The following is a 144,179-nucleotide window of genomic DNA, read 5'->3' as shown; positions in this document are numbered from 1 at the left end:
CATTGGCAGTAGAGCAGCCCATATCCATCACATATGAATCTTGCGTCACTGCAGCACAGCAAATAGGCAAGCATGCACAAGAATCCACATAACTTGCTAAAGCATGCCACTTGACCTGTTAGCTTTCTCTTGAGTAAGTGTATAGTATAATTTATAAATTCTGTCCTCTTGGATACATACTAGTTTTCATAGATAGTTTCTGAGTACAATCTTCAGAAGTTTCAATTTGTATGCATTCTTTCCAGGATTTTTTTTATTGAATTGTGTTTAGAATAAGTAATGTGTTATTTGTAAGTGCATGTCCCCATTAGGAAGGAATAATTGTTTAAGTGAACCTTTGTGTGATGATGATAACTCGAACCCAGTATGAAATGGAACACAAACAGGAAACTAATGTTCACCCACTCCAAGAATTAGTGGAAGTTGAGGAAATAGAGACAGTGACTCGAGCAGTAATTAATCTTTTAGCTGAGATTCTATAAGACCTGAGACTGCTACATACCAAAGAGGATTTTGCCCAGGTCACAACATGACGCATGTTACCGAGACAGTTCGAAAGCAGAAAGACATTGCAAATGAGACCCCTGACTCGTGGACGGCTCAAGAGCAATTCCTACATAAGTTGTAAATGCCACCCACAAAGTGCAGGGACTGTGAACAAGACGAGATACACTTGAGACAACTGCAGAGCAATTAGCCAAAACTGTAACCAGTTTGTCCACAGTAGTGAACAGCTAGCCAGACAGAAGTTAAAGGAGCATAAAACACCGTTTTCAACCAAATTAGATGAATGGGCTAAGGCTAAGGAACAACAAGTTGTCCAGTGTGTTTCAGGATTCAGTGGCAAATCTGTCTTGTGATAATTTAACAGCAGAAACTCAACTTAAATGAGATCTGCAACAAATAACAAACAAACTGAGATCAGACTTCTTACAGTGGTGAACAAAAATTGTCAAACCAATTGAAACTGTCACACAAGGAATAGAGCAGGTCCAGGGGGCAATATAAGAGTGTCAGACTGACTTGCACAGACCAGAACGACGACATACCTCAAACCCTAGATCTGAATATGGTAATATGTGTGTATTGTCTGCAACTCGTGGTCTAGTGGCTAGCGTTGCTGCCTCTAGATCATGGGGTCCCGAGTTCGATTCCCAACCAGGTTGGGGATTTTCTCTACCACTGGGTGTATGTGTTGTCCTCATCATTTCACAGTCATCATCATTTCTGACAGTGGATAGACTGGACTTCATAAAAAACTGGACTGTGTAAAAATTGGACTTTGTACAGGTGCTGATGACCATGCAGTTGAGCACCCCACAAACTGATCATCATCATCATCATCATCATCATCATCATCATCTTCAATCATCAAATGTGTGTATCAGCTGTCTGACAACAACTCAAATTCCACAAGTGGCATGCTTCTATCAGCAAATGTTTGCACTATGACGTTGATGGAAAAAGAATTTCAAGAACTCTATCAACTCAAGACATTTTTGCCAGATAAGAAAATGGTAAATGAGGAGGAGTTTTTGAAAAGTCAAAAAAGCAAAAAAATAAATTTTCAAGAAAACACATTTCTGAAATATCATACCAAAATAATATTTATATAAATTTAACATTTACACAGTTTTTTAAGGCAAAATTCTGACTGTGTGTTTGGCTTTTCTTAAATTTTATTTTTTGTTTCAGAGTGGGGGGCAAAGTGTCAGAGTTTTTTCAAAAATCAATAAATGCAAAGCTGAATGTTAAAAGTTTTGTTCATATACATATTCAAAGCGATTTTTCTCTGTTTCTTTTTCTTAATTTGACATTAATTAAGAAGAAAGTCACTTTATTGTTCATTCTGCATAGAAGTACAATAATGTTCTACAGTATAATTCATTAGTATCACACTTTTCCATAGATTTTTGATAAGCATAAGTTAAAATAACAACAAATGTTATTAAAAAAAACACAAAATACTAGTTACAACAATACCAAACTGGAACGTACTGATCACTTTCAATAATGTCCTTATAAAAGTCTTCTGCTTCTTTTGCTACATTAAAATGCCTCATAAATTTCAAGATAACCTTTTTCTTTGCGTTGCTGAACCTCTACAGGACATCCATTATGAGTGTCGGATCCTGACAATGATACCTTCTTCATAGACTTTTCATAAACACTCACTTGCTGAGCAGTTAATTTGGAAGGCATCTTAGATTGTAGAGCTCTTAGTGCACTGGACTTCAGATCCTGTGCTTCCCAGTCTGTATTTAGAATCTTGATGATGACATGTTGTTCCAGCACTTTATAGTAGACAGTCGCTTGACATTTTTACAAAGTTTCTGAAGCTATATCCAACCAAGACAGCCACTAGTCCACCAGTTCTCAACTACTTGCTGAACGACTGCATTCCATGTATTGACTAACCATGTGTTCATCTGACAGACAATGACTCCAAATTTACCTGTTACCATTGTAGAAGTAAATTGGTACAAAACCAAATCACACACGTATTGACATCCCATTATTACCCAGAAGCTAACTCAGTTAAAAGTGTTTCCGAGAAGTAAACAGATTTATGCAAGCTTACTTTCATAATAAGCAAAAACATTATGGAATGACTATATTCATGAATTTGAAGAGAGAAAGCATTATCTACCACACACATCAACCCAGTTTACACCAGTGAACCTGATGTTTCAATGGGAGGAGAGAAACAAGTGGGTAGATCGAATTCCAAAAGTACCTAATGAACATTTTCAGTGGGAATACACAATTAGAACGGCTTTAGCTAATCTCACAGATGAAGCCAGGAACAGGAAAATTGACTATAACAAAAGATGTCTGCATATCCAAGGTTTCCAAGTTTGAGAGACAGTTTTGATTACAGATTCATCCACCCTCATCACAACTCGAAAGAAAGAATAAGAAGTGGCAACTATTATATGATGGACGTTTTGAGACTTTATGGATATCCTGTCCTGGATCAGTATCTACTTGGGTATCCAGGCATAAACTGGATTGAGGGACTATACCACCATCACAACATTAAGAAATATTATGACTGAAGAAGGGAATATGATTGTCCAGCGCTAGGGCTCTAGTTATAGTTTCAATTTCAGTTACACATTGTGTCAGTTGTAGTATAACAATTTCTTAAGATTATGGTTTTTATATACCTATATGTAAAAATAAGGGATTTGCTGTAAAACATGAAATGTTATTCATATTCATATCTTGTTCTATACTAATTGTAGTGACTGTGTAGATTCCACACCCATGAGTGCTGTTGTATAGTGCACAACAAAAACTGGAAGACTCTAGCAGCAGCAGCAGCAGCAGCAGCAGCAGAGGCCTCCAGTTTGTATTCGTGTGCAGCCTCTCCACAGTGCACTCTACTGGCCAGCTGATGGCTAATAGAGTTGGGCCCAGCCAGCCTCGCCATGTCATATGTTGAAATTCGGCCTATGTGTGTCACACTAGTAGAGCAGCCACTCTGCGTCAAGCATTTCTTGAACAAGTATTCTGGAAGTAATAAAGTGCTCTCTGTTGTTATCTGTGTGTTCTTGTAGTCAGAACACATTGCCTATGAGCAGGGTTATTTTTCATGTGTTTTGTTGTGCGTTCACTTTTCACATCTTGTTGTGATATGGAGTCTCTGCTTCAAACTTTGGTGCAACTCCTTCCGGTCACGTGAGAAACTGTGCCAACATTGCTCTCTTCCCCTTTATCTCCGGATATGTTTCTTCCTCTGTTGCCACTGTTTGACGAAGCGGCAGAAGACTGGGAAGCGTATGAACACAACCTATGGCAACATTTCCATGTTACGGATGTTGAGATATGTCATCTACTGTTTTTGTCCTAGATTTCTCCCACCCTGTATCAGGTGTTGTGGCAGTTGGTCCCATTGCAGGAACCTTCCTCATCATTTGACAATTTATGCTTGTTGTCGTCTTCCCATTATTTCTGCTGAACGTGTGTCATAGTCACCATGCAAGAAGCAGTTCCATCAGTCTTATCGTGCTTGGGCTGTGACTCTCCATGGCCTTAGTGCCATTTTGAAGTCAAAAGAGTCATATGCAGATGTCATTATTTGCATTGATCCTCCACTCAACCCTGGAAAAGGAGGTCCGAGTAGACCCTCCAACTAGAAAGCCCCTCTATTGATGAAGTTTTGTCGATTGCCCATTGTATGAGGTCTCACACACCACTGATCGATGGCTGGAAGCATAATGAAACATCAAGGCGGTTCAGGGTGACCCAGATGCATCCACCGTGTCCAGGGAGGACGACGTGCAGTGCAAGCTGGCCAATCTGGCAGCTTCCACGCAGCACATAAATACACAGTGTTCCGACAGCTGCTCCTGTCTTGTTACCTCCAACATGATAGATCAGAGTTTCCCCAGCAGTGGACCACCTGTCATGTCAGAAAAAATGCCACACTGCGGTAGTCTGCCACTCAGCTGCACAAAACACAGCATCAGAGAGCATGGATATGGATATACAGGAAGTGTCATCACCACAGCCAGTTCCTGAACATTATTCCAACCTTTACATTGAGGTTTTGGCACTCTCACAATATCTGCTCCTGCTGGTAGACACTGGTGTTGCAATTTCCCTGCTTAACACTCATGCCGGTAAACAGGCACCTACGAGGATATGGTGAACAGCAAATCTCCTTGCTTGGTCAGTTCTGACAAATGTTACCCATAGATCAGTGACTGGGCCTATTACCTTTATTGTCATCCATGATGCTCGTTTAACAAAACTTCTTGAATTCGATGCCTTTCAGGATTTTGGCTTCTCAGTGACAGACTCAATACAGCTGGTATCTGCCCAAGTCTTCTATCAGTTATTGGAATCTCTGTGCTGTGATTTTCAGGACATATTTGCAGAGATCTAGGGTGCACCACAGACCTTCAAGCTCACATAACCTTGAAGCTGTCGACTCATCCTAGATTTTTTCATGCTCGGTTATTCCGATAGCCCTATGCTCCCAAGTCAAGACAGAGCTGGACTGATTCCCATCTCACAAGGTTTTGGTCCCCATTTCCTCTAGTAAATGGACCACATACCTTGTCATCATGATGAAACGCTCTGGTAAATTGCAACTGTGTGACGATTTTAAGGTCATTGTCAATTCAGTCTGTGTTCAACATATACCCATTGCCATGTCAAGATGAGCTGTTCACATGCTTAGCAGTTGGTCACTTCTTCTCCAAAGTCGATCTTTCTGAAGCATATTGCCGGTTCCCTGCGGATGAGAAGTCCAAGCGTATTCTGGTTCTTAATACGCCTTTCAGCCTGTACCAACAGTTTATGTATCAAGTGTCACCACAATTTTTCAGTGCTATTTGGAACAGGTCACATTCAGTATTCTGCTCTGTTTCAACTACCTGGATGACATTCCCATTGCTGGAATACTAAAGTGACTACTTGCAGAATCTTCAGGGTCATTTTTTAAAAACTGCAGGCTGTGGATCTGCATTGCAATCCACAAAAGCCTAAACTTTTCCATCCCTCTCTTGAGCATCTGGGAATCACCTTATTATGGCAGTGTCCAACCCCTGACAAGTCTGGTCAAGACCATTACGGACCTGCCGCATCCCTCTTCATTGCAAGAACTACAGGCTTTCGTGGGTAAAATTGCTGTTTCTGCCAGTTACTTCTTGGGACATCACGGCACACCTGCTCTACCTTCTTCTCTGTGAGAGTATTTCCTTTGTCTGGTCTCCAGTGTGCGACCAGTCCTTCACCACTCTGAAGGATCACCTCAGGTTGGCACCGTGACGCTACTTTTGAGCCCAACATACCACTGGTTTTGGCTACAAATGCCTCTCAGTACAGCATGCAGTCCAGTGCAGGTCCACTACTCTCAGGATGAGGTGGTGATTCTGGTCATTGTGTATGCAGTAACCAAATTTCACACTTTCTTGTATGGCACTGAATTCCAACTCATCACAGACCACAAACCATTAGTTTCATTATTCAGTCTGTCCATCTGGAACTCCAATAAGGTGGCCCAGAAGTTGCAGCAGTGGGCCTTGTTCCTCTCCAAATACCAATATGACATCAATTTTCACCCCAATGGGTGCCATGACAATGTGGATGCTTTATCCTGGCTGGCTGTTGGCCTGTAACCTGAGGTTCAGTGAGACAACCTTGTGTGTTTTCATTTGGATATCACCTCCCACCAAGCGGTATGTGGGTTTCCGATCACTAGTACCCGAGTTTACAAGACCACAGCGCCTGCTGCTGACCTCAAGCAGATCATCCGCCTTGTTCAGCATGGTTGGTCTTCTTGTCCTCCAGGCTGTACTTCCAATCAATTTCATAACTACTTTGTCTTAATGATGATGCAGCTCCCAGATTGTTTTTTTCCCAGGAGTTTGCGGCAGGAGGTCTTACACTTGTTGCATGAGGGTCACTAGGGTATTTCCTGTACCAAGGCCTTGGCTCCTCGATGTGTGTACTGGATCGGTATTGACTGGGAGCTGGAGCATTTAGTTGCTGCATGTCCACAGTGTGCTAGTCAACAGATAACTCCCAAGGCTTCATTCTCCCCATGACCTCCAGCAACCCAATACTGGGAACGCATCCATGTAGATTTTGCAGGTTCATTTCTGAATGTGTTTTAGCTGATTGTCAGTGATGCACTTTTCCATACATGGTCCAGTGCTCCTCAGCCACTACCAAAGTCACTAATCAGGCTCTTTCAGTTTTCCTTTTCTGTGGAATGTCTCCCAGTAACTCTCGTCTCACAATAGACCTTAGTTCCTGTCCCAGGCATTTCATGATTTCAGTATGCAGTCAGCATGTTTGCTCCCCTTCCTTTCATCCTCCCCCCCCCCCCCCCCAATCTAACAGGGAGTACGAGTGCATAGTTCACACCTTTAAGACACAAATGAAAAAAATATCAGCAGGAGTTTCCCACAGAGAAGGTTTTACTGTTTTTTTTTTTTTCTGATGGCCTACCAGACAACTCCTATTGGTTCCCACAGCCCTGTCGAGCTTCTCCATGAGCGCCAGCCATGGACCTGTTTCACCTCCTCCACCTGAATTCTCATCCACTATTGTGTTCCACTTTACCACATTGCACACCAGGAACAGCAGTCTGGTTGCATGGTTTTGGTCAGTGCCTCCATTGGTTACTGAAAATCATCATGTGACAATAGCTGCATCTTCATCCTCTGCATGGGAATCTGGAAGTTCCAGCACCATCAAAATCTGTGCCCTGGTCATTGGGTGCCACCTGTCTGCCAGTGTTCCAGGCGCATTTTCCAGCTGCCCCAGCATTGCCTGATGAGCTACAACATCAGCAACACTCTGCCCCCCAAGGGGAGAGGGGTGTAGTGATGGTGTTGATTCCACATCTGCTCAGGGTGCATAGTTGTAGAGCATACCACAGATATTGGAAGAAATTAACTAGAACAGAGGGAGGCCTCCAATCAGCGATATGCACAGCCTCTCTGTAGTGCAGTCTACTGGTTGGCCAACAACTCATAGTCAGACCCAGCCAGCCTTGCTCTCATCATGTGTTGTCATTCAGCGTATGTCAATCCGATTAGTATTGCACCCACTCTGTGGAAAGTGTTGGTTGTACAAGTATTCTGGAAGTCGTAAAGTGTTGTCTGTTATTTTCTGTGTGTTCTTGTAGTTAGAACACTAATGACATTTGTTTCAGAGACTTCGAGATTAGTTGATCAATCTTTGCATCACTATGTGACATGAATAATGTTTGACTTTTAATTTTCTTCCTGAAGATTACTAATGATTATTTTGTACAATTAAGATGGTGCACATTAAGGGATTCATGATGCTTACATAGCACTAAAGTTATGCAGATTAATAAAAGGTTTACGACTCCAGTTAATAAGACAATTCTCAATTGAAAGAGCATATAACACTTTTCCCTACCATGCTTAAGCTTTCATGTATGACATTACTGTGTATGACATTACCAAGGCAAATGAAGTCACTTGCATTTAGAGTATTGTTATGAGAGGTTTTCCAATTGGATTACTTACATTCTGAGACAGATCAAGCTGATACAGGTGAGGTGAGTTTTGGGATTGTTGTTATATGCTTTGCACTTGGTAATTCCAATCCTTCATCAGAGTCATTTAATAGGCTTCCAATTATGTGATGTCACTCGTACATGTCATTACCAAGTTGAATTCAACAAGATTCAGATGCAATAACTTTTCATAGGGTTTTGGAAACTATGTCTTGTGTAACTTTATATTTGTGAAGTCCATAAAAGATAATGAGTAATGGCTAACAATCGACAATGACGTAAGTTGTGTTACAAGGAAGTTTAACAAATTCAGGTACAGGTTCATCAGCAGTATCTTGTGAAATTTCATGTTGTTAAGTTTTCATGTGTTTATGATTTTTCACACTTGCAGCCACCAAAACTATTTCAAACCAATTCATTATTTGAACTGACTTTTACACACATCATTAACAGTGTGTACAGACCAACATATTTGACAGTATCTAACAACATACCAATTACCAAACAAGTACAAAATGATATAGCTATTATTACTGATATAACTGGACTTTTGTTGACCGTAAGAAATTATTCAGATAGTGAAGGGAGACGAAAATTTAATAGTCATGGGTGACTGGAATTCGAGTGTAGGAAAAGGGAGAGAAGGAAACATAGTAGGTGAATATGGATTGGGGCTAAGAAATGAAAGAGGAAGCCACCTAGTAGAATTTTGCACAGAGCACAACTTAATCATAGCTAACACTTGGTTTAAGAATCATGAAAGTAGGTTGTATACATGGAAGAACCCTAGAGATACTAAAAGGTATCAGATAGGTTATATAATGGTAAGACAGAGATTTAGGAACCAGGTTTTAAGTTGTAAGATATTTCCAGGGGCAGATGTGGACTCTGACCACAATCTATTGGTTATGACCTGTAGATTAAAACTGAAGAAACTGCAAAAAGGTGGGAATTTAAGGAGATGGGACCTGGATAAACTGAAAGAACCAGAGGTTGTACAGAGTTTCAGGGAGAGCATAAGGGAACAATTGACAGGAATAGGGGAAAGAAATACAGTAGAAGAAGAATGGGTAGCTTTGAGGGATGAAGTAGTGAAGGCAGCAGAGGATAAAGTAGGTAAAAAGACGAGGGCTTGTAGAAATCCTTGGGTAACAGAAGAAATATTGAATTTAATTGATGAAAGGAGAAAATATAAAAATGCAGTAAATGAAGCAGGTAAAAAGGAATACAAACGTCTCAAAAATGAGATCGACAGGAAGTGCAAAATGGCTAAGCAGGGATGGCTAGAGGACAAATGTAAGGATGTAGAAGCTTATCTCACTAGGGGTAAGATAGATAATGCCTACAGGAAAATAAGAGAGACCTTTGGAGAGAAGAGAACCACGTGTATGAATATCAAGAGCTCAGATGGCAACCCAGTTCTAAGCAAAGAAGGGAAGGCAGAAAGGTGGAAGGAGTATATAGAAGGTTTATACAAGGGCGATGTACTTGACGACAATATTATGGAAATGGAAGAGGATGTAGATGAAGACGAAATGGGAGATGTGATACTGCGTGAAGAGTTTGACAGAGCACTGAAAGACCTGAGTCGAAACAAGGCCCCCGGAGTAGACAACATTCCATTAGAACTACTGACGGCCTTGGGAGAGCCAGTCATGACAAAACTCTACCAGCTGGTGAGCAAGATGTATGAGACAGGCGAAATACCCTCAGACTTCAAGAAGAATATAATAATTCCAATCCCAAAGAAAGCAGGTGCTGACAGATGTGAAAATTACCGAACTATCAGTTTAATAAGTCACAGCTGCAAAATACTAACGCAAATTCTTTACAGACGAATGGAAAAAGTGGTAGATGCGGACCTCGGGGAGGATCAGTTTGGATTCCGTAGAAATGTTGGAACACATGAGGCAATACTGACCTTACGACTTATCTTAGAAGAAGATTAAGAAAAGGCAAACCTACGTTTCTAGCATTTGTAGACTTAGAGAAAGCTTTTGACAATGTTGACTGGAATACTCTCTTTCAAATTCTGAAGGTGGTAGGGGTTAAATACAGGGAGCGAAAGGCTATTTACAATTTGTACAGAAACCAGATGGCAGTCATAAGAGTCGAGGGGCATGAAACAGAAGCAGTGGTTGGGAAAGGAGCGAGACAGGGTTGTAGCCTCTCCCCGATGTTATTCAATCTGTATGTTGAGCAAGCAGTAAAGGAAACAAAAGAAAAATTCAGAGTAGGTATTAAAATTCATGGAGAAGAAGTAAAAACTTTGAGGTTCGCCGATGACATTGTAATTCTGTCAGAGACAGCAAAGGACCTGGAAGAGCAGTTGAACGGAATGGACAGCGTCTTGAAAGGAGGATATAAGATGAACATCAACAAAAGCGAAACGAGGATAATGGAATGTAGTCAAATTAAATCGGGTGATGCTGAGGGAATTAGATTAGGAAATGAGACACTTAAAGTAGTAAAGGAGTTTTGCTATTTAGGAAGTAAAATAACAGATGATGGTCGAAGTAGAGAGAATATAAAATGTAGACTGGCAATGGCAAGGAAAGCGTTTCTGAAGAAGAGAAATTTGTTAACATCGAATATAGATTTATGTATCAGGAAGTCGTTTCTGAAAGTATTTGTATGGAGTGTAGCCATGTATGGAAGTGAAACATGGACAATAACTAGTTTGGACAAGAAGAGAATAGAAGCTTTCGAAATGTGGTGCTACAGAAGAATACTGAAGATAAGGTGGATAGATCACGTAACTAATGAGTAGGTATTGAATAGGATTGGGGAGAAGAGAAGTTTGTGGCACAACTTGACTAGAAGAAGAGATTGGTTGGTAGGACATGTTTTGAGGCATGAAGGGATCACAAATTTAGCATTGGAGGGCAGCGTGGAAGGTAAAAATCGTAGAGGGAGACCAAGAGATGAATACACTAAGCAGATTCAGAAGGATGTAGGTTGCAGTAGGTACTGGGAGATGAAGAAGCTTGCACAGGATAGAGTAGCATGGAGAGCTGCATCAAACCAGTCTCAGGACTGAAGACAACAACAACAACAACAACAACAACTTAATAAGTAAGTGAACCTTTTCAAATGTTTCTTATCAATTTCAATGATTCTCAACTAATGAACAAATATATTTCTGCAAATTACTGAATGTGAACTGAGGTTGAATGGGATTTGTTCCAGGTTTTCCATGGTTCCCTTGATGCTATTCCTTACTACCCAGTGTTAGAAAAACTGAGTAAACCAGCTGTAGTTGTTTTTCTGTGCAGACAAGTTAATAGCATTCTGTAACAACTAGTAACACATATTCAAACTTAAAGATGACCTGATAATTAGTGGTAGCAACAATGTTGATTAATTAAAATTTCGAGTCTTGGCCTGTTGCACAGTTTTAATCTGCCAGGAAGTTTCATGACAGCACATGCCCCATGTAGAGTGAAAATTTCATTTTGGAATTTAAAAAAAAGCTAGCTTGAGTTGTAATATATCATGTACTCTGTCCTAATCGATAAACATTATTTTGTACCCTGTGGGGAATTTAAATGATATTCTTATGATATCACACAAGTTTTGCACTAAAGTTACAAGATGAATACAGTTGAATTGAATTGAATTGAATTTTATTTGATTCTGTAAGATTACATTGTGTACAGTAAATATACGTGTAATATAGGACATGTGAAAGTGTTAACATTCCTTATCACTTATTTTTCTACACAGTCTGTTCACCTGTGAGAGAGCTCAGTGCTCTTTACATTGTGGCATTTACTCTGTGAAATAACAATTGACCAAAAGGAAATGGGATAGACTTGTTCATGTTTGAGAGCCTGGACTGGTTTGTCAGTGCTATTCTGAAAAGTATGTTGCAGTTCTAATTTTGTGGATTCAAATTATATGTATCTCAGGTACTTTGACGATCAGGGATAAATGGATGGATGGTTATAACCTGCTCACAAGGTCATATTAAATTTTGGAAAATTTTTCATTCTACAAATTTCTTTCTTATGGCAATACAACTACTATCCACTTTTTGTCAGCAGTGCTGTATTAGCATACAAATGGACTCCAAACAGTCTACGAAGGTGAAAGTAATGGTTTTATGAATCTTCTAGAACCATCTTACTTACAGTGTGTGAACGAGGTTGCAGAAAAGTCGTGGGTAAGCTACGAGACTTAATGAGAAAATCCAGTGACAATCAACTACTATTATTCCTGAATTTTCAAGGAAGAACATTAAACTGTAGAAAGGTATTTTCTGAATCACAGTAGCCTCAAAAGTGTGTTGTCATTAAAGAAAATATCTTCTCCCTTAGTTGTTACAATTTTAAATTCAAGGAAATTAATTATACAGACTGTTCACAATATTTCACTTTAGATTAGAGATATTATTGTAGTTAGCTGGTCTAAAGACAATAGTGAGATGTTTAAACATTATTTACATGTAATGTCAGTTTTCACTAATTTGCTATCATCTTGGATGATGATAGCCGTTTACTATCTGACCATAGCACAGTAAGCTGAAACCTCATTCACAAGATAAATAAATATTGTTGAACATCCAGTTTGTAGATTAATTGATAAATATGAGAATACTGTGATAGAATAATACACATGAAATGAAAGACAAGCAAAACTTCGGGCATAGGTTGAGCCTGAAGGTACAGTGGAAACCGCAGACCCCCTAGTAAAATTCAGTGAAACTCAGGCTGCACAAGGTGAGGGCAAAATTATGGAAGCTGTACCAGATATTAATCAAATGTCAGGACAAAGGTGTACTTTTTCTACATGACTACATAATTGTAACTGTAAAATTACAAGGAGACAGACTCGCTGTCCACCACTTCAACTGCTAAAATTGCGAGAGTTCTTCATATTTGCCTTGTGAGGCAATTACCCTGCTCCCCCCTCCTGTCAAACAATTCTGTCTTCTCGCAACTGGGAATTTCATAATCTGATGTCAGTGTTGAAACAACAGTAGGCAGTACAGGTGAATGAGCAATGTAAATTTTGCCAGAAGAAGAAAAATGTATGTTGAAGAAATCAAAACTTAATAACAGAGAATCTGTGTGTACATGACAGTCTGACAATAATACAGGGCTACTACAAATGTTTCATTAATTTTTAAAGTTCTGTGCTGTAGTTCATCAATTGCATTGGCTATCATGTAGTTGCACGCCAGTCTCTTGGAAACCCATGGCCAGATGTTTTCAGTGGGTGAGAGATCTTGAGAATGTGTTGGCCATGGCAAGAGTTGAAAACCTTCTGTATCAAGTTAGCTCAAGACAGCACAGGCCAAATGCAGTCTTGCATTATCTTGCTGAAAGATAATGCCATGGAGATGTTGAAGGGAGGCTACAACCACCAGCCTTAACATGTAAAAAATGTAATGGCTGCTGTCAACACTACTACGTGTGCATATCACAGACGATTGTATACCGTGTGCACAATTGTATACCGTGTGCACAATTGTATACCTTACCTTCATGATGACTGCTATCTTCCAGTGCTCATTGTCTGCTGAGCCTCTACATGTGAATATGTCCATTGCGATGCTGCATATATAAAGGGGGAATTCCTTGAAATTACGTAGTGGTGCTGTCACTCCTGTATACAGTTTTGTCATTGGACAACTAATCGGCATGCTTCTCTCTGCTGCTGTGTCAAGTGAAGTTGCTACAACATTTGCCTTAATGACAGTCCATGGTGCCCCCCATGTCATTACACTGTCCTTGCTGATACTTGTCTTGTTGCAAAGAAGACCATTTCCTGATTTGAAGTATATTATCTGAATGTACAATCCTGAACTGCAGAGTAAACAGTATATTGTTCCCTTGTCCATTAGTTGTATGGAGCCTTTGAGATCACGCTTGCCATTGAGTATAGCCCCTACTCGACCTCTCAATTCCGTATTCACTTGACAGTTGTGGGATCCTGACCAACGTGAGCACCAATATCGCGGAATAATAAACTGCAATCTCAAAAGGCTCTGGTACTGTTGCTATTGAATTTCACATACAAGGGTGGTTTGAAAAGTTCTCGGAATCACCACAAGAGGTCAGCACTAGTGCAATGAGTTGTTCATGTGATATTCATTGGACTGTTGCCTGTAAACATGTGCCACATCAGTGCTCTTGTAGGAGAGCCGTGGCGTTGACATGGCTCTGTTGTTGTTCCCGTATAGTGATTTGCGAAGATGGAAAAAATTTAGATTCGAGCAGTGATTAAGTACTTTGTAAAGAAAAGTATGAAAGCAAAGGACATTCATGCCAATTTTCAGAATACACTGGGGGACTCTGCTCCTTCATTTTCAACTGTTTCCAAGTGGACAAATGAATTTAAATTTTATTGGGAGAGCTTAGATGATGATCGTCACAGTGGTCAGCAAAGATGTGTCACTACTCCAGAAATCATAGCAAAAGTGCACAAAATGGACATGGAGGATCGCTGATTGAAAGTGCGTGAAATTGCTCTCACATGCCGGATGTCATCTGAAAGGGTATATCACATTTTAACTGAAGAATTAGAAATGAAAAAATTACCTATAAGATGGGTGCCGCAACTCTTGATGCTGGATCAAAACCACATCAGAACGGATATACTGGAACAATGTTTGGCCCATTTTAGGAGAAACGAACAAGATTTTTTGCACCAGTTTGTGATCACAGATGAAACTTGGGTGCACTACTATACCCCGGAGACAAAACAAGTCAGAGCAGTGGAAACATGCTGGTTCTCTGCTACCAAAGAAAGCGAAGACAATTCCTTCAGGGGGAAAGGTCATAACATCAGTGTTCTGGGATGTGAAGGGGATTTTGCTTGCAGATTACCTCCACATTGGTCAAACAATTACTGGAGAACACTATGCTAACTTCCTGGACAAATTGCAACAAACTGTACATGGAAAAAAGCCCAGGTTTAGCAAGGAAGGAAGTCATCTTCCATCACGACAATGCACATGTGCTGTCGCCATGCAAAATTACATGAACTATGGTATGAATTGTTGCCACACCCACCTTATTCACCTGATATGGTTCAGTCAGACTTCCATCTCTTCCCAGAACTGAAAATTTTTGTTGGTGGATGAAGAGTCACTTCAAACAAAGAATTGATAGCCAGAGTTGACAACTATTTTGCAAGCTTAGAGGACACTCATTTTTCAGATCAAGGCACAGGAACATCATTGGACAAAGTGCATTAATCTACAAGGAGACTACATTGAAAACTAAAAAAAAAGTTTCAGTGATGTAAGTACTTTTTTTCTATTCCGTTCCAAGAACATTTCAAACCACCCTCATTTGTAGATAGATGATGTTCTTTTTATACAAAGCAAAACACAGTCTTCTCATACATGAACAACATTCAAATGTGATTTCTGAGTAAGACACCCACAGTGTAATCTTATCTTATATACAGACTGTAGTTGGTGTTACTCTTACCTGCTTTGTGCGGTTGTATGAAATGCTAATTATTTGTATTGTAATGACTAACTGTGATACAAACACTACAGAGCGGGAAGGAGTGCTAGTTCTTATCTGTCAGGCTATCATCTGCTCTCCCATGTAGATATTAGGGGTTCAATAAACTGGCAGGGCTACAGGGATCTTTTGGGGGTGGCAACAGTAAGATAGATGCATTCTGGAAAATTTATTATTCATTAAGATAAGAGTAGATACATGTGTGCACCTCTGTCCAGTTAGGAAATTGTAAATAATGTCTTTCAGAAAATTATGAAGTGGTTCTCTGCAAATAGACTCTCACTACATTTTGAGAAAACACAGTATCTACAGTTCTGGTACAGTAAATGGGGTAGCACCACTGATAAATACAACAGAAGTCTGTTGCTAAGGCAGAGTGGTCAAAATTTTGGGGCGTGTGCATTGATGAGGAATCGAATTTGAAGAAACACAATGATGATCTGCTGAAACGTTTGAGTTCAGCTACTTATGATATTAGGGTTATTGCACATTTTGGTTATAAACATATCAGTAAATTAGCCTACTATGCTTGTTTTCATTCATTGCTTTCATGTGGCATCATATTTTGCAGTAAATCATCATTCTGGAGCCCGTCCAGGTCACCTCGCAGACATTTATAAGAGGATGAAATGGCAGAAGGACATCCGATTCAAAACAATGAACTAGGGATATTCACAGTACCTTCACAATACATATACTTGCTTATGATATTTTTTGAATTGCGTGGATAACTCCAACGATAGAAGAATCTTACTTTGGCACAGAAAGGGATGAATTATGCTGGCACAAAAGTCTTTGGTCATTTACCAAACAGTATTAAAAGTCTGACAGAAACCCAAACAGCATTTAAAAACAAATTAAAATAATTTCTGAATGACAACCCCTACTAAATTTTTAGATATGAAGAAGTGTGTATACAGGGTGTTTCCTAAGAGTGTGCAGAAATTGAACAAGACATAGAGGATTCTCCACAGCACAATTTGAGGTACGGGAACTGGGGTTGAAGAAGCCAGCTTAAGGAGATATTCAGAATAAAATGACATTATTGCATACTTTTTATTTACATTAGTTACAGTTAGCTGCAAATACATCATTGACACAAAGAACATACCATTTGTACTGTATCTTACAAAATATCCTGACACTGACGGCCATTAACTCAATGCAAACACGACATTGGCGAATAAGTTTCTGACTCACCCTGACAAATATCCCTGGTTTGTTTCAAATCATATCACAGGCAGCTACAGTTCTGCAAACCAATTCCATCTCTGTATCATAAACAAGTGACTTTCAATATCTCCATAGGAAATAATCAAGGGAATTCAGGTCAAATGAACACTCAGGACATGGAATAGGACCTCCCCTTCCAATCCAGTGACCAGGAAATACAGCACTGAGAGGTTGCAGACATCCTCATTGAACTGAGGCGGTGCACTGTCATGTTGTACATCCTCTGATGAACAGCCAAGGGTACATTCTCCAACAACTCAGGCAGAACACTTTGCACAAGCCTCAAGTACAGGTGACCATTCAAACAGCCAGGTAGATGATATGGCCCAATGAGATTGTTGCCTACAATGCCAGCCCAGATATTCACAGTAAAACATACTTGATGGTGTGACTCTATTACAGTGTGAGGGATTTCCTTGTCCCATAATTGGCTATTCCTGCTGTTTGAAATACCATCATGATCTAGTGAGGCCCAGCCAGTAAGCAGCACAATTTGTAGGAAATCTGGTTGATCAATCCATTGTTGGAGCAACCACTGACACATGTTGGCCCTTTGTGCAAACTTAAGTCACAAGCATTGCATGGACTTGTGGGTAATATGGGTATGTTCATGAAGTACTTGCCACACACTATTACGTGCAGTGCCTATTTCACATACAATACGATGAGTCCTTTTAGTGGGGTCTGCTGCAACACGTTACACCACCTCCTCTTTAAAGTCGTGTGAGCAAGTGATCCTCATATTGCCAGGTCCCTCATTTCTTCTTTCCAATGAACAAGCCTCCCACATTCATCGAGCAAGAGAAATGATGGATGATGTCTGTTAGGAAATCATACCCTGTACAGCCTTTCAGCAGCAAGAGCATTGCAATGTACTACACAAGGTGTATGTCAGTGGGTTCTGCGAAACTGTACCAGTACTGCTCCATCATATTGTACTGTACGTCTCTGAACAGCACTGAGTAATGATGGGTCTGTTATTGATTCATAGCATGTTCTGTCATGGGACTATGTAAATACGATACATCAGTCACCTTATGGACAAGTAAAGTAAACAAGACCTGCATCATGACTTCCTAGTAATCAGGCTCTTCCTCCTTGTTTCCTTGAGGGAAATAAAGAAAGCACTTGTAAATCAATGGCACAGTACATGTAAACTTGTACACATGTTAGTTGTAAGCAAGCTGGAAAACAGTAATGCTAGACAAAGTGGTCAACAAGCTGGCTTCTCTGACCCCAGGTTCCCTACCTCAAATTGTTCAGTGAAGCATTCTTTATGTCTTGTTACATTTTTGTACGCTCTTACGGAAACACCCTCTATATATTACCATGTAAAGAAACATTATGTTAAACTGGCATGTTCACATCATTAGAAAATATTGTATTCATAATCTATGGAGCAAGTATTAACTTAATGTAGTGTCACAGCCTGGCATCGATCCACGGTGTCTTCGTATCAGTGTAGCAGCATTCCTAAATTTTATGGACACTGCTACAAGGCACCATACTTACACAGCAGCAGTCGAACCTAGCACAGCATTCTTGCAGGCTAGAACGACAGCACTTAACACAGCCAGTGGAGGGTATGTGAAAGCTTCTTTGGATTCCGTAGGCAGCCCGACAGCAATGCACCTCAGACTCCAAGGAGCACGGCCGGCGTCTTACTGGAGGAGACCGTCTGACCCTATACACAGCTCCACTGCACCTTTGTTACTGAATCCCTCTTCACTGCTGGTAGTCTATGAAACTTGCCTATCTGAGTGTTTTTGCACTGAGTTGTTTTGCTGTCTGACGACAAAGGTGTGCACCATTTATTGACCCAGTGCTATGTTGAGAAGCCATTACCACAGTCTAGTGATCTGTATCATATTATTAGTGCAGAAGTTGTTGCTATGGTTACTTCTGCTAACCTAAGAGTTTTTTCCTTGTAGGAAATTCTGGAATTGAGTTCACTCACCAGTATTCGTTCGCTGACTCATGTTCTGTAAATTCTCTCATGAATTTATGAATTTCAGCCTTCAGGGATGTGGAATAAGTCAGGTTATACATTAATGGACAGGAGCAGCCACTGCAGGTTACTTCTGTACAGTACAGCTTTTCTCAACCACCGTGTTGTGACACTTTGGTGTGTATGAATATACCAGGAAAAAATCACAAGTATGGGTTCTGCACAATTTGAAATGTACTTTGGTGTGCCACAACGGAAAAAAAAGGCTGAGAAATGTAGCAGTAATACACTAGTAACAAATTATGACTGGTAGTAATCATACAGATAATTGTGGAAGATCCTTCATGCATGTTTACACATATTGTGAGAAAAACAGCAACTTTGGAAGAAACCTCTTAATATTTTTCATTTGCGTATTTATCTATTTATTTATTAAAAACAAAGATTCCAAGACTTACCAAGCGGGAAAGCGCCGGTAGATAGGCACAATGAATAAAACACACAAACACACACACAGAATTTCGAGCTTTCGCAACCGGTGGCTGCTTCGTCAGGAAAGAGGGAAGGAAAAGGAAAGATGAAAGGATGTGGGTTTTAAGGGAGAAGGTAAGGAGTCATTCCAATCCCGGGAGCGGAAAGACTTACCTTAGGGGGAAAAAAGGATAGGTATATACTCGCGCGCGCACGCACACACACACACACACACACACACACACACACACACACACACACACACACACACACGCGCACACGCGTGCACACACACACACACACACACACACACACACACACACAGAGAGAGAGACACAAGCAGACATATTTAAAGGCACCTATCCTATTTTCCCCCTAAGGTAAGTCTTTCCGCTCCCGGGATTGGAATGACTCCTTACCCTCTCCCTTAAAACCCACATCCTTTCATCTTTCCTTTTCCTTCCCTCTTTCCTGACAAAGCAGCCGCCGGTTGCGAAAGCTCGAAATTCTGTGTGTGTGTTTGTGCGTTTTATTCATTGTGCCTATCTACCGGCACTTTCCCGCTTGGTAAGTCTTGTAATCTTTGTTTTTAATATATTTTTCCCATGTGGAAGTTTCTTTCTATTTTATTTACATTATCTATTTATTTAACCTGATATGATTAGAACCATCAGGCCCTTCCCTGTATCAGACCAGAGTTTCACACATACAGTTCCTTTTGTTACACCACAGTACTACTCAGCAGTTATTTTTACCTAATATTGCAAACAAAGAATTTATGTAATATACACAGCTGTGTTTATATTGGCATAGTCAGAATATGTTTAATGTAAACACTACAATTATAAGGTTGTTTCATCCCTATGTCGAAATATTCTGATAATTATCGGACCACATTACACACTTCCAATCATCTGCTATCCAGTTTGTGCGTGGTTTTTTCTGCTGAATGTGTGCAACTTTGCGAGTCGCTGTGAGCAATGGCTTTTGCTAGGTACCCAACTCCAAAAGTTATCTCATCTGACACTTGTTGAGATGCACCTACATTCTCTGACAGTAACAATTTCCTGCTGTGTTAGAAACAGATTATCACTGACAAGAAACAACACTCATTCCTTTCAGTTAGGATCATTTTAAGTTCACTGCTGTTGTGTCGTATTAGACAGATTCGAGTGGTACACCACTCCTTAAAGGTAGCTTGGACAGTTTGTATTGATAAACCAACAAAACAGGCTTCATTCACAGTGTGGCCATGATGATTGCTTCTTTACTGCCATTCTGTCATGTCTTCATACTGGCCCATCATACTGCCACAATTCCAGAAGGTGAATGGCACATATATATCACTTTACTGCCACGACTTACCTTAGTGATAGACTGTCACATGACTGACTGCCGCCAATTCTCACCATCTGCAGATCTACAAAATGATTAGTAGCTCTCTTAAGAGGTGTTAATAATATTTTGTCCTGTGAGTTTACCATCACAGCAAGAAGAGTTACCAAATTATTTTTGTGATCTTCCTAGCAGATGATATTGCAGGAATGATAGGAATGATGTCTGATTATTGAGTATGCAATGTCTGTCTAATTATGTCTAAAGGACCATTCTCTTTTGTCTGTGTTTTCAGCTGCTGCTATTGAATTTAGTAGCCAATGATTTGAATTTAATATTAATCTGTGTCTGATAGTCATCAAGGAGTTGAATATCATATGCCATACAAAGATGAAGACCTAATGAGAAGCTGCTTGGAAAAATGAGAGGAATTAACACAAAAGTTACCAAAATGACAACATTTTGAAAGACTTGAATACATGTGTGAAAAAGACATTTATTTAGCTTTAATAAATACCATACTTTTAGTGCATACTGAAGGCTTGCAATATTTCATGGGTGTCCCAGAAAATAAACTGCTACTGCTCAATAGTCACTATTCATGTTATAGGAAAAGTACTAGTACCTATGTAGGCCCTTCTCATAGACACCACCACTAGCCAGCTGCAAAGGGCTACCATCCCACCACCACCACAATTTTTTTCATCAATACTCAATAACAAAGTAGACTCAAACATTTTAAGCTCATCCTCTGCCATGACATCAACTATCATTTTTGACATGAAAAGATCAACATCCTTCCCACTTCTCCAAAAATTGTACTCTGCCGCCCACCAAATCTACGTAATATCCTGTATATTCATATGCTACACTACCCCATTTACCCTTACCACATAGGTCATATCCCCGTGAATGTCTCGTGTGCCAGGCTTGTTCCACCACCAATCCAGCATATGATATTCCCGTGTCACCCACACATCCTACCACATCATAATAAGAGCCATCTGTGATAGCAGTCATATATCAACTCCAATGCAATTTCTAAGCAACCTCTTGTGGGGGATGTGCTCACGCCTCTCAGGACATCGCACTTAACTTACAAACCCTCCTCCACTCCTTCCTACCTCCTCCTTTCTTCCACCCTCTCAACCCAAAACCTCAGTCATGGCAAAGTGCCAGGACAACGTAGTTTTTGTGTGACACTTGCAAGTTATATTAATAATCAAACCGAGAAACTAAAAGTCCTGTAAATGTATGTCCAGAAACAAATACTTATTGAGATAAAGATCATTTCGTATGTGTTGACAATGCTCAGTACTCATTGGTTTAGGATGAAATGGAGTCCTATTATTTTGCAATTTTTTTAACAATGTTAATCAGCAAGAAAGTGTCATGTAAACTAAATGACAAGCGGAAAAAATTTTCACAAGACACACAGGATCATTCACAGAAACGACAAATTATAATGGAAGACATTGCACAGTTGACATGCTAGATATGGAAGAGTGAATATCCTGAAACAAGTATGCAAAGAAATGGAGCTGCTGAAGGCATAAACCACATTCTTGTATGGTCAATTTTGGAGCAGCAGTTCCAGATCTGACAGGCACTACATCTTGTAACTCAATTTCACAAATTACAACTTCTCAGGTGCAACTCCTTTTACCATTAATATTGGACTAAACACAGATCAAGTTAAACATTACATAGCCACCCACAGGCTGAAACTGTACTGACAAGCAATAAAACTCTGGGATACCTGGATCAATTTCAACCATTTTAAGGCTAAGACACCACTAAGTTCTCTAAAGGTGAGGAGAAGATGATATGATCAAAAACTACCAATATTAGCTTTGAATTCACTGTTTTCCCATGTGCCTCCCTAATTAAAAAAAAAAAAAAAAAAAAAAAAAAAAAAAAAAAAAAAAAAAAAAAAACACCAACACACACACACACACACACACACACACACACACACACACACAGAGAGAGAGAGAGAGAGAGAGAGAGAGAGAGAGAGAGAGAGAGAGAGAGAGACACTCCATTTGTCCACTCAAGAATTTAATGGGAATTAATGGGGAAACTAAAATGCTGTTTGTGTTAAAATTATTAGTAGTGGATTTATCCTAAACTTTACTTTATAATTTGCAAATTGTATTTATACTTTTAACATTCAAATAAAATAATTTTCATTTTGTACTACTGCATAAAAATACAATATTTACTGAAGCAGACAAAAATATCTCAAAAGTAAATATTATTATAATGCAGAATATCTGTTGTATGATGACAGTGTATGTGTTAACTACCTATATTCTTAACTGCAGCCAATAATTTGATTAACAACATATGCTAAATCTTAATGCCTGCTACCTGCACCTGGAACACTATGTGTACCATAACCTAAAATTTTATAAGTCTATAATTTTGTTACGAATGTCACTTTGTGATTGTGTGAGTCACATAATATGACACATGCATGAGCAAATGACCAATACTTTGCATATTATTTTGGTTCCATCTTCAGAATGAGCAACAAAAAATATTTTAGGTTTTTATCTTACATGAGGTAATGGTGTACATGAGGCAGCACATGCTACCTATTATGTTCCAAAATGCTGTGCGTAAGAACAGCTTTCCTCTGGGGCTCAGACTTTGGGTTATATCGGAGACAGAAAGTTAGGGGTTAAATGTTTTGGATTGTCCTTCAGCTAGGGACCCTTTTTATACCCAACAGAAGGGTCATCTTAGAGTCACTATCCTACAGATCAGGATCCAAATCTGAACATCACACACTTTTTCCTGCTTAAACAAGTGGAACAAACTGGGTAGTTTTTTTTACATTTGATTTGGTCTACAGCGGGTCTTAAGGGACTTATGGAAGCACCTTCCATCATGGTTGGTTCCTTAGAATATCTCAAAAAGAGTTTTCTTTTACCATTTTTTTGAATTAAGACCAAGCTGTGGTTTCTAAGACAGCTATGCACAGCAAATGGCTGAAGTTTTTGCAATACCCTATATTCCAAAGATGTCATCTCAAACAACCTTGAAAATTCTCTTGATATCTTTACCCACTTCTGAGATATAGAGGAAAGTTACTCTACTGTACATGTAAAATCTTGTGTGAGGTGAAAATGTAGTTTATAAAGTGACACAGCACTGATAAATATGCTGTAACATGTCTCCTTTGTCATCAGAAGGGTTCTGGGAAAGTACTGAAGCATGCAAAAAATGTCTGTGCATGTAAAATCCTGCATGAAGTGTTAAATTAATCAATTTTGTGTTATTTCAATTTCATTTAAGTACAGTATCAAAATTTTACTGACTCACAAACTTCTTTCCTATTAGTGAACCAGTGGAAAAATGCTCCTATCAGAACACAAAAAAGGCAAATATGCTCCTGTTTAAAAAATCTTACTGAAAATTGGGATTCCCGCTGCCTCATTTTTCCCAGAAATTTTGGTATGCAAAAAAGTTTGTGCTTCTTTTATGGTGAGAGAGGAGGAGATGGAGGCAGTGGGACAGAGATGGAAAAGTAATAAATACTGGAAGAGAGTAGATAGTGGTTGTGACACAGAAAGTGTTAATGGGACAGTGGCAGTGTGTGAGAAATAGAGACACGATGGCCATGGAACATAGCCAAAAGTGACAAACAGTGCTAGGAAAAAGTGAAGGAGACACTGTGAGAGGAATTGGGAGGGAGGGAGCGAGTCACAATTAGGGAAGCTTGGGGGAGTGAGAGGTGACTTGCATGTTAAAAAGAGCACAAAGATGTAGGCATGCATAAATTTTTGGGAAAATTTTTAAAGACGCTGAAGAACGTAGAATGGTACCCCACTTTCCAGTGTCTTTTAAACAAGAGTATATTCACCTTTTTTGTGCTTTGACTGGAGCATTCTTTCTGGTTAAGTTAATATTGCAATGTGAATGCATATTTGTATTTGCTTGAGCACTTCAGTTCTTCCAGGCCTGCTGATCAGCGCACATTGATTGCATGTTATTAGAATAAAGATGACTGGAAGACAGTTTTCTAATATGTTTTTTCAAAGTGGCTGACATAGGACGAGTGCTTCAATGAAATTTCCCAGTGCTTGAAGAAAACTGTCCAGTTCAACTTCCACATTAAAATATACTAAAATTTTTCTCAAAGTTTGACTGTCACAATGTACAGCAAAAGTTTACTTTTCAGTTACAGTTGCTGGTGGCCTTTACAAGAGTAAACTTTGGCATTTTAATTGTTATATGCTACTTCATCACAGTCTTTCTAATGTTTACATGGCACAATTCTTGGTAGTTCTTTTCTGTCTGGCCGCTGAAATATACAAATATCAGAAAACAGACTACATAGAAACGTTGAAATGGCTATGAACTAAACAAGATGAGATCTCTTTATAGCCCCCACCCCCCCTTCTCTCTCTCTCTCTCTCTCTCTCTCTCTCTCTCTCTCTCTCTCTCTCTCTCTCTCCCCCCCCTCCCTCCCCCCCCCCTCTGTGTGTGTGTGTGTGTGTGTGTGTGTGTGTGTGTGTGTGCGTGTGCGTGTGCGTGTGCGTGTGCGCGTGCGCGTGCGCGCGCAGTGAACAAAATGCTTACCACATCCTCAGTTTTTATCGTGCATCTTTAGTTTGAGAAAACGTTGCTGACAGATTATGCCAGATGGACATTACTTAACAGTCCACAATAAAACCAATTTTTGTTTGTGTTTCATTCAACGTATTTTATTATTATTGATGATATATTATATTGATTAATTCTATTCTATGAGCCCATTCACATAAAAAATACATCAACTAATGCAAAATATTCATGGTCTATATGTCATTAAAAAAAAGCCAGTCATCTATTTTTGGTATTTCTGTCGTTTATCTCACACAACAACATTCCCCTTCTGTAATCCTGTACAGCAGTTCTACTACAACCACAGAAATGGTTTATCACAATTTACCAAAAAGTTGAGCAAATATATATTTTTTTAAGATCATAGTGCTTGATCAGACATGTTCCTATTGGAGAGGTGCGTTTGTGCCTTCCTATTACCTTTGCCTGAGCTGCCCAGTCACTTATACAGAGATCTAGAGCTTAATACTGACTTCACATCATGATACAACTAGGCACTTTTCACATTACATCATTGAGGAAATTTAAGAAGCAATAACTGACAGAACCTCTCATTAACCAAGGACCTTGCCAAGGTGGATACAGATAGCCGTATCATAGATGCATCCACAAGGAAGGGATATCTGTGAAGATGCCAGACAAACCTGTGATTATTGAAGGGTGGCACAGCTTTTACAGTTGTTGTGGGACCAACAGTCTGGAAGGTTGACTGATCTGACCTTGTAACATTAGCCAACAAACAGGCCTTGCTGTGAATGCTGTAAGAAAGTGCAAACTACATCAATTATTTTTCCCAAGGGTGAGCAATTCTACTGTATGGCTCAAAGATGGTGGCATCCTTCTGGTCAAGATATTACATAGGTAAAAATAGTCCCTCATTCAGATCTCCAGACAGGGACTACTCTGAACAGGACTTTCGGTCATACGAGTACAGGTCATAAATACAAAATTATATAGGAGTAATGCAGAAGTAGGTGCAATAATGAATAAGGAAAGTATACAACTAAGAACAACATAGTGAAAGCATTATCATAACCATGACAGACATGATGCCAACACTGCAACAATAGTACAAGATTATATGCCTACTAGATATGCAGATTAAGAGCTTGAAACAATGTTTGAGGAGATAAAAGGAATTACTGTAATATTTAAGGGAGACAAAATTTTTAACTGTAATAGGGGACTGGAATTCAATAATGGGAAAGGAAGAATAGGAAGAGAACATGGAATGGGAGAAAGGAATGCAAGACAAACTCGCTAAGTAGAATTTTGCACAGAGCATAATTTAATCATATATAACAAGTGGTTTAAGAATCATAGGGACGTTGTATCCAGGGAGGAGACTTGGAGCCACTGGAAGGTTTCAGATTGATTATATAATCATAAGACAGAGATTTCACACTGCAAAGCATTTCCAGGGGCAGATGTGGATTCTGACCATAGTTCACTGATCATGAGCTCCACATTAAAACTGGAGAAGTTTCAGGAAGGTGGGTAATTAATGATGTAGGAACTAGATAAATCAAAAGAACCAGAGGCTTTTGAGAGTTTCAAAGGCACCATTAGGCAACAATTGACAAAAACAAGGAAAAGCAATACAATAGAAGATGAATGTGTCGCTTTGAGATATGAAATAATGAAGTCATCAGTAGAAATCTTTTCAGAAGACAACATATTGAATTTAATTAATCAAAAGAGGCAATACAATGATGCAGCAAATTAAATAACCAATAGAGAATACAGACATTTAAAAAATGACACTCATAAAAAGTACAAAATGACTAAGCGCATATTACTGGAAAACAAATAAAAAGGCTGCAGAACCACATATGACTATGGGAAAGTAGAGGCTGCCAATAAGAAAATTAGAGAGACCTTTGGAGAAAAGATAAGTGGCTGTATGAACATCAGGAGCTGAAATAAAAAGCCAGTGCTACTGAAATAAGGTAATGGTGTAAGGAATATATAGAGGGGCTATACAAGGGGAAGGCAATATTACAGAAGGAAGTACATGCAATGAGATTAGAGATATGATATTGTTAGAAGATTTTGAAGTATTGGGAGTGGGGCAACAATAGAGTACATAACATCCCCTTGCAATTACTGAGATCCTTGGGAGAGCCAAACAAAGCTATTACATCTGGATATGAGACAGACAAAATACCTTCAAACTCCAAGAAGACTGTAATAATTCCTTTTCCAAACGGATCAAGTTTTCAAATGTGTAATATTACTGATCATTAGTTTAATAAGTTACAGCTACAAAATACTGACACAAATTATTTGCACAAGAATGGAAAAAAAAATGCTCAAGCCCAACCTCTGGAAAGATCGGTTTGGCTTCCTGAGAAATATAATCCTATTTTATAACATCTGTAGATTTTGAAAAGGTCTTTGACAATGTTGACTGGAATACCTCTTTCTAAATGTGAAGGCAACAGAGATAAAAATACAGTGAGTGAAATGTTCAGCTTGCACAAAAATCAATCAGACTGCAGTTACAAGAGCTGAAGGACATGAAAGGGAAACAGCTGTTGAGAAGACAGTGAGGCAAGGTTGTAGCCTACGCCTGATGTTATTCAGTCTGTACTTTGTACAAGGTGTGAAGGAAACCAAAGAGATATTTGCAAAGAGAAGAAATAAAAACTCTGGGGTTTGCTTATGACACTGTAATCCCATCAAGACAGCAAAAGACTTGGAAGAGCATTTGAATATTGTCAATAACATCTTGAAAGGATGTTACACGCTGAAAATCAACAAATGTTTAACAAGGGTAATGGAATGTAGACCGAGGTGATTAAATTAGGTAATGAGACACTAAATGTTGTAGATGAGTTTTGCAATTTGGGTAACAAAATAACTGATGATGGCTGAAGTAGACATTATATAAAATGCAGATGCAATAGCAATAATAGTATTTCTGGAAAAGAGAAATCGGTTAACACTGAATACAAATTTAACTGTTAGGAAGGTTTTTCTGAAGTCATTTGTCTGGAGTGAAACGTGAACAATAAAAAGTTCAGATAAAAACACACACTTTTGAAATATAGTGCTGTAGAAGAATGCTGATGATTAGATAGGTAGATTGAATGACTAATGAGGAGGTACTGTACAGAATTGAGGAATAAAGAAATTTATGGCACAGACTGACAAGGGAACCTCCCCATCGCCCCCACCCCCCCCACCCCCCTCAGATTTAGTTATAAGTTGGCACAGTGGATAGGCCTTGAAAAACTGAATCCAGATCAATCGAGAAAACAGGAAGAAGTTGTGTGGAACTATGAAAAAATAAACAAAATATACAAATTGAGTAGTCAATACGCAATATAGGCAGCATCAAGGACAATCTGAGCTCTAGAGCGCCATGGTCCCGTGGTTAGCGTGAGCGGCTGCGGTACTAAAGGTCCTTGGTTCAAGTCGTCCATCGACTGAAATGTTTAATTTTTTACTTTCAAGACAATTATTATCTGTCCGTCAGTCCATCCGTCCATCCGATGCGAGGTAACTGCGCCGTAGTATGGGGACGCCACACCTAAACAAACATCGAAACACACGACGTCAGTCGACTACAGCGCACTGAAAAGAGAGTTTTCCTGCTAACGAGGCTCCCTGGCTGGCAGTTGACTGTTCACTACTTTGGGTGAGAGTGCATTAAATACGTGAGATGTATTCCGTGGGCAATATGAATCCAGCAAATATAGCTCACGACTTCAATAACAATTGCACGGTTTTGCGGTGCGGTTGCAAAGCACAGGCGCTAAACTTATTACAGTGAACAGAGACGTCAGTGAACGAAAGGACAGATCATAACTTTGTGAAAATAAAGAAAGTAAAATTTGCACTCGAGGGAAGACTTGAACCAATGATCTCTACTTCCACAGCAGCTCACGCTAACCACGGGACCACGGCGCTCCTAAGCTCAACTGTCCTTTCTGTTGCCTATCTTCCACATGGACTACTCAGTTTGTATATTTTGCTTACTTTTTCATAGTTCTACACAACTTCTTCTTGTTTTCTTGATTGATCTGAATTCAATTTTTCAAGGCCTATCCACTGTGCCAACTTATAACTAAATCTGGGGGGGGGGGGGGGGGGGGGGGGTGTGATGGGGAGGTTCCCTTGTGAGTAAAAGAGGTGGTCAGTTGACATAATGGTACATTACAAAATCGTCAATTTTGTAAATGGGGGGGGGGGAGGGGGGAAGTGTGTAAAAAACTGCAGACGGAGACCAAGGGATGTATTTTTATAAGAAGGTTCTAATGGATGTGAATAGCAGTGACTATGCAGGGATGAAGGGACTTACACAAGATAAAACTACAGTGGAGAGGTGTATCAAACCAGTCTATGGACTGAAAACAACAATGGCAGGCAGACAGCAAACATATTTTGGTTCAACTGGAGATCAAACCTCAACCCTTTGAATTTGTAGTGTGGCACTCATCCAATGAACTGCCTTATGTATCTGATATGAATAGCATTATGACATGAATAGAACAATGAAGAATACGAATGAAAGTAAAATTGTTTATGCAGTGAAATCACCTCCTATTTTGTACTCCTCCCACAACTGAAGAGTTCAGGAAGAATTTAATAATTCAAATTCAAAAGAAATCAGGGTAGACAGGAGTGAATATTACTGAACTATCAGTTTAATATGCCATGTTTGCAAAATACTGACATGAATTATTTTCAGAAGAATGCTTTGGGGGAAGCTTCCAGAGAAATGGAGGAATGCGCAAGGTAATACTGACTCTATGAATTCTCTTCCAAGATAGGTTAAGGAAAGGCAACACTATGTTTATATGATTTGTGGACTTGGGGAAGGCTTTTGACAATGCTAACTGGGGTAAGCTCTTTGAAATTCTGAAGACAGCAGGGATAAAATACATGGTGTGAGATGCTACTTACAACTGTTACAGAAACCAGACAGCATTTATAAGAGTCAAGAGGCTTGAAACGGAAGCAGTGGTTGAGAAAGAAGTGATGTTATTCAATCTGTACACTGACCAAGAAATAAAGGAAAGAAAATAAAAATTTTAAGAAAGAATTAAAGTTCAGGGAAAAAAATCTGAGGTAATTCTGTCAGAGACAGCAAATGACTAGGAAGAGCAGCTGAACAGAATGGACAGTGTCTTGAAATGAGGATATCTACATCTACATCCATACTCCGCAAGCCACCTGACGGTGTGTGGCGGAGGGTACCTTGAGTACCTCTATCGGTTCTCCCTTCTATTCCAGTCTCATATTGTTCGTTGCAAGAAAGATTGTCAGTATGCCTCCGTGTGATTTTATCCTCATGGTCTCTTCACAAGATATACGTAGGAGGGAGCAATTTACTGCTTGACTCCTCGGTGAAGGTATGTTCTCGAAACTTTACCAAAAGCCCATACCGAGCTACTGAGTGTCTCTCCAGCAGACTCTTCCACTGGAGTTTATATATCATCTCCGTAATGCTTTCGCGATTACTAAATGATCCTGTAACGATGCACGGTGCTCTCCATTGGATCTTCTCTATCTCTTCTACCCAAGCCTGTCTGGTACGGATCCAACACTGCTGAGCAGCATTCAGGCAGTGGGTGAACAAGTGTTCTGTAACCTACTTCCTTTGTTTTCGGATTGCATTTCCTTAGGATTCTTCCAATGAATCTCAGTCTGGCATCTGCTTTACCGACGATCAACTTTATATGATCATTCCATTTTAAATCACTCCTAATGTGTACTCACAGATAAATTATGGAATTAACTGCTTCCAGTTGCTGACCTGCTATATTGTAGCTAAATGATAAGGCATCCCAATTGCCATTCCCTGCATCATGCGTCAATTCGTTGCAGATCCTCCTGCGTTTCAGTACAATTTTCCATTGTTACAACCTCTCGATATACCACAGCATCATCTGCAAAAAGCCTCAGTGAACTTCCAATGTCATCCACAAGGTCATTTATGTATACTGTGAATCGCAATGGTCCTACGACACTCCCCTGCAGCACACCTGAAATCACTCTTACTTCGGAAGACTTCACTCCATTGAGAATGACATGCTGCATTTTGTTATCTAGGAACTCTTCAATCCAATCACACAATTGGTCTGATAGTCCATATGCTCTTACTTTCTTCATTAAATGACTGTGGGGAACTGTATTGAACGCCTTGTGGAAGTCAAGAAACACAGCATCTATCTGCAAACATGTGTCTATGGCTCTCTGAGTCTCATGGACGAATAGCGCGAGCTGGGTTTCAAACAATCGTCTTTTTTTGAAACCCATGCTGATTCCTACAGAGTAGATTTCTAGTCTCCAGAAAAGTCATTATACTCAAAATATACGTGTTCCAAAATTCTACAACTGATCGGCGTTAGAGATATAGGCCTATAGTTCTGCACATCTCTTCGATGTCCCTTCTTGAAAACGGGGATGACCTGTGCCCTTTTCCAATCCTTTGGAACGCTACACTTTTCTAGAGACCTACGGAACACCGCTGAAAGAAGGGGGCAAGTTCCTTTGCATACTCTGTGTAAAATCGAACTGGTATCCCATCAGGTCCAGAGGCCTTTCCTCTTTTGATCGATTTTAATTGTTTCTCCATCCCTCTGTTGTCTATTTCGATATCTACCATTTTGTTATCTGTGTGACAATCTAGAGAAGAAACTACCGTGCAGTCTTCCTCTGTCAACATAAACAAAAGGAAAACAAGGATTAGATTAGTGAAGTAATAGATGAGTTTTGATAGGTGGGCAGCAAAATAACTGACAATGGCTGAAGTACAGAGGATATAAAATGTAGACAGGCAATGGCAAGAAAAGCTTTTCTGAAGAAGAGAAATTTCTAAACGCCAGATATATAACTGTTAGGAAGTCTTTTCTGTAGGTATTTGTCTGAAGTGTAGTCTTGTATGGAAGTAATACATGGATGATAAACAGTTTGGACAAGAAAAGAATATAAGCTTTTGAAATGTGGTGCTACAGAAGAATGTTGAAGATTAGATGGGTAGATCATGTGACTAGAGGAGAGGTTTTGAACAGAATTGAGGACAAAAAAAAAAAAATTGTTGTACAATTTGAGTAAAGTAAGGGTTCGGTTCATAGCACACTTTCTGAGATATCAAGGGATCACCAACTTAGTGGTGAAGGTAAGTGTGGAGGGGATAAAATTGTACAGGGAGACTAAGATATGAATACAGTAAGCAGATTCAGGAGGATGTAAGCAGTAGCTATTCGGAAATGAGGCTTACACAGGATGGACTACCATGGACATATCAAATCAGTAACTACGAACATAATGGAACACAATTAATTGATTACAGTCTTATTTATGTGGCTGTCAGCTGCTCATCACCCCAGCTACACAGTGAGTGGTCACCTTTACTTCTGACATTATTTCAATTTCCATATTGAGTATTTATGTAACATCAGCGAACAATACTAGCATGAATTCTTTGCAGAAGAATGGAAAAACTGGAGGACCTCAGGGTAGATCATATTGAGTATTAACATCTGCAAACAATACTGGCATGAATTCTTTGCAGAAGAATGGAAAACTGGTGGACCTCAGGGTAGATCAGACAAGTTTAACACAGACAGTAACAAAACACCAAACATGTTGGGGGTAGGTCATGGACTTTTTTCTTACTCTCACTGTTTACAACAAAGTAGATACCTTACAGAATGCTGTACCCTTCCTTTCACTCTAAAACAGTAATTAGAGACTTTATTGTAATTCCCCCCCCCCCCCCCCCCCCAAGCACACAAACAAACAAATTATACGAATAAAATTTAATTTTTTTGCAGTCTACTTACAATTTGTGATCCTTGAGTTTCTAGCAGAGTATTTGCCATAAAATTCTAAACATTGTATACAGGTTTCTTACACTGCAAATCAGTTACATTATATGTAAATGTGAAACCAAAAATTTTATTCAAATAGTACATTAATAAAGGTATATTCACAAATCTGTGGGTCTTTATGGTAGGTAAAACAACACTGTAATTTAAAAGGTTAAGTTTCTGGGAAAAACAACAAAACTGATAAACAGATGTGATATGACATTTTCTTTGTCTTTCAGACAGCAAAATGAGTCACATTTGTTTCTTTTTTAAGTCTGCATGGCTTTAGAAGTAATTTTCAGACTGATACAATATCACTAGCCTTCAGTCATAACTTTGTGGACATTTTGCCCAATATAACTTTTTTTCATATTTTTTTCCCTGGGTCCCCCTCCCCTCATTCACTGTCTATATTTTTGTCTTTTAAATTAAAAAGATTTCAATCTATGTTCTTATGGCTCATTTTCCAATTTCTTCTCTTTTATTTACATTACATTTATTTTTGAAAGTGCTCTTATTAGAGAGTCAAAATTAAGCATGTCATGTAATTTAGGTCTGTCTGTTATACAAACAACTGAAGAGTGGAAATGGAAAACATTCAAGTACCAGATCTGACATTTACATCCAAAAAAATCTAGATGGTATTTGATACCACAGGGTTCAGCTGCTCACTGCATCATCACACACACACAAAAAAGAAACAAGATAAACCAGAAGATAAATACTTTACTAGGAATGTTCTAAGTGCCATACCATGCAACTGGCTGATTTTTTTTTCTTCCACCTTCCAAAGTTAATGTTAAGAACAGAAAATGTAATATAAATAATATAAATGTGAACAGCCATCTGAAGATGAACCTGTCAGTTTGAAACTGGTATTTGCACTATTTGGGTAAATAAATGTCATTATTAACAGTGGCTGGTTGTTTTCTTCCTTGCAAGAATCAACTTGTATTTTGTACACAGCCTTGGTCTAAGTCATTGACAAAACAGCAGGAGTGCATTCATACTGAGGCATTATATTGTATTTGTAATAATACAAGTACAGAAGTATAGCATCCGGTTTCTAATTAGTAGAACAGTAGTCAACAAAAACTATTTCTTACATTATTTAAATTTTGGAACTCCAGACAGAAGCACAGCTTCACGTAAAGACCATATACCAACTACTAAGCATGGTTGAAAGACTTTCTCCATGGTTTGGCACCTGGATCAAGTGTAAGAACATTCAATAGAGTACCGAGAACACAACTACACTGAAAACACATTTTTCTGAAGAAAGAAAGAGGGGGGGGGGGGGGGGGGGGAGAAGAAGAAGAAGAAGAAGAAGAAGAAGAAGAAGAAGAAGAAAGCATTTCCACTTTTCAATTAACAATTTTACTGCCCAAACCTATTTTGGAACATTTGTGCTATCGTCAATCGTTACTTTTATTCAAGCACATATGTGCTAAAACATTTTTAGCAATAAAATATCTCAGTCATCTGGATCAAAATTCCCATAATTTACAAATATTGCCACTGTTAAAGAGTTTTAGAACCATAATTATGATTACTAAGGATTTCATTTTACTTATCTCTCCACAATAACCATTTTAAAATATTTTCTTAAAAAACACACAGATGAAAAACAAATGTGAATTTGACTTACACAAACAATATGAGAGAGCTGCAAATCAGTGATACAGCACAGTATAAAAATGGAAGTATAAAAACAATATCAAACAATGTTTCATCATAACAATAAAAAACAATATAGTCCGCATCTGACTTCTCAGGTTTTCTCGGTGTGACTGATTAACAGTGTGCTTCCAAGAGTTCAGCTGAGTTGCTTACACTTGATGCCCAATATTTTGATGACAGGGTTGGCCACTGAAATATTGTGCATAAAATGTAAACAACTCAGCACAACACTACAAATCACATAATTACTGTGTAAGTCATTCATCCTAATTTTAATTCAGATAGTATTTTTTTCCTTATTCCAACAGTAGTCATGGCTATTATGAAATTTCATCAAAATAGAATGCAATGATTATCAACATAACATGAAAAAAACAAAAAACAAAAAAACTCCCTTTTATGAATATATCTGTCTACTCAAACTACTGTTTTAGGTAACTGTACTGCATTGTCTGCTTAGTCCATATTTTCTAGGAAAGACAGTCTGTGAAGAAACATATCTCTGAAAATTAAGAGCAAAAGTATAAATATTTTTACAGCACACTTTTCTCTTTACATGAAACATACAATTTTCAGTCTCACAGTAATATTTTCATTTAACATGAATTGAAATTGTTAAACTAATAAATACTACAGTAAATGTCAGCAAACTAATGTAAATATACTTGACAAATTAAAACCGTTAATTTCAACAACTGCATATATCTTGACTGATGTGCCAGCTTAATTGAAGTTAACTGCTTTATATTTCTCTGGTTAACAACAATTAATATACACTTGTTAAATGAATCTGGAACAATTCCAAATACAACCTTTTCATGAAAATAAAAAATGATTTTCTAGCATAACAGAAATTAAAAGGAAAATTACAGAATAAGGCACTTTTCATCTCATTCCATTTAACCACTCTGTAGGATGACAGAATTTAAATTTTACTGAACTGTGTGTTATATGTAGGTAAAGTAAATTGCTCCATAGATCTGGTATTGTTAATTTTATTTGACATTAGCTGTGCAATTCAAGTATTGTTAACCTGATGCTTAAAGTTTACTAATGCTTAATTATCCTATTCCTCTTTTCTCAAGTCAACTAACAATGACCAAATAAATAGCACTGTCCAAACAGGAATGTTAAATGACAAGAAAGATACTACTAATGATTAGCATTTTACTTTTTACTACTTGACAAATCAAGTAGAACAGTGCAAAGATGTTTAAGCACCCAACTACTATATAAGCAACAAATACAATAATTATAAATTTTCATTTAACATTGTTCTGAATGAGATTCAGATTTTTCTGAAAACAATTATAAAATATATTCATTTAACAAAGCTGCTTCAAATCCATAGTGCAATGAACATCTGTTTACTTTCATTTGAGACACTTACATTCTGATTCTATACTTTATACATGGTTTTATTTACAATATTATTAAAGCCATCTCTAATACTGCAAAAAAAGCCTTATTATGAATGTGCCTACTAACAGGATGTTCCTGTTTAGCTGCCCACAGTCACAGGTAGATTAATTTTCACAAGCAATGGGCATTTAGTTTGCCATAATATTGGTATGCTTACAGAATGAATTTTGTAATATAATTAATATGGTCTCTGTAGAAATGAATGTTCTGTATCTATTAATGAAAACTAAATAAGTACCAATAATGTTTTAATGTGTGTGTTTTAAAAATAGTGTGAAAGCTTTTTCCATCTCAAAAGTTTAAAAAATAATTTTTTGTTTGTTTTGTTTTGATTTGCTGCCTCTGTATATAATGAACTTTGCAGAATACACTACTGTCACTGTACTCTAAAGCTGACAGAGAAAAACAACAGAAAGGAATTAATGTGCTGTTTGGTGCAGTAAATATATGGTGTAGTCTACCACAGCTGCGAATGATGTTGCTCATTGTGTGGTGGAGCCATCTGGAGATCAGGTGCAGATCCTGAGAGACAAGCCATCTCACCACAATGAAGATTAGCTGGATCAATTCCATCACTTGCCACTCTGCAATGAAATATGTTCACATGCAAGCAATGAATATCATACAGTGGCTCACCTTTGAGGCAATCAAAACATTATGTCTCCCTATAATTGTGATAAGTGATTTATAAACTACTTTTTAACAGGAATTACTTCTGACAGTTATCCCACAAAGGTCAAAATCTTAGATGAAATATGAAAGTTATTAGAAGAAAATTCTTTGAGAAGAGAAAGATATTGCATTTGGAAGTACTTAAGATTTCTGTGTTTTAAATCTACACAATGATGTTTACAGAAGTGTCTACAAGTAAGAGTGTTTCAATGGAAAAACAGTACATGTGGACGAACTGATAAGTTTTGTAAAACAGGGGTAGGTCCCATTTCTTCCACCAAAAACACACAAATTCTTTTCAGTTCTCTAGCTCAAATGTTTCAGCACATTTGTACCTCAATAATGGGGTCTTATTTTTTACACTATATGTCTGGAACTATAAGTGTTTCAACCATAACAGTGAAGACTAAAATTTTGGCCTTATAATGTTTTGTAGCTTTCGTAATTATTGCTTTTTTCAGTTATTAATTTGTTTGGTTTTTTCAACAACTGTTCATTCCGTTTACAACCTATTTTTGCACAAATAGCACAAAATTTATGAAAATCACTTCATTATTTCCTGTTGCTCTGTAGAACATAACTTTTTTTTAGGTTTAGGTCCCTTTTCCACAGCCACAGTTATAAAAGTAATATAGATTGTGCACAATCTTTGGTGACCGTAATAAATAATAACCACAGATGTTTGGTTTTACTTCAAAGCACCTTCAGTGATCATTTGTTGCCCCCTCCCCAATATTCTTCTACACATAGGTATTTGGTTTTTAGTGCACTGCAGTTCACTGACATGGAATACATTTTTGTTTTCATGCTGTGTAGGTTGACTTATACTTTTGTGTACTTTGTTTTGATATTACGGAGTGTGATGATATCAGGTTGACAGTATAGGACTACTGTTCCTCTAGTGTAGGAGTGCTAGTGAATCACCCTGAGGTGGTAAAATAGGGAGATGCACACAGTGGAGCCCACTTTGAAGCAGAGCTTCTGGTCACCATTGGTAAGCTACTGTTTACACAAAGGTTGGCATGAAAGTCAGCAGCCATCTTAGTAGCAAGAGGTTCTGGATATCATTACTTTGTACGTAGATGTGTTCAGTAAAGATGTGAACAGAACCCGATGCATTTCTCGATAATGCACAATAGGATAGCAATTGCAGTTTCAGTGTGCTATTTTCCAACAATGTTGCAACTGAAACATGCTTTAGTTTGCAGGGTCATGGTGACAGGCAGTTTCACAGGTAAGGCCTGATTTATCTGTGAAGTTACTGGAAGAAGTAGCCAAACACTCTGTCTTCTCTCTTCATTTCATTATGCACTGTAACAGTCTCCTTCAAGGCTCCACAAGACTGTACCTCCTCAAGCATTTATTATATCGCAGGTGTTACAAAGCAAAATGTGTGGGGTCCAAGTTAGACTTTTGTTAAAATCATTAAATATTGTCTATTACCTGCCTTATTTTTGTAGAACTTTTCTGATACTACTTTAGAATGGAAGCATTCAATTTTGTCTATTTTGAGAGTTACCACTCATTCCAATGTTTAATCCTCATCTACCTAAAAACGTAAGTAATGTCCCAGTTGTCCTGGAGTAATTTCACATTAACAGTATTTTAGCATTTGATGTTCTTCGAGGTTTAAGAATGTGTCTGCACATGTTCTTTCATGTATGAAACAATGTGTGAAGGACACGTGAAAAATATTACAAATTGTAATATTTGTTGCTAATGTGAGCATCCTACTTATAGTCCTTTTAATCTAAAAGCTTATGCAATTCTAAATGAGTAAGTAACCAAATGGTCTCAGCAAATGCTATTAGTAAGTCACTAGCTGAAACTCCATGTGTAAAGTTTCTTACTGATGAAGTAGGTCACACATAAGCTATGAAGCCTCACCCATAGCTTTATCGCTCTGTTTTGTGTTGTATAGGAGAAGTCCTCATCTGACACTTTTTACAGAATGTTTACCACAGTCTCTACGATTTTACTTTTTGGAAGTAGGTTTTTTCATCCTCAATGAGACCACTCAGTCGAACCTCTTCTCTGTTTTTCCCTTCAAACATCACCTTGCCAGATGCTGGGCACAATACCACAAGAAGCTATTCACTTGTAGAGAACTGCCATCCTTTCCAACAGGTCGTACAGAAACAAGACAAATTCACATTACGCAAGATGATAACTGTAGGAAGGGTTCTCAAAAACTTTGAAGCCTGCCGAAGTTGTTTAGTACAAATTATTTGGCAATGCATTAGATTTTATTAATCACTAAAGAACAAAGTGACATGTCTCAATCTTGAATAGACAATTGTAAGGGTGTCTGCAACTTGAACTACACATTTTTCCACATACCAGTTTAAGGTGAGTGCTTTTGAAGAACTGAGAACCAGATGTTTTGATATTTCTTTTATGTTTTGTTGTGATTTTCATCCCATGATAGGCACACAATAAGCTTCAGCCATACTGTTCTTGTTTAACAATTGGGGTGATACGAACGTCACAGTGAAAATTGTAATCTGTTACAAACTATCCATTTAGTGGATTGATCTTTTTTTTTTTTTTTTAAAAAAAAAGTCATCTTTGGCATTATGTAACATGGTGCATTATCTGCATATCATTAAGTGTAGAGTAGACAGACAAATGATTCTCCTGTCTCATGGTATAATACTCATACTATTCTTTCTGTATTAGCTTCTATATTACAGCAACACTTCTTCATGGAATGATCAACTTACCTCCCATGAAATTCTTTGCTGTATCTGAATACGGTAAACTGCAGTGAACAGCGTTTGAGACACTTCCTTAAATCAATAATCTACTGTGAGACTTCAAGAAAAACCAAATATCAGATGGCACAACAGCCAACTTTACATTTACATCTACATGAATACTCTGCAAGCCATCTGACAATGTGGTGGAAAGTTTTTTTAGGTACCACTAACTGATTCCCCCTTGCCTGTTCCATTTGCAAATGACGCTTAGGAAGAACGAATGTCAGTAAGCCTCTCTATTAGCTCTAATTTCTTGAATTTTCTCATTGTGGCCATTTCACAAGACATATATGGGAGGCAGCAGATTGTTGTCAGACTTTTCCCAGAAAGTACTCTCTCAAGATTTCAACAGTAAACCATCCTAGCAAAAACTCAAAATGATTTAGAAAAAAAAAGCACGAAGAAAAAAAGCATGGCCACAACAAGTTTTAAACACTGTTTTTCCCAAATAGAAGTCTACTTCCTCATCCAGTACTCACAAGTTGTCCCGAGTCTGATGGCGACCATGAAAAAGTTGGGGTAGTGCTGACAGATGGTGTGGCTTAGTATTTTTCATTATGAATTATTACTGAATGTGAAGTGCACTTACTTTTATTTCTGGTTAGTAAATACTTTAGGGAAATCAAAAGCATAGGATATAACACATGAGAACTGTCTGCAGAGCAAACAGATAGGGCTGTGTTTACCTGAGAGCCTTGGAAGAGAGATGGATATTGCTACAAGGATTGCACATCAACATAAATCAAACATTTAAGAGTACAAAAGCTGTATGAAGCAACTTTAGAAATTATGTTACTGTTGGCTGATGGGTATAATATGGACGGTGATATTTACAGAACCACAAGGTAATTGGAAATTTATATCCAACATTGTGACTTGCTCAGCACGTGTATTGGCCACAAGATCACAACATAAAGCTGTCAGCAACATATCCCTAACCAAATGTAGAGTTCAAAATTTATTGTAGAAAGGGATGATTTTTTTGCACAGCACCAGATCATCAGAAGAGTGTACGAAGAATGTGCGCATCAATATGATCATCAAAGGAAAAGTTATGTCTAAGGAAGGAGGTTGGTTGGTTGCTTGGTTGGTTGCTTGGTTTAGAGGCAGGAGAAGGGACCAAACTACGAGGTCTCGGTCCCTTGTTCCTAATAAAACAATGCCACAAGTGTGAGAATAAAATGGACGAAACATATAACACAAAACAGAAAGAAAGGAAAAGCCACAAGAACAAAGGGAAGGCAACTAACACTAAAAAGAACAAAAGAGGACAAGAAAACAACAGAGAGATGCTAGAAACAGAAGAGAGTACAACATGGAAGCAGATTACAGAGGCTGGCCAACCAATACAATAAAAAGGGAAAGCTAGCCACTCTGCAATACATTAAAACTTACACCCTAAAAGCACTAGGGTTTAACGTCCCGTCAACAACAAGGTCATTAGAGATGGAGCACAATCTCAGATTAGGAAAGGATGGGGAAGGAAATCTGCCGTGCCCTTTCGAAGGAACCATCCCAGCATCGGCCTGATACGATTTAAGGAAATCACGGAAAACCTAAATCAGGATGGCTGGAGATGGGTTTGAACCGTCAGCCTCCCGAATGCGAGTCCAGTGTGCTAACCACTGCGCCACCCCCGCTCGGTGGACACAGAGGGGCAAAGGATATGCGCTAAAACCTACATAGAAGTATAAAATCCATTCTCACAGATAAAACATAAAACTAAATCTGCTGTGGAAGCATTCCTGCCCAACACCAAAGGCAGGGTGCTGGGTAAGTTAAAAGTCTGCCGCAGAGTGGCTAAAAGTTGGCAGTCTAGCAACTGTCACTTGGGAGCCACAGCGACACTGAGGTCTATCCTAGCGACGGAGTAGGTAACCATGCGTTAGCCATGTAGGGCCAATGCGGAGCCGGCAGAGGACAACTGATTCCCAGCGTGAGGCCTGCATGGAAAACTTCCACCACACATTTATCATCTCCTTAATGACACAGAGTTTGTTGTACGTGCTGTTATGCCATTCCATCTCCAAAGCCGGAAAACCCTGTGGTGTAAGACAGAACACAAGTCAACGTCGGAGATGCCTATCTCCAGAAGCGATTTCCGCATCGCCTGTTTGGCCAGCCTATCGGCAAGTTTGTTGCCGGGGATTCCGACGTGTCCTGGTGTCCACACAAACACCATGGAACAGCGGGACTGTTCCAGGGCATAGATGGACTCCTGAATGGACACTAACAGAGGGTGCCGAGGGTAGCAGTGGTCGATAGCTTGTAGGCTACTCAATAAGTCAGTACACAGGAGAATGACTCACCAGGCATGAGCGGATGTACTCAAGCACACAAGATATGGCCGCCAGCTCTGCAGTGGAAACACTGCAGCCAACTGGCAAGGAATGCTGCTCAATACGTCCTCCATGAACATATGCAAAGTCTATGTGACCATCAGCCATTGAGCCGTTTGGGTTAAACCACTTCAGAGCCCCAGAACACGTCAAGAATCGAGAAGAAGTGACAGTGGAGAGCGGCGAGGTTAACGGAGTCCTTAGGGCCATGCAAAAGGTCCAGACAAAGCTGTGGCCGAGGCATACACCATGGAGGCATATGTGAACGGACCGCAAGTAGAGCTCCTGTTGCTAATTGAACCTCACAAATGCTGAAGGCGCTGCCAAACCATAAACCACACTCCCATAGTCAATTCGGGATTGGACAAGGGCTCTGTAGAGCTGCAGCAGCGTAGAGCGATCTGCTCCCCAATTGGTGTTGCTCAGGCAATGGAGGGCATTGAGGTGCTGCCAGCACTTCTGCTTAAGCTGATGAAAATGAGGGAGCCAAGTCAATCGAGCATCGAAAACCAGTCCTAGGAATTAATATGTCTCCACTACAATGAGTGGATCATCATTAAGGTAAAGTGCGGGTTCAGGATGAACGGTATGACGCCAACAGAAGTGCATGGCACACTACTTTGCAGCTGAAAACTGGAAGCTGTGGGCTATAGCCCATGACTGTGAGTTGTGGATGGCTCCCTGGAGGCGCCACTCAGCAACAAGTCCTGGAGCAGCAGTATGAAATGCAGAAGTCGTCTCCATACAGAGAAGGTGAGACGGAGGGCCCAACAGCTGCTGCTAAACCGTTAATGGCCACTAAAAATAGAGACACACTCGATACAGAGCCCTGCGGGACTCCATTCTCCTGGATTTGGATGGAACTATGGGAGTCACCAACTTGGACATGGAAAGTACGGAGTGACAGGAAGTTTTGGATAAAACTCGGGAGTGGTCCCCGGAGACACCACTCATACAATGTGGCAAGGATATGATGTCGCCAAGTTGTGCATTATGCTTTATGTAAGTAAAAAAAATACGGCAATCAGGTGTTGCCGGCCGGAAAAGGCTGTTCTGATGGCAGACTCGAGGGACACAAGATCATTAGTGGTAGAGCGACCCTGGCAGAAGCCGCCCTGACATGGAGCCAGCAAGTTATGTGACTCCAGGACGCAACCCAACTGCCGAGATACCATACATTCCAGCAGCTTACAAAGGACACTGGTGAGGCTTATGGACCGATAGCTATCCACATTAAACAGGTTTTAACCGCGTTTGGGCACTGGAATGATGGTGCTCTCCCGCCACTGTGAAGGAAAGACGCCATCGCAACAGATCCGGTTGAAGATGACAAGAAGATGTAGTCAGATGAGATATGTTTAAATCATCTGACTGTGGATGCGATCAGGCCCAGGAGCTGTGTCAGGGTAAAGTGCAAGGGCACTGAGGAGCTCCCATTCTGTAAATGGGGCGTTATAGGATTCACTGCAGTGTGTAGTGAATGAGAGGACATTCCCTTCCAGTCGCCGTTTGAGTGTGCGAAACGCTGGCGGTAATTCCCTGAAGCAGAGGCTCGAGCAAAGTGCTTGGCAATCGCATTTGTGTCGGTACGTAACTTGCCGTTTGTGGTAACACCGGGTACAGCTGTTGGGGCCTGGTACCCGAAGAGACATTTGATCTTTGCCCAGATGTGGGGCACCCAATGGTGGAGACGTATCTCTCCCAACACTCCTCCTTCCATTGTTTGATAAGGTAGCGAACAAGGGCACGGAGCTGTTTCAAGGCTATGAGGTGCTCCAGGGAGCCACTGTAGAGCTCGCCGAAGCTCCTTAATTGCTTCAGGAACTTCTGGTGACCACCAAGGGACTGCCTTATGGCTCGGGCACCCTAAAGAGTGAGGGATCTCGTTTTCTGCCGCAGAAACAACTGTACTAGTTACCTGCTCAACCATCAAATCGACATTACCATGTTGGGGAGATTCAGCGGTGACAGCAGAGGTGAAAGTTCCCCAGTCCACCCTGTTTAAAGCCCATATGGACAGGTGTCCATGTGCCTAACGCTGGGCCAGTGACAGGAAGATGGGTAAGTGGTCACTACCACACAGGTCGTCATGTGCTCTCCAGTGGATAGATGGGAGAAGTCCTGGACTGCAAATTGAGAAATCAATGGCCGAGTAACTACCATTAGCCATACTGAAATGTGTGGCAGCCCCAGTATTTAAGAGACAGAGGTCGAATTGCGACAGTAAAGTTTCGACATGCCTGCCTCGGCCAGTAAGCATGGTACCACCCCATAAGGCGTTATGGGCATTAAAATCTCACAGAAGTAGGAAAGGTTTAGGGATTGATCAATCAGTGCAGCTAATACATTCAGTCATCGTACCATCTGGAGGAAGGTACACATTGCAGACAGTTATTTCCTGCATCGTCCTTATTCTGACAGCCACAGCTTCAAGAGGGGTTTGAAGGGGCACATGTTCACTACAGACTGAGTTTAGGACATAAACACAAACTCCACCTGACACTCGATTATAATTGGTAAGGTTCCTGTAACATCCCTTATAGCTGCGGAAGGCAGGGGTCCACATTGCTGGGAACCAGGTTTCCTGGAGGGCAATGCAGATAGCAGGTGTAAAAAACCACCACAATTCCACTGGGGGATCATATTGTGAGACTGGAAAGGAATCGAACATTCAATGAGACAGTTTACACCTCAGAGTCACCTGCTGCCACCGCCTGAGCAGTCTATATCCATTGTGTCTGAGGGTCTGGCGAGATCTAGGTCCTCAGCAGACACCAAAATCTCCAACCCATCCTTGGCCACAGAGCTTGTAGGTAGCGGTGGTGTGGGTGCCACCACAATTTCCTTGGTCTTAGGGGTTTTCTTTTTGGATTTCTCTTGCTGCTCCTTGGGTTTCTCTGGCTGGGAGGACTTCACTGCTTCAGTCTCCGGGACTGAGGATGAGCGTGATGCCCTACAACCACCTACTGGTGGGTGCCACCTTTCCCACTAGAAGAAACCTGGGAAGGGAGTGACCCAAGGGTCCCCTTCCTAGTGAGAGAAGGCGAAGAAGACTTACACTTCTCCAGCTTAAAAGTGGGGATGGACATCCCCGATGGTTGGGGGGGTTGTTGCTCCCAAAGTAGGTGGTGCAGGAGCAACAGGGAGGGAAATGACCCCCACCATTAAGGGGGTAGGTGTAGTCTTCCGGCTCTGAGAGGTGACCTGGTTTGGCGGAGCTGATGGTGCCAGACCTGTTGTAGCGGCAGCATAAGACAAGGTCATATGCACAGGATGCAAGCATTCAAATTTTCTCTTAGCGTCAGTGTAGGTCAGTCTGTCCAGGGTCTTGTACTCCATGAGTTTCCTTTCTTTCTGGAGAATCCTGCAGTCAGGCGAGCAAGGCGAATGGTGCTCTCCGCAGTTGACACAGATGGGAGGTGCGGCACAAGGAGTATTGGGATGTGATGGGCGTCTGCAATCACAGTACGTGACACTGGAAGTCCAGCGGGAAGACATATGGCCAAACTTCCAGCACTTAAAGCACTGCATCGGGGGAGGGATATATGGATTTACATCACACTGGTAGACCGTCATCTTGACCTTCTTGGGCGATGTATCACCCTTGAAGATGAAGGCAATGGTAGCAATCCGATTATCCTTCGGACCCCGGTGGACACGCCTGATGAAAACCTCGCCGCTGTAAATTGGCGTGCAGCTCATTGACGGACTGCAAAAGAAGGTCTCTGCGAAATATGATTCCCTGGACCATATTTAAGCTCTTATGGGGCGTGATGGTTACAGAAACAGCCCCCAGCTTTTCGCAAGCGAGTAACTCCCGTGACTGGGCAGAGGATGCTGTTTTGATCAAGACTGACCCAGATCTCATTTTGGGCAAGGCCTCCACCTCCCCAAACTTGTCCTATAAGTGCTAAACTAAAAACTGAGGCTTCATTGCCATGAAAGATTCCCCATCAGCTCTCAAACATACAAGGTACTGGGCAAATAAGATCCGCTGCCATCCTTAGCCTGATGTTCCTCCCATGGTATGGCCAGGGAGGGGAGCGATTTGGCGTCGTACATCTGTGCATTGAATTGAGCTCTTGACTGCTCAGAGACTGCTGGAGTTTCAGCACCAGCAAGAGATGATGGACTATGCTTCATCGCGTGTCATCCGCCCTGATGCCACCCTCTCCTACCAGGGGCCCTCCCCACGGGCACCACCCAGCCGCAGCAAAGGCTACCTGGCGGGATGGCCATTGCCGGGAGTCCCAATGTCCCAGGGGGATGGGCATCTACTCCTTGGCATATGTGGGGAGTTAACGACACAGGCATCAGCAGAGCGATCCCTGTGTGGTCAGGGGGCTAAGACCAACAGGGTACATTGCAGCTACATCACAACGGACTGGCTACCGTGCTGGATATCAGGTGCAAAGAAGTCCATGGTCATCATCGACACAGAAATCGACACTGCATAGTGCATGGTGGAAAACACATCCACGAATGTGTCCTCACCCAAGAGATGGAGAATGGGCAGGACTGCAATGCGGCGACAAGAATGTGGGCTAAAGATCTCAATGCACGATGGACACAATGCAGGTGCCCTTCCCCAATTGGCTCGCTCTTCAGGAAAATTTTGAAAAATGGAGGTCAAACCTTACAGGGGACCATCACATAAAGGCCGAAACGTGAGACTTCTTTTAGTCGTCTTGTACTACAGGCAGGAATACCTTGGGTGTATTCTAGCCCCCAGACCCACAGGGGGGAAGGAAGGTGGTACTATCTGGCAAGGCATCTAAACAATGGGAACAGTAGTAAGCAAAGTCATCAGCAAGATCATCAGCGTGGGGGTTGTATGCGCATAAACAGATATCATCCATAAAGACAACAAACCTTGTGGCAATATGATAAAGCTTGGGGGAGGCAATAAAATACTATTTGGAGTTTTTAATATAGAGTGACTAGATGTGGCCAATTAACGAAAGATGAAATAGGAATTAATAAGAATGAAGGTGTCAGATGAAGGATTTGTCATGAGCCGCAGGATTTAACTAGGCATTTGAGACTATGCTGGAGCTCTAGGATGGAACCACTGTTATGAGGTGGCTGATGCAAGTGACTCACAGTCAGCAGACACCTTCTGGGAGGTAGTCACTGTGGCCCTTCAGCATATTGAATGACCCTTTACCTACAGAAAAGATGAGGTAGATGGCAGTAATGGGATCTGTCTTTACTATATATTATGTTAGTATCATCAAGACATGAGGGGAAGAACAACAAAGTAATAGTTGAGGTAGAATATTCTTTGATGGTTACTGGAATTTTAAATGAGAGTAGGGAACAATCACAATTTTACATTCACACAGGCATTGGTTGAAGGGAAGTGGTCTTTAATTATGGTAAGGTGCTTTCATAAAGCTTTATCAATTTTTAATTTGTCATAATATTGCCTTCAGAAACGAAATCTTCATGAACTGCTTTAGTATTTGAAGAGAAACCAACTGGCATGGTATTTTTACTCAGATGATGAATGCTGATGTCAATCTGCCCAGATAACAACTCTCAAGCTCGCAAGTAATCCTTTGCAATACACCACAATTTTTACAAACTGAATCCTGTAATATTAACTTGTTCCTCTTCCTTGTTTTCAATGAATAGTTTGCAGTCAGGGAACAAGTTGTCCTCTGTTGAAAGCCTTTCCTATTAGAGTGACTCAGTTATTGCTTTACCAATAAATTTAGTAGATATTCATCTGTCATAGGAAACAGTCTCAATACCTTACACAATACTATAACATGTCTGAGTGAACAGAGCCCTAGAACACAGCTGAAATTTATGGAGATTGAATAATCTTCAATTATCAGAGTATCAGGAAGTCTAGTTTTGACAAACACAATCACTACTGTAAGCCCCCATATATGATAGTACATCTCCACTGCAATTTCACCTGCTGCATATTAACTATTTATCACTGCTTCTTTCTTCCGGAATTTAAGATCTGCCATGCTACCAATGCACTCTTTACAATATGGATATAATTCAAAACACAAAACTCAATAATGACATAAGTATTTAAGCATAGTCAAGAGGTTAAAACTAAAATCACATTTGGTGCATTCATTCAAATAGGTGACCTGTGATCCATGAGCTTCAGTACTTAAAAATCACACCATATATGTCAAAACAAACTATGCCGTGCTCACTAATAATGTAAGGCATGGCAGATATATCTAGTTCTTATTGATAGTAAGAATTATATCCAAAAACAATTATTTGTTGAGACATGGGTCATTATGTAGTGATCTATCTGTTGACACAACAGGAGGTGTACATTCACAGAAATTTCTTCCTCAAATTAAGGCATATGTTTGCTACTAGTGCACTTCTTTCAGCCAAGGATGCCCTCTTTGCCTGTGCTAGTCTGCTTTTTATGCCCTCTTCCTTTGCCCGCCATGTGTTACTTTGCTGGCAAAATTTCTTCACTTCATCTATTTTGTGGTCACTAGTTCTGGTGTGAAGTTTATTGCTGATCTCATTTTTGCTAAACCTCATTACTTTTGTCTTTCTTTGGTTTAGTCTCAATCCGTGTCACTGACTGTCCTGTTCTACTTCACTTTCACTTATGATACCAATGTCATCAGCAAATATCACTGATATCGTTTCAGCTTTAATTTTAACTCCGTTCTCTGAACCTTTCCTTTGTGTCTATCATTGCTTCTCTGATGTACAGATTGAACAGTGAATGTGAAAGATTGCATCACTACCCTACACCCATGTAATCCAAGAACTTCATTCTTCATCTTCCATTCTTACTGCTGACACTTACTTCCTGTACGTATAGTAAATTATCCACCTTTCCCTACAGCCTACTCCTTTTTTTGTTTAGAATTTTTAACATCTTGCACCATTTTACATGGTTGAATGCTTTTTCTATGTCAACAGCTCCAATGAACATGTCTTGATTTTTATTTAGTTCTCTGACACTGTGTAATGACCATAGAGAATGCCAGACCATAACTCTACTTTCTCCTCTTAAGCCTTACATTTTATCAGTAACATTCACCATGCACATTCTATGACAGAATACATCAATGCCTATCTACCCATTCTATCGCCTGCGCATTGTCCCATGGCTATGCAGGATCAGCCATGGTTAATCGGATTTGGCATGTTAACGGTAAGGGGTGGCCGAATGTCCTTCCTGCAGCCACCCTGTAACCCCCCCCCCCAAATTAGTGTACCCCAACTCGACTGTCTGTGTCTAGTGGAATCCATAAAATAGTGTGAACGTGTTCAGATGTCTGCGAGCTGTGGATCTGAGGTGGAACATGTGGACTAGTGCAGTATTCACCTAGCGGGATGTGGAAAACCGCCTAAAAATCACATCCAGGCTGGCAGGCCAGCGCACGACATCAATCCGCCGGGTGGATTCGATCCAGGGCCGGTGCCCCTACCTGAGACCAGGAAGCAGCGCGTTAGTGCTCTCGGCTACCCTGGTGAGTCAGAATACATCAATGCCTGACCATCCTTTAAAGCACAAAAAGTGGCTCATCTGAAAAGGTTACTCACCAGCACCAGCAGTTCAGTCTTGGCACTGACATGTAACGCAATGACAGGCTGTTCAACTTTAGCACGTTGCTTAGACATCATCCTCAATTGCATGTAACATCTCTCTCCAAATCACAAACTTTATTATTTTAGAAACATTGTATCTCTTGAATGTAAACTCATTGTCATTCATTAAGGCAGCTATTATAAATCACTTATTTTACACTTTATAGCATCGCTTTACATGAATAAGGACAACTATCGTTTTCCTTATCTACATATTCTTCTTCTATACATAGTTCAACAGTTCTCATGGCATGTACTGTAGTCTTCCATCTACGACATATTCATAGTAATGTGCCTCAGTGTAATTATCCAATGTGTACCCTCATATATCCAGCTTATAGAACACTAGCACATGTTCTACACTTGTTGGCCACAGCCTCCAACTTCAGGTGTACAATAATTTATAGACAAGCATTTTGTGGCTAGACTGAGGCATACACACAGAGACAACCTAATTTTTTTTATCAAACTGATTAAGAAATAGACAGATTGCAAGATCACCCAGTAATGGGTGGAATGACACATATGTGACATGAGGCAGTCTTGAATCCCTTCACCCTCACACAAAATACTGGAAGAGCTAAATATGACAGTGGAGTCTAGTAGTCTCTTGACAGAACAAAAAATAGCTGTGGTTGAAATGTGAATTATGCGCCATGTTATGGTTATGATACTAGACTGTTGCATGGGGGGTCGTGAGTTCAAAACCCACCTTAAATGTAAAATTTACCTGACACGTTCTACATCTTACGAAGTGTCGTATTCATGATCTATGGAACAAATACTAATCTAATCTAATCTGCAGGAGCCACTCACATTACAGGGTGTACAGATATGCTCATAAAAGTACAGAACACTTGTAATTGTGACTGTAGTAGAACGACTAACACCTCTCTGACACTTAGCATAAGGGCATAACCTCTAAAAACAAACAAGAAAATTGTGCTGCATCATTCATAGAATTGCCGACCTAGTAAAGGCACTTTATTTTGTAATGTCGACTCAAGGGCAGTAAGAAGTCAGTAGCTGAGGCATAACGCATTCATAGCTCAGTTGTACAGCCAGCGGTCAAGCAGAAAACTGCCAGGCAACAAGGTTTGTCCATATCTGGCTTAGTGTGATAAGTAACAAACCACTTTGGGAAGCACATTACACTGCTCAATGCCATGACTATAATTTCATTTAGGGCAAGTAATCATCCAGATTTCAATTAACAGACTAATTATAATATCATAACAATGTCTGAACCAGTAATCTCCGACTTGTGCATGGTATAAAATGTAAATAACTATGAAACATCGATACAATTTGAAGAATTTGATTCATTGGTAGGAATGTCGGAAACTATCATATTCTGTTATATAAAAAAACTTGCAATGAAATAATGTAATACACTGTTCTTTTCATCTTTTATTCAAAAACATCTGAAACAGAGTCTGGAACAAATCAAATCGTAAACTGTTGTTATCCATCTGTATAAAAAGTGTATGCAACTGAAATCACTAATTTTCAAAGTAATTGAGCCAATTTGAGGTATTATGCCAACCAAAACATGTCAACAAATCATCAAAAGATACTTTGTGTAAAAGAGAGTGTTGCTGTTAATACTATTAGAAATCTCTATTCAAACATATATAGAAACAAGGCAGGAGAGTCATGCTTAATTTCACCTAATGGAATTGCAGAAAACAATAAGTTTATTATTCAATTTACATAACTGATATAAATTCCTTTAGTAATATTGTAATTTGGTTAAATCTGATATCTAAAACTGATTAGAGGATTTGGAACTATAATGTATGCAAGTCAGTACAACTGGATGTCATTATTTTTAACTGTAATATTGAAAATCTGTAATAGCAATAACGAAAAAATTGTTAAAGCCATCTAACTGGTGTTCTTTGTTGATCAGTGTTTCTGTGACAAATCACGTCACTCTGTGCTGTAAATACGTAACAAAAAAGTGAAAAGGCGTACCCTTTTTGTAATTCACACAGCACACTGAATGGAACTAAAATGAGAATCCAGTTCTCAGTAAGAATGCCAGAATAACAAGCAGATCTCAAGATATGTATTCCGAGTTATACGCTACACCACTCATACAGACTGCTCATATTTTGAATTTTAAATGTCTTCAGTTTATGTAAACTTATTTTTATTTCAAGATGATGATGTTATGTTGCAGAAGTGATTTGGAATATTTAAGTGTTACCCTAAATGAAAAAGAGATATCAAAAGTAAATTTTTTTTGTACTACTACATTAATTTTTTAATCTGTTCAAATTACAAAATTGACAGACTGAACCATTCACAGTTCTTTGTAAGATATTTATGGATCTTAAAAGAGCACAGCAAGCTGTTTACCACTTAATATCAAGTCCAAAGGCCTTCCTTCAACTTCACTCACTGACTGTAATATGCGAAAAGGGAGTCTATCAGGTGTGTATAATATATGTCTCATTTTCTGCCACCACCTGCCAGGCAGCTAGAGTGACATTCCAAAGGTCATCTTAGTTTATCGGTGTAGAGTGAGACCAGTTTTCTTACATGGTTCCTTTTGTCTCTGCAAAACTATTTTCAATAAGGTTCAGGCCAATCGAGTAGAGAAATTTCATTCCGTTCTGCAAACCAGTCCTGCACCATCACTGACATGTGTATAGGAGACTGGTTCAACTGGAAACAGATTATTCTCTCATAACATAATTGTTGTACTGCAGGGAGCATAATATTATTCACAACATTGGTACACTGAGCAGCATCAAGTCGATCACCTACCCTATGAGTCATTCGAGGTCCACAGGACAACACCCACCCCCAACTGCCACAGATATATGCCCACTGTGAGATGACTTATGGATGCATTTGGAAACAAAGCATATAGTAATCTGTAGTTGTTGATCACCATAGATCCACTTCTTGATGGTCACTTTTGTGTAGTCCAGCCTCTCAAAGCCAGCACCAAGCCATATCAACCGATCCGGGAAATGCAGTGGTACATATTTAAAAAAAGGATTTTGCTGTGACGTGTTGACAAGATTATCATCCTGAACAGGTGCTGTAAAAAGCAAAGTTCAGTTCCCACATGCCTACTTGATTCTTCTGTACTTCAATAACATTTTATCTATCACTGTGCAGTGCTCTCAGGAACTGTGTAATACTAATGAAACTGTGTGAATAATTCTAATCCATTATGTCAAATAGAGATAGTAAATTTTCAGTTTTTGACTCTAGGGAGGTCATTCTCCACCAGAAGTGACTCCCATTGTTTTATACCCAAAATTCCAGTGCATTTCCTGTGGGAAGTTAGCTGTGCATCATTGAAATGTGTTTCAAATAATACAATTGAGGATTTCACAGACAACACACAGAAGAATCTCTCTCTTATGGTGGATGTGATGATTCGTACACAAGACACTTTACATATAAAGCTTGCAAATTGTTTTATTCAGCTACAGTAACCACTAAAGAACTTATTTCATCATGATCATTTCCTAGGGCCTTTGTCCCACTTCAATGCGGAGTCGGCCTTGTTACTAAGGATTTGACCAGATGCCCTTCCTGTCGCCATCCCGTACCATCTGGAATGGAATTAGTGCACCCCAACTGTCTGCGTCTAGTGTAAGCCATGAAACAGTGTGAACGTTTTCAAATGTCTGCGAGTTGTGTAACTGAGGCAGGATATGAGGACCAGCCCAGTATTCACCTAGTGGGATGTGAAAAACTGCCTAAAAACCACATCCAGGCTCGCCAGTACAACGAGCCCCGTCGTTAATCCACCGGGCAGATTCGATTTGAGGCTGGTGCACCTACAGAGTCTACATGGCAGCGAATTAGCACCCTCGGCTAACCTGGCGGGTCTACTAAAGAACTTATATCTATTCAGTTATCTATTATCTATTGATAATACCAGCATATTCTATTTGCAGAAAGATGTTGTGCCCTTTGTAACAGATCTTGAAAACTGACAAGATCAATTTCCTGTCATCTTTGAAGTAATATTTCCTCATCTGTATATTCTCAACATAAATGAAAAGATATGTTCTGTTGCACTTCATTCGTGTCAGTACTGTACCAAACTTTAACCTTGGCTCAGATTTTCGCCAATCAATTTTTGTGCTTTCAATTGTACACTGCACGCAACTTCATGTGTGCTCTTAACTCAGCTAATGCAGAGGTGACTGCAAAGTTGATGCCGGAGCAGTTTACTTTACACATGAAGCACTCCTTGGCTATGTGCCTTCAGTTAACATATTGTTTTTTATAGTTTTTTTTTTACTTTTTTTCTCCCGACACTGCAAAATATTTCAGTCGTGATACATGACACCAGTAAATTAGCAGCTACTGCGTTGACCCATTGTAGCTTTCGTAGTAGAATAATCTTATGGGTATAGAATCAAATATGGTTTCTGATCTATCCGAGCCCATCATATTACAGTGCAACTAACTGTACAGTCCACTACCTTGTTTTTACTATTAAATTAATCACCTTTCATTCTAATCACTGCTCTTTTATAAAGAATTCTGCAGTGCAACATATTTCATGCATTCATCTGCCAATAATACCACAACTGCTACCATTACCCAAACATCACCACCAATCACGCCCTCTCCCCTCCTCACCCTTCCTCCCTTACCCATTTCCTCTCCTTTCCATTTCCACTAAAGGAAGAGTATGGATCAAGATTTTTTGATAACCGAGTTATTAGCAACAGAGCACGAGTTGAGACAGGTCAAGGATGGGATCAGAAAATCAGCTACAACTAGTGCAAAAGAACCATGATATCAGTCGCCTTATATGATTAAAAGTGAACTTTTTTTATATTTTGAGCTTTTCCTGATTACAGAGGCTTATTTCCAACGTAATAATTTACTCAGAAATTACAATACAATGAATAAATATTCTTAAGCTATATTTTCAAAATATTATTTCAGGTGTTTCGATCTTGTGTGTCCTCTTCCTCAGCGCCAACTCTCCTAATTGTGTGCTGTACATTTTGAAGCCAGATGGCCATAGGTCATCGTTTTCTTCTTCTCCCCTCTGGTTCCTACTCCAGTATCAATTTTGGTATTCTGGCTTTCTCCATTTGTCGTACATGCCCGTACCATTCTAATTTCTTCCTATCCATTAAGTCATATATTCTTTCTTTTATTTCCATTCTCCTTATTATTTCGGTCTGCCTTATCTTTTCTTTCCTGGAGATTCTTGCCGATCTTCTCCAGAAGTCCATCTCTAGAGCTTGTAATTTTTTAATGTGCTTCAGGTAAATTGTCCAGGTCTCCGTTCCATACAGAACCAAACTCTCTAATATGAATTTGTATATTCATTTTTTAGTTCTGCTGATTACATTCTTGCTCCATAAGACTGAGTTAAGCATTCAAATGACCTTCCGTCCACTACTAATTCTTTTATTTATTTCTGACTCTGATTTTCCCTCGATTTCTAAAATGGATCCCAAATAACAGAAAGTGTTTATCTTTTTGATTTTCTTTCCTTCGAAGTATAGCTCATCTGAATCATTAATAAAGTATTCTGTTTTTTGGTAATTAATCTTCAAACCACAAGTTTTGTATGCTGCTGCTAGCTGACTGCACATATAGTTAGCATCCTTCCCATCTTGAGCTACGACAACTCGATCATCAGCAAAAACAATAAATGATGTAGGTAAACTCTATCTCTTTTTCTAATCCCATACTATTACATTTACGAGACCATCTTCTAAGTGAACCATGTTCTAAGTGAACTTGAATGACAATTTGTGGGGCCAGATGGGGATTTGATGTCTACTTTTCCTGAATAATAGTCCAGAGCTTATACTATTCTGGTAAGTGTCTTTATAAAATGAGTCCCCACAAATAAACTCAGTAATATTTCTCAACTTAGTGTAACATCAACTTTCGGTTCTTCTTGTGGCTCCTGGGCATATTTTCTTTCCATGTTACAGTGGCGGATCATTAACATCTGTCAGATGGTTTCCATTCATTTTAATTCTTCCCCCTTCCTCTTATATCCTTTGGCTTATTTATTTTCAGCTCACACTCACTTGCTTCCTCATTGCCTCCTACTTCAATATTTGTTGCAGACCCAATGTCCTCCATCGTTTGGTCTATTATTATTAGGATAGATTGCTACCCACCATATAGAGGAGATGTCGAGTCAGAGAGGCACAATGAAAAGACTGCTATACATTTCTTCTTTCAGCCACAAGACATCCTTCCACAGTAGAAAACGTATGCATATTCACACAAGCACAAAGCGAGAGCCCTCTCCCCTCACCCACCCTACCATCCCCTCCTATCACTGGCCACTTGTGAGAGTTGTGCTTGTGTAAATGTGTGTCCGACTTCTACTCTGGAAGAAGACCTTTTGGCTGAAAGCTTAAAAGTATAGCAGTCTTTTTGTGAATCTTGAAGTTTTCCCAGTATACTGAATATTCTATGAGGTTTTGGGATTGCAGCCGGATCATGTTGACTTCTTGCCACAATATGTTGGTACCACCATTTTCAGGTGTTCACCATTGGAAATCTCTAGTTCACGATGTCCCTCTATAGCAAAAATTGGCAAGGAGATGCATGCGCATTGGTGGCCATCAGTGGAGCATTCTCTATCAAAGTCCACGCCCTCTGCAAATACTGTTCCTTCTGTGGCATGCAAGCACATGCGTAAAGGTGAAACTACATGCCCACCCTGCTGTCAGGTTGCATGCACCTGGCACTAAAAGCAAATGTCAGATGTGTCATTATGAGTGAAATGTTTTCTCTCAGAAGAAATTACAGAGATCAACAGGTCCCAAGCCTTGTCCAGCTGGAAGTCACCCTTACACTTTATTAAGATCTTGTGCTACAATATTTCCACAGATTCTTTAATTACTGAATCCCTAAAGGATCTTGTTGGGGCCAAGATTTCTGTGGCATAATAATCAATAGAGTGTCCTGTGGAAATACAATACTCAGCTACAGCCAACTTACTGGGCTGCAAAAGGTGAGTGTGGTGCTCTTGTTCAATACACCTTGCATGTACTGTCTGACCAATGTATGCCACACTGGCAAGGAATTTTGTTAATTCCAGCTTTCCACAGTCCCAGATCATCCTTTACTGAACCGCGAAGAGCACTGATCTTCACTCGTGGCCAGAAGATTACTTTAACTTTATGTTTCCTTGGAATCCTGTGTACTTTTAGATGAAAAGTTGACAAAATGTGGAAGGAATGTTTTGGGCTTGAATAGCTCCTTATCTTCTTGACATTGTGGGTGGTCACGTTTCTTCCTCTTTAGTGCTGTATTAATCTGATATGGAGAGTAGCAATTGTAGTCTTCCAAAGGCTCAAAAAAGGAGATTCCATTACAGCCAATCCTCAGTAACATCAATGCCCCCCACATATGATTTGGCTGTACATCTTGCCTCTCTAATGAGACATTTTGTGGAGAAGTGTGCGCACTATGTTTGCAACTCTGCTGACTTTATCAAAACTGAAGTCACTTCAACTCAATTAAATTGACTTATTAACGAGCTTTGATGTCATCTCACTTTTCACTAAGGTTCCTCTTAATCCCTTTGTCACTCATCAGAGTGACAGAGTTCATGGCCAATATAACAGCACTTTTTCATAATGTCCATTCCTCAATCTATTTTTTATTTAAAAATGAAAATTTGTACAAAGAAACAGTGTTGCCATAGGTAGTCCTCTCTCCCCTCTGGCAGCAAATGTTTTTATGGAAGATTTCAAGGAAAGGGCACCTGATTTGGCAAAACATAAACCGAGAGTCTTCTGGTGATATGTAAGTGGCACATTTGTAGTGTGGCCTCACTGTGAAGAATAACTGCCATGTTTCTTGCAACATCTGTATTCAATCCAAAAGGACATCCAATTTACGATGGAAATACAGAAGGATGGATGGTTGCTTACCTCTTTTGGATGTCTCTGTTGGTAGGAACCGGATGGGTTGTTAGGGCATTCTGCCTACCATATTCCCACAATACGGTGCTCTATCTGCAAGTGTCAAGTTGTTATCACCTTTCACAAACTACCGGCATCCTTAGTACATTGGTGTACCGGTCACATGTTGTTTCTGATGAAGACAGCCTTACAAAGAGCTAGAACATCTACTGGCAGTGTTCAAAGATAATGGTTACTCTCAACATCAGATTAATACAGTGCTAAGGAGGAAGAAACATGACCACCCACAACATCAAGAAGATAAGGAGCTGGCAGGATATTAAGGAAACACCAAGATAGAGTAATCTTCCAGCCACTGGTGAAGATTAGTGCTCTTCACAGTTCGGTAAAGGATTATCTGGGACTGCAGAAGGCCGGAATTAACGAAATTTCTTGCCAATGTGGCAAAGCTTACAGAGATCAGATGATACACATGGTGCATGAAAGCTGCATTGAACATGAGCACCACATCCGCCTTTCACACCCAGTAAGTCAGCCATAGCTGATAATTGAATTACCACAGGACACTCTTTGGATTATTCCGTCACAAAAATCTTGGCCCCCAACAAGATCCTTTTGGGGTCCAATAATTAGACAATCTGTGGAAATACGTGTAGTATGAGATACTAGTAATCATGATGGCTTTCAACTGGACAAGGGCTGGGACACAATTATCTCTGCAATTTCTTCTGAGAGACACCTCCCATTTGCTTTTAGCACCGTGTGTGCACATTCCTACAGAGGGCAGACATGTAATTTCACCTTTACACACGCATCTATGTGCCACAGGTGAAACAGTATTTGCAAAGTGTGTGGACTTTGATAGATGACGCTTCTGTGATCCAGCCAATGCTCATTAGTCTCCGTCGCAATTTTTGCTACAAAGCCAACACTGTGAACTAACAGTCTCCAGTGGCAGACACCTGAAGGTGGCTGAATGGTTGTCAGCAAAAATATTGTGGTAAAAAATCAACATGATCCGGTTGAAATTCCAAAACCTTATTGTAGTCTGTTTGTTGTGCCTCTGTATGACTCAACATCTCCTCTACATGGTGGGTAGCAATATGTCCTTTTCACATTATTATTATTATTATTATTATTATTATTATTGTAGTTTACTATCATCAACATAAATGTTAAATGTGGTTGGAGACAAAGTGTAGTGGAGGGTATTGGTCAAAGTTTTCTGGAGGAAGAAGACTGGCATTTTTCTTAAGCAATCTCTGCAAACTGCAGAAAATCTAAATCAAGATGAATGCAACAGTACTTTAACCAGATATTTCCTGAATATGACTTCTTGTTTATGACTGCACCATCTCGGTCGATACACACACTAAAACTTACACTTGTCCCATCAACATTTGCTTTATTTGCATCACATCTCATCCTAAATGCCTACTTCAATTATCAAACCAAATTGTGTGAGCCCTACTCTCCTTTAAAATTTAGGCATATATTTGTTTCTTTCCGTTTCTCTCTCAGCCTGGAGTACACGATCTGTGATCTGGCTAATGTTACCACTGTTTCCAGCAAATATTAATCACTTACATAGCTTTTTTCATTATTATTATCATCATCATCATCTTTCCTTTCTCAGACCTTAGGTCTGGTTAAAAATGGAAAGTGACGCGGACCTTTATCAAGCGTGACCTCCTTACATTGCATTTAGGAACTTTCAGGTAATTGAACATGTATCAATAATTACAGGTTTCTGTAGTTGTATATATAAGTTTGGATGTAGCTGTATTGCGTTGATGTACTGGTGGATATTACGTAGTATGACTCCTGTAGTTTAAAGCATAATTGGTATAATGTCAACTTTTTCCTGATGCCACATGTCCTTGACTTCCTCAGCCAGTTGGATGTATTTTTCAATTTTTTCTCCTGTTATCTTCTGTATATTTGTTGTATTGGGCATGGATATTTCAATTAGTTGTGTTAATTTCTTCTTTTTATTGGTGAGTATGATGTCAGGTTTGTTATGTGGTGGTGTTTTATCTGTTATAATGGTTCTGTTCCAGTACAATTTGTATTCATCATTCTCTAGTACATTTTGTGGTGCATACTTGTATGTGGGAACGTGTTGTTTTATTAGTTTATGTTGTAAGGCAAGCTGTTGATGGATTATTTTTGCTACATTGTCATGTCTTCTGGGGTATTCTGTATTTGCTAGTATTGTACATCCGCTTGTGATGTGATCTACTGTTTCTATGTGTTGTTTGCAAAGTCCGCATTTATCTGTTGTGGTATTGGGATCTTTAATAATATGCTTGCTGTAATATCTGGTGTTTATTGTTTGATCCTGTATTGCAATCATGAATCCTTCCGTCTCACTGTATATATTGCCTTTTCTTAGCCATGTGTTGGGTGCGTCTTGATCGATGTGTGGCTGTGTTAGATGATACGGGTGCTTGCCATGTAGTGTTTTCTTTTTCCAATTTACTTTCTTCGTATCTGTTCATGATATGTGACCTAAAGGGTTGTAGAAGCGGTTATGAAACAGCAGTGGTGTAGCCGATGTATTTATATGAGTGATTGCTTTGTGTATTTTGCTAGTTTCTGCTCATTCTATAAAGAATTTTCTTAAATTGTCTACCTGTCCATAATGTAGATAAAACAGAAAGAAACTTCCACATGGGAAAAATATATTAAAAATAAAGATTCCAAGACTTACCAAGCGGGAAAGCGCCGGCAGACAGGCACATGAACAAAACACACAAACACACACACAAAATTACGAGCTTTCGCAACTGGCAGTTGCTTCGTCAGGAAGGAAGGAAGGAGAGGGAAAAATGAAAGGGTGTGGGTTTTAAGGGAGAGGGTAAGGAGTCATTCCAATCCCGGGAGCGGAAAGACTTCCCTTAGGGGAAAAAAAAGGACAGGTGTACACTCGCACACACACACACACATATCCATCCGCACATACACCAAGTGTGCGGATGTGCGGATGGATATGTGTGTGTGTGTGTGCGAGTGTACACCTGTCCTTTTTTTTCCCCTAAGGGAAGTCTTTCCGCTCCCGGGATTGGAATGACTCCTTACCCTCTCCCTTAAAACCCACACCCTTTCATTTTTCCCTCTCCTTCCTTCCTTCCTGACGAAGCAACTGCCAGTTGCGAAAGCTCGTAATTTTGTGTGTGTGTTTGTGTGTTTTGTTCATGTGCCTGTCTGCCGGCGCTTTCCCGCTTGGTAAGTCTTGGAATCTTTATTTTTAATATATTTGTCCATAATGTAGGTTTTTTATGTCGATAAATCCCCTTCCTCCTTCCTTTCTGCTTAATGTGAATCTTTCTGTTGCTGAATGTATGTGATGTATTCTATATTTGTTGCATTGTGATCGTGTGAGTGTATTGAGTGCTTCTAGGTCTGTGTTACTCCATTTCAATACGCCAAATGAGTAGGTCAATATTGGTATAGCATAAGTATTTATAGCTTTTGTCTTAATTTCTTGCTGTCAATTCTGTTTTCAGTATTTTTGTTAGTCTTTGTCTATATTTTTCTTTTAGTTCTTCTTTAATATTTGTATTATCTATTCCTATTTTTTGTCTGTATCCTAGATATTTATAGGCATCTGTTTAGTGTGTTTCCCTTGACTATGCTATTTTTCTTACATTTGTCTGTTCCAAAAGCTATTTTTATATCATTGCTGAATACTTCTGTTATCTTTAGTAATTGGTTGAGTTGTTGATTTGATGCTGCCAGTAGTTTTAGATCATCCATGTATAGCAAATGTGTGATTTTGTGTGGTTATGTTAAAGTAATATTATATCCATAATTTGTATTATTTAGCATGTTGGATAGTGGGTTCAGAGCAAGGCAGAACAAGATAGGACTTAATGAGTCTCCTTGGTGTAGTCCACGCTGAATCTGTATGGGCTGTGATGTGATTTTATTTGAATTTGTTTGGATATTAAGTGTGGTTTTCCAATTTTTCATTACTATGTTTAGGAACTGTATAAATTTAGGATCTACTTTGTATATTTCCAATATCTGTAGTAACCATGAGTGGGGTACATTATCAAAAGCTTTTTGGAAATCAATGTACGCATAGTGCAGCGACCTTTGTTTAGTTTTAGCTTGATATGTCACCTCTGTATCTATTATCAGTTGCTCTTTACATCCTCGTGCTCCTTTGCAGCAGCCTTTCTGTTCTTCATTTATAATTTTGTTCCATGTTGTATGTGTCATTAATTTCTGTGTAATGACTGAAGTTAATATTTTGTATATTGTTGGTAGGCACGTTATGGGGCGATATTTTGCTGGGTTTGCTGTGTCTGCTTGATCTTTAGGTTTCAGATAAGTTATTCCTTGTGTAAGTGTATCAGGGAATGTGTATGGGTCTGCAATGCAACTGTAAAATAATTTATATTAAAAACAAAGATTCCAAGACTTACCAAGCGGGAAAGCGCTGGTAGACAGGCACAATAAATAAAACACAAACAATCACACAAAATTTCTGTTTTACAAATGTCTGCTTGTGTCTGTGTGTGTGTGTGTGTGTGTGTGTGTGTGTGTGTGTGTGTGTGTGTGTGTGTGGGCGCGCGCGCGTACACCTGTCCTTTTTTCCCCCCTTAGGTAAGTCTTTCCGCTCCCGGGATTGGAATGACTCCTTACCCTCTCCCTTAAAACCCACATCCTTTCGTCTTTCCCTCTCCTTCCCTCTTTCCTGAAGAAGCAACCGTCGGTTGCGAAAGCAGAAATTTTGTGTGATTGTTTGTGTGTTTTATTTATTGTGCCTGTCTACCGGCACTTTCCCGCTTGGTAAGTCTTGTAATCTTTATTTTTAATAAATTTTTCCCATGTGGAAGTTTCTTTCTATTTTATTTACATCATTAATTTAAAATAATTTAGTTAGATGCGAATGTGTTGAGGTGAACTACTTTAGCCAGAAATTTGATATTTTATCTTTTCAAGGGGCTTTCCAATTGTGAGTAGAATTAATTGCTTGAGTGACTTCATGTTGCAAAATTATCACTTCAGGCATTTATGGTATAGTCTTGTACGTGTCTTTCTGCTTGTATCCACCGTGCATGCCTGTTATGTTGTACTGGGTTTGACCATATGCTGCTCCAGAAGTGTTCCATGTCTGTTAGGTTTGATGGGTTGTCTATTTTAATGTGTGTGTTATCTATTGCCTGGTAAAATTTCTTTTGGTTTGTGTTGAATGTTTGGTTTTGTTACCTTCTATTTTCACTTTTTTTTTGTATCTTCTAAGTCGTTTGGCCAATGCTTGTAATTTCTGCTTCTTTTCATCTAATTGCTCTATCGCTTCTTGTTGTGAGATGTTACCTAACTTTTTTCATTTTTTGTCTGATATTTCATTTCTTATAAATTGTGTTAGCTGTCCAATGTCTTTTCTCTGTTTTTCTATTCTGATCTGTAGCCTGTGTTGCCATGCTTGTTTTGTGGGTTTCTTCTGTGTGTTGGTTGGTTCTGATCTCTGCCTGGTGTGTGTATTTAGTGTTGTGAGTGCTCCTATATAAACCAGTAGTTTTAACTCTTCCATAGTTGTGTTTTCATTTATTTTGTTGTGTATGACTGTGTTGATAGTTTTTATTGTTGTTTCGACTTGTGGGTTATTTGGCGGTCTATGCAAGAATGGTCTAATGCCTGTATTTGTGTCTTTGTATTCTATATAAGTCAGCTGAAATTTTTCTTCTATATCTAACATGTGTGTCACTTCGTGTTCTATTTGTGCTTGTTCTGGTGGCTGTCTTAAGATTTCGTTTTCCTCTGATTGTTTAATTGATGCGTTTGTTCTTTCTTTGTTTGCTCTGGGATGTTTGAGTCCATTACTGTATTTTCTTCTTCTTCCGATTGCACATTATTTTGGTCCAGGATTTGCTGTACTTATTGTTTGATGTTTTCTAATTCTGACTGGGGTATCCTGTTATTTTTTATTATTACACGGATCTGATCAGCTACCCATTGTTCTGTTAGAAATTTTAGTTCTGGGTATCTGGTAATAAATGTTGTGTATACTTGTGATCTGTATCCAGTTGTGTTGGTTCCTAGGTTTGTTGCTTGGTAATAACAGAACATGAGGTATCGGTTAACTTCATCTGACCATCTCATCCTCTGTCTGTTGTTTTTGTTGTTATTATTATTTCTTTGTTATCTCAGACGTTATGTCTGGTCAAAAGTAGAAAGTGACGTGGACCTTGATCAAGCGTGACTTCCTTTTAACTGTACGGTATATGTTACATTGCATTTAGGAACTTTCGGGTAATTGAACATGTATCAATAATTACGGATTTCTGTAGTTGTATATATAAGTTTGGATGTAGCTGTATTGCATTGATGTACTGGTGGATATTGTGTGGTATGACTCCTGTAGTTGATAGTGTAATTGGCATAATGTCACCTTTATCCTGATGCCACATATCCTTGACTTCCTCAGCCAGTTGGATGTATTTTTCAATTTTTTCTCCTGTTTTCTTTTGTATATTTGTTGTATTGGGTATGGATATTTCGATAAGTTGTGTTAATTTCTTCTTTTTATTGGTGAGTATAATGTCAGGTTTGTTATGTGGTGGTGTTTTATCTGTTATAATGGTTCTGTTCCAGTACAATTTGTATTCATCATTCTCTAGTACATTTTGTGGTGCATACTTGTATGTGGGAACGTGTTGTTTTATTAGTTTATGTTGTAAGGCAAGCTGTTGATGGATTATTTTTGCTACATTGTCATGTCTTCTGGGGTATTCTGTATTTGCTAGTATTGTACATCCGCTTGTGATGTGATCTACTGTTTCTATGTGTTGTTTGCAAAGTCCGCATTTATCTGTTGTGGTATTGGGATCTTTAATAATATGCTTGCTGTAATATCTGGTGTTTATTGTTTGATCCTGTATTGCAATCATGAATCCTTCCGTCTCACTGTATATATTGCCTTTTCTTAGCCATGTGTTGGGTGCGTCTTGATCGATGTGTGGCTGTGTTAGATGATACGGGTGCTTGCCATGTAGTGTTTTCTTTTTCCAATTTACTTTCTTCGTATCTGTTCATGTTATGTGATCTAAAGGGTTGTAGAAGCGGTTATGAAACAGCGGTGGTGTAGCCGATGTATTTATATGAGTGATTGCTTTGTGTATTTTGCTAGTTTCTGCTCATTCTATAAAGAATTTTCTTAAATTGTCTACCTGTCCATAATGTAGGTTTTTTATGTCGATAACTCCCCTTCCTCCTTCCTTTCTGCTTAATGTGAATCTTTCTGTTGCTGAATGTATGTGATGTATTCTATATTTGTGGCATTGTGATCGTGCAAGTGTATTGAGTGCTTCTAGGTCTGTGTTACTCCATTTCACTACTCCAAATGAGTAGGTCAATATTGGTATAGCATAAGTATTTATAGCTTTTGTCTTGTTTCTTGCTGTCAATTCGGTTTTCAGTATTTTTGTTAGTCTTTGTCTATATTTTTCTTTTAGTTCTTCTTTATTATTATTATTATTATTAAAAATATATTTTTTGAACCCAACTGATCACAACTGCTAAAGGAACCTCTTTGCAAGTTGATGACACCAGCAATGAACATTGTGTTTGTTTTACTGTTATGGTCTATTTATTTTTACAAAAATGCACAACAGTACACTAAAAATGATACAATAAGCAAGCTAACATGCATCAATTCATTCTTCGCACCATGCATTTAGAATGCATTAATAAAATCAAAACCTACTATACTGTCCTTTTCTGATTGTCATGCATTTTCGTCCAGTTTTTATATAAACAAAAAACGCTGATCGAGAAGTAATATTGATTTATTTTCATTGATATTTACTACTGTGCCTCAATATTTACATCATCACTTTTAAAGTAGTCTCACTTCACCTCAATGCACTTTTTTTGGCATTTCTGCTAGTTCTTGAGTATATGATTGAAGCCAGTCTTGGTAGAATCTCTGAGAAATGTCAAATCTTTAGCATTGTTCCCTACTTCTTAAATCAAATTCCCAAGAGGCGTATCATTGGTGATGAGAATAGAAAAGAAGGAGCTGGGAGCAGAGTGGCACTGTATGGTAGATGATAGATGAATGTGGCCAAACATCCAAACATAACACCCCCCCCCCCCTCTCGCCGAACTGATTTGTGAAGAAATACCATGCACTATGATAGCTAAATAACACGGAGAGGAAACAGCATGTTGGTAAATCATTCCCTTATTCTTTCAAGATATCAATATGCAGCCATCAATCATTATCATTCAGCATTGGGAAATTTTGTGCTCAATGAGAAACTGATGAAGATGAGCATGCATAACTAGGAAGACAAGGTGTTTCTCTAATATGTAAGTGAATGAGTATAAAGCTAACCATTTATCATCATTGAAAAACATAGCTTTTGTACTGATGTTGATTTTTGTGACAGAGCAGATAAAAATACTGATGATTTGTGCTTTATAGAAAACAATTTTACTACCCAATAATGCTCTTATCACAGTAACTGAATTTTCCGTAATCAAAATGGAAGCAGCGTATATAATAAACAGCATGTTAACCAAAATGTATGACAAGTGGGCACCAGCTAATACAAAACCCAGTTCTTCATAGATAAGGAATGTAACTATCAAGGAAGTTCAGGAGACGTGTCAACCTCAGTCTTGATCAACCTTCATAAACTCAATAACTCCTACACCACGCTGAATATGAATTCCTCTAATGTTTAGAAACTGTTCCATGTCCCAGTTATTAAAGCAGTCTATCAGTTCTATCTTTTCATGCCATTTAATTTTTTTTTATTTGAGAAGATAATTTAATTTTACATGATACCTACAACAAAAACTGTCTTTCTAATGAAGTATAACTAGTTTTGAGGACGAAAATTTATAGTGAAGTCAGAAACAATACTTAAGTCTAGATTTTACCTCAGAATGGCAATAAACATGCTTTAAATTGTCTTTTGTTTTTTCTTCAACATTGAAAAAAGAATTGTTATTGCCAGCCACAACATTTTATAATTTAAGTATATCTTATACAATGCATTCTGAGCAATAACTCTTACTGACAAGTGTGTTTTTGTGAAAGCAGCTGCAATGCTTTGGTGACTTTAAATTTTTTAGTGTCCTATTTCTCCACAAAATAGTTGAGGCATTTGTAGCCATTTGAGATATAGCATGTTGGCTTTTGTCTTGGGTGTTTGTCAACATTTGCTTAATAATTTTTCTGATGTTTTGCCAGTATAAGTGGCTGGCAATGTCATAGGTTCACTCGCACTGATGATGGCAGACAGAGTCCATCATGGAGGATGAACCTTTCGCAACTCCAGTCCCACACGCTGGCGAAATGACAGGAAAATAATTAGACAAATGTTGGCAAAGTATTCTTGGGGAGGGGGGCGAGTGATTGGACTAACTGATGGTAATAGGTGAGAACATTTAAAACATTTAAAGTTATCAAAATAATGAAGCACCACAAATATAGGGAGCATCGTGTTTAAAGGTTGTAAGTATACGATCTCGGGAGGGATGGTGGTGAAGAGGACGACACATTTGGTAAAGTTTTTTTTTGTTTTTTATTTTTTAATGTAAGGGAGATAGCTTCACTAAAAAAAACATGATCTGTAAAAACAGTTTTTTGATTTTTTAGAAACCATTGTTTTACAACTTTAAGCTTTCAACAGCTATTTCACAGTAGATAAAATAATAAATAAAAAGTTTTACACACAAAGAAATGAAAGACTGTTCTACTATATCAAGTTACTATAATTCCAACAACACATTAACAAAATGCGAGGACTGTGACAGTGTGCATATCAAATCTTAAGCTTTTGAAATAGACTGAACCTTAATTTTGAGGATAATGAGAAAAAATAAATAAAAATAAATATAAAAGAAGTGGCAAATGGGCACATATGTCAACTATATCTCCAGTTCAAGCGAGATTCAGAACATATAATATTATGCATGTCTCAGATCTTCCCTGTTCACCCTCACTGTGGAAAATTTGGAGTGCCTAAAAAGCATTCTTCTGTTTGTACATGGGAAAATCTTACCTAAAAAGAGAAAACAGGAAAAAAATTATTTCAGTGATCTAAAACTGGAAAGTGTTTACTAGTAAGCTGAAACTGGAAGACTTCTTCATTATGCACATTACCAAATCACATCCTACTCAAGCATTCTTTCTGTACTTCTCTTTACCTCAGCACTTGAGTCTCAGTTACTCAGATGTTCTTTAATCGATTCTGCTTATCACTGCAAATGTCTACCTGCTCCTTTTCTTCCTTATACTCCCTCACCCCCATTTTTCCCAGAAAAAGTGTCTAATATCAAAAGCTTCAGGTTTAATATTCTTGTTTTCATATTGTTGCTTCCCTATCACAGTCCATGTATCAGCTTAGTGTTGGCCTCTTCACTATCTCAGTTTAATTTTCAGACACCGATCTTTATAGTTACTAACAAAAATTTATTGCAGAAAATGGATAGAAGGTACCTACAACTTGCTGAAATTGCTAATAAATTTATTTACTAACTATGTATCTTCCAACTGAATAAATATGAAAGAACTTAAAAAATTCATATAGGGTAGAATAATGTATACTGAAGTACTTACCTTTTAAGTTCACCGCATGGAAAAACATTTTGGATGATCTGTCAAAAGCAACAAAACAAAACAATCAATAGGGTAATAATATGAGCAGACACATTCTAGTGTACTACAGTGAAATAAAAACCACACTTTTTACAACATTAGTTTTATTATTATTCACATGTCTTGCTTATTGCTCAACTATTTTAATATACTAATGTTAGATTATTCCTCACAGGCCCTTTTCTTTATATCATACAGGCTTTTAATATGTCATACTTTGGAGTTGCAGGGCAGACTTATTCACTGGAATTTGGAGTGGCACCATTCCGATTCTTCTGACATAACAAGTGGACCTTACAGACTAGCCCACTTTGATTTTCTTCACACTCAAGATTTGAAGGTCAGTGCTTGGACATAAATTTTGAATAGCAGTATGATGCACTAGCCAAAGAACACGCTGATGAGGAAGGGGAAGGGATTTGAAGACTTACAAGCATTGTTAAAGTCCAAAAAACATTCTGCTATCGACATGAACATCTGTGGTTCCAGGTGTAGCACCCTTGTAATCTTCAAACCACTGGGTCAATTTTTGCTATTTCCAACTTTTTCTTTCTTTTTCTTCACTTTTACTAAAATTCTACATTTTTTTTATTACAATGAAACGTTAATTAACAAATAATGAATCACAATTTGCTAATTTGTTTACAATTGTAAATTTTAATTACTGATCACTTGAAAATGTGAGTATTCATGAATTAAAATTGGCAAAAAATGTGAACAGTCTTATTGTTAAATTAAATATTATATACTATGACTGCTATTATGTTTACATTTATCCATAATCACTGGAATTAAAAGTATTTTAATTTCTATTTTATGTTTTGCATTATTGAATGAAATTTTAATTTAATATAGACACTTGTTTCATGTGATTTCTGATTTTTTTTTACTTCCCTTTACTTTACTTTAAATTAATGAATTTGTGATTTGTATTAGAAAAGTAGGAGTCAACAACTATTAATTTTCATTTCAATTCAACAGTAAATAACAAATTCAAACAAAAGTACAAAAATGCAACCAACAAGAAACGAATCAGCAACTTTGTGATTATAAAACTAAAATACTATGCACACAACTAGAGTCAGCTCTGATAAAAAATTCAAATTTCTTTATATTTGGTGATACCTGGATCCTCAAATCTTCGAAGTCAATTTTTTCTGGTGTTTTGAAAAGTGCCTCACACTGTTTTAGAAAAATGATGTCTTGTCACTGATCTTCAAATCCTACAGATATGAAAAATATCAAAGGGGTCCAACCAATAAGGTTGCCCTTTAGGACAAGGTGTCAGGTCACAAATGCCCACTGCTGTCTGTGTAACTGTTTGAAGTGATTGTTCCGAGGACACAATGTTTACCAAGTAGTGGTAAATATATAATAGACACACCTGTTTTAAAAACCAGCCCAAAAAGGATGAAAATGTTTAACATGGAGCATGCAGATATAGAATCTCCAAAAGAAAACAAACAAAGATAGAAGGTGGGAGCCAACTAATAAACATGAACATGTAGTTGTACCTTCCATTCCTATGCCAAAAGATACACACACAGCATTTTCTTTCAGTCTCCTCCTTTTTACATTACAGTGAGAGCATAAAATTCACTAGATGTTCTGTCTGTGTGAGGTTCATGAATTTTGTTGACAAAAGTAATTAGTATAATACTTCAACATGTATAGTGAATATCAACATTTTAAATAATTTTGGACCACTGCAAATGCAGTCTTTTTCCAGAGACAGGGAGCAAAAGCAACAAATACATCACAAAGACGACAACATTAGACACAAACTGAAGAGCCCCACCCCCTCCCCCACACCCTCTTGCGCACAGAGGTAGGTAAGGGTAAATCACTGCTGTATTCATTTCACATTTCAAGATTTTTTGCTATTCTTCTTTACCTCTATAAGAATTAATACTGATACTGAAATCTCTCTGAATTAAGTGTTGTATGCTATGAGTCTATTCTCAATTTGTAAATTTTATAACCTCATAATCTTCACATGCAGTCGGGTTTCATACTGATTATAATAGGGGGGAGAAGAAAGGCAACTCTGGGTGGTGTGGGGAGAATATTGTCAAGGGATGATCTCATTTCTGGGCTTAACTTGAGAAAGTCATATCCCTGGCGGAGTAATTTGTTGATGTATTCGAGGCCAGGATAATACTGGGTGACAAGGGGGATTCTTCTGAGAGGTCTGGGGGTAGGAACATTGTTGTTGGACGGGGAGGAATGTATTGCTCGGGAGATCTGTTTGTGGACAAGGTCTGCAGGATAGTTGCGGGAGAGGAAAGCACTGGTCAGGTTATTGGTGTAATTGTTGAGGGATTCATCACTGAAGCAGATTCGTTTGCCACGAATGCCTAGGCTGCAGGGAAGGAAGCATCTGATGTGGAATGGATGGCAGCTATCCAAGTGAAGGTACTGTTGTTTGTTTGTGGGTTTGATGTGGACAGAGGTGTGGATGTGAGCTTCAATAAGATGAAGGTCAACATCCAGGAAGGTGGCTTGGGTTTTGGAGAAGGACCAGGTGAAATTCAGATTCAAAAAGGAGTTGAGGTTATGGAGGAAATTAAGGCGTGTTTCTTCACCACGAGTCCAGACCACAAAGATGTCATCTAAAAAACCTATACCAGGCCAGGGGAAGCAGCTGTTGGGTCTTCAGGAAAGCCTCCTCCATGAGGCCCATGAAGAGGTTGGCATAGGACAGAGCCATCCTGGTTCCCATGGCTGTTCCCCTGATTTGTTTGTAGGTCTGGCCTTCAAAAGTGAAGTAATTATGGGTGAGGATGAAGTTGGTAAGTGTGATAAGGAATGAGGTTTTTGGAAGATCTTTGGGTGGGCATTGGGAGAGGTAGTGCTCAAGGGCAGAGAGACCGTGGGTATGTGGGATGGTTGTGTAAAGGGATGTAGCATCTATGGTGACAAGAAAGGTTTCAAGTGGGAGGGGAGTGGGAATGGATTTGAGGCGTTCTAGGAAGTGGTTTGTGTCTTTGATGTAGGATGAGAGTCTGCAGGTGATGGGTTGGAGGTGTTGGTCTACCAGAGCCGAGATACTTTCTGTTGGGGCCTTGAAGCCTGCCACAATTGGATGGCCAGGATGGTTTTATTTGTGGATTTTGGGTAATTGGTAGAAGGTAGGGGTACGGGGCTCGGGTGGAGTGAGTAGGTCTATGGAAGCGGTTGTGAGGTCTTGTGAGGGACCTTGAATTTTTAGGATTTTCTGCAGCTCAGTCTGGATGGAGGGAATGGGATCCTGGGTAACAGCTTTGTAGGTTGAGGTGTCTGAGAGTTGACGCAGTCCTTCTGCCACATACTCCACAGAGTCAAGTACCACAGTTGTGGAGCCTTTATCCGCCGGGAGGATGACAATAGGGCGGTCTGTTTTCAGCTCCTTAATGGCATGGGATTCAGCTGGGGTGATGTTGAGGGTTGTCAGGATGTTCTTCAAGAAGGACTGGGAGGCAACACTGGATATGAGGAATTCCTGAAATGTCTGCAAGGGATGGTTTTGGGGGAGGGGAGAAAGATCCCTTTGGGAAGGTGGTCAGAACTGTTCTAGACAGGGTTCAACACTGGGTTTAGTATTTGGGGCTATGTTTGGGTGGTGAAGTGATATTTCCAGTTGAGGTTCCGAGTGAATGAGATGAGACCTTTAACCAGAGCAGTGTGGTTGAATTTAGGCGTGGGGCTAAAGGTTAAGCCTTTTGATAGAACAGATGTCTCTGGAGGAGAGAGGGATCTGGATGAGAGGTTTAGAACTGAATTGAGACTGGTGATATGTGGCATTTGACTGTGGTTATAGTTGAGATTATCATCATGTTTCACTTTGTAAGAGGAGTTATACAGCTCCAGGTATTGCCCTATCTTCAGTCAACTCTTTTCTATTCCATGCAGCAATGGTAGAAACTGTGTGTCGTCACTTGTTCCAGTGGCTACTCCAAACTACAAGGAATGACCACACATTCCTACAAGTTCATAATAGAAGGGAATGAAGCTCTAACAAGTCCAGAACGTAGTGAAGACAGCAAAACAATAAAACTGTTCCAAATCAGTAACCACTCAAGACCGGAAAAAAACTAAGTCAAATTGGTTGTGCAGTGGCGTGATACGAACTGCTACAAAGAATGCCATGAGCCCAGACCACAGGCTCAGCAGCAAATAGTCACCACTGGGTGGTGCCCCATGACGTGCATATCTCAGTGGTGGCTCTGCTCACAATGGCGGCCCGCAGCTGCCACTCACAGGCTTAGTACCTCTGACATGTCCACATCTGTACTAGGAAAGGAATCTGCATCACTGTCTGATACAGAGCTTCTCCTCCCTTAATCAGCTTGTAGGGCTGGAAATGGCTCGACCTATGCCAATTGCAACAAGGACGGGGAGAGGACAAAACCAGAACCTCCAGCAATGGCTCAAGTGAAACTTTCTCTATGGCCAGACAATAAGAGGGTGCAATCTGCATGGATTACAGCCCAATCAATGACCTCTGGGGTGCAACTTGGGTCAGCTCATTGCGAAGTGGCCACTGCGTACAACGAGGGTGGTGCCAAAGGGTTGTCCTCCATTGGCATCTCATTCTGAGACACGCACAGTCTACAATCTTTCAGAGTGGTCAGCGCTAGAGGCATAGTCAGGAGCCATGCTTAGCACGGTGTGAGCAAGGGGAGCCACCTCAACTTGCTCCCATAGATTGTCAGTATCTACTTCCCAATGTCTTGCACTAGGGCAGAGGGTGGAAGGGGGAGGAGTAGGCTCAGAGGGTCAAGTCCAGAGGTGTTGCCTCATCGGTGCCTGGGGAGGCTTTGAGGACAGCATGTCATGCTGTGGGCGTAGTTGATTGCCGTCACAGACCAGCTGCTCCTGGTCAACCACCACCTCGAACATCACCCCATGTTGCCATCCATGATGCACTGGGTCCACTTGGGATTTTGGCCAAAAGTGTGGGCCCACACCTGAGAGCCAGTACAATGACACAGTTGAAGGCAGAGGTGCGTTGCCTGTGCTGCTGGATGCAGTAGGTCGAATAGGATATGTGGTCGCTAGCCATGCAAAATCTCAGGTGGGCTTTGTCCACTGGCAGGATGTAGACAAGTACGAGGGCTATGACGAAAGTTTTTAGCAGAATGTGTGAAAAAAAAATTTGCAAAAAAACGTTTACAACTTTTCAAAATACTCTCCATTAGCATGTATACATTTTTCCATTCTCTGAAACCACTTAGAAAATGTGCCAGTCCAAGCTTCTTTTGGGATATCACTTAGTGTACTCTAATACACTGCAATGGCCCCTCGAATTTTTTTCCTTAGTCTTAGGGAACAGAAAGGAGTCACAGGGGGCCAGGTCAGGTGAATAGGGGGGATGGGGTAACACTCACACGTTTTCCTTCTCCAGAAAGTCTATCGTTCTGGCAGCCCTGTGCACAGATGCATTGTCGTGATGCAGCAGAAGGTGCCCACTCTTGGACTTTGGATGCCGTGACTTCCGTGTGGCGATGACTTTTGGAATACAATCGTTCACGTACCATTCAGCATTGACTGTACAACGTGTGTCCAAGGTCACAGAGATGAGATGCCCAATCTTTGTGAAAAAAGTTGCCACCATCTTTTTTCCAGAGCTCCGACTTTGTCACTTTTCTGGGTGGTCCCTCCCCTGGAAAGCACCACACAGAAGACTGTCTCTTCGTTTCAGGATCATAATGGTAGACCCACATTTCATCACCTGTGACGATATTGTAGGTGTCTTGGGACTTCCCACCATTGAATTTTTCAAGCATGAAATGACACCAGTCCACTCTCACCTCCTTTTGGCTTTCTGTCGGGGAATGTGGCACCCAACGGGCACATCGCTTAGTAAGACCTAAGTGACTATGAACGATGGTCTGTGCTGCTGTTGATCCAATATTTAGGGTCCCTTCAATGTCGCAAAATGTAAGATGTGGATCTTCTTTGATCATTTTCCTCACAGCATCAATGCTTTCAGGAGTCACAACTGTTGCTGGCCAACCGGGACAAGGTTCATCTTCAATTGACTGCCAACTCCTCGAAAACTCCCGCAACCAAATTCCAACTGTGGCCCTAGAAGGGAAAGCTTCACCAAAAACACGCAGCACAGGAGAATGGCATTCTTCGGCACTTAAACCCTTTTTATGATCATAAAAAATCATGGTGCGAAAGTCGCGGCGCAACAGCTCCATCCTGCACCGTCTCTGACTCAGCACTGCCTGTGCATTCTTACCGTGCTGTGGGGGGGGATCACAGCTAGCCAGGGGCTGTGCGCGCACGTCCCAAGGTCGAAAAACATCGCTCTTTTGAATGAAAACCAACCCCATTGTCCTCCACCTTACGGTTTACGGGCTGCTAAAAACTTTTGGCATAGCCCTCGTATGTGGCCCTCGAGTTTGCCAACATAAAGATTTTTTCATCTGTGACTTAACATTCTGATCAATTGCGAGGCTTTGGAATTGGGTGCCAGACAGGTGAAATGGTGTGGTGATCAGGTGCTTGATACCATAACTTCTACAGAAATCTCTAAATGCTGAAGCCATAAATTGTGGGCCGCTGCTGGGAACCACTGCAGCTGCAGCCTCTTCTATAGTAAAGAAAGGAGATAAAGCCCAGAGTGTATACGAAGACAAGGAAAAAATTCCAAGATTTCCGGGTTAAAAGTACATTTTTTCTTGGGTGAAAATACACTTTTTCTGTGTAAAGTGATAATATACTTTCCCTCAGAACCGTAAAACTTATAAATTCCTTGAGTAGTTAAGATTTTCTACACGGGCGTATAACTTCCCAGCACTTTAGAAAATAAACCCAGGAAGAGAAAGAAAAGGTGTTTTGAAAAAATCTTTGATGTGTAGCAACATGTACACTGCATATTTTCATATTACGAAAGTATATATTCAAATTCAACCAAACACAGAACATTAGTTCCCAAAGCATTGAAATCAAGATTGCGATACAGTTTTGTAAGCCAATCATAGCTCCTGACAGTGAACTTGCTAGCAGATGACAGGAGATATTCAGAGTTTAAGACATCTGATGTAGCCTGCCAATAAGAACATCACTCTTAGGTAGCGCGAATACATAAATACGAAAAGTTAAAGATTTAAATTAATATACTAGTGTAGCTACAAGCTACAAGCTTTCACATATAATATTGGTCTTTTCTTGTGTGTGTTATATTTTAAGACACACCACACAAATGTGTCAGTAAAATTTTAAGTAATGACCTAAGCATCTGCACTTCTGGGTTCAAAATTCTTGCCTCAAAGTGTTAAGCTTTAAAAGAGAATCAAAGGCTCTGTGTTTTAAGAAATCACATCCATACAAATAACATAATTCATTGTGAGTAAAATGAAATTTACTTTGAAAGTAATGCTTTTGAAAGCACCATTCACAATATTTACCTGTGACCTGCTATAATTCGTTTCAGCAGTTAAGAGAGCACCAGAAAACGGCCTTACTGTGCATGAGCAGCTATGACGATGTAGGAAGCCCATATGTATATAGCACAAAGAGATCTTACATTCCGTCATAAATGAAACTGGACATCAGAGGATACTCCGAGAGCATCAGAATTTTGTTAACCATACTAAAACACATCATTCAGCTTAAAGCGCACATTCCTAGTCCAGATTCACAAAGCAGTAGGCCACAACCTGATATAAAGCTTTTCAGTGTGGTTTTCGGGACACAAATTTTCTTGGATTGCCAGTATTGTATTGCCTTATGTTTAGTTCTTTACTATAGCATAATGCCAAACACGCCAGAAGGTAAAAATGTACACCTGAAATTCAGCAAACTATCAATAGTGTTTCAAATAAATTGACTGTCTTTGCGAAAATATTAAAAAAGCCAAATTTCTTTAGCAAACTGACAAAAATAACTTAATTGTTCTGCAAGGCAATTAATGCCCGACTGCCAAAAATGTGGAAATAAAATGATATCAGAAAACTGAAACTAATAACATATTTTACCCTTACATAATTATGTGAATGTATTTTAATTCCCTTGATAGCTACCAGCCACAGAAATTCATTTTGTTTTCATTTGACTTAAGAGATGTAAATGAAGAGGAAACAGCCAAATCACTAACTGCAAACATGGGCCAAGTGGAGACTACCCCTCTCCTCACTACAACTAAGACTGCTCTGCACATGATCGAGTCTGGCACCTTCAGCGCGTTAGTCAAATTTTTCCAGGTTGGATTTAGCTGCTTGTTGCTACTCCTGATACAGGTAACAGCTGCACTTGAATTACCCAGAAGCAGGAGAAAAAGTACTATTCACCCATGGCTCAACTGCGCATGAGTCCACTGGCAACTGCTCAAACAAACTTTATGTAAACCATTGGGACATCACACTCATTAAAAGCAGTTTGTTGTTATGAACTATTGGATAGTCTTTGTCCTTTAAAACATTATGCTATTGGCAGACACTTGTGTGTGCGTGTTTTGTTGTTGTAAATGGCGAGTGGCATGGTTTTTTGGCCTTGTTTATGTTTTATTGTTGCAGTAGTTTTCTGCAGTATCAGGCTAAAGTGAAATTCTCTGTTAGAATATCAGTTCGTATCAGTCAAAACTACAATAATTTAACTGAAAACTAAAACAATGAAAAATTCCCAGAATTCTAATAATTTCCAGGTTTCCGCTGGATGAAAAAAACTCCCGAGTTTCTCCTGGATTTCCCGGCTGTCCTGGGGCATGTACACCCTGATGATGTTGACATCCACACTTTATGTGGCAAATCTGAAAGAACATTAATGAACGACAACCACATTGCTCCCTGGAAAGGGCGGGCAAAATCTACGTGTATTCTTTACCATGGATAGTCAGGCTGGGGCCATGAGCTGAAACACCGTGCTGGGGCTGACTGGTTACAGGCACAGCTGTAGCGATCTCCCGGTTAAAAAGGCACTCCCCCCCCCCCCCCTCCCCCCACATGAAAATACGCTTCTTCCAAGGTGAAAATACTCTTTTCCTGTGATAAGCAACAGTGTATTTTCCTGCGTAGCTGTAAAAATATCAGTCCTTTGAATAAAGGTAAAGGTTTTATACACCAGCACAGAACTTCGACACTTTAGAAAACGAAACTTGACAAGAGAAAAAAAAACGCACTTTGGAAAGATTTTTGATGTGCAGTAACATGTACACTGCATATTTTCGTATTACGAAAGAATACATTCGAATTCCATCAAACACGACACATTAGTTTCTGAAGCATTGAATTAGAGATTACAGTGTGCTTCTTTTGTCAGCCAACCATAGCACATGTCACATACTGTCGGTGGCCACTGACAGCAGATATTCAGAGCATAAGACACATGATGTAGTCAGCCAATAAGTAGCATGAATACACAAATAGGAAAAGTTAATGGTTTAAATTAACATAAGTAGTGTAGCTACACGAAAAGCTGAGATTTCATATATAATGCTGGCCTTTTTTGCATGTGTTCCACTTTAAGATAAATTACACATTATGTGCCAGTACAATTTTAAACAATAGCATTAATGTCTGGTCTTCTTGGCTCAAAATTATTTTAAGTGACTAGTCCTCAAAGAGTTAAGTTTAAAATGAGAGTCAAGCACCCTGCAATTTAAGAAATTCATTACACCTACTATCACTAACATAATTCATTTTGCGTAAAAGGAAATTTCCTTTGAAAGTAATACTTTTCAAAGAACCATCCACAATATTTTCCTGCAACCTCTTAGACATGGGTTTCATTTCAGCAGTTGCCAGAGAGCGCCAGAAAACAAGCATGACTGTGCATCGGAAGCTACAATGACGTAGGAAGCCCCTATTTCATACACATATAGCATTAAGAGATGTTACATGATGTCATAAAAGAAATATGACATCAGAGGATCCTCCAAGAACATAGGAATTTTGTAAACCATACTTAAACGCATAATTCGACTTAAAGATTGCAGATTCACAATGAAGTAGGCCAAGTTTTCGGATGCAAATTTTCTTGGAGCATCAGTACTGTAATGCCTCATGTTTGGTTCTTTATTATGGCACACTGCCATACAGGCCAGAAGATGAAAATGTGCACTTGAAATCCAGTGAACAGTTGAAACTAGTCAATAGTGTGGAACGAAACACTTTGTTTCTTATAAATTGACTGCATCTGCAGAAAAGATTAATAAAAGCTACATATATTTATCAAACCGCCAAAAATAATTTCATTGTTGTGCAAGGCTATTACTGCTAGACTGCCAAAAACATTGAAATAAAATAAAATCAGAAAACTGAAACTAATAATATATTTTAACATTCCATAATTATATGAATGTATTTTAATTAATTTGTTAGCTCCTAGCCACAGAAATCCATTTTATTTTCATTTGAGAAGTGAACTATAAACGAAGAGAAAACAGCAAAATCACTAAATGAAAACACAGGTCACTATCCTTCTTCCCACTACAAACCAGACCGATCTGCGCATGCGCAAATCTGGTAGCTTGAGCGCACCAGAAAACTTTTTGTGGGTAGCATGACTGCTTCTTGCTACTGCTGCAGCCACATTTCAAGTAGCCAGGAGTGGGAGGTGGTACTCCTCATACGCAACTCAACTGCGCATGCGCATGATCCCGTTGGCAACTACTCAAAACGAACTTCATGTAAACAGTTGTGATGCCACGCTCATCGGAAGCAGTTTGCTGTTACGAAGTATTCCATAGCCCTCATCTTAAAGCCTCTGACACATCTTGCTTTTGGAAGGCGCTTGTGTGTGCACTGTGTTTTGTTCTCTTGTTGACATTTTATTGTTGCAGTATTATTATGCAGTAGGGTAATACAGTAAAATTCTTTGTTAGACTATCAGTCAAAATTACAAAAATTTAACTCAAGACTGAAACAATGAAAAATTCCCGTAATTCTATGAACATCCTGGTTTTTTTTCCCGGTTTTCTGCCGAATAAAAAAATTTCCGGGTTTTTTCCGGATTTCCCAGTTGTCCCTGAGTGTATACACCCTATACATTCAGTTTTGGGATCTATGCTCTGCCAGTACACGACACCATGCTACTGCTTGCATTTGGCATATTCCCCAATGTGCAGTGTGGAAGAACTGCAATATGTGGGGGAATAGAGTGGGAGGGACAATCATCCAACATTCTGTATCGACCGAGGCTAACACAATGACTCCTTCAGTAACACCGAGTCTGTGCCTGGGGAAAAAATAAGTGAGCCACTCTGGGTCTGCATCTTTATGCAAATGTTCAGGTCAGCCCCACTGCACTGCAGATAACGCCCTCTGAAGGAGTAGGTCACGGCTTGTCTGCTGCTACACCACCCACCATATTGGAAAACTCATGAAGGGTGTGCAGCTGATTCATGTCCAAGGCAAAAACAGTGTTTCAAATCTGTAGAAATTGGCATGGTAGTTATGTAGTGCATATAATAACTAAGAAACAATGACCACTACTGCAACTATTCCAACATTTTGTCTGGAAGTTTTGCATGGGGGTCCAACAAAGATAGCATGGGCCCGTGGCCCATCATCAGCTTGTACCACAGAGGTAGACATGGAACTTCCAGACAGCAAAAATGATGGCCCATGCCTCTTTTTCAATCTGTGAATAATCTTGCTGTGGTTAGTTCAACATCTCGTCTTAGACACAAATGCAATAGGCTGTCCCATGCCATCGGCAAATTTATGCAATAGAAAGGCACCAACACCACAATCAGATGCATCTGTGGCTAATGTTAACCATTCACCCAGCTGGAACATTTCCAAACAAGAAGCCAGCCTCAGGAGCAAAGCTGCACAAATTCTCATTCACACGCCTCTGACCACGACCACGCAAATAGAGCACCCATTTTATGTAACTGGTTAAGTGGGTAGGAAATACAAGCAGCATTTGGAATGAACTTGGCATAATAATTGATTCCACCCAGAAAAAATTGCAATTTTTTTATGGTTCTGAGGCACCAGTAAATTAATAATAGTAATTACATGATCTTGGGTGGGTGTAAACTCATGTTGACTCGAATTTTGACCAAAATACTTGACCCTGGGCTGAAAAAAAACTACACTTGATAAGATGACAACATAGACCTTTGGCTTACAGCTGATCAAACAACAACTGTAAATAATGCGAGTATTGTTCCCGCGTGGCCTCCATTCCTAACAAATCATCCAAATAGATGACACAATTAAGGATGCCTTGAATGAACTGTCTCAATACCTCTGAAAAATTGTGGGAGCATTTGCAGCCCCAAACGGCAATATTATTATATCTGTACATGTTGAATGGCATATTAATCAACAGAAACTGTTTTGTGTAAATGAAAATATGCGTCAGCGAGATCAACTTTTGAAAAACACGGACTTCCAGCCAATTTAGCTAACAAGTCCTCTTGCCTAAGAATTGGGTACAAATCGACATGCTCACGCATTAATGAGAGATTTAAAAGCACCACTGATCCAATGTAACCCATTACACTTTTGTACAACACCACAGGTGTTATCCACTAATTACACAAGACTGGGGAGATTACACAAGTATTCTGCAATCTGTCTAGTTCCGCCTTAACTTGATTGTGCATGGTAAAGGGTATCTGATGGGCTCTACAGAACTTGGGCACTGCCAAATGCTTCAAAGAGATGTGCAACTGAAAATTCATAGCACAACTTAAAGAAGGTTCAAACACCTGTTTGGAAGTTTCGCACAACACATCCAGTTCCATGAATGGAATCACCCTAGAAATTAGATTCCCCTGATACTGAATATGGAACCCGAAAAGTGCAAAAGCATCAAGGCTAAAAATGTTAGCAATCGTCTAAGAATTAGCTACAAGCAAGGTTAGTTTCCGAGCTATCTTTTTGTACTTAGCTTGCACCATGACTTGATCCCACAGTGCCGTCAAGTGGCCTTTGCACATCACCACTTTGTGCCACAGTGGACGCAGTGGCAGGGAGCCAATGTGCCAGTAAGTATCCCCATTAAGAACATGACCGCATCGGTGTTCAACTGGAATTCTGCCGTCACCTCCTTGATGTTCAATAGCAGCATGATACACTGCACCCTGTCTGATGATGTTCCTGGCAGCGGCAGGATGGTGTGCAGCAAGCTAAGGATGGAAGTTGACACCCACCAGCCAAAGCAGTCAACCGCGAGGTGTCCTGGCTTGCAGCAAGCAAAAACGGGTAACGTAATGGTACAGGCAGTGATGATGAGGGCCACACTCTGGACATGATTTGACGGCATGACTTGTGTTGGGGGTCCTCATATAATGATGGGGAGGGAAATTCTTCAGGAGCCACTGCTCGCTTCGGAACACTTCAACAGTGAAGCAAGTGCTTTCATAGTATAAAGAAGCATTAACTACTGAATCCTATGGCAGACTACCAGACGCACAGGAGCTCAGTAAATCAGATGATAACCTTGATTGAGAGTCATCAGTTGATCAAAAAGTATGATGATGACTAATACTTCTAACAACATCAAAACCAGAAGAATCATCAAAGAGAGCTTGAGCTAAGGCAATCACTTTATATGCCTTAGCAATTTTTAACACGTCTTACAATGAAGGATTTGATGTTTCTAAAGCCTTTGCACACCTCATGATCCAAAGCCAGGTAGACTGTAACCTCCTGAATTAAAGGATCTGGCTATGACACACCACAATTTTGACAGGTAAAAATCACACTTGTGATATAAGCCTTGTAAATCAGCAGCTTATACTGTGTAGGACTGTTTACTTTGCTTAATATGCAGATTGAACTTGAGCCTAGATGCAACGATGTGCATTTGGTGACTGTAGTATTCAGTCAGCAAAGCATGGGGGTCCAAGAGTGGAAGTAATTTTTGCACCACTTCATACAACTTACTACTAGATGACAGTAACAGCACACAATGGCACTCAGGAACATCAGTTTGACATGCCTTGCAGTGCAGTTCGAAATGCTGTAAATAGACCTTCCAACTCTTTCTTGTCTCACTGAAGGAAGTGAGTGACAGAGGGAGATGTGTGGAAACAGTGGCTGCCACCTGTTTGAGAAACTGTAACACCAACATTTGCTGTTCCTGCTGCTGCTGCTGCAACAACTTGACAAACTCAGAATCCATGGTTCTACTTTAAATGGCATGGTAAGAAAGTGCTCATTGCCAGTTTTCTATCCTGTGTTGCGAGGGTAGAAACTGTTTATTGTCATTTGCTTTGGTGAATATACTGAATAACAGAGAGAGAGTAAGTGTTCCTGTATGTCCACAGCTGACATGAACTGAATGAAGAACTAACAAGTCTGGGACACGGTGAAATCGGCTTAGCAGTATAACAGTTTCAAGTCAGTAACAAAAAACTAAGTCACCTTGGCTGTGCAGTAGTATGATATGAATGGCTACAAAGTACAGCAAGGAATGAGCCACACAGCAAGCCTGGGCCACAGGCTAAGCAGCAAACAAGCACCACTGTGTGGTGCCACGTGACATGTGTATCTCGGTGGTGGTTCCATATCAAATGGCGGCCCGCAGTTGCTGCTCACAGCTTTAGTATCTTTAAATGTCCACATCCATGCTAGGCAGGGATTCTGAATCACTATCAGGTACAAAATGTTCCATATACCACATTTCAGCAAAAAGAAATTTATATCACTGCTGCACTGGCTGGCACATTTGCCCAACATCACCCACTGAACATATCTGGGATATGGTTGGTTGGCAATTTGTCCATCAAAGTCCTCCAGTGACCACTGATGGTCATTTGTTGACTCTCATACAAACTGTGTAAAGAGAGATTCTCCAGGAACATTTCTAGATACAAAGTGATTTCATGTCACAGTGTACAGATACTTTCACTGCAATGAATGGAGGCTTCATATTATACTCAATTATAAAATTCAAATATTATGTATAGTTTTGTAATATGAATAGTTTCAGTACTGTTACATAATTTAATGGCAAAGTAAGCTTGATTCAGTCACTCATATACTTCTTAGTATTCCAATTTTTACAAATGTGTGTGTGTATATTTTGAATAAAATTCTGCTGGGTGTTATTTTAAAGTTTACTGTTAGACTAATATTAAAGCAGGTTTGTACCTTTCCGACAGTAGACTCTGGTTTATGAGCAGCATATCTACCAAAATGAGGCGATGAGTTAGCACTTCCTGCCGCCTCTATTACCCGAGTGCTGCAACATTTTAATTGAGATTAACTGGACACAGAAATTTGGAAGTGTCATCCGTATTAGTCATAATAAACTCTGCACAATAATTCAGATACTTCTACAAAACACAAGAGCATAACAACCTTGATACATACTAAAACTGTGTCCAAAATAATCATAGCACAAGTTTATTAAAAGGCATGCAACTATTTTAAATAATTATGATTGGACTAAACTATTTATTATTAGTCTGAAAATGAAGAGAGACAAATATCATACTACATTTTAACATTTTAATGACTCAATATTCTGTTTACCTTGATACCCCGAGAAAAACCTGCTAAATTAAAATCCAATTGTTGTTATGAGGACAGAACATTACTTATGTTTAATATATTTTCTGAACAGAGAAAGACTGAGTGGAGACATCTGCTGAAATAGCAAACTTTTGTTTTTCATCTCACCTACTAACTATTGAACAATGGAAAATCTGAGCTGGAATGACAACAATGAATTAGGATAGGTTGCTGATCACCACATACAGGAGTCACTAAGCAGCAGACATGCACCATAAAGAATAAACCAAACAGCACCTTAAGGTGTTACATAAATAATGTCACTTCTATATTTAAAGTACATATCAAAGTAGACTAAGCTATCAAAGTCCTTTGTCAGACATAGATTCATCCCCCCCACCCCCCACCCAAATCTCTTGTGTGTGTGTGTGTGTGCGTGTGTGTGTGTGTGTGGGTTTGTTTGTTTTAAAAAATAAGTGTGTATTTCTCATTCAAGACTTTGCATTAACTCATTCCTGCCACTGAGGATTGTTCAATCAATAGCTCTGATTGAATCTGATTACAATCAGTATAAAACTGACATTGATACGAAATGTTTCAAATACCACACTTTGAGACAAACTTTGAAACTGTGGGGGAAGATATTTTTCTACTTTTTTATGGGAGTAGTGGAGAATGCAACCATTCATAAATACTGCCAAGTGCAGCAACTGTCTATCATTAGGTATAAACATGGGAATAGAACTTTCTGGTGGAAATTGAAGGAGTATAGGTAATGACTCACCGGATTGTAGAGATGTACCATCCATTGAAATCTAACATTTATTCAGTAGTATGTTCGAGCACTGAGTAGTAAATGCCGCAGTGGCCACTCCTGGGTGGACACTGGTTGGTTGTCATGCATACACAAAAAACACTGTGCAGAAATTGCAGCAGAATTGATATACGACATGACTGCTGTAACAGGTGGGCCTGCATCTGACAGGATAAGCCTACAACAGGACTAACTGGAACAGGATTTGCTCGATGGGCGTATAGGGCAGGTCTTGCACCTGGGTCTTTCACAAGGGAATGACCCATATGACAAGAGCTTGGGAGAGAATGTGGTATAAAGACTTGTGGGGTAAGATGTTCCTCATTTCTGGACACTTTGATAAATACAGGAAATCATGGAGAAAGATATGGCTGAATTGTCCTAGTTTGGGCTGATGCTGGGTGATGAGGGGGAGTGTTGCTTTGCCATTGGTACTTGGGGTTGGAAGTTTCGAGATTTCAGAATATTATGTGCAAAATCTGTCTATGGAGGATTAGGTCTGGAGAATGTGCCTATCTGTGAAGGCCTTAGCAAGATCTTCAGTACAGCGGGCACCGGATTTCTCATCACTGCAGATGCACCTTCCACTGGTGGCCAGGCTATATGGAAATTAGTGTTTTGTGTGGAGGGATGACGATTGATTGGAAGTGTTAGTCAAATACCCTGCTACAATAGGACATTGAGGATTGTTGGTTTTCAGGATTTTGGAAAGCATGTAGAATATGGGGTGCAAAGAGATGAGATGGATTTCGGTGAGATATATTGTGATGGGGCTAATGATTTGAGTGACAACTGGATGTTGCATTTGACTTCTGGGCAGAGATCATTATGGCAGGGCTTGTAAATAAAGCAGTCAGACAGGTGACAGATGCCTTCTGTCAGGCAGTAAGTGTGCTTCATCAAAAATAGTGGCAGAACCTTTTTGTAAGAAGGAAGATTAAATCTGGGTCTATCTTGAGTTTGTAGACAGCTCTTCTTTCCTTCACTGAAAAGTCTGTAAGGAGTCTGGGAAGGGACCTAAAAAGTTGGTCACAGAGAAATTGTAAATAAAGGATTCCTGGATGCTAACCAGGAATAGGTTAGGCAGGAGCTGGACAGGGTCATGTTTGGTTAGTGGTATGAACTGGGAGATGCAAGGTTCAATGTTGGAATTTGGTCGGAGGAATTGGTGGCTAAAAAGTGCTCCCACTGTAGGAACTGAGAGAAGGAGAGTAACTCTTTGATAAGTCCAAAATGATGGAACTCAGTCTTGGTCTTTCCGCTCCCGGGATTGGAATGACTCCTTACCCTCTCCCTTAAAACCCACACCCTTTCATTTTTCCCTCTCCTTCCTTCCTTCCTGACGAAGCAACTGCCAGTTGCGAAAGCTCGTAATTCTGTGTGTGTGTTTGTGTGTTTTGTTCATGTGCCTGTCTGCCGGCGCTTTCCCGCTTGGTAAGTCTTGGAATCTTTGTTTTTAATATATTTTTCCCATGTGGAAGTTTCTTTCTGTTTTATATATATATATATATATATATATATATATATATATATATATATATATATATATTGAGAGGCCAACATCAAAATACCCAGAATAGTGAACAGCGGCCAACAAGCGGTTTGCGGACTTACACCACTTATTGCCCAAACCACCTGTTTCTGAGCCAAAAATATCCTTTTAGAATGAGAGGAATTACCCCAAAAACTAATACCATATGACATAAGGGAATGAAAATAAGCAAAGTAGACAGATTTTCATGTCGAATGATCACTTTCTTCAGATACTGTTCCAATAGTAAAAATGACAGCATTAAGTCTTTGAACAAGATCCTACAAGTGGACTTTCCATGACAGTTTACTATCTATCTGAACACCCAGAAATTTGAACTGTTCAGTTTCACTAATCACATGCCCATTCTGTTGAAATTAAACCATCAGGTTTTGTTGAATTGTGTGTTAGAAACTGTAAAAACAGTCTTACTGTGACTTAGCATTAGTTTCTTTTCTACAAGCCATGAACTTATGCCATGAACTGCACTATTTGAAACTGAACACTACTGCACACAACATCCTTTACTACCAAGCTAGTGTCTACAGCAAACAGAAATATTTTAGATTTACCCTAATACCAGAGGGCATATCATTTATATAAATAAGGAACAGGAGTGGCCCCAACACTGATCCCTAGGGCACCCCCCACTTGACTATACACCACTCAGACCCCACATCACAGCCATTCTCAACACTGTGAATAATGACCTTTTGCTGTCTGTTGTTAAAGTAAGAGTTGAACCAATTGTAAGCTGCTCTCCATATTCCGTAACGATCCAGCTCCAGGAGCAATATTTCGAGATCAACACTATCAAACGCTTAGTTAAATAAAAAAATATGTCAGAAAAGAGAACTTAGTATTTTCAGTTTTTAAACGACTTCTAAAGCTGAACTGTACAATTTATAGCAAATTATGTGATATAAAATGGTCAATTATCCTTATATACACATCCGTTTCAACAACTTTGCAAACACCGACAGCATAGAAATATGTCTAAAATGGTCTATATTATCCCTTTCTCCGTTTTTATAAAGCAGTTTTGCTACTGAGTATTTTAATCGTTCAGGAAACTGAACATTCCTAAAGGAAAAATTACAAATATAACTAAGTACAGGGCTAATATGTGCAGCACAGTACTTTAATATTTTGCTAGGCACTCCATCATATCCATGAGTTTCCTTAGTCTTGAGTGATTTAATTACTGTGTCAATCTCCCCTTTATCTGTATTACAGAGGAGTATTTCAGACATCAATCTTGGAAAGGTATTTGCCAAGAGAGTTGTATGATTCCCTGTAGAAACTAAATTTTTGTTAATTCACCAGCAATACTCAGAAAATTATTATTAAATACTATCCATATATCTGATTTATCAGTAACAGAAGTATTTTTACTACAAACTGACTTTATATCATCGGCCATGTGCTGGCTGCTGACCAGCCACAACTAACCACATGGTTTTAATTTTCTCCTATGAATTAGCTACTCTATTTGCATACTGCATACCCTGTCTTCCTCATAACAATTTTAAGTACCTTATCATACTGTACGTAATGGGCTACTGTAGCTCGATTGTGACTACTTCTAATGTTCTGATAAAATTCCCGCTTTGTTCTACATGATAACCTTATCCCACTTGTCAGCTACACAGGCTGCCTTTTACTGCTAGTACCTCGTTTAGAACATTCTAATGGAAAGCAACTCTCACAGAGCATGAGAAATGTGTTAAAGAACACATTACATTTGTCATTATGTTATCAGTCTTATAAACATCCTGCCACTCCTGTTCTTGACGAGGTTTAAGAAACTCTCTACTGCCGTTCCTACATAATTTGTAAATATAGGTGATATTTATTTGAGTACAAAAGCCTTTTAGTCTTAAAATTTGTGCATCATGGTCTGAAAGGCCATTCACCCTCTTACGAACAGAATGCCTGTCTAGTAATGAAGAATGAATAAAAATATTGCCTATGGCTGTGCTACTGTTCCCCTGCACCCTAGTTGGAAAAAAACACAGTCTGTATCAGATCATATGAATTTAGGAGATCTGCCAACATCCTTTTTCCTGCACTATCACACACAAAATTAATACTGAAGTCACCACATATAATTAATTTCTGGTACTTCTTATGAAGTGAATCAAGAACCCTCTCTAACTTGAGTGGAAATGCTCTCGCGTCAGAGTTATGGGACATATAAACAACAGAAAATAGAAGTTTAGTTTCACTAATGATGGTGATGATCATGAAATGCACTAAGGGAGACAATACAGGAAAAAAAATATGAAAATTAACACTGAAATTCCTGTAACAAATGAGGCTTGAGAAGTTCAAAGTGGTGTACAAGGTAGATAACAAGTCAGAGTTAGAAAGGAGATACACAGCCTAATGCAAATATGAAGCCAGAGGTGAAAGAGAAAAGCACATAAAAATACTGGAACAGAAGAAAAAAGTTACTGAAACAATACATACTGAAGTAGGGCTTGCAGATGCTCGAGTGAAGAAATGGAATTCTAACTTTCAGTTTAAAGTCTACCAGTCAATTCATTTAATAGCACAAGGGGTAAGGATGAAAAAATATGAATAGGAAATGTATGCATGTCTACAAAGGCAGAAAAATTACTACAAACACAGAATTGGGGGGTGCACAGTGTAAAAAAAAGCAGGTGCAGCATCTTTCCCTACCTATAGCACACATTTTCACATTTCCAATCTATCCTCCTCTCTTTTCCTCCAATGGATACATACCCCACTGGTCGATCTCACACAGGCAGGTGCTGATCAACCAGCCCCTGTCAGCACAGAAAGTGTGCAGTAGGGTCACCAGAACGTAATTTAGAACAGGATGATGTTACATCTTATGTGCCTGCCAGAGGGGGGGGGGGAGGGGGCGGCAGCCAGGTGAACACGGAAGGTACAGGTAGGCAAACGGCTATTGTACAGCCAGTCTCCCTCTGATTCGCTGTTTTTTTTTTTTTTTAACTTTACTTGCAAAATTCTCTTTTCTTTTTATCTCTGTTTTTAATTCAATATTTACTTTTCACTTGTCCCTTCCATTATCTCCCCACTGAAACTGGCATAGTGCTTAGCAATGTACTTACTAAATCTGATGCTTTTCTCTTTATATTTGCCTCCCTCTCCTCGAATCAGGCAGATGCAAATCTCACTCAACCAAGAGAACATGTGAACTGAGGGTGGGAGGATAGGGCTCTGACTTTCCTCCAACAAACATACCTTTTTTTCATTGAAAAGGGAAGATATAGTTCTAAAAACTAGGAGGATTATTATTTTCTACTTTTAGTGTTTCAATCAGTAACATTATGAACTGTGCTTTCTGTAAAGTACTGGCCTGTCTCTCCGTAATTTTACATACTTACGCGTTCATGCCTGCTACAGACTTATTGTCTTGAAGATGTCCTTTTCCTGACATGTGAATAACATCTGTCAACAAATAGTTATCATCCAATTAATAAAGTATAAATGTAAGATGAGAACAGATTTATTTACTACAAACAACAATCGCACGAAAAGAACAGATGTCATAAAATTTTTGAGTATTATTTCGATACACACAGAAACAAGTATAAAAAATTACAAGGAATGTGTGCCTGGCCTTAAAACAATTTTTCCACACTGCACGCAAACCACTGTTGAGAATGTGAACATTGTAATGGTGCAGGCTAACATCGAAGAATGGTCAAAACATAGTCTAACATGGGTTATCTAAAACAGAGAATGGCAGACTGAATATGGCACAGAAATTAAGCTCCAGTGCCAAAGAAATGCAAAACAACACATTGTTGGCCATTGTGTGCATAAATGCAACAACAGAAAAATTAAAAAAAATTACTGATTACAGCAATGTGCACACAACAAACATATATGTAAAATAAATACTGGTAACCAGAAATAAAACTTTGTTTTAACTTATGAAAATATACACTGTTTAAAACTTGTATCAAACAATACCATAACCACTTAAAAATAGTTCTAGGTTTTTACAACAACAATATATGTAAACTTCTTCAGAATGAGATTCTCACTCTGCAGCGGAGTGTGCGCTGATATGAAACTTCCTGGCAGATTAAAACTGTGTGCCCGACCGAGACTCGAACTCGGGACCTTTGCCTTTCGCGGCCAAGTGCTCTACCATCTGAGCTACTGAAGCACGACTCACGCCTGGTACTCACAGCTTTACTTCTGCCAGTATCTCGTCTCCTACCTTCAAAACTTTACAGACGAGATACTGGCAGAAGTAAAGCTGTGAGTACCAGGCGTGAGTCGTGCTTCGGTAGCTCAGATGGTAGAGCACTTGGCCGCGAAAGGCAAAGGTCCCGAGTTCAAGTCTCCGTCGGGCACACATGTAAACTTCTTGATAGAATAAAACTGTATGCTGGGCCAGGATTCAAACCTGAGACTTGTCTTTCCCAGGTTCCAGTATTAATCTGCCAGGAAGTTTCAAATCAGCACACACTTCAACACAGACGTAAAATTTATTTTGGAATGTAAGCAGGTTATCTTTGCTATTTTCAGTTTGTTAGTAAAACACGTGCTACAGTCCTCTAGTGTATTTACTTACCATTGTACATGTCTATTGCTATTCAGCTTGTTGGGAAGCTATCATGAAATTCCTGACATCAATGGTTAGGAAATTCTCCATACTCTGTGCATGTGCATGTTAACTTGTAGCTCTCCTCATATCACACTGTGTAATTTGATAATCCCTCACACTTAACCATAGCAAGACCCATACGTTAGGTTGGTTCATAAGTTCGTAGCATTTTAATAAACACAACAGAAACATAACAGAGACTTTAGTCACCAATAATCTACTCTATTTCACTATTTATAACAGCCTGCCATTGCTTGGGTAACTTTTCTATTCCACAAGTGTAGAAATCACAGAGTTGAGGTGAAGAAGTCATTCAGCCACGTTCAGAGAACATTTTCAACCAGACAGGAAGTTCCTTGAAAGCTGTTCGATATAGACAATGTAGGAAAAGATAGATAGCTACTTCCCATAAAGACGACGTGTCAAGTTGCAGACAGGCATGATTAAAAGACACTCACATATAGCTCACATGTAGCCACACCCTTTTTCAGTAAAGAAAGATGTGCATGTGCATAAGCAAGCACACCTCACACACACACACACACACACACACACACACACACACACACACACACACAACCACAACCACCAACTCCAGCATCTCGCCAGTCCAGCCAGTTCTTGGGTACACTGACATGGATCATTATAGATTGATACATTTAAACAATCTTCATAAAACCTTGAAGGTCTTCCTGAATGTGGAGAGTCAGTAATGTCAAAACAATCCTCCTTGTGCTGTCCAATGGCACTATACCCATAGATGGTGCAAGTGTTTCTGGTTACCTCCACTACTGTCACTATTCTGCTGAACTCTCACAGAAGAATATGTCGGTAATGTTCTGATTTCTACACTTGTCACTCCATTTTCTAGCATCCACAGCTCCACTCACTATCTCCAAATGACAACATGGAAACTTAAACAGCAACAGTGAATTATAAATAAAAACTGACAATCCATAAATAAACCTCTAGCAATCAGCCATTGCAACTGGAATAACATGCAAAAAAAAAAAAAAAAAAGCTACAATCTTTTGCACCAACCTAATATTTTTGGATACCAATTTGTGGATATGTTACACTATTCAAATTCTCTCTCAATTTACAAGATACAGTCAAGTCACTCAAGTAGTATGAGTAAAATTTTAGTGTTGTAGGGTATTTCGTGGTGCAAATACATTCTGAAAACAGTTTTGTAGTATTTTCAGTAGTTCAGAAGTTGTTTAAGCTTTTTAGGTGTTCCACTCCAAAAAGTCAAAATCTAATTAGAATGACTATCCGTCATATTCTGTACCCTGAAATTCATGAAGATATGTGGACTCTGAATCCTGTAGAAAGAAAACTCCACTCACAAGGAACTTTATGAATAAAGGCAGTCAAATGAAAATGAGACAGACTATTTAATGAGCATGTGGTGGATGTGGTAACACAGGTACAGTATGAATGTTAACTGCTGTGCCACGTGTCTATTAGACATGCTCATCATGCTTTCAACTTCACTGTGGGGCTGGGAAAGAGGAACAACAAGGAATAGAGCCATTTTTAACTGTAGATGGAGTGTAAGGAAGTGAAATTTATACCCGAATGCCTTCTTTGTATAGTGAACACAGTACGCCATGAGCTAGTATGTTTGCATGGGATGAATTGTTTTGACAAGGTCGGGTGTCACTGGAACACAGCAGTCGGCCAGGAGAGGCTCACTGTGTCATTAACTCTTCTCTTTAAAGTCAAGATGGTGTATTTAGTAATGAAACAAAGCACTAGGCTCTGCCAGAAATATCGACTCTTAGACAATGTGTCTAATAGTGTATTTTAATACAACAGTAAGCCATCTTAGGCAGTTTATAACACTTAAAACACTTGATAATGGCACTTTGTAGTTGAAATCATGATTGTGTAAGTGTAAATGTAACTGTAACATTGTAAATAAACAACAGTCTAATGGCAGTACTGACTTTAAATAAATATATTATTACTGTGGCTCCGCATTATCAAAAAATTATTAGCCCTTCTCTCACTTCTCTGGTGGATGCTGCCATCACCAATGATCGATGATGGATAGTAGAGGACTTGTGGCTCATGTAGAGCATCAGTCAGTACTGCTCATAACATCATGACAGAGCATCTGAAGTTTTGTGAAATCTGATCATAATGGGTTTTCCACTGCTTGAAGGAGGACCGACCAGAAATTGCACAGGATGTTGACATCACTGCAGCTCCTGGAACAGTATCATAATGAAGAATATTGTTTCCTGTCCCATATTCCCATGGAAAATAAAACATGGTGTCATCATTTGGAGCTGGTGAATGTCAGAGCCAAGAATGGAAGAAGATGGGTACACCCCTACTGAAAAAATCCAAAGCCGTGCACCCCAGCTCAAGGAAACACAAAGTTTTTCTTCAACTGCAAGGCCCTGTTGTTTCTGGCTTTCTAGAACACAGTGCCACAATTAACACACAATGGTACATGGAAACTTTGCAAAAACTGAAGTGCGCCAAGTCCAAGCACCCAAAAATATTGATTGAAGGCACGATTCTGTTGCAGGATAATGCATGCCAACACACAGCCAAGGTTGTTTCAACTCCGCTACAGAAATTTCATTGGGGAGTCCCTTACTCTTCCTCCACACAATCCTGATCCCTCTCCATGCGAGTTTCACTTATTTACAGCCCTGAAGAAAGACATTCGTGGCCATCAATTTGCTTTGGAAGAAGTGTGCATGCCTGGGTACAATTATGGTTCCATAGTCAGCTGCTAACATTTTTCCATGAAGGCATGGATATATTGTCTCTCAATTGAATACATATATTAACAGTTATCATGATTACTTTTGAAATAATAAACAGTTTTCTTAATTTACCCCACTGCCTCTTTCTCATTTGGCTCCCACTTACATGTCTGTAAGAACCCACACAATGTGATATTACAAGCGGCTGATGGTAAGACCAAAGGCAGAGATGAGTATACCTGATGATGTGGCTGGCTGGCCAAAGTGGAGCCTGCTAGCCAGTCGAGTGGGAAAGCACAGGTGTGCTTGGAAGCTGTGATTGACCACAGCTGTAACAAGCTTTGCAGATATGTTCACAACAACAGATACACCAAAGATATTGAGGTGGTGAGAGAAGCTCACTGCAACTTTAATTATGATCCTCAAGCTTATACTTTCAAACTTATAAATGTCTGAATTATAACAGTATATAAAAATTAATAACAAATGAACCAATCATACAACATGCACTTATGATGTGCCATATGAAAGCTGCTAGTGTCAGTAATTACCACAACACATTAAATTTACAACCAGACACCTACAGAGAGCCCCAGGAAGAATGGTCAATCTTCAGGGACATGACTGAAATGCTCACTTGAAGCAAAAAACTTCATATGGAAAAAATGCCCTATACCGAATGGTTTCTGGATTAGGTTATATTTAATGTACATTTATTTTTGGGTTAGCACTGCACATGTATGAGTCTCACCAGCACAACTTCTTTGATATTTTATTCTAACCCAATCTACCTAATTGCTTTCAACCTCTTTGCTAGGGATGTCTTTCTACAGTTAAATTAACCTCCTGAACGCGCAGTTGTCCATACTGTGTTGAGAATGAAGTATCTATTTATTTATTATTCCATGTGATCTGTTGGTGCCTGGTGTGTTGCAGATGTCAGAAAATATCAATTAACATTGTTTTCAAATATTAACATATAGTATCCTAAGGTATTATATTGCAAAGATTGGTTAAGTTTACTTCACTCCAATTGCTTAATGTTTTCAATTTAACACAAACAGCAAGATTACTGTTCTATGTATTCATTTATAGAGTAAAAACAGTGACACAACAAGTATGACTTTACGGCTTTGCTAAATTTATGTTGTCTTCAATGGACTTAATACTAGTGGCAAGATTGCTGAACAGTTAGAGGACCATGTGGAAAGCCCCCCCCCCCCCCCCCTCTTTTTTACACATTTGAGTGTTTGTACGTAAAACATGCAGATTTGAGTTTTTCCTTGTGTTGTGTTTATGTATTTCATTATTTTGTAAAACTCTGGAGTCAGTTGCCACTATATCTACATCTACATACATACTCCGCAATCCCCATACGGTGTGTGGCGGAGGGTACCTCGTACCACAACTAGCATCTTCTCTCCCTGTCCCACACCCAAACAGAATGGGGGAAAAATGACTGCTTATATGCCTCTGTACAAGCCCTAATCTCTCTTATCCTATCTTTGTGGTCTTTCCACGAAATGTAAGTTGACGGCAGTAAAATTGTACTGTAGTCAGTCTCAAATACTGGTTCTCTAAATTTCCTCAGCAGTGATTCACGAAAAGAATGCCTCCTTTGCTCTTGAGACTTCCACCCGAGTTCCTGAAGCATTTCCGTAACACTCGCGTGATGATCAAACCTACCAGTAACAAATCTAGCAGCTCGCCTCTGAATTGCTTCTATGTCCTCCCTCAATCCGACCTGATAGGTCGTATTAGTGTTTTATAAGTGGTCTCCTTTACAGATGAACCATATCTTCCCAAAATTCTACCAATGAACTGAAGACAACTATCCGCCTTCCCCACAACTGACATTAAATGCTTGTCCCACTTCATATTGCTCTGCAACGTTACGCCCAAATATTTAATCAACGCGACTGTGTCAAGCGCTACACTACTAATGGAGTATTCAAACATTACAGGATTCTTTTTCCTATTCATCTGCATTAATTTACATTTATCTATATTTAGAGTTAGCTGCCATTCTTTACACCAATCACAAATCCTGTCCAAGTCATCTTGTATCCTCCTACAGTCACTCGACGACGACACCTCCCCGTACACCATAGCATCATCAGCAAACAGCCACACATTGCTATCCACCCTACCCAAAAGATCATTTATGTAGGTAGAAAAAAACAGCGGACCTACCACACTTCCCTGGAGCACTCCAGATGCTACCCTCATCTCCAATGAACACTCACCATCGAGGACAACGTACTGGGTTCTATTACTTAAGAAGTCTTCAAGCCACTCACATACTTGGGAACCAATCCCCTATGCTCGTACCTTAGTTAGGAGTCTGCACTGGGGCACCGAGTCAAGCGCTTTCCAGAAGTCAAGGAATATGGCATCCGTCCGATACCCGTCATCCATGGTTTGCAAGATACCATGTGAAAAAGGGCGAGTTGCATTTCACAGGAGTGATGCTTTCTAAAGCCATGCTGATGCATGGACAGCAACTTCTCTGTCTCAAGTACATTCATTATATTCTAACTGAGAATATGTTCCAGAATCCTGCAACAAACCAATGTTAAGTATATTGGTCTATAATTTTGAGGATCCGTCCTTCTACCCTTCTTATACACAAGCGTCACCTGCACTTTTTTCATGTCACTCGGGACTTTACGTTGGGCAAGAGATTCGCGATAAATGCAAGCTAAGTAAAGAGCCAATGCAGTAGAGAACTCTCTGTAAAACCGAATTGAAATCCCATCAGGACCTGGCGATTTATTTATTGTCAACCCATTCAGCTGCTTCACAACCCCATGGATGTCTATCACTATGTCCTTCATATGGGAATCTGTAAGAGACTCAAACGGCAGTTTGTTTGCACGATCCTCCTGTGTGAAAGATTTTTCAAATGCTAAATTTAAAATTTCAGCTTCCATTTTACTGTCTTCTGTTGCCAGGCCAAACTGATAAGTGAGTGACTGGATGGAAGCCTTCAACCTGCTTACCGATTTTATGCAAGACCAGAATTTCCTTGGGATTAAAGAAAGATCTTTTGTATGACGGTGCTAGGGGTTGAATGCTTTGCGCATCGCTCTTTTTACAGCAGCATGAATCTCTACAAACTTTTGCCTGTCCTCATTCTCCCGATCTTTCTTGTATCGTGAGTACAACTGCCTTTGCTTCCTGCGCATTCTCCGAATTGTGCTGTTAAACCACAATGGGTCTTTCCCGTCCGTAACCCACTTTTTCGGCACATACTTGTCCAATGCGTGATTTACAATGTGTTTAAAATTTGCCCATAATTCTCCCATGTACATCATACCGGAAGTAAATGAAGTCGATTCATTTACTAAGTGGGATGCTAACAACTGGTTATCTGCTCTTTCTAGTAAGAATACTCTCTTGACCGACTTTTTAACTTTTGTAACCACAGTCATAACGACAACATCATGATCACTAATCCCTGTCTCAACATTGACACCGTCGATGAGGTCTCGCCTGTTCGTGGCTACCAGATCTAAAATATTTCCATTACCCGTTGGCTGTCGATTTAGCTGCTCAAGACAGTTTTCGGACAATGTGTTCAAAAGTAATTCACACGACGGCTTGTCTGTACCGCCTGTAATGAATCCATAGACATCCCAGTCTATACTAGGTAGGTTGAAGTCGCCTCCGACTACTATAGCATGATCTGGGTACTTCTGCGATACAGAATGTAGACTCCCTCTGAATGATTCTAGAACTGTCACGGTGGAACCTGGTGGGTGGTAATAACACCCAACAATTAACTTTATTTGTCCTAGCCCTGTTAAACGTGTCCAGATAACTTCACAATCACACTATTTCGACCACAGTAGACACAATATTTTTGTCAACTGCAATGAAGACACCACCTCCTACGGTGTTTAATCTGTCTTTCCGATACACGTTCCAACCCTCACTAAATATTTCAGAACTTCCTATCTCAGGGTTCAGAAAGGTCTCAGTCCCGAGAATAATTTGCGCGCCACGCGCTTCCTGGAGGGCAGTAAATTCAGGAACTTTATTCTGAACACTCTGGAAATTTACTGCTAATATCTTGATAGCTGAAGTGTCTTACACTGAGCGCGTCCTGATTTCCCTGCCTGCACGTCGACTGCTGAGTGGTTTCTGAAAAATTTTCCCTGATAGTGCGCCATTGTACGCAATAAAGGCAGTGACTACCTCTTCTTCTGTGACTTCATCCATCTCCACAGGTTGTGCTGTGGTGGTGGGACGGAGAGCGAGTAATCTGCCATTCCGAGTACCCGTTTTTTCAGAACACGGTTTTGTGGTGTTCCAATTCCTGGGGCAGATTCTCTGCGTCCGAGGTGCTGTGCGCCCTGTGTACTAGTGTTCCTAGTACTCCAATCCTCTGCGAAGGGTGGTGGCAGCTGTCTGCATGCAGATACAGGTCAGTGTGAGTTTTCTTATTGTACACACCGTGGCTCAGGGTACCATCAGCTCTTCTCTTGACCATGGCATCCAGAAATGGTAATCTTCCTTCTGCTTCGGTAAGTACTTTAAAGAAACACCGAGTTAAGACCGTCTTTTGCCTGCCCAATAAAACATGGGCATTACTGGGAAGTGTGAAAGATGACCTTGGTTTGAGGAAGGCCGGCATATACCAAATTCCCTGTGAATGTGGGAAGACTTATATCGGACAAACAGTACGCAACGTCGAAGATTTTTGCCAAGAACATCAAAGGCACACTCGACTGAAATATCCAAATAAGTCGGCAGAAACAGAGCACTGTTTGGCTGAGAAACACGAGATGGATCATGAGTGTACCAAGATCCTGGCTCAGACCTCTAAATATTGGGACAGCATTATAAGGGCAGCTATCAAAACTCGCACCAGGGAAGATCTTATCAACCGAGATTGCGGGTACAATCTCAACAAGGCTTGGGACCTGGCACTGAATGTAATTAGGAAGACTCTCAGCAAGAAGTACGAACTGGCGACCAGGGCGGACATAGCAAGCACATTGATGCTATGACACATTCCGATGCCCACGTCTTTGCGACCACCGGCGCACGGGCACGGACTGCGAAGAAAGCATCCGGCGGGGGGAGGGGATTTAAATCGGCCGCTCGCCCTTAGGAGCTCAGTTCGTCAGCGCACCTGATGATGGCGACATATCTGATTGCCGAAATACTGTGCCCATTGGACACTATGAACCGACAGTATACCCATGGACTGTTCGAGCAAGTTTTTTTCTATTTGCAAAAATTTGATCAGGAGCTGTCTTCAATGTGGGTGTTATTCTAGTGATTGCCTGGAGTAATGTGTGTGTGGAAAAAATAAACAAGGTTTGTATGTATATTGCCCTTCAGGCTAGAATCTTAAGGAATTTGATGGAATACAGTGAAATAATAGTTATTCAAAGTGATAATTTTGTCTGATCGGTAATGAGATAAGGATCTGTTACTGTGGAGTGTTTTACAGCAGAGTCAATTTTGCATGGATATGCACATCTTGAAACAATAATGAAAAAATAAAACAATGAATAATGTTAGGGTCTTAATGGTTAGGGAGCCTGTCTCTGCAATAGGCATATTTTTTGAGAATGCACTCCACTAGCTAATAAGGTAAGAAATGTAAGTAAAATAATGGAGCTGACAGACAAGATAGTGTAATGCAAATGATAACTGTATACAAACAAATGTGGTGTAACTGTATTGATGATCTAATTGTGAACTAGGCAACATTGGGTACTGTGTATATTGTGCAATTCATGACACTGTGGCTGGGAATGAGAGCTTAACATAAAGGGCAATATTTTTGTGACGTACAAGTCATATAATGCTGCATCATTGGATCTATAGGTTATCTTAAAACTTCTATTTGTGCTCCGAGGAATTATGAGCTTAAAGTGGTAATACTGGAACAAAGAACAATAGGTTGGCTGATTAACTGATAACTGTGTTGCTAAACTGACGTGAATATTCTGACAGGTTAATTATTGGGAACATTTAGTGAGTTTGTGAGGATTTAATTTTCTGGCTGAATGAGATTAGTGCTCAGAGTTGAGTAGAGAAGTGGGGCGATGATTTGGTACAACTTCCATCCCCTTTAATTTTGAGTTGACTAGTAATTAAGCTATGTAATGGTGACTAATCTTTTTTTCATAACCTAATGACACTATGCTGCTGCACATAGTGAGTTTTTGCTATCTTGCAAATGGGAAATAAACAAAGGTCATTCAAGTTTAACCAGTTTCAGATATGACTTAGAGTAATGTTTTGTAGTGTAATGCGTCCTTCATTTTAAAAATTTTTATAGTCACCACCTTTCATACTATAGTCAGTTTTAGTGCTAATTGTTATAATGTTATAAGAACTACAAAATGAATCTATTTATGATGGAATGACTATAATTTGCCATTAGTGTTAAACTTTTTTTCTTACAATTAAGTTAAAAGCAAAAGTAAGTGTACTAAAGTAGGGTATTTTGTCTCGTGGTTATCAGTCGCCTAGAACTTAGAACTACCTAAACCTAACTAACCTAAGGACATCACACACATCCATGCAAGAGGCAGGATTCGAACCTGCGACCATAGCAGTCGCACGGTTCCGGACTGAGCGCCTAGAACTGCTAGACCACCGCGGCCGGCAGTGTGAAAGTGCTTGCGAAATATACTGAACACTGAGCAAGTGACATTTTCTGGCTGAAAGTGATCTTCAATGTGCAGTATAATTTAGTTTTTAGCAATCCATGAGGATTTATTTCTTTTAGTAAGACAGGACTTGTACAAAGTGATATGTATCTTAAAATGTAATCCTCGTTTACCAAGAAAGGACATCCCTTATCATGAAGATGCCTAATTATTTGTTAAAGTATAACTTGTGGATATTTTATGCTTGTTACAGGGTAAAATCAGTGATTGTTTCGTAACTTAAATTCTACTGTTCACTTATAAACAAATATAAATTCTGTAATAATGGTAAACATTTGGGAGATGAAATTCTAGTAACCTTAAAGTATCTATTTGGCTATTTGGAAGCATGTTAGCAAAGACAACCCATAATTAATTAAAAAGTAATTACCAGTTTTGTCGAAAATATTGTTTGTGTAACAATATATGTTAATTTCATGATTTAAGCAAATAATAAATTCGACTTAAACCGTGTAGCAGAAGAAACTGTTAAAAAGAACCAATTTTTCAATGTATTCAGTTAATTTAATGAGTTAAGTTTTAACTTCGAACAATGTATAGTTTCAGCACCTATTATTGTGAGGATATAAAAGGGTCCGATTTTTGGTCCCGAGACAGTCAGTCCACAGCCAAGTTTCAGGCGAGAAACCTGTGTTGATTAGAACAACAACAATGCTTCAACTTAAATGTGAAATAGGTGTTACACAATTAGGCTGTGTGTTAAAGCAATGGCAGCGTCTGCTCTGCACGTACCTACCTATTCTTCAAGTACTGTGAACTCTGTGGTTAGGTTTTACTACTCATAGATGTTAAATAGTAAGCTATTGTAGCAGTATGTGGATGTTCACCTGCAAACTATCAATGAGGCTTATCGAAAGTTAAACAATAGTGTGCTGGCCATATATAACTGTGTATTATTTGGGGGTTGTGAACAGTGAAAGTAAACAACTGTGAAATGCAATGGCTCACCTGTAGGCTACATTACTTACAGTAGTCAGTGTTGAAATTAAAAACTCCATTTTTTAGCCAGTGTAGCAACGCAGTACGTCAACACCGAGGACAATCAATGAAGAAATAAAGCATGGAACGTCGTCACAGGTTCAATGTCTATTTATTTGTTTAAGATTTTGACTTAATAGCAACAGTGCATGACTGCCTCTACTGACCTCGAGTGAGCCACACTTCTGAAGTTTTAGGTTATGCATTGCCCATACCAATCTATCAGGTAGCATCATAACTCATGCTGCTCACCCCAGAAATGTCGTAACATATTAACATGTAACTGGTGTGAAAAATTCCCTGAGCTTTAGTTTTAAAGATAGGGTGCAAAGTTCTCCAAGTCTGACCAAGTGAAGGCCCTCTATAAGAAAACAGTTGGTTTCGAACAGCATGAACCTGTGTAGAGGCTTGAGCAATTTTAGTGGCGGAACTATTTTAGCTCACTGGAGGGTCATAAAGGGAATAGCAGGTGACATTCAGTACCCTGGATCATTTATGTAGTACTGAAGGTAAATAGAAAGCTGTTTTGCAAACCAATAGATTGGGCTGGGCAGTGCACCATGCCAAGTCCGCATTGTATTGTGTTCTACCTTCATGAATGTTTGAAGTGTATGGAACTTACAGTGGATGCTTCAGATCTACCATATAGGGTTGTTATCTTAGAAACAGTGTCTCTGATCTTTCTCAGGTTGAATGTGATTTAAGTATACCAATGAAGGTGAACAGAAAAATCAAATTTACACAGACTGGAAGCTTCTGGGAAATGGAGAAAATGAGCTCAACTTCAGAACTTCAAATTAGAACATGGGAAAATTAGCACCATTGAGAAGATTTCTCAGAACAAAACATTATTCTCTGAAAAGACTGTGTGAGGGTGTACATGCAGACAAGGAAAAAAAATTGTGGATTTTTCCCAGATATCCTGTTTAAAAAATATACTTTTTCCCTGGACAAAAATACACTTTTTCTGTGCTAAGTGACAGTATGTTTTCTGTAGATTTTTCCCTCAGAACTGTAAGACTTATCAAACCTTTGGATGGTTAACGTGTTATACACTGGCGTAGAACTTCCCGAAAAAGAAAAGGGGAGAGAATTTTTGGAAAGACTTTTTATGAAAAAAAGGAAAGAAGTTTTGAAAAGACCTTTGTTGTGCAGAAACATACACCTATTACGAAAGTATAAATTCAGATTGCATGCACCAAACACAGCATGTTAGTTTCCGGAACGTTGAAATAGACATTGTGATGAGCTTTTGTAAACCAATCATATTTCATGCTGCATCATCTCGCCAGCCGATTATAGCAGATATTCAAATGGCTCTGAGCACTATGGGACCCAACTTCTGAGGTCATCAGTCCCCTGCAGATATTCAGAGCATAGGACACATGTTATAGTCAGCCAATAGCAAGATCACTGTTACGTAGCGTGAACACACAAAGAGGAAAAGTTATGGTTTACATTAATATACATAGTATAGCTACAAGAAAAGCTAAGCTTTCACATATAATATTGGTCTCTACAATTAATAAGCTAGAAGAGAAGCTAAGCTTTCACATGTAATATTGATCTTTTTTGTGTTATACTTTAAGATACATCATACAAATGTGCCAGTAAATTTAAAATAATGACATAAATGTCTGGTCTTCTGGGCTTGGAATTCTTGTAAATGGCTGGTCCTCAAAGTGTTCAGTTTTAAACCGCTCTGTGATTTAAGAAATTCATCCCACTGTCTCAAACATAACATAATTCATCTTGCGTAAAAAGAAATTTACTTTGAAAGTAACACTTTTCGAACCACCGTTCGCAATACTATCCCGAGACTGTTGGAAATAGGTTCGATTTAGCAGTTGCCAGAGAGTGCCAGAAAACAGGCATTATTGCACATGCACAGCTGCAGTGGCGTAGTGGTGTAGGATGTCCATATGGACAAAACACGAAGAGAGCTTACATTACACCATGAAAGAACAGGACATCAGAGGATACTCCAAGAGCATCGGAATTTCGTAAACCACACTAAAATGCATAATTCAGCTTGAAGTGCACATTGGTTTTTTCCAGATTCACAATGAAGTAGGTCCCATCTGATATTAAGCTTTTCAGAGTGGTTTTTGGGAGGTAAATTTTCTTTGAGTACCAATATTGTACTATGTCATATTTGGTTCTTTATTATGGCATAATGCCATACAAGGCAAAGGATGAAAATGTGCACCTGAAATTCAGCGAACAGCTAAAACTAGCCAATATTGTGAAATGAAAAACTACATTTCAAATAAATTGAGTGCCTCAGTGGAAAGATTAATAAAGCCAAAGTTCTTTAGCAAACTGACAAAAATAACTTCATAGTTCTGCAAGGCAATTAATGCTTGACTGCTAATAACTTGGAAACAAAATAAAATCAGAAAACTGAAACTAATAAAAGTTTTTGCCCTCCCTAATTATGTGAATGTATTTTCATTCACTTGACAGCTCCTGGCCACAAAAATCCGTTTTGTTTTCTTTTGACGTGGGAGCTCGTACACAAAGAGGAAACTTAACGCAAACATGGTTCACATAGATACTAACCCCCTCCTTCGCATGCACAAATCTGGCAGCTAGGGCGCGCGAGGAAATTTTTTCTCATTGGCATCTGGCTGCTTGCTGCTCTGCCGATCCAGCAAACAGAAACACTCCAAGTAGTGGGAAGCAGGAGAAGATACTGCTCATACACGAGTCAACTGCGCATGCACGTGAGCCCGCTGGCAACTTGTCAAACGAACCTAATGTAAACAGTTGTGATGTCACGCTCATAGAAAGCAGTTTATTGTTACGAAGTATTACACAGTCTTCGCCCTAAGGCCTTTGACATATTTATGCTGTTTGCAGACGCTTGTGCGTGCATGGTGTTTTGTTGTTGTAAATGGCACATTTCCTTTGCCACTCAAGTTTTATTTTTGTTTTCCTCCCATTTATATTTTATTGCTGCAGTGTCATTCTCCAGTAGCAGGATATAGTAACATTCTTTGCTAGAGAATCACTTCTTACCAGTCAAAATTACAAAAATTTAACTGAAAGCAAAAGCAATGAAAAATACTCGGAATTCTGAAAAATTCCCAGGTTTTTCCCAGTTTTCTCCTGGAAGAAACAATTCCCGGGTTTTCCCCAGATTTTTTGGGTCGTACACACCCTGTTGAGTGTTATTCTAGTGGCATAATCAAGACTCATCCTGGCAGCACTCCACACTATGCCATTCAACTGATGCAAGTGGGAACTTATGACACTAGATAGGGCAATCTGCACTTACGCTATGCTTGTGTCATTAGTCGCATCTACAAAATTGTGTTTCGGCAGTAGACTGTGAAGAGTTTTTACACTGGTTTTCAGTTTATGTTATTTGTTCTGCAAAGTTGAAGTCTAAGGAAGAGGCATTCGATATTCTCCCAATGTCACCACAATTGTTAAACTATTAGGTACTCTAACTACAGCAACATAGTATACAAATTGTAGTAATAAATTAGTATTAATTAATCCATTGCACTTTGGCAGGAATAACAATGTTCACAATAACAATATTGGATAAGAAACTCTTTCATTATGGCCACCTTATCAAATGAAATGCCAGGAAGATAAATTTGAAAGTAAACCAAAAGTGTTTCTCCTTGGTAAATGTTTCCATGTGTCCGAGACATTTATACTTTAAAATAATGTACTGAAAAAGTGTTGTTTACTTACTTCTGTTGGTGAACAAAATGCCTTTACTCTAATATAAAACATATCCATAAATTTTAAAACATGAGCCATATTAAACTGTCTGCAAAAGAGAGATTCATTCCATGGAATGAATCAACTAAATCAGACTGCTAATAATTTCCAGGTATGCAGCCGGATCCCGTCGACATTTTGCCATGATATTTCGGCCCAGAGACGTCCGGCCATCATCAGGTGAGTACACAACTATTGAAGAGCCCAGGTGCAGTCGCGGTATTTATGCCGATTCTCGCGCACGTGTTGACATGCGCGGCATAGCCGAGTTGTACATGCTGCCCTCGGTGGTGAAAGTAAAAGATCATCTAGTCATTGAATTATAGATTCACAGCGGAATAGACAGCGTCATTCGATACTCAATGACTAGATGATCTTTTACTTTCACCACCGAGGGCAGCACATACAACTCTGCTATGCCGCGCATGTCAACACGGGCGCGAGAATCGGCATAAATACCGCGACTGCACCTGGGCTCTTCAGTAGTTGTGTACTCACCTGATGATGGCCGGACGTCTCTGGGCCGAAATATCGTGGCAGAATGTCGACGGGATCCGGCTGTATACCCGGAAATTATTAGAAGAACAAATACGCCGGGAAAATTTCAGAAGTCACACTAAACCAGACTGCATCAGAGCCCAAATATGACTATACTTAATGGCCTGAGTGCTGAGAGTTATATCCTGAACAGGATGCAAGAAGTGTTACAGAACAAAGCAAGTTCAGTCACAAGATGCTTAACATTAAAAAAACATACAATTAAAGGTACTGAAATTGGATATCTCGATTTCAAAGAACTAACAAAACCAGAAAATCTCAACCAATGGTGATATGTGCCCCAAATTGCGAAACATGCTTGGCAAGGGACAGGTTATGTTTACTACGTGCTTCAGAGCTCTGTTCAGTTTTCTTTGTAAGAAATAACTGTGCAGCTGCATGGGCATTTGGTGACAGCTGACAGGCTGCAATTCATCTTCCCATAAATGCCTGGGATGCTCTATAAGATTAAGTCATTCATCAGAGCTGAAAAATTGTCCACATTTTTGCAGTACTTCATCTTTGGCCCTCTGGAAGTTGTCAGTATACTTCCTATCAACACCACGGATGCAAAGCACCATATGCCCTTCCACCACCACCACCACCACCACCACCACCACCACCACCACCACCACCGGTTTTGTTTTCCCAGGATTTTACTGTAATTGTCATTGGTAACATTTCACACTCAAACGAATCATTCTGAAGACAAACATGATACACCAATTGAGAGCACATTCCTTCATTCATTCATGGTCCAATCTAGAGGTTTCTGGCTCTACAATAAAAAGGTTTAACTTTCTAGGTATTCACAGCCAGTGTTATTTTGGATTAAATAATTGTGGGTATTGAACCACACTACTGTAACTGCAAGAACAACTAAACTGCCAACATTTTCACAAATTTGCTGCAGTTTTCAGACCCGTTCACTGCTGTATACTGTCATTTTTTGTTACCTGCTATCTACCAGCATCACATATCTGAGATGTCATTGACAATTTGATGAGGGAGTTATGGATGGATGTTTGTACGGTATGCTGCTGTCTTACTCTAGTGCTGATCGGAAAGCAACTCTAGAAGGTAGTGTATTGGCTGTTTACTGCATGTGCCACTCTGGTAAGTGACCAGTGGGCAAACTCTCAGTGATTGGAAGGCAATAGCATATCAGCAGCTTGTATCCAGGGGATGATGCTTTCCTGCAGCAAGGTGTTAAAGACACACGGCAGTTTGCTCTCGGCCACTATCTGCACAGCCAAACCCAGATCATGTGGCACAACTGGCTAGTGAACACACATGGTCCGCCACCATAGGTAACTCCTTGTTCGTGTTGTTACGGCTATTGCCTTTCAACCACAAGAGTTTGCCCACCAATCACTTACCAGAAAGGCACAGGCAACAGATAGCTGACATGCTCTCTTCTACCAATCATCTTCTCGAGTTGCCTTCCAATCAACCACCAGGGTAACACAGGCATAGCGTACTGTATGGCCATCACTCTGTAACAGCATCTTCAAATTGTCCCATGACATCTCAGATATATGACGTCAGTTCCATCAGATAACCAGAAATTACAGTACATAACAGAAGACATTCACTAGTACAAAGCAGCGAGTCGCACTGAAGAGGACCACAGCAAGTCAGTCAAAACATCGGCAATTTACTTGTTTTAGTAATTACAATAACATGGTACAATACCCAAAACTATTTTATCCAAAATGAAAAGGTTAATCTCTGCATGGCTTTGAGAAACAAACACTGCTATAAATCTCGTACTACATCCAACTGCTTTGGACTTCTGACAGAGTCTGTCAGGAAACTATAATTCCCGAGAAAGTTACAAGCTGTACAAGCAAATGCCATGCACCTACTGTTGGATTTTGCTGTTCATTTAAGGCTAACTACCAATCTAGTTGTTGGCGTTACTTTTGGCCCAGCTCTTACCAATCTATGACTATAGTCTTCTGTGCCTGAAAACAATTTTCAAAGCTTTGAAATGAAGTTCTGTGGCACAATCAATGCTGTGGAGACTGCTGTCTATGTCTAAACTGTCTCAGACTCCCAAAGATTCTGCTCTACAAAGCAATCTCCAAATGGTGTCTTTCTGACATCAAATAGTAAACTTTGCATAAGACTACAAACTGCTTACAACAAAACTGATAACTATAAAAAATTATGAACTGTTAGTACTATTTTTTGTTATCTTGGAAAAACATGGATAACATACCTTATCAAAGCAAAGAGTATTTATTCCTAGCAGCCTCTAATCTCCAAGCATTTTCTGAGGCTATCTGACAATTATCACTTTATCGTTAAGGTGAAAATGGGAGAGAGGGGGGGGGGGGGGGTTGTCTCTTCTGGATCAACAGTGACACTTTAATTGTATTGAGAGTTAGTAGGGCAACAGCATGTAATCCAATCATCAATATTACTGCTAGACAATAATAGGATATTTTGCATTAAACTGAACAATAAATGCATAAGAGAAAGCACTAATCCTTCACCTGGATTGTTTTCAAAGAATCCATCATACACAACAAAATTATTATTTTGTGGTAGAATATTCCTCAGACCATAATGTTTTAGAAGGAAATTCATGAACTTCTCTGATGGTCTGTCAATTGCCAAATGAATGGGCAAGACACTCTCCTCCTGCAACAAGGTTTTCAACATCATACAATGAAGCAGCAACTGGAATTATTTAAAAACACACAGAAAATTTAAATTTATTTCCAGTGAACTGTTGCTAAAATTAAAAATGGCTGTGTTGTAGAGCAAAAGTCATACTACTGTGGTTGATTAATGATGAGTGTATAGAGGTGTGTACACATTTATCATGACCTGACCCAGCTACATTGGTGTGCAGCTAAGAAGACAGTAGTTTGATGCACTCGACTCAGAAAGGAAAGGAGAGTAGTTTGCAAAATCAAAAGTGTGCTCTCGTTTCTGTTCCACAACACATACTTCCCTCTAAGAAATGGTGACACTGTGGTATGCATCAAATGGAGACATGTTTCACACTTTCAGCATTTGAAAAAAGTTATATACATGCAATATTACTGCTGATGATTATTAATATAATACGTATTGTTTTTGTTTTAGGTGAGCCACAACAAACACTGCAACAAGACAATAGCTGTCACACATGTGCACTAACATGAAAATCATTTCTAAATGTTCAATGTGCAGCACAACGCTTACATTACAAGGCAGATGCCGTAGAATTACACTGTTGCACTGGTGCATTAACTGGGACGGTGTCTATAGCACAAAACATCACACCACCACTTGTCTTCTTACTTTCAAATTATTCTAGTACCTATTATGTTAAAGACCTACCATCCTTTCAAGCAGTTTGCAGAGGAAATTGGTGAGTAATTGGTTCATAGCTGTCTACAGACATGGGTTTCTTGCCTGGTTTAAGGATCAGAACAATGATACTATCTTGTCACTGAAGGGAACACTCCTTCTAGCCAAATATAGTTGAAGACCCTGAGTAGATGGAGTCTCTGTAACATTCAGATGTTAGCTCACCTGATTATGAATTTAATTGGCGCCAAACTGTTTGAAGAGCCTGAAGCATTCCAAATAAGTGAAACGTTCATTGTCTAACTTGCTGTGACAAGGATTAATGGACAGAGAGATGTCTCCAACTTATCTTTTGTTTGTTAAAATGGTAGCCAAGTAAGAAGAGGACACCGATGCAGTCACAAAGTGCAGTGCATGATATTCTGCAGAAATCACTGCATTGGAACAAATACCACCATGAAGGAAAAGACCCAGAACAGTTATTGGTCTTTGGTGGCCCAGAAGACAATGAAGCTTGGCCCACACCTGGGATGAAAGGTATACATTCCCTAACAGAAAACATAACACTTCCAGTATTCCCTTTTACTACATTTAATTAGATGGTGAACCTTTGTGAGAAGCCATTTAAAAGTGACGAAGGCAGTCTGTGAACGATGCCAGTCAAAACATTGCAGGGGCCCTTCGAGGATCCTGAAAAGCTGTTGCTATGTCTTTGGTCAACTAGCGGGTGGCAGAGAGGGAACTGCTATACCCCTTTCTACAATCCAACTGTGTATTCTCCCAGAGCTATAATTTCATAGATTTTTTTTCTTTCTTGTTTTATTCGTGATTTTTCGCAATAAATGCTGATACATTGAAATATTACAAAAATATTCATGGTTCAATGGTCTGTAGATATCATTGTTGTAAGAGAGCCTGTTTTAGACTATCAAGACAAAACAATCGAGTGGTAGAGTGGTGACTTCGAGAATGCTGATTGCTGATGTACAGCATCACTGCTGTGTTAGTTTTCATGTGTGCAGACATGGATAATACATTTATATCAATAAGTGTATTGTACTGTGTCAACTGCAGAAAGACAATGATTAATACTGAGTAAACTGTGAACTATGCACTCTTCTTTACGTGTGGATAAACCAGGACAGTTTTCACATGTGTAATAGACATAAAGAATTGATTCACTAGTGAAACAATGTGTATGCACAATATCAGCCTTGAGTGTTTTGAGAACTGTGATTTGATGTGATTAAGCCTTGGACTGAGTCATATCAGTCACTGAACTGAAACAGTTTCATGGGTGCCACAAGCAGAAAAGTGTACTGGATGAATATTCTAGATAAATCTGTCAGTTCTACATTTCAAATTTTCACACTTTTGAGCTGCAATCCCATGGCATCAAGCTCATGACAGCAACCACAACAGTACAGGAGCCTTATTAGATGTTCATGGTTAATGTTGTTACCAGGCCCATTAGGGTATATACGGGGCATGAACAGCATCAGATGTTCAGTGATCATTGTGAAGGACACACATATCATTTACTCATTTGAGACAGCATTATCAGCACCCGACAGAGTTTGAAAGGGGCCTGATTGTGGGTCTCAGTTTGTAGATCTGGTTGAATTGTGCAGTATCCACATTTATGGAGCATTCGGATGTGATCTGGAGACATTATTTTCAATGTAGAATCATGAAATTCCAGCAACACATGTCAACTTCACCACACTGTCTCAGAATCCTGCAATGAGGTGAGGGACAGCCAATGGGGTATGTTTGAAAAAGATTTAACTGTGAACAGGTTCTCAGTTTCAAAAGTAATGTAAGAGAATGGTAATTATTTTCTCTTTAAAATAAAATGTTCATGAATTCATAATATTGTAATTTTTCAATCTACAATACAGTGTAGATGATGTTTTTGCTCCCCATCCTTTCCAATAACTTTTCTGCTAATGACAAAAATAATAGTGACATGTGCTCTCAATCATTCAGTACCTTTAAATACACTGCCTGACAAAAAAGGGAATCACCTAAACAGGAGGAGAAATCAAAATGAAACTTCATGGATTGAGATGATCTGATGTTATTGCAATGATTACAAAATTGATTCACATTTACAAGTAACTTGGCTGTATGAACCGAAATATCAGGATCACAATACATCACCTATGGTCTGGACACATACATTGATTTATTGAGAAGGGGTCATAAAACCATTGTATACTCTGCTGAGCAAGCTAGCTCACAACTGTTGTAATCGGTACTCAATATCAAACACAACGGCACTGCAAAATTGTTGACATCCAAGCTGGTCCCACAAATTTTCTATTGGGGACAGATCTCATCATCTTGCTAGCCATAGGAGTAAGCCTAATTCAACATCATGTAGACAGTTCATAAAGATGTGCCATGTATAGAAGAAGCATTGTCCTGTTGAAAAATCGAGCCACAATATTGCATTATGAGAGGTAACACGCGAGAACACAGGATGTTTGTGATATACTGCTGTGCTGTCAGAGTTCCCTCAATCATGGCTCCCCACACCATGACACTGGGAGTAACACCACTGTGGCTCTCCTAAACATTCGAAGAATGAGATAGAGAACTCTCCAGGTTGCCATCATACTCGTCAACAATGGTCACCTGGAGCGGTATGGAACCACAATTCAACACTGAACATAATCTAATGACATTTATCAGCTGTCCGTGCTTCCCAGTCATGACACCACTCCAAATGCAGCCTTTTGTGTTCCTGTGTTAAAAGAATCCTATGTGTAGGATAGAAATTCACAAGTCCAGCTGCTGCTACTATTCGACCAATGGTGTCTGAATGTTGCAGGAGTCCAGTACTTCTCCTCAGATGGCAAATGCTCACATGAAGGTGGTTGTGATGTGCTTGTACAATGCACTAATCCTCCCTTGTGGTGGTCGAGCAAAACCTTGACAATGAGTACTCCAACCCTCAGGTACCCATGTAATCTAACAGCAAGCCACTGTCACATCCAAATGGCCCCACAAATCTGGTTATTACAAGATTCGACTAGCCAGACAAATAGAAAGCCAGAAGGAGGTCCATTCCGAACACTGTTATGTGCTGATAATGCTGTCTCATACAAGTACATTGCATCTCCAAGTCCTTCACAGTGATCACTCAACATCTGGCACTGTTCACACTGTGCTGTACCTTAAAAGGCCACATAACAGCACCAAACATTTACAACTTTCATCACTTTAGTGTCCAATCTACCTATCACAGAGAACTGCAATTCGAATCAATTATGTATCTGCCAATGGTGCATTCATGTTCTAAGTTTCATTGATACCCAACCATGTCTTCTGGGAGCTTCACTCTTTTTGTCATGCTGTGCATATTTTGCATACCCATTTCTCATGCAGTAAACAAATATTTTCCAGAAATTAACAGTTTTCCAACCCACCATTATACACCAGACACACAAAACTACCTTAACAACCACACAAAACTATCTTCACAATACTTAGTTCTGACTGGCCAAGAACTGCTGCCTGTGCAGTATTCGAATTTTACAGCTTTTTTTTGTATTATTACACATTGTTGGAACGATCGGTGTATTTCAAGTAACTGAGAGCATTTCTGGAAGCATGCATACTTATTATTCAACATCATCTGCAATATGTATTTGTAGCAACTATATTTTATGCTAGCAAATAAAGTTTAATTTTCTTGATTGTGTTTTTTTTATGTCTGAGTAATTATATGAGTCTGTTTTATAGTTTTCGAGTTACACAGTAAATTTAATTTGATTCTTTTGACTCATAATCCCACACTTACAATTCATCACCGTTAACAAAAGCACTACAGTTTATTCACTCCAACACAACAAGATTAGGTCACCATTTTATTACACACTCATTTGTTGTTGTTGTGGTCTTCAGTCCAGAGACTGGTTTGATGCAGCTCTCCATGATACTCTATCCTGTGCAAGCTTCTTCATCCCCCAGTACCTACTGCAACCTACATCCTTCTGAATCTGCTTAGTGTATTCATCTCTTGGTCTCCCTCTACAATTTTTACCCTCCACGCTGCCCTCCAATGCTAAATTTGTGATCCCTTGATGCCTTAAAACCTGTCCTACCAACCGATCCCTTCTTCTAGTCAAGTAGTGCCACAAACTTCTCTTCTCCCCAATCCTATTCAATACCTCCTCATTAGTTATGTGATCTACCCATCTAATCTTCAGCATTCTTCTGTAGTACCACATTTAGAAAGCTTCTATTCTCTTCTTGTCCACACTATTTATCATCCATGTTTCACTTCCATACATGGCTACACTCCATACAAATACTTTCAGAAACGACTTCCTGACACTTAAATCTATACTCGATGATAACAAATTTCTCTTCTTCAGAAACGCTTTTCTTGCCATTTCCAGTCTACATTTTATATCCTCTCTACTTCGACCATCATCAGTTACTTTGCTCCCCAAATAGCAAAATTCCTTTACTACTTTAAGAGTCTCATTTCCTAATCTAATTCCCTCAGCATCACCCGATTTAATTCGACTACATTCCATTATCCTCGTTTTGCTTTTGTTGATGTTCATCTTATATCCTCCTTTCAAGACACTGTCTATTCCGTTCAACTGCTCTTTCAAGTCCTTCGCAGTCTCTGACAAAATTACAATGTCATCGGCGAACCTCAAAGTTTTTACTTCTTCTTCATGAATTTTAATACCTACTCCAAATTTTTCTTTTGTTTCCTTTACTGCTTGCTCAATATAAAGATTGAATAACATCGCGGAGAGGCTACAACCCTGTCTCACTCCTTACCAACCACTGCTTCCCTTCCATGCCCCCTCGACTCTCATAACTGCCATCTGGTTTCTGTACAAATTGTAAATAGCCTTTCGCTCCCTGTATTTTACCCCTGCCACCTTTAGAATTTGAAAGAGTATTCCAGTCAACATTGTCAAAAGCTTTCTCTAAGTCTACAAATGCTAGAAACGTAGGTTTGCCTTTTCTTAATCTTTCTTCTAAGATAAGTCGTAAGGTCAGTATTGCCTCATGTGTTCCAACATTTCTACAGAATCCAAACTGATCCTCCCCGAGGTCCGCATCTACCAGTTTTTCCATTCGTCTGAAAAGAATTCGCGTTAGTATTTTGCAGCCGTGGCTTATTAAACTGATATTTTGGTAATTTTCACATCTGTCAGCACCTGCTTTCTTTGGGATTGGAATTATTATATTCTTCTTGAAGTCTGAGGGTATTTCGCCTGTCTCATATATCTTGCTCACCAGCTGGTAAAGTTTTGTCATGACTGGCTCCCCCAAGGCCGTCAGTAGTTCTAATGGAATGTTGTCTACTCCGGGGGCCTTGTTTCGACTTAGGTCTTTCAGTTCTCTGTCATACTCTTCACGCAGTATCGTATCTCCCATTTCATCTTCATCTACATCCTCTTCCACTTCCATAATGTTGTCCTCAAGTACATCATCCTTGTATAGACCCTCTATATACTCCTTCCACCTTTCTGTTTCCACTTCGTTGCTTAGAACTGCGTTTACATTATTTAAATTTAGGTCAACCTTTCCCCTTGTGTTATACGGCAGGATGGATGTTCGCATCAGACACATCCCACAACCTCTTCAATGCAATCTGACAAGAGGGTATGAATGTGAGAGTAGAGGTATACAACTGCCGATTGGCACATCTAAGAGTCGAACATGGTAATTCGCCCATTGGGCAGTGACAAGGGAGTTACATTATCACCATAAAGTGGTCATGTCACAAAGATCATCATGTAGCAGCCACTGTAGCACAGGCACGAGACTAGGGGACGAGATCTTACGATCAACAGCCAAAAAGGTACCATGGGTGGCATTAAAGTGGATAGGAGTATAGTCACTGAGGAGACACAGATCAAGATAAAAAAGAAGCTGTTCAATTAGAATGCTCCAACCAGATGACATAGTATTTACCCACACTGGGTGCTGTGAATTGAAATCCAAGTAAGAAAAAACTGGGGGAGAGTTGCTGGATTAAGGTATTCATCTCGAGGTGCAAGTGCCTTGCCTAGGTGTAAATAAATGTTCCAAACGATGGTCACTGGGCTATTCACACATGGAATGAATAACAAACAAGGGTCCTCACAGAAGATCAGTAAGTAGCAACAGAGCAAATATGAGTAAATCGAGCATTTAATTTGCAGTATCTGTCACTGGCATGCAATGATTAACTGAATCTGAGCTTGTCCTTGCACCACAGGGCAATCATCATTGGCACAACTGTGTTAAGACTTACAGAAATTTTGCAACAAACAAAAAGCATCTTTTTATTAAATTTATAAATTAGAAATCAAAATAATATCAGTCAATAAGAACACTTAACCCGAAGGATGTCTGCACAATATCCTTTCAAGATACTATCCATACCAGAAATTTTCTGTACTATTGTATTATTTAGATTTCTTCCAATGTTGACTTACAATACACACAATCAAATCTATTTCCTTTACATATTTTGTAAGAGAACAGAGACTTATGACATCCTGTATACACTAACACAATTGTGACGGCACACAAGTTGATAATTTTACACAGCTTTCCAAGTGTCTTCCTTGGCTGTAACATCAACTCCAATTTATTCACTCAGTGCAATTTTTTCATTTATTTTTCACATCTTTTCATACTACATTTTACTACATTAGTACTTCAGCTTCAATATACTATCCATTGTAAAATGCAGTATGATGTAAAAATAGTCTTAATGTGGTGACACCTACCTGCAGCATATACTCATACAATATTTTTCCCATTCCCATACGTTGCTTTGACTCATGGATGTAAAAGTCTAGTATACAAAGAGGCTCCACTTCTTTATGGGCTCCAGTTGCATCAAACACAAACAGTTTCTTCCGTCCCACTTTAAGCAGGCCAATAACTGTACCTTTCCCACTGAAACATTGTAAGTAAAACGTAACATTCATTAAAATATATTTTTGAAGAAAAAATAAATCTTATCAATGAAATATTAAGTATACAGTGCAGAATGAGGCAGTCTGTTTATTAGCAACTGGCATAGAAGCAACTATAGCATGAACGTTAATGCAGGAGCAGGACTGTTCAGGTTTTGTAAGTGGTAGTGCCTTCACTGACATAAAAAGAGGAAGCACAAAATGTGAAACTCTGATTAATTACAATGTATGTACTATGTTGTTGTTGTTGTTGTCTTCAGTCCAGAAACTGGTTTGATGCAGCTCTCCATGCTACTCTATCCTTTGCGAGCTGCTTCATCTCCGTAACTACCACAGCCTACATCCTTCTGAATCTGTTTAGCATATTAATGCCTTGATCTCCCTCTACGATTTTTACCCTCCGCACTTTCCTCCAATACTAAATTGATGATCCCTTGATGGCACATAACATGTCCTACCAACCGATCCCTTCTTCTAGTCAAGTTGTGCCACAAATTCCTCTTCTCCCCAATTCTATTCAGTACCACCTCATTAGTTACGTGATCTACCCATTTAAATTCAGCATTCTCCTGTAGCACAACATCTCAAAGCCTTCTAGCCTTTTCTCATCTAAACTAATTATCGTCCATGTTTCACTTTCAAACATGGCTACACTCCATACAAATACTTTCAGAAACAACTTCCTGACATTTAAATCTATACTTGATCTTAACAAATTTCTCTTCTCCAGAAAAGTTTTCCTTGCCTTTGCCAGCCTACATTTTTTATCCTCCCTACTTCAACCATCATCAGTTATTTTGCTCCCGAAATAGCAAAACTCTTCTACTACAGTAAGTGTCTCATTCCTAATCTAATTCCCTCGGCATCACCTGATTTAATTTGACTACGTTCCATTACCCTTGTTTTGCTTCTACTAATGTTCATCTTATATCCTCCTTTCAAGACACTGTCCATTCTGTTCAACTGCTGATCCAAGTTCTTTTCTGTCTCTGACAGAATTACAATGTCATCGGCCAACCTCAAAGTTTTTATTTCTTTTCATTGGATTTTAATTACTACTCCGAATTTTTCTTTTGTTTCGTTTAGTGCTTGCTCAATATAAAGATTGAGTAACATTGGAGATAGGCTACAACCCTGTCTCACTCCCTTCCTCACCGCTGCTTCCCTTTCATGGCTTTCGACTCTTAAATGCCATCTGGTTTCTTGTACAAAATGTAAATAGCATTACGCTCCCTGTATTTGATGTCTGCCATCTTTGGAATTTGAAAGAGAATATTCCAGCCAACATTGTCAAAAGCTTTCTCTAACTCCACAAATGCTACAAATGTAGGTTTCCCTTCCCTTAATCTGTATTCTAAGATAAGTTGTAGCGTAAGTAATGTATCAGGTGTTCCAACATTTCTACAGAATCCCAACTGATCTTCCCTGAGGTCAGCTTCTACAGTTTTTCAATTTGTCTGCAAAGAATCTATGTTAGTATTTTGCAGCCATGACTTATTAAACTGATAGTTTGGTAATTTTCACACCTGTCAACACTTGCTTATTTTGGGATTGGAATTATTATATTCTTCTTAAAGTCTCAGGATATTTTGCCTGTCTCATATGTCTTGCCCATTAGATGGTAAAGTTTTGTCAGGGCTGGTTCACCCAATGCTATCAGTAGTTCTAATGGCATGTTGTCTACTCCCAGGGCCTTGTTTCGACTTAGGTCTTTCAGTGCTCTGTCAAATTCTTCAAACAGTAGTATATCTCCCATTTCATTTTCTCTTGCGTCCTCTTCCATTTCCATAATATTGCCCTCAAGTACATTGATCTTGTATAGACCCTCTATATACTCCTTCCACCTTTCTGCCTTCCCTTCTTCGCTTAGAACTGGGTTTCCATCTGCGCTCTTAATATCCATACAAGTGGTTAAGGTCTCTGTAATTTTCCTGCAGGCAGTTTCTATCTTACTCCTAGTGATATATGCCTCTACATCTTTACATTTGTCCTCTAGCCATACCTCCTTAGCCATTTTGCACTTGCTGTCGATATCATTTTTGAGACGCTTGTATTCCTTTTTGCCTGCTTCATTTACTGCGTTTTTATATTTTCTCCTTTCATCAATTAAATTCAAAATCTCTTCTGTTACCCAAGGATTTCTATTAGCCCTTGTCCTTTCACATACTTGATCCACTGCTGCCTTCATCACTTCGTCTCTCAAAGCTATCAACTCTTCTTCTACTGCATTTCTTTCCCCCATTCTTACCAATCATTCCCTAGTGCTCTCTGAAACACTCTACAACCTCTGGTTCTTTTTGTTTATCCAAATGCCATCTCCTTAAACTCCCAACTTCATGCAGTTTCTTCAGTTTTAATCTACCGTTCATAACCAGTAGATTGTGGTCAGAGTCCACATCTGCCCCTAGAAATGTCTTACAATTTAAAACCTGGTTCCTAAATCTCTGTCTTACCATTACATAAACGACCTGAAACATTCCATTGTCTCCAGGCCTCTTCCACGTACACAACCTTCTTTCGTGATTCTTAAACCAAGTTTTAGCCTTGATTAAGTTATGCTCTGTGCAAAATTCTACCAGGCAGCTTCCTCTTTCATTCCTTACCCCCATTCCATATTCACCTACTACTTTTCCTTTTCTTCCTTTTCCTACTATTGAATTCCAGTCCTCCACGACTATTAAATTTTCCATCTCCCTTCACCATCTGAATAATTTCTGTTATCTCATCATACATTTCTTCTCTCTCTTCATCATCTGCAAAGCTAGTTGGCATATAAACTTGTACTACTGATGTAGAAGTGGGCCTCTTGTCTATCTTGGCCACAATAATGTGTTCACTATGCTGTTCGTAGCAGCTTATCCACGCTCCAATTTTTTTTATTCGTTATTAAACCTACAAGTATTACTGCGACTTGATTTTGTATTTATAACCCTGTAGTCATCTGACCAGAAGTCTTGTTCCTCCTGCTACCAAACTTCACTAATTCCCACAATATAAAGTTTTAACCTATCCATTTCCCTTTTTAAATTTTTTAACCTACCTGTCCAATTAAGGGATCTGACATTCTATGCTCCAGTCCGTAGAACATCAGTTTTCTTTCTCCTGGTAACAACGTCCTCCACAGTAGTCCCCACCTGGAGATCCAAATGGGGGACTATTTCACCTCCGAAATATTCTACCCAAAAATTATGGCTGTATTTTGCCCTTGCTTTCAGCTGTGCTATATACAAGGAAAAACCACTTACATCATCACATTAAGAGTGCTACATAAGACACTGCACTCATGGTTTTTTTTTCCATTTGTGATTCTGTTGACCCATCACAGTTACTTCTGATTCAGCAGTTGGTAAAAAACACAAGGTGCGATCAAAAAATTCAGTGAATTATTTTTTTTTATAATAATAACTGCTGACACTTCAACCGTTTGATGTAATCTGTCCAACATCCTGATCCGTTGAGACTGGCAGCACCAAGATGGAACACGTTCTAACTTGTCAGAGTTCAGAGTTGCAAGAGTGAAGTTGTGCCTGTCATGCATTAAGAACTTCGAATATCATATGAACATTTAAGCTTTGTTCCAAATTTGGAAAAGAAAGGAAAAAACAAAATGCGAAATAAACTTGTGGAATGTTGAAAGTGGTGTATAGCAATAATGCTATAACTCTGAAGGCTATTTACAAGTAGTAAAAGTGATTTGAAAACAAGAATGAGTCAGCAGAAGACTAACAATGTTCTGAATGTCAAACTTACAAAACGTGGCAAAAATTCTTCATTCACACAAGCGAATAACAATTCAAGAGCTTACCAAAGAACTTAACATCTCATATGAATCTGCGCAAAGAATTTTAAACAAATATTTGCAGATGAGATGAGTGAGTGCCAGGGGTTTGTTTCCAGACTTTTCAGTAATGAACACAAGGAAAATGGTGTGCCAGTTTGCACAGAGTTGACGGATTATCTTCATTCAAATCCCAATTTCATGTCTAAAACTGTAAGTGTAGATGAAACCTGGGTCAATATGTATGACCCTGATCATTCCAACAGGAACAATTGTAAAAGCCAAAATGGAACAATGGCTTCTTTCTTCATAATGACACCAGGCTGTGCCTCATCTTCCATTTGATTCCTGAGTTTTTGGTTGCAACAAGTGCTCCTGACTGTCCACATCCACTTTACCCACCTGATTTAGCACCAAGCAACTTCTGGCTCTTCCCAAAAATTAAAACCATACTTACAGGAAACCTTTATGTACCATTCCCAACACGGTGGGGGCCACGGCAGAGTAGATTAATGCCCTTCCAAAGGAAGCCTTCCAGTCATGGATTCAACGTTGGTATATATGCATTGCTTGCCAAGGGCAGTACTTTCAAGAAGATTAAATCAAATGGCAAATAAGCTAATTACATTGTTTCTAATAAAAATATTCACTGCCCTTTTTTTAATCACACCTCATATGCACTGAGGGTTGGGAACAAATAGTCAACTATTAATCCTTTTACTGCTGTGGGCATCTACACACGTCCTGCTATGCTGTTTGCTAGGTGCTGTGGACTGTGTAAGTATGCCACTTTGGTTTTCCTACACTGCTATGAATGTCTGTACAGCATAATCTGTATCACTTCAGACATGTGGGTTATCTTCATAGTCTCTGATGTTATTGAATTTAGCATACGTTAAAATTCAGGAGTATGTGTGAAACACTTTTTCTCAAAAAAAAATTCCTGTCCCAAGATACAGGCCTCCAAAGATGACACTGTGAACACCATGTTGAAGATGCAAATTTCCAAAAATTTTTTAAAATGCCATCACTCTGTAACAGTTCTAGATATTTTGTTACAGTTTTTTTTATTTGAAAGATAGTTGCTTTGTGATTACAATGGTATCCTCCATTTGGACATACCTTTCAAAATTCTTTCACTGTCACCTTTTGAATCATTTTATAATGTACAGAATTTTTTTTTTTTGTTTTTTAATTGTAATCCAGGAAAGTTAGAATTTTCCTTTTGATTAGTGCAATGTAGTACCATATTCCCTGTAAAGGAGAGCTTCCACTTTTGGACAGGTTTCAATTTTTTTTTTTTTAATTTTTAAGGGTAATGTATGTTTTCACTGAAGTTGTTTCTTACTAATTTCTTTGTTACAGTGTTTATTTCTATTGTCTTCGTAGCAGTTAATTCTTTTCACTTTCATTGTTGCAGATATTTCTTACCCTTTGTTGTGTTTTCTTGTCAGTTTTTTTGTCGTGCTTCTTCATTGCAAGTTACTGTATTTTAGATGTTCAGTGTTAATTTGTTTACTGAAGAGGCTTCTAAGAAAGCTGAGACCATCCAGTGAGTTCTGTGTTTTCGTGAGTAATTTGGCAGTTGACAGAGTTGCAGTGTGTTTTGTGAAAAGGACTGTTTGAAATGTCTTCTGACTGGGGCCACAGGAGAGTGAAGTGTGCTCACTATTTCCATATCCATAAAAAACAGACTTTGTTCAGGTTAGGAATAAGTGTTCTCCTTTGAAGACTCAGTATCAAAGTGAAAATGTTTCCAGTGACTACTTTTTATGTTCTAAATGTTTTGACAGAACAACAACAATGATGGTATCTGAACAAAGGTGAAGCCTCCCATGATGCAGATGATACAGATTTTGCATCAGTAGAGGGAGAATTAAATACCCTGAATCAGTTAACTACAGAGGTAGATGTCAGTCCTGTTAAGAAACCATGGTCAGTGAAGTTGAGTCATAAGCTCTATGCATCAAGAAAGTGCCGAGAAATTATTAAAGCTATGCATGAATACACTACAGCAAAACTGACCATTCTCATCAAAGTACACACTCCATCTTCAGAAAAAAATGAGCGAAAGCACTCTTTGCACCTCGTCAGGAATTTTTCACAAATGTCAATTCAGCTGTTGAATATTGCGCATCCTACAGTGAACAGGTGCAAGTTTTAACTATTATTCCACAGACATTTTCAAAGAAAACAATTTCGAACCATGTTCCATCAGTTTCAAGGTACATGGTATACAAATCAAGAAATGTGGGGTCTGTAAAAGGAGTATTTGGAAGACCAGATGCTTTAATGGTCATCCTGTAGAAGCAGCTGAAGTTCAAATAGCGCAGTCATTTCATCTGGAAGATAAATGAGACTGTTCTCGCCAGAGTGACAACAAAAAAAGGACAATATAACTGTAACAGTTGAAGGTCAAAAAGTTGTGAAAGTTAAGAGGTACATGACTCGCAGTATTAAAGAAACTTTTGCAATTTATAAGAGTAACTATACAATTTCACATATTGGAAGATCAAAATTTTATGCACTACAATGTAAGTGGGTAGTTCCACACCCACCTCAAGATGTCTGTTTATGTGTGTACTGTGCAAATTTTGAAATTTGTGTGGAAACTTAGAAGAACTTACTGGAGCACGTGACGTGACATATAACAAGTTGTTTGGGCATGTCATTAGTAGTCTGTGACATAAAGCGAGAGACTTGTTTGTTTCAAAAATGCGGTGATTGCCCTGGAAAGGGAGGACTGTCTTTACAGAAACTTAGCCCGCAATACGTAGCAGATAACTCTCCAGAAATTACATGTGTGAGATGGGAAGAAAATAAAAAAACCATTGTTTGTGGCAGTTTCATTGATGAACTTGGTAAAAGGTCAGTGAAAGCAGTAACACACCAGCATCTGAATAATTTGCAACAACATATTGCAGAAGTGAAAGGGTGTGTACAGACTGAAAAACTATGTTTGGTGCTTCACTGTGATTTTGCTGAGAACTGGACTGTAATTCCCCCACAGGAAGTACAAAGGTATCACTGGAGTAATGACCAGGTTTCAATTTTTACAGGAGTCACATATTTTCTAAACAAGACCACAAGTGTTGCAGTTACAAGTGATGACACAGGACATGACTCAGCACATGCTTTGCTTACAATGCACAAAATTCTTCAACTGCAAACAGAGGAAGAGAACATCTTTATTATTTCTGATGGTGCTCCTGGTCATTTTTAAAAATTGTTACCAGCTGTTTGAACTGAGTAAGTCATTTGTGCCAACTGACTGGGCATACAGTGCTACTGGTCACAAGAAGGAGCCTTGTGATAGTGTAGGCGGCCTGCTGAAGCATCATGCTACAAAACAATCTTTCCAGGCCAAATGCAGCTGTGATTCAGAATGCAGAGGATTTTACTAGAGTCATGAAATCTTACACATCCACAGCCCTCATTCTTTTGTCCAAATAGAAAATCGAATTCCATGCGCAGAAAAAAGAAGAATGGTCCAAACTAACTACTCCTGTGAAAGGAATTCACAAGACACATTTTTGGATTCAAAGTGATGGGCGAACTTATACTGCACGCACTTTAAAGAGCAAGAAAAAAGAAATTTCGTTTATTCGGCCAACACCTCAGGAACAGCAGGATAATATTCAGATTCACAACATGAGGAGGGGAATGTTTGTGGTGTGTGTGTGTGTGTGTGTGTGTATCACTGTGACTGGTGGATTGCAGAGATTATAGATATTGGTTATTAGTTAAACGAAATAGTAATGAACTTTAGCTACCACATGGACCAGCTGCTAGATATGCCGCCAGTGTTCACTTCCTGTTCACAATGTTTTGAAGATTGTGAGTGCTCTAGGTCCTATTGGTTCAACAGGAAGGCATCACTCTATATCAAAGGAAGATACTGAAGTAGTGGAACATGTTTTTAGTTCATTGACTGGGTAACGGCAGTACAATACAGTGTGCACAGGAGTTGTATAAATTGCAACCTATAAGTCTTTGCACCTGTCACATACTTTTGGAAACCATTTAAAACACTTGAAAAATGAGTCTCTTCCTCATCTTTCAAAACTAAAATTATGTTAAATATGACTAGATTTTGATTTTTATGAGCCTGTTATATGATAATGTGGTAATAAAACAGGATTCATGTATGGAAAAAAATTTAAATTGTTTATCAAATGTGTTCAACCAAAAAGTGGAAGCTCTCCTATTCAGGGAATGTAGAACTATTGGTACTAATGAACAGAAAAAAATTGAAATTTTATGGATTGGCATTTTTCAAAAAAAAATTGTTTTTCCATAAATTATAAAAAGTTCAGAACACTATAGTAAGAGAACTTTGACAGATAAGTCCAAATGGAGGATTTTTTGTGATCATATAACAATTATCTTCTAAATAAAAAAACCAACACAATATCTAGAACTGTTCCAGAGATACAGCATTTTAACATTTTTTCCCAAATTTGCATCTTTAAAATGGTATATGCAGTGTCATCTTTGGAGAGCTGTATCTTTGAGCAGAAATTAATTTGGAGAAAACAAAAAATACATTTTCCTTAGTTAGTCCTTCATTTTAAAGCATGCTAAATTCAATAACATTCAAGACTATCAAGTTAAGATTTTTTCCTGGCCTGCATGAAATGATACAGACTATGCCGAAAGGGGCCTGGTCTACTAATCTCTCACTGCTACAGACAAGTTACTCCCATATATCAGTGAATTAAAAAAGTTTCAAGTGTATCACACAACATACATGTTTCATAGCATACTATTATTTGCAAAAATCTCATTTTCGTATTTTGAACTGTTTATGAGACAAGGCAATCGTTATGTCAATGTCATACATGGTGTGCAAGAACAAGAATGGATGTGTCACGCATGACCATCCTTCTGAAATAAAACACAATAACTAGATAACGAAAGTATGCTTCTGCTGTCCGTTTTATTTAAAACTTCAATATCTTATCCATGTTTCATGCAGTGCAATTTATGAGCTGATATCAATCATATGCAAAGTTTACACAATGTGTTTTTCCCTCTGCAAAATCTTTAAAAGTTCACACAATGTTTTACTTAATTTGATGCAACACTGTAACTATGGCATATAACAGAAAGAAATTCAATCCTTTATCAAGCAAAGATATCGGACTGTAAGATGTGCAAAAAATCAAATTTTTTAACCTAATATCATTTTTAAAAATCTAATGATAAATATTTCATATCAGCCAACACGTCATCTCTCAGCACAGGCACAAGCATATGGGATGCAGTACAGTCATAATGAAAGACGCCTCAACACAATACTGAGAGCACGTCTGTAGCAGCAGAAAAGCAAGATTGATACACCTGCAAGAATACGTTCAAGTGATACCAGTGTATTGCAGGTTGAAGTAAATATTGCAGTTTTTCTCCTATCTTGCATTGACTCTCCTCAAATAGTTCTGCACTTCTGTGACACCCATGTATTTCCACTCTTCAGGTAATTCCTCAGGTTCCATCTCCATTATACTGGACCAAGTAATAATGCCTTTACAAAAGTTAAGGGTGTCATGCATCTCCGTCACAACAGAAGCAGTCACTGAGGCCTTGCATTTCAGAAACTTAAAATACTTGGTGTGATGTGACAGTTTGAAAAAGAACTGTTCCATTAAGAAGTCATGGAATGCTCTTTAAAGACCCAGCAATACCCTGTAAGATGTGACTGTAGAAAGGGAGACCTTCTGTCCCTGTTACTACATTCTGAGACTTTGTATTGAGCGGACTGACCAACTGACCTGTCTTTGTCAGATGGGTGTAGGTACTACCTGACAGTACACCCACCCCATCATGAGATGAGATGCTTAGGAAACTTATTTCAACCCAAGCAGAACCCCAAGTGCTTGAGCAAAAGCAAACCTTACACAACTGGCGGCAGTGTGTGTGTGTGTGTGTGTGTGTGTGTGTGTGTGTGTGTGCGCGGGGTGGGGGGGCAGGTGCCCATAAGGTTGCCTGCTAGAGACTATTTTCCTCGACAGTTATTCACCCCATCAGCATGGAGCATACCTTGAGGTTAAGGGTTGAGAGGTGTGTACCTTCCTTGCAACCCAAGCACGGAAGCCAAGGCCTCCATTATCTGAAACGCAACATTCCACTGTCATGCCTAATTACAGTCTCTGAAGTATTTTAGGAGTTTATGGTAGAAGAGGTCTAGTGGCACTGTCCACTCCCCTGTTTGGGAAACCTCGGCTCATCATGCCCTTACCCAAACACTTCAGGGAAGAAACATCCCTCCTTTCCCTAGTTGTGGGATACTCTTCGTCAGGCCTCTCCACTGATAGCTGTCTGGTCTGGGCGACCCTGCCAGCAGCTGTGCTACTGCTGATGTAGCCCTCAGTGTCACTGAGGCACACAAACCTTCCCATATGGCACTGAAGAGGCTTACGAAAAGGCGGTGTCCCTGGGAAGAGTAATTCAAGAGACAAAGCAATCTGACTTGATTCCATATTTCATCTAATGAGACAGCTAACAAAGTGCAAGATTCCTATGGAGCCTGAGGAAATCAATGAGGAGAGACAGACAGCAGCTGCTGTTTCACATAAAAAACTGCATCTGGCACATTAACTGTAGTCCAAAGAGTAAAAAAAGAGCCAGTAATTTGTTTCAGTGAGTCACAAATAGTGTCTGGAAAGGCCTCCTTTATGTAATAGATGGGTAACAACCAAAGGAAAACAAATATCTAATGTGATTAATGTTATCCAGAAAGAAACATCATGACCATTCAAGGTGATATTTTAGCAGTGATCTGGAACAGCCAATAGGCACAAACAATCTCCAGAAATGAGGACCTGAAAAATCTTTGACTATCTGGAATTGAACATGACAGCTGAAGTATAAACATATTTTGTGCTATTTATAAATGAGGCTTGACCATCTTTCTTCCCAGCATTAACAATTAAGGGATAATGACACTTTGAAAAGCTGAAATATTGGAATACTGGAAAAAGTGGAAAAAAACAAGAATGCATTTTCCAGTAAGACAAGGCAAGACAACAACAGTGTATGAAAGTTCCAGAGTACATTAACTGTCAACTGCAATAGTTACTTGCACATCCATGACATACAGCACCTTGTTTACATTGCTATCCCACTCACTATATTCCTCAGGGTGTGGTTTCAACAAGCACATAACTTAACTCCACTATCTCTGCTCTTGAATGTAATAGAAGTTTCTGAAATAGAAAAGTCATGAAAGAAAGAATAGTAAAGGACAAATAGTGAAAGATACCATTGTCTGGGATAAATAGTGGAAGAGAGCAGATTAAATTACACGGAGAATCAAATGCCCACCTAAAAATGTCTTCAACAAAATGGTTCTGAAACTGATACACAAATTAGAAGAGTAACAATAATAAATAATATCTTGGTGGGAAATCCTTTTTAGGAGTAAGTAGGGCATATGTGTGAGATTTACCATTGTAAATATTTAGGAGTAAAGGAGACATCTCATCATATAGCACAGAGTTGTTGATTGGCAGGCATGAAAGAGAAAGAAAACTTGCTAGCTTTCTGAATAAATTCTTTGTTGAGGGCACACACACACACACACACACACACACACACACACACACACACACACACCTACCTGTGACCCTACATTGTGCCAACTGGTCGTGTCCAGCCGGTACACTGTAGGGACGTGTGTGTGTGTGTGTGTGTGTGTGTGTGTGTGTGTGGAAGAGGGGGGGGGGGGGGAGGTATCACTACACACCATAGTCTAGCTCAACAAAGGATTTGAGGGAAGTAAGATTAAGGTTGAATTTCCTATCAACATCAAGGCTCATTAGAGATGGATCACAAGCTCATATTGCTTCAAGGATGAGGAAGGAAATCTGGGAAATTCCGAGCACTGATTCAAACCCTATACCTCCAAATGCGTGTCCAGTGTGCTAAACCCTGTGCTCTCTCCCTAGGCGACAAAGGTTTAATTCCAAAAGCCATCAAGTTTACTTTCTTTTTCATCTGTGCCTGTTCACAACTCAACGCTTCTGCTATTCGGTGTGTGATCTGCTTTACTCCTAAATACTTAAATTCTGTCAGAACTTTTCTTACTAGAATTACCATAAGATTGTCCAAACAGAAAGGCATGACCAGTCACTTGCAGTAAACCTTTTCTAAACACTTATACTGACACATAGGAATGTCAGGGCAGAAACAGCATTTGTCGGAAGTTAATAGGAGGGAAATGCAGTCCTAAAGGAAATACTACACATGAATAAATGTACTTTTTGCAATATTGGTAGAAATTTACTTGACACAATGCAGAACAAAATAGTTTGAGCCAGCAAATTATGCAACTAGTTGAGGAAAGTACTGCCCTACACTGATTGCAGTTGATTGATAAAATTATAGGGTCCAAACTACAAGGTCATCAGTACCTCCATCCTAAATATCTCAAGCCAGGGTGAGTCCTTAGAGAGAAAGGATACACAAGACTAACCTGGAGCAAACCAATTACATGAAACTTCCTGGCAGATTAAAACTACATGCTGGACCAGGACTAAACTCAGGACCTTTGCCTTTCATGAACAATGCTTGAACAGTGCACAAACCCCTGAAGAGTGAAAAATTCATTCTGTAAACATCCCCAAGGCTCTGGCTAAGCCATATCTCCACAATACCCTTTCTTCCAGGAGTGATAGTCCTGCTAGTTTCATAGGAATACTTCTGTGACATTTGGAAGGTAGGAGATGAGGTACTGGCAGAAGTGAAAGTGTGAGGATGGGTCATGAGTCATAATTGATTAGCTCAGTTGACAGAGCATTTACCACAAAAGGCAAAGGTCCCAAGTTTAAGTATCGGTCTGATAAGCAGTTTTAATTTGCCAGAAAGTTTCATATTAGCACCCACACTGCTAGAAAGTGAAAAATTCATTCTGGAACCAGGCTGTAACTGATAATCAATAAAACCAAGAGATAGAAGCAAGTAGGAATGAAAGAGGGGTATGAGAGCGAATGTGGGAGTACTGCTCCACCCATAAAGCAGTTGGAGGCCCCCACGAAATGTCATGCGATGGGAGACAACCCCCTCTGTACATGATCAGTGTTTCTTCATCTTTCATTATAAAAAAAAAAAAAAACAACAATGTGGACAAGTTGATAAAATTTCAAGAAAGAGAACAATGATAAGGCGGTAAACCAATAACAGACGTAAAAGCAACAGGGAACCCCTCCAACTCCTCAAGCAGCTGACGAGGTTAATGTTCCCTACCTCACAGAGAGGGGGGGGGGGGGGGGATGAAGACTATATCTGCAAATGGGAGATCAATGGCCTAATAAAATCCATATGCCATACTGAGGTGTGTGGGGACATCAGTATTCAAGAGATGAAGATCAATATCTGTGAGTAAAGTTTCGTTAGCTTTACAATGGGCAGTGGTCCCAGTTCCACATCATGAAGGGTTGTAGGCAGTGAAGCTACCCAAAATGAGGAAGGTTTGGGGGAGCTGAGAAACCAGTGCAGACAATTCTGAGACCCTTCGCCACAGAGAGTGAGATACACATGACAGACAGTAAAATCCAGAGATGCTCTTACACAAACAACCACAGCCTTCAAAGTCATATTGAGTCGCACATGTTCACTGTAGACAGAGTTCAAAACATACACGCTAACTCCACGCAACACTTCGTCACTGCCATCTTAAAATAGTCCCAATAGCTGGGGATGGTAGGGGCTCACAATGCTAGGAAATAAGTTTCCTCAAGGACAATGCAGAAAGCAGGGGAAATGCATGCAAGACACTATGGGTAAGCCAGTTACTGGAACCACTCCAGTTCCACTGAAGAATCATCCTATCAGTATTCTTTCGGGGGAGGGGGGGGTTAAGGGCCCAAGAAGGCAACTCATCCCCCAGGGTCACCTGCTGTGAGAATACAGCATCAATACACAATGATTTTGAAGCTGGCTGTGTGGAGTTATCCAATGCTGAAGGGACTAGCAGGAACTCCGTCATGGGCAGGGAGTCGGATTGTAACCTCCTCCATCTTGAAGTTGTTCTTTTTTGTCCCTCTCTTCTTGGATGATTTCTATGTTTGCAAGAGATTGCCTGTCCTAGTTTCAGGGTCAGAGGAGGAATGCGAAGCCCTACAAAGGGCAAGCTGTAGGTCCTTCAGCCACAGGCTGGTATCCGGTTGCAGATCAGAATCCTGACAGGAGAATGCCTAAAAGAACTACTTCTGGGTGAGAAACACTGGAGGAGGTTGTTGCTTCTCTGTCTGGGGGTCAAGGATTGACATCTCCAATGGGTGGGGAGTTAACACTCCATAGATAAGTGGAGGGAATCAGTGGGAGAAGGGCTCCGACAACAATGGGAGCAGGTGTAGTCAAGTGCCCTGAGGACCTGATATAGAAGACATGAATGGTGAGGATACTGTCACTAGAGAGGATGATGTCATAGCCACAGCAAATTTCAACATCGTTATAAACACAGGGTACAAATAATAAAATTTATTCCTGGCTTCCTGTACACGAGTCAGTCAAGAGTTTTGTGTTCTTGGATTTTCTTTCCTTTTTAGAAGAAGGTGCAATCTGGTGAATGGAGAGGGGGGGGGGGGGGGCAGGTGGGCGGGGAGATGATGTTCCCTGGAGTTGATACAGACAGGCAGAGGGGCACAAGAAGCATTCATGTGCAACTGGCATGCACAATCTCTACAGATGGGGGTTGACATTACATTGTAAAGACATGTACTGGCACGGAGTTTCACATCGCACTAACACACCATCACCTCCGCCTTTTCAGGCAACAAGTCTCTTCAAAGGCTCCAGTATCAATCCTATTGTTCTCTGGTCCCCATCGGACATGATGGACGAAATGCTCACCCCATCTTTCCAAACTGGCACTAACTTGTCATCAGTCTGTAAAAGGAGGTCATGGTGGAAGATGTTAATCTGCACCATACAGAGACGTTTGGGGGGGGGGGGGGAGGGGGGAGGTGATAGTTACTGGAATGTCAGCAAGCTTGTTGCAGACGAGCAGCACCCATGATTGAGCAGGGGATGGCATCAGTCCTAGAACAAACTCAGTAATCTGGGGAATATATCACCCCTTGCATCCTCCCATGCCACAGCCAGGGAAGAAAATGTAGGATCATCTCTCTCTCTCTCTCTCTCTCTCTCTCTCTCTCTCTCTCTCTCTCTGCACGCTAGAAATCCTTTCCTTCATAGATGATTCCTGGAGCCATGTAGCAATCAGCAAAAGGAAGCTTGAGCTGTTTCATTTGCAAGTCAATCCTCTTGGTGCCATCCAATCTTAGGGAGGCACCCAGCCAAAACAACAGTTACCTGGCTGGGTAATATGGGCACATATTTCTTGGCATATGCTTATAGTTTCTAGTGCAGGTACTGATAGCGTGATCCCTGTGGGCTGAGGGGATTACCACCAATGGGATGGATACCATATTGAGTTTTGGGTGTATTACTTTTGCTTGAAAGTAAGTGTGCAAACACAAAAGGCTGAACATAAACTACACTGGGCGACCTTGCTCTCTCAATCCACATTTCTATAAAATTTGGAAGAGGAATAGTAGGTCATACCGAACGATGGGAACCATGTAGTGAAGGATGAAAAGCAAAAAGCCGTAGGAATTGCTGGGGAGAGAGAGGGGGGGGGGGGGGGGGAGAGAGAGAGAGAGAGAGAGAGAGAGAGAGAGAGAGAGAGAGAGAGAGAGAGAACAACAAGTGTCCAAAATCATATACCAAACCCAAGTGTGGTCAGCACCAAGAAGACCGTCCAATGGAATGGCAGACAGGAAAAAAACAATAATAGAAGGAGGGACTTGCAGCACGGAAAGTGAAATAAGTGCTGCAAGGGCTGGGGACCTCTGTGGGCCAAGCACATACTCACAAGAGTGTTGTGAGCCCTATGCAAGATATACTGAATGTCATCTTTATCAACCTAAATATTTTTTGGAACAATTAAACAAAAAACACCTAGCAGAGGTTGTCCTTAGTAGATTTCAGAGAGAAATTAAATGAAAGAAAGTGGACAAACATCATTAAGCCAATACTGAACAAGACTGAAAGAGAAGGAACTGAGGAGAGAACTATGGCAAAAATGGAGGTTTCAAATCTATAATAAATCTGGAGTACTGCTAAAGATAAATTACAAAAATCTTTACAAGAAGAAACATAAGACAAGGTGAAAAACAATGTTACCACACAAGAGGAAATATAGCAGCGTCACACTCACATCCGTGCCAGGGGGTATGGAATAGTACGGCACTCCTGTGACATATTACTGTTAAAATGCCATCAACCAAGATGGAAACATTACAAGAAATGTGTAAATGGAAGAGAAACAGCTGCACCCTACTAACAACACAAAACCAGTTTTGTTCATTAAAATTAGTAGGGAAGAAGACACTAGTGATAACAGACTGAGGCAGTGAAACAACTGTGTCATGGGAATGTTTCAAGAAAAAATAAGACACCTTTTGTTTGACCAGTGTGACTGGAAAACAAGTTTAAAATTTTCAGGGCTACAAGGGGGTACAGGAGTATCCACAAAGAAATAAATTATCTCAAAATTTAGGGCGGTTAAGTTACCTTTTAACCAAAGATGGGTGGCTGTACCTACTTTCATGTTCCTATTCTGAGAGGAGTGACTTGTTAATGCATAATGAGATGATCATGGATCTTCAGAACAGGAGTGTTCAAATGTGGATCTGGAAAGCTGAGTGCCATGTGTTTTCTTAGTGGGGGCAAAGTTTGTAACAAAAATCAAAAAATTATTGAGAGAGGAATTCCACTTTATGCAAGACACCATGCAGCTTTGTTTTCACCTAGACGTGTTTCAGCACTTTCTATGCTACCTTAAGTGGGTTTGTTTATTTTCCTTCTGCAAAATTGTTACATGTTCATCTTTAAAGAAACTTTTAGTACAAAATATTTACATATAGAAAATGAGCAATTACTGCCAAAGATTGCTACATTGGTTTGCATACAGTACAGATTGGGGTATTCTATGTTGTTTACTTATGATATGTCTAAAGTTTCCAGGTTTATAGTATATTTGGAAATAAAATGGATTTATGCATTTGTTTACAAACATAACTTGAAGCAATTGGATATTTATGACAGTAGCTTTAGGTCTACTCCTGGGTGAAGAAACTACAGAGGAGTCTTTATAAGGCAGAATTCCTTTCCAATTTGTAAGCAAAGAAATAAGCAGAACTGCAAATTTCACAAGGTGATTATCAAAAAATTAATAAACGTACTATGGCATGGACACTGAGCAAAACAAGGATGGTTATGGGAAAAGGAGATGCTGTATTGGAAAGGACTGAAATAGGAAAAGGGAGGAGGAGGGAGGGAAAAATAAATTCATCTGCTAGTACTGCGTATACGGATGGGGTACCCCAGTTGGGATGTGCATTTGGCACATGTTGACACTGAAGGTTACATAGTGAAAACCACAATACCTGGATGTATTATGTGAGAAGATTGTTTAAGTACAGACTGATCTTGCCAAATGCAAGATGAATACTATAATATTGAAAGTTTGTGAGACTTAGTGGTGATATATATGCACCACTGCCAATAACCTGGGGAGTGTTACCGTACATCAAAATATTAGTGGTGTGTTGTCTATGTATGTTAAGCCACTTAGGCCTACTTCAAACTGGATTAACCCATATACCATATGTAAGGTTCTAAGAGGTGAATAGTTTCCACCAGTGAAAAACCTAAGAGAACATTTAAAGACAATGGTATTCAATTGTTTTGTCAGAATTTTGGAAGTTTGTGTTGACAAACATTTTGACAGAGTTCAATATCTTAATATCACTTCCTATAGAATTACATGGAAACATCAACTACTAAATTAGGGAAATTATGCCTAATGTACTGCTCAAGATTATTTTTTATTTGAAGGTTTCTGCATGACTTAGCCCATGCATGCGCAGCTTGCTACAGCAAGTAATTGTGGAACAAATTTTCAATGGCAATGCATGCATATAAAAAGAAGGGGTAGAATGATACTTGGACATTAGAAATAAAAGAGATGGGTTTAAAAAATTAAAAATTTGGAAAGCTAATGGGTTTTAATCTGAAGTCACACAATGAGTTCCAAAGTAAATTTAATGTATACCATATTTTGAGGTTTACTGTACTGTTAAATGTATACCACAACTCTAAGCACAAATGATTAAGAATTCTGAAATGGGGTTATATACAGTAAATGATTTATATTCCAGCTCATAATGAAATAAGTTTAAAAGAAAGGCCAAGATTAGAAAACAAAGAACCAAACATAAAATTGCAGGAGAAAACAAGCAAAGGTATCAGTGGTGCATTCCAGATATTTAATAACATGTAGAAGCACACAGCTACGACAGCAGGTAGTACTGTTGAGTGACAAAATGGTATGAGATGTTGTAAACATAAATTAAATGCCCACTGGGAACCTCTTTGATTAGGTACGATAGGGCACCCCAATAAGGATTGACAGAAATAGCTAAGACTGATCTCAGTGATAAGTGGTTGATATGACAGAAGAAAGGAAGAGACCATGTGCATTCAGTGGTGTGCCCATTATTCAAAACAGTGGTTTGTCTAGCATAGATTTGTGCACAGTTTTGATGATTTGCAGTTAACAGATGAAAAATCGAGCTACTACAGCACTAAATTAGTGACATGCATCAAACAAATAACAGAACTTACTTATTTCCTTCAGGATCAACAAAAATATAAACTGTGTAATCAACATTCTTCATTTTCTCTCCACTTGTTACAGCTCTCTGTAGACCTTGAGCTTTTGCAGATGCCTTGCCCATTTCATCAAGTATTTCTGACACTTTATCAACACAATTCCTATAACAAATTCACATATGTAGTAACGCACTCTTAAACTGCTTCGTATCATTCATAGTAACACAAAATGCATTATTTAAAGTACGAAATGTATTTCATTAAGGCGCAACCTTACATACAATTCATTATCCTAAAAGAAACCCAATTCGTTCAATTAAATTAAGCACATTACATGAAATCTCCAGGTACTGAACAACATAAATAGGGGAAAACATGACACAAACGAGAAAAACGATTATAATTTACAAGCTATTCAATTTTGGCAACGTAAATAACATGTGTACAGCATGCCATAGTCGCATACATTAATATACTCAAAAACTTTTAACAAGATATTCAGTACTTACTGCGAACCGCGACGATCTCCGACAAATCCTTCGGGTAGCAGACTGCTCCTGATTTTCGTTATTTGATTTGGAAGTATCTCATTTACGCTGAAAGGGAACTCCATTCTAATTCGAAGTCACTACCTGATTTGCATGCACCAAAGTTTCGTATCACAGCAACAACAACAAATGTCACAAGTCGTTTACTAGTCCAAGGAGTACCAACGGAATACAACTTGATAGTGCTGTATTTAAAAAAATCTCTGACAGCAATACCCACGTGATGTCTGTGGTGGAAAACGTTTACGTAGAACTAACTGGAATGTGCGAATGTGTGATCTTATTCAGCAGAAATTATGTCATGAAAACTAAAACAATCATGCCACCTCACAGCCGTACGACGATTGCAGTGGCATGCAACATTACAACGGCTTTCTCATGAACCTGATTCCGTCGAAACTGAAAGTATATTCCGGCGCCAACATTGCAGAAAAGGAAAGCAGCGATTACGTAAGGGCGTACCTATGCGGAAGAGCAGACATTTCGCAACAGCTGCCACAAGATGTCCATATAGAGCCTTGCTGTATTCCTTTTAAAATTCGTTGAATAATGAAAAGCGAGGATACAAGATTGCCATTATCATTAAGACTCACGACACAGAAACGAGCAATAAAGGTTGCACCGGCATGTGATGAACTTCAACAAACACAAAACATAGCAAGCGGAAATAAGTGCTTGGGCGGATGAAATGCAATGTAATTTTTTTATTATTATTATTATTTCTTGGCGGACACTCAGAAGAGGAAAAATATTTGACTTCAATTCTTCCAGTAGAGATCAAATCAAAGAAGTAAACTAAACGTGATCAGTAAGCTAACGTATATATTATGGGTGAACCGTAACCGTTTTGAGAACGAAGCAGTATGATTGGATCTGCTCACATACGAATTACTTTTTTACTCAGAACTGTTGTGTTTTCGGGATACGGCAACTTTGTTGTTATCGCGCATAAGTGCACTTGTTTCATTCCATATACCTAAAAAGGTACAGTCTCTAAACAGTTACTTACTGTGATGAATTGACCGATATGGTTTTCATTTGCAGCAAGCTGCAACAGACTTTTACTGGTTATTTCTGTAGGTCTATTAAGTATTTTCCTGCTGTACCATGCTTCATGAGCGCGCGAGGTGACGCGGTTGTCAGGTGACGCAGTTGTCAGCACACTGGCCCAGCGACCCTCGTCTTAACACTCGGACGTACAGCTGGAATTGAACCATCATTTTGATATGCAGCGCCACAGAACGTTTCTATTATTGGCTGTTGAGCCAAAACAGCACACAGCTACAATTCTCTGCACACTAGCACTGGAAGAGGCAACTGTGGAAAATAGCGTTTTAGGTTGCAAAGCAAAACCTTTGTACCGCCTTGGAGGACCTCCGTCACTGACTGTGTAGGAGCAGTTGTGATTCCTTCCCCCCTAAATGGATCAGAGCTGCACTACACAGCATAGGCTGCTACCTAGGCCTGATTATGTATAGAGTAAACACAAGAGTTTTTTTTTTTTGTTGTTTAGATTATTCAGCTCTCCATCCTGTCCAGATACCTGTAGGAGGTTCCAAAGTATTAGTTGTAAGATCTAAAGAAATGCCTCTATAGGTGAGACCATTAATCGCCTGGTGATCAACTGTCAAAGCATTCACAAGAGAATCCCAGATTTTGAAGTACTCCCAAAAAGCACTGGAGCTCACATGATATTAGGTACAAAAAAATGGCTCTGAGCACTATGGGACTTCACATCTGATGTCATCAGTCCCCTAGAACTTAGAACTACTTAAACCTAACTAACCTAAGGACATCACACACATCCATGCCCGAGGCAAGATTCGAACCTGCGACCATAGCAGTCGCGCGGTTCTGGACTGAAGCGCCTAGAACCGCTCGGCCACAGTGGCCAGTAATATTAGGTACAGAAAGATGACTAAAACTTGAAAATGGCAACAGAAAGATTTTTGGTGTAAATCTAAGTGCACACCAAAAGGATAGGCAAATGCAAACAGGGGTGCAATGGTAGCTCACGGGCCTAAATTCCGGGGCGGGGGGTCGAGAAGCATATTGGGAAATGCCCTTCCCTTTTAAGGTACAAATTCCTAATTAGCAGTACAACCACTCCTTCCACTAATAATGATGATAATAATAATAATAATAATGTGATGAAACTCACTTTTTATTAACCAATGAACTGGTAGATATGGATTTTGAGCACTTTACTTGTAAAGCAGGCTAACCCGATGATTCTTCTTCTTTCTGAATCTGTCAGTAATACTGTCGTATGATGTGTCTCTGCTCTCCAGTATCCGCAGTACTGGTTCTTCAACTGAGGTACAAGGAAGAGTTGACAGGTGATCCTGGGCCATACTGTTATGAATTATGTTTTTACTCATTTAAGACGAGGAGAACTACTTAATTGAAGCACTTGTTGCAGAAATGGTAGCAACTAGACAAAATAGTTTAAAAGCTTCTGGAAAAGTTTGGTCTATTTCATTCTCAATCATTCGTTTCGTAACATCTCCCAAACTGACAGAATGAAACGTTTCTTTATTCTCAAAAGAAAATACAGCCTCCAGTAGAACATATAACTGTGACCGATTGAAGAATGCACTATAATGAATCCAAACCGCCTGCAGGAAAATAGTGAGCATAATTGGCAAACTGAGTTGCATCACCTAATTTAAGGAAGAGGAGTTTATCATAATGCGAAAATCTGTCTCTAACTGTATTACAATATTATCCAGTACCTTGAACTACACCTGTTTGTATTTTGACATCAGTGGATTGCCAGTGCATTCATCCCTCATTTTAATTCTATTGAAGGAAGATTCAGGCTGGATATTAGTTGAGCATCTTATTGAATTTAAAAAGTCAGTCGATTTATCTTCATTTATTAAGTTTTTTTTTGTGTAAGCTATGTGTTCTGAGACAGCATTGTTGCAAAACTCTGCATCATTAGGTTTCTTTCTGAAGCATGTTGAAAAGCAATTTAGTCTTCAAATAAATACTTTGAAAAACATAGAGAAGAAAAACAAAGTCTAAGTCTTGGCGGCAATTTTGGAAACTACAGACTTCTCTCATAGCTATTGCGCTAGAGACTGGACCGTCAATTATTTCATTTAAAATCTCAATTAGCCCTGGATGGCTTTCAAGATTGGCAGATATTATTCTGGTGTTACAGTTCCGTCTCATTTCACTATTGGAAATAATGTTTTTATCAACTGTGCTGTCGAGAATTGTACATTTTGAAGACCAGTGGAAGAAAAGAGGAATAATATGAAGCATGGGAAAAAAAATCCTTACTGGTACCGGTATTATATGAGAACAGTTGTGCTGCAAAACTAAATTTTTTGTGCCAAACAGCGAGTAAAAAGAGCATTGTGTGGGGGACAATTTCCTGGACTTTGGTTTGTGGGCCATTTAATTCTCCATATTCATTGCACATGGGACAACTAATGTAAGAGAAATCTAGAGAGGTGGTACCACAGCTACTGGCCTTTTGTGCCACAGAAGGGCATGGCAACATGGCTTAGGTCAGCCTGTATGCCCTCTTCTGCCCCTTGTAGCAATGTCAGGTTTTCATGGCAGCTAAATGTTTGCAGGTGGCCTGGAATGGCTCTGGCCTGATCACCACATACATCTGGCTGCATTAGATTAGAGTGTTTGATTATACCACTTTGAATTGCTCTCTAGTGTTGGCCGTTATGTAATGGTAACAGATAGATCTCAACTTTTTGAGGATTTGAGGCAACTGTAGCAACAATTCTTATCAAAGTACAAAGGGCAATTAAAACAAGTAGAAAGTTATACATGTTTAGTAAGCCATATAAAGAGACAGTCATGTCATATCAACATTCTGGAAACAGCTGTAAGCAGGAGCATACAATGGAACTATTGATGAGTTTAAAATTACAATTGGCAATACAATGAATAGATATTTACTTTGTAGAACTGTTCATGGTGGGAGGGGTCCTCTGTGATACATAGTCTCTGTAAAGAAACTTTAAAGAAATCTTGACTAATGCTCAATAAGTATAACACAAAGCATAGCGCAGCATGTTTTGTATTATCGGGAAATGTGGGAAAGAATGTCACTGAAATGATACAGGATTTCGGCTGGACATCGTTGATTTGATTTGATTTGATTTTAACAGGAGAGCTAAAACAGCTTAGGTCTAACCTGCCACTGCCCGCACCGAAACTAGGTTTATTGTGTGGTATCGCTCCCTGTATATCTAGTAAAGCCAACCAGTGCCATTGAATAGTGCAAGGAGTCCCTCTACCAGTTTTTTGTTAGACACAATTTCTTCAGCTCTAGTTTTCCCTAAGATTCTGTATCTTTTACTCTCCAGTGCCATGCATTCAAAGATTAGGTGTGCTGCAGTTTCTTCACCCTCATCACAGATCCTACATTTAGGGTCCTCTTCCATTATACCCATTGTGTGTAGGTGTTTTTTGAAGTTCCCGTGGCCAGTCATCAGTCCAGTCATGAGTTTGATCTCTTTCCTGTTCAATCCCAGGATTACAGAGCTTCTTTTAAAACATGGCTTGCGTATCATTACCTTGCCATGTTTTTGTTTATGGACCTTGGTCCAATATCCTACATGCTGTTTCCTAAGCCAGTTCTGTAGTTCTAATTTGATCATAGCCTTGGTGATTGTCAAGACAGCTTCCAGTCCAATAAATGGAGTTGTTGCCCCCATCCTAGCCAATCTATCGGCTTGTTCATTGCCACAGATCCCTGAGTGGCCAGGGAGCCACACTAGGTACACCCTATTGCTCCCCCTATCTCCACCAGAGCCCTGTGGCAATCTGCAACAATCTTAGATCTTGTTTCAGGAGCTGCCAATGATTTCAGGGCTGCCTGGCTGTCTGAATAGATGTAGATGCTATGATCATAGTAGCACCTACTCATATTCTCCTCCACACATGTCCTGATTGCAGTAATTTCAGCTTGGAATACAAAGGCCAGTTTCCCTAGAGAGATGTTGCTCTCCAGTCTTGGCTGAACCCCAAACAACCCTGCCCTGGTGCCTTGATCTGTTTTCGACCCATCGGTGAACCAAATGATGTCCCCCGTACGGTGTTGAACTGTTTTCTCCCACTGCTCCCTGTTTCCAATTACTATGTTGTAAGGCTTGTTGAAGCAGTTAGGAGTTATTATGTGGTAATCACTACGTTAGTGTGTGATTCTGGACCTCCAAATGAGACCCAGTTTTGGCAAGTTTTAAGTCTGTATGCCTCAGGTGCTGCCTCCATCTTAACCCAAAGGTGAAGTGGAGGCATGTCCAGCATGGCTTCCATTCCAGTGGTTGGTGTGCTGCTGATTCCACCCGTTATGGCTAAGCAGGCCAATCTCTGCACCTTAGCAAGCTCTTTAGCAGCAACCCGCTGTTCTGCCTCCTTGCACCACACTACGGCCCCATAGGAAATCCTAGGTCTAACCACTGTGGTGTATATCCAGTGCATACCCCTGGGGCTTAGGTCCCAGTTTTTGCCACAGGCCCTCCTAATACTCACTAAAGTGCTTTTTGCCTTGGAGGAGATACTCTTAATATGAGGGGTCCAAGTAAGCTTCTCATCCAAGATTACCCCTAGATATTTCACTGTCCCCTTCACAGGTAGAGTTTCATCGAAGAGCTTTGGATTCCAACTTGCATGCTGAATATGTCTCTTCATAAATGGCACCAAAACAGTCTTCTTAGGATTAACGCTCAGATTCTGTTTAATGCACCAGTTTTGCACAATGTCCAACCCTCCTTGTGCCATATTCCTGACTGTGTGTGAATTTGCCAAGTATTACTATGACAAGGTCATCTGCGTATCCTTGGCAGAAGCATTTTCTGGATTTTAATTTCCCAATGAGTTTGTTCACCACTAGATTCCACAATAGAGGAGACAAAACTCCTCCTTGTGGGCAGCCTCTAGTGGTCTTAATTACCATCTTTTCATTCATCATGGTAGCCTCTACCTTCCTTCCACTAAGCATGGCTCTGGTCCACCTACATATAGTGGTCCCCAGGTGGACATCATTAAAAGAAAGGTGTTTTTCGCTTGCGACGGAATATTCTCACGAAATTCCAGTCACCAACTTTCTCCTCCAAACGCAAAAATATTTTGTTGACCCCGACCTACATAGGGAGAAACAATTACCATGATAAAATAAGGGAAATCAGAGCTCGTATGGAAAGATATAGGTGTTTGTTCTTTCTACATGCTATATAAGATTGGAATAATAGAAAATTGTGAAGGTGGTTCGATGAACCCTCTGCCAGGCATTTAAATGTGATTTGCAGAGTGTCCATGTAGATGTAGACAGAGAGATGCTGAATTAAATGCATTTGGCTGGCACAAGGACAATGCAAGAAATATTCAATGAATACCATGGCAGAATCTTATCAGAAGATATTAAATAAACCTAAGAAATTCTTGTTATACAAACCAACGCTCAACTTTATGTCCAACAAGGAACAACTGTGAATAATGTTGTGCAATGGCATATGTCTTTAAAAAGGGCAACAGCCCTGCCGCAGTGGTTACATTGGTTCCCGTAAGATCACCAAAGTTAAGGGCTGTCGGACGTGGTTGGCACTTGGATGAGTGACCATCCAGGCCGCCATGCGCTGTTGCCATTTTTCGGGGTGCACTCAGCCTTGTGATGCCAATTGAGCAGCTACTCGACCAAATAGTAGCAGCTTCAGTCAAGAATACCATCATAACGACTGGGAGAGCGGTGTGCTCACCCCACGCCCCTCCTATCCGCATGCTCCATGGAGGATGACACGGCAGTTGGATGGTCCAGTAGGCCACTCATGGCCTGAAGAAAGAGTGCTACATAAATGTGGCACTAATGTGTGACACATATACTGAAATTGAGGGTAGCAAAGCAAAAGCAGAAATGTTGAGCTCCATTGTTGAATGTTTGTTCACAAAGGACAGTCCAGGATTATTGCCCAATTTAATTGTCTCACCACTGAAAAGATGAAAGGAAACAGATATTATTGTCAGTGGTGTTCAGAAACAGATGTAATCATTAAAACTGAACAAAGCTTCAGTGCTCAAAGGAATCCCTGTCAGATTCTATACATAAGTGGTGACTGACTTAGCTCCTCTTTTAAGTGTTATCTGTTACATATTAACAGATTCCTCAAATAAAAATTAACAAAGAAAACACAGGTTAAACACACCTCCAAGAAGGTTCCAGTCTGGTATGCTGCTGAAGTGGCATAAGTAAGATACGGAATGGTATGGTATGATGTTAACTCTTTATTGCATGAATATTACATAGGAAGACAGACACGACTGTTCTACACGAAAGCATAGAACACACTGTCTGAACACATAACTGAGTCAAAGATCTTCTGCTGTTACGCAAAGTCAATTTTACTTGCCATGTGGTCACCCCCCCTCCCCCCTCCCCCCAATAGTGAGGAGCAGTGGGGCAAAGATGATAATTTGCTTGTGGCACAGATGGAGACTGTAATCCTGCAGATATGCAGGTGGGAGAAATGCGTGACGATAACGGGACTGTTGTGGGGCATGCGGCAGCAGCAGCATTGTGATGATGTTATGTTGCAATATTTTCCATTGTTGATGCCATTGTTGATAGTGACATTCGAGGGGTGGTAATGGTGAGAAACCATCAAAGATAGCTGCAAGGAGACAGCTGCCGTGTCAGTGTCATTAAGCAGAACATAAGAGCAGCTGAAGTGGCGTCTAACAAATCTGTTCACAGTGTCACGTTCAGAGTGTCTGCCTTTGATGACAAACAAGTTGCCTATCAGTTTGATGCTAAGGTTGTGTGACTGGAAATCATTTGTGTCTAGCTTTGCCATGAAATCGGTGTTGGCAACATTATGAATTTCGACACACAATTGTGACAAAGCAAGCTGGGATACTTTTACTTCTCCTCTTGTTTTGCTATCTGCCTCCATAAAATTCATTTTTTTTCCATTTCTGACTGATTACCATTAACATATGTGAGTATAATGTGCATTTTCATAAAAGAGAAAGGTTGGCCCTCAGTTTTAAGGAATGTAACACCAGATCTAATTTTGTGCTTAGTTTTATGTATGAAATTGATTTGGACTGTTCCTAGCTAATGGCTCTATTCAAAAACATGTTAGCAAAGCTAGCCTTTAATTAATTCCAGAGTAATTACCAGTTTTGTCAAAAGTACTGTTTGCATAACTACATCTGTTAATTTCATCATTTAAACAAATAGTACAGCTTAACTCCTGTAGTAGAAGAAACTATTAAAACAACAGAATTGTTCTATATGTGCAGTTAATTGAATGAATTAAGTTTCATTAATAATTTCAGTAAATTAAACATTGAACAATGTGTAGTTTCAGCACCTATTATTGTGATGATTTATAAGTACCCAGTTTATGGGCTCAAGAGAATCAGTTCACAGCCAAGTTTCAAAGAAGGAACCCATATTGGTTAGATAAACAACAATGCATCAACTTAACTGTGAAATAAACGTAACTGAAATAGGTAATGCGTTTAAACAATGACAAGGTCTGTTCATTACGTACCATATTATACTACAAGAACTTTGAAATGTGTGATTAGGTTTTTACTGCTCATAGATGTTCAACAGTAAACTATTGTAGCAGTATGTTGATGTTTGCCTGCAAACTATTAATGAGGCTTATCGAAAGTTAAACAATAGTGCACTGGCCATATATTGTGTATTATTGGGGGGTTGTGAACAGTGAAAGTAAAGAACTGTGAAACGCAAATGTGCATGTGTCAGCTACATCATTTAAAATAGTCAATGTTGGACTTCCAACTCCCCCCCCCCTCTAAAAATAAAGCACACAATGTCTACCTGTTAGTTGCATTGCATTATCATTGCATAATATCCAGTTTGGTACATATTTGCCGTGATTCATGGTCATTGCAGGTTACCTATGTGGTCTGATATGGTGTAGGAGTAGTATAACTAAGATACAGTACAATAGTAACTCTTTATTACACATTAATATAAACACAACATTTCTACTCAAAATCATCATGTGCATTGTCTAAGTACACAGCTGAGTGGAAGATCACCCACTGTAAAGTAAAGCCACATGTTAGTGAAGTTATGAGATAGCTTAAACAAGGTAACTTCCACCTTCTCAACCAGCATAGATTAGGAAAATATTGGTTATACAAAGCTCAACTTGTGCTTTTCTTACACGACATTCTGAAAGTCATTGATCAAGGCAATCAGATGGATACTGTATTTGTTGTTTCTGGAAAGCATGTGACTCAGTACCAAACCAATGCTTATAAAAAATGTACAAACATGAGGAGTATCAAATAAAACTTGTGATGGAATTGATATTTTGTTGGTAGGGTGGACACAGCATGTTATCTTGTATGAAAAGTCATTGAAAGATACAGAAATAACTTCAGACATGTCCAAGGGGAGCTTATTGGGACCTGCTGTATATTGTTGATGTTTTGGGTAATATTCATAGAAGCCTTGGACTTTTGCAGACAAGGCCTTTATCTGTAATGAAGGAAACCTGAAGAAAGCTGCACAAATATGCAGCCAGATCTTGATTAGATTAGTATCATAATTGGAAAATGCAATTAGTCTATATAAGACATTATGTACAAAACCCTAAAGTGACCTATCCTAGTATAGTAGTTTAAGTGTATGGGATTCATACCAAATAGGACTAACAGGTGATATTGAATTTATACAAAGAAGGCAGCATGAATAGTAGCAGTTTTGTTTGATTATCTATTTTGCCATATTTAGGAAGTGATGCTGTTCTGCAGCTGTATACTCAATTAATGAAAGCCTGCTGGCATATTCTTTATTTAAGTCACTGGTTTTGGCCTTCATATCCTAGTAGAGCAACACATAAGTACTGATAAACCTGGCAGACACAAAGAGAGGTCCCAATAATCCCAAAAAAGCCTGCTTTCAGAGTTTCAAGAATCAACATTAAGTGAGGAATCTAATAATATATTAAAGCTTCCTACTAACACACCCATAA

At 39.4% G+C, this 144,179-nt stretch overlaps 1 protein-coding gene across 2 annotated transcripts; it reads right to left on the bottom strand.

Annotated features, from left to right (window-relative positions):
• Nucleotides 1–32,981: 32,981 nt before the first annotated feature.
• Nucleotides 32,982–134,678, bottom strand: LOC126365854 (alpha-tubulin N-acetyltransferase-like). Of its 2 annotated transcripts, none has more exons than XM_050008516.1 (8): nucleotides 134,152–134,678; nucleotides 133,655–133,804; nucleotides 114,994–115,165; nucleotides 107,434–107,581; nucleotides 89,024–89,087; nucleotides 82,939–83,029; nucleotides 67,859–67,896; nucleotides 32,982–36,599 (listed from the first exon to the last, which is right to left on the bottom strand). In XM_050008516.1, exons 1-8 carry the CDS (start codon nucleotides 134,253–134,255, stop codon nucleotides 36,473–36,475), a joined length of 894 nt encoding a protein of 297 aa, XP_049864473.1. In that variant the 5' UTR covers nucleotides 134,256–134,678; the 3' UTR covers nucleotides 32,982–36,472. The 2 variants fall into 2 exon arrangements, with proteins under 2 accessions (XP_049864473.1, XP_049864474.1); XM_050008517.1 differs by lacking the exon at nucleotides 32,982–36,599 and adding an exon at nucleotides 66,811–67,301.
• Between the last annotated feature and the right edge of the window lie 9,501 nt (nucleotides 134,679–144,179).

The sequence above is a fragment of the Schistocerca gregaria genome, chromosome 4, assembly GCF_023897955.1.
Source record: "Schistocerca gregaria isolate iqSchGreg1 chromosome 4, iqSchGreg1.2, whole genome shotgun sequence".
Lineage (NCBI taxonomy): Eukaryota > Metazoa > Arthropoda > Insecta > Orthoptera > Acrididae > Schistocerca > Schistocerca gregaria.
This window is presented reverse-complemented; position numbering and strand designations above follow the sequence as displayed.

Bases quoted from the DNA above. Each gene is read 5' to 3' on its own strand.
- LOC126365854 (XM_050008516.1), bottom strand. From the start codon at position 134,255: ATGGAGTTCCCTTTCAGCGTAAATGAGATACTTCCAAATCAAATAACG. The intron at 133,805-134,151 runs GTAAGTACTGAA...AATTTGTTATAG, and splicing joins GGAGATCGTCGCGGTTCGCA to GAATTGTGTTGATAAAGTGT. The intron at 107,582-114,993 runs GTAGGTGTCACC...ACCTTGTTGCAG, and splicing joins TGTATGAGTATATGCTGCAG to GAGGAGAGTGTCTTGCCCAT.